The 144,179-nt window shown below is 32.0% G+C and overlaps 5 protein-coding genes across 8 annotated transcripts; 3 read left to right on the forward strand and 2 right to left on the reverse strand.

Moving 5' to 3' along the window:
• Positions 1-4,039: 4,039 nt before the first annotated feature.
• LOC143078895 (integrator complex subunit 13-like) lies at positions 4,040-93,896 on the reverse strand. 2 transcript variants are annotated; one of them, XM_076253944.1, is made up of 17 exons: positions 93,389-93,896; positions 85,595-85,660; positions 84,871-85,055; positions 83,534-83,614; positions 42,088-42,178; positions 39,036-39,164; positions 37,834-37,918; positions 32,371-32,463; positions 30,082-30,171; positions 29,094-29,272; positions 28,823-28,910; positions 26,454-26,530; positions 24,236-24,393; positions 15,693-15,911; positions 6,255-6,358; positions 5,521-5,662; positions 4,040-4,296 (listed from the first exon to the last, which is right to left on the reverse strand). In XM_076253944.1, exons 1-17 carry the CDS (start codon positions 93,608-93,610, stop codon positions 4,248-4,250), a joined length of 2,058 nt encoding a protein of 685 aa, XP_076110059.1. In that variant the 5' UTR covers positions 93,611-93,896; the 3' UTR covers positions 4,040-4,247. The 2 variants fall into 2 exon arrangements, with proteins under 2 accessions (XP_076110059.1, XP_076110049.1); XM_076253934.1 differs by having other exon boundaries at positions 6,252-6,358; positions 93,389-93,895.
• On the forward strand, positions 32,738-36,408 carry LOC143078918 (uncharacterized). The gene is made up of 2 exons (XM_076253985.1): positions 32,738-34,034; positions 35,693-36,408. Exon 1 carries the CDS (start codon positions 32,773-32,775, stop codon positions 34,018-34,020), a length of 1,248 nt encoding a protein of 415 aa, XP_076110100.1. The 5' UTR covers positions 32,738-32,772; the 3' UTR covers positions 34,021-34,034; positions 35,693-36,408.
• Positions 52,877-82,439, forward strand: LOC143078900 (FMRFamide-activated amiloride-sensitive sodium channel-like). 3 transcript variants are annotated; one of them, XM_076253963.1, is made up of 2 exons: positions 52,877-53,006; positions 78,140-82,439. In XM_076253963.1, the coding sequence occupies exon 2, from the start codon at positions 78,159-78,161 to the stop codon at positions 80,016-80,018; it is 1,860 nt and encodes a 619-aa protein (XP_076110078.1). In that variant the 5' UTR covers positions 52,877-53,006; positions 78,140-78,158; the 3' UTR covers positions 80,019-82,439. The 3 variants fall into 3 exon arrangements, with proteins under 3 accessions (XP_076110078.1, XP_076110086.1, XP_076110073.1); XM_076253971.1 differs by lacking the exon at positions 52,877-53,006 and adding an exon at positions 61,531-61,788; XM_076253958.1 differs by lacking the exon at positions 52,877-53,006 and adding an exon at positions 74,656-74,755.
• Positions 93,897-94,068: 172 nt separating the features above from the next.
• LOC143078928 (EF-hand calcium-binding domain-containing protein 10-like) lies at positions 94,069-102,341 on the forward strand. The gene is made up of 4 exons (XM_076253996.1): positions 94,069-94,230; positions 98,381-98,545; positions 100,188-100,278; positions 102,199-102,341. Exons 1-4 carry the CDS (start codon positions 94,104-94,106, stop codon positions 102,239-102,241), a joined length of 426 nt encoding a protein of 141 aa, XP_076110111.1. The 5' UTR covers positions 94,069-94,103; the 3' UTR covers positions 102,242-102,341.
• A 5,980-nt stretch (positions 102,342-108,321) lies between these two features.
• LOC143078932 (uncharacterized) lies at positions 108,322-119,268 on the reverse strand. The gene is made up of 6 exons (XM_076254010.1): positions 119,087-119,268; positions 116,593-116,662; positions 115,228-115,329; positions 114,692-114,776; positions 113,867-114,073; positions 108,322-111,821 (listed from the first exon to the last, which is right to left on the reverse strand). The coding sequence occupies exons 1-6, from the start codon at positions 119,251-119,253 to the stop codon at positions 110,926-110,928; spliced, it is 1,527 nt and encodes a 508-aa protein (XP_076110125.1). The 5' UTR covers positions 119,254-119,268; the 3' UTR covers positions 108,322-110,925.
• Positions 119,269-144,179: the final 24,911 nt, after the last annotated feature.

Here is a 144,179-nt window from a genome sequence, read left to right on the forward strand (position 1 = left end):
AAATGGATTCATAACTTTCTGTCAATATGCACATCTACATAGCACTATCAACAAAGTTTCATGAAATTCTGTTGTATGGTTTTTGAGGAGTTGCACTGACAAACTGATGCTGTAGTATATTAAGGTCAAAATTCTAAATTCAAAGGGGTATAGAACTCTGAAAAAAAAACAATAAATCATAAGTTCCTGTTGATATGCACATATATAAAGCATGTCTTTATTCTACAAAGTTTCATAAAATTCTGATGTGTGCTTTCAGAATGGCTGCCACAACAAAATGACAAACTTTTGAAGTGGTATAATTTTTCCTAAATTCCAAGTTCAAAGGAGCATAACTCAAAGAAAAATTTAAATCATGATTTCCTACATAGTATTATCTACAAAGTTTCATTAAATTATGTTGCATGGTTTCAGAGGAGTTGTGCTGACAAACTGTTGCAGTAATATATTATGACCAAATTCTAAATTCAAAGGGGCATAAATCCTGGAAAAACATTGAATCTAATTTCCTGTTGATATGTACATCTACATAGTATGTCCTAATTATCTATAAAGTTTCATGAAATTCTATAGTGTGGTTTTAGAGGTGATGTGATAAAAGAAACATGACTGATGAATTGATAAAATAGAAAATTAATATTTTACAAGATTTTTTTATATTGACCGTCAATAACGTGAGGGTACCCAAATCCCAACTATTTTGACTGTTTTTTAACCTACGTTTATTTATGCTTCAGACAAAAGTTTTCATTATGTGTTAATTTTGTAGATGTATCATTATTTACTATATGGTTTCACCAAATTAATTTTGAATCCATGTGAAATCATAGAAAAATTGGTCTGAACTGACCTCCAAACCATCAATAATTCTGTAGTGAGGAGTACCCAAATTGCATCCATGCTTGAATTCGAATCATGAAAAGTCGAATAACAGAGCTTTTGTTTAATTTCTTCAAATATTTTGAACAATTGGATATTATTCCATGCTAATTTTCTTTTTTTTAAGAAATCAATAGTTGTAACCTATTGTATTTGCTAATTTTAAAAAGGTGACGTTTTGATTATGTTTCCATACATTTTGCTTTTTCAGTAAATAGTTATCAAAAGTACCAGGATTATAATTTTATACGCCAGACGCGCGTTTCGTCTACATAAGACTCATCAGTGACGCTCAGATCAAAATAGTTAAAAAGCCAAACAAACACAAAGTTGAAGAGCATTGAAGACCCAAAATTCCAAAAGGTTGTGCCAAATACAGCTAAGGTAATCTACTCCTGGGGTAAGAAAATCCTTAGTTTTTCGAATAATTCACATTTTTGTAAACAGAAAATTTATAAAAATGACCATATAATTGATATTCATGTCAACACCGAAGTGCTGACTACTGGGCTGGTGATACCCTCGGGGACGAAACGTCCACCAGCAGTGGCATCGACCCAGTGGTGTAAATAGTTATCAAAAAACACTTCATCTGTTGATTAATACTGTGAATTATTTGTGTATATATTTTGCTAAAATTTATGGTCAGATGGTCTGTAAAAACAAAAAAGCTGAATTGCCTTGTTAATTTGTCCGTTATGGGAAAACACTTTTCTTCTTCATGTCAATGTGTATTTTAGTGTTTTTTCATCACAAATGTCAAAGGATGTTGATTTGTATGAAGTGGCATGGTGTTTTGAATTTTGAATTGAAAGTTAACTTGCTTAAGTTTAGTAGACACTAGAAAATCACCAGTATACTGTAATTGTTATATTTAATCCAGTTAATCTAAATACGTTTACCTATGTTGAAAGACGTGCATAGTATCAAATCATAAAAACACAAAATTGTTTAGTCTCTAGGAAATCTTGTAAGATTTCCGCTGCTATTTTTGCTAAATAGGTGCAATTTAGGTACTCGGTGCAATTTGGGTACCCTCACGTTATATACATAAATAAGAGGACATGCAAGGTCAAAATGGTAGGTTAACTCTAAATGACTTATTGCCGCCCACTGATGATTTATATCAATTTTAGTGTTTTTCCTTTAAACTGAAAAACTATAAAAGATGGAGAGAAACTTTTCTGAGCAGACATGATCAGCAGGACAAATATTTCATCAAAGGCAAAATTGTAAGTTAACTGCTATGATTGAAGAATCATCAGATGTTAATTCAGTATATGAAAAATTTGAGAAAAACTTCATAGAAGTTCTTGGCAAACATATACCTATGAACAAATAAGAAAACTCATGTTGACAAGTTTTCTTCTAGTCAAAGTAACAGTGTAATACACCTTATCGCTTTTCCCGGCTGACCCGGCCGCTTGAACTTTTGACGCATACAACAATCACTTTTCCATTGTGGCGTCAGATATTTTGTTTTATGACGTCAAATTTTTACAAGAACCTGTGTGATATCCAGTAATGGCGGACAAATAGCGATAAGGTGTATGGCACAAAGACATCACCAAATCATCCATATGCAATGCACATAAAGACATCCAGAGCTTACATCATGGTCTTCAACTGAAAAGGAACAACCCACAAATGGGCAGTCAGCTCGAGATAGCTCCAAAAACAAAAAGAGCAATCAAATCCATGGACACAGCAAAATTTCGAAATAAGAAACTAAATGGCTCAACTAGACACATCAATAACTGTTACACATAATTTTACTCCCAAGATAAAAAAAATAATCTAAGGGACTGATAATTTTTAACCGGATTTTTGTGTCAAAAATGTCGGTTATTGATTTGGGGATGTCCGGGGGCGGCCAGGCGGGTGGGCGGCAACCAAATATTGTCCCTGCATTTACTCATGAAGCGTTCAACCAAACCTTTTAAAATTTTAATATGTTGTTACTGACAACAAAATGGAGGTCAAGTTCAATAATGACGATTTTGACTTTTACCGTTCAGGAGTTACGGTTCTTGAAAGTTTAAAAAAATGTTGTGTCCGTGCATTTACTCATGAACCGTTCAACCAAACCTTTTAAAATTTTAATATGTTGTTACTGACAACATAACGGAGGTCAAGTTCAATAATGACGATTTTTACTTTTACCGTTCAGGAGTTACAGTTCTTGAAAGTTTAAAAAATGTCATGTCCGTGCATTTACTCATGAACCAGTCAACCAAACCTTTTAAAATTTTAATATGTTGTTACTGACAACAAAATGGAGATCAAGTTCAATAATGACGATTTTGACTTTTACCCGTTCAGGAGTTACGGTTCTTGAAAGTTTAAAAAATGTTGTGTCCGTGCATTTACTCATGAACCGTTCAACCAAACCTTTTAAAATTTCCTATTAGGAGTTTTGGTCCTTGTAATATTGATAAATGCCAGAACACAAATAAATGTTAAAGAATCCGGTTTACTGTCATTTTGACAGCTCTTGTCTATAATTAGGGAGACAATCAACCAGTAATGTTCTTATTCCTAAATGAAAAGTGAATTAGGAGAAACAAAAATATTAATTCAAAAGACTCCAAGTTAACCTTGCTAGGGGTAATTTCTAAGACCACCTTTACTCTGAATTAATATGAGACCACTGAATAGGTGAAACTTTAAATGATTAACATATAACATTGATGTAAACTTCATCCAAAGAAAGGATGATTTTTTTAAAATTTATGTCAAACTAGCCTGATTTTATCTACATACTTACCTACATCTCAATATCAGTTGATGTAATCCTGCAACCTTACTGTCCTTGAGATATGAATCAGCATTATGTATGAGTTTCATAAATTTTTAATGAGCCAAACTTAAGTTTGAGTGCAGAAATGAAAAAAAATGCAATTCACCAAGATATAAAGGGGCATAACTCTAATATGGTAAGTGACTCACATATGACACTTACATATAGAATTACGATAATACCATGTCTTACAGTTCCACAGATACCATAGTTGTGCATTTTGTTTGCGTTAAACACCCTTTGGAGCAACCTTGGCTTTTTCATTGCAGTCAATTTGTGGAGGAAGTCAAAAATTAAGACAAACCAATAACAAGAAAGTCAGTTCTTTCTATAAACTAAAAATTGATAATAACAACAACAAAAAATACACTTTGTATTCTCAAACTAAAATAATTCACAATATGTCTAATCCAATTTCAAAACAGATAAAACTGAATTCATGATACATTTACTTGTGTAGAAAGAATTGCACATTTTAGATTCAATGTTTTCTGTCCTTGAAATGACAAATAGTCACAAGATTGTCAGATTTGTTGTATGACAGTACTATCCTAGAAGTATTTTGATACTACATTCTGTTTTGCTGTTTATTTTCTGTGCCTGTTTCCATAGGGGTTCTGAAATACAAAATAAGAATGACTGCACTTTCTAATATTTCTTGTGTCATTCTGTATAAACTTGTTTCATGTGTCTGTATAATAGTTAGAAGTAAATTAATATGTACATTATTAGAATTAACAATTCTGTTGCTTACAGTTTCTCGCTATGGTACCCTCTATATTTTTGGCCAAAAACATAAAAATCAATAGATATTAATTACCTAGAGTCAAGTGACAAATAATCAGAACTTGACTAGCTGATTATATTTGGTGTTTTAAGTTTCTCTCTATCTTTTATAGTTTTCAAAATCTTGTCTTGTTGATCCTTTCTGCTGTGTACAATTTTATCTACATGGACAATAGTTTTTCCAAAACATCAGAGAATAAAATCATAATTGAAGGGAAGTATTGCCTGTAAGGATATATCCTCAGACTTCAGCCATTTTGACTTATTTACTGTGGATTCATTATTATTCGTTGGATACCAATTTTCGTGGATTTCGTGGGTATAGATGAACCACGAAATTAAACCAACGAATGACAAATTTTCTAAAGGCTTGTATAAAGACTTTGGCAAAACCACGAAATAAAATGTCCATGAACATGCAAGTTTTCCTTCATCCACGAAAATTGGTGCCCACGAAAATAAATGAATCCACAGTATACAGATTGTATAACTGATCTTTTTGAAATGATGACCACAATCTCAAAAGATTGGATACCAAAGTGTGTTATTGGTTTATGCAAAATGACAAAAATTTGCTTTCTTGAATGCAATGAAAGATTGTTAATATTTATTGGTGTCACCATCTATTTTCCCTTTTTAAGAAATTTGTTTATACTTCTATCCTTTGAAATAACATTAAATGTAATATTCTAATGAATATTTAATATAATAACAATTTAAAACAGCCCTTAAAATGTGCTCTATCGCATTTTTAAAGTGCCCTTTAATTCAACTAGCATCTTTCTGTTCTGAGATTAAAGCCATAACACTGATTTGAAATCAATATTGCTGAGTGAAACAACTTCTCAATCTGACTTTATGTTAGATTTACCTGAGCAAATTTGGTATCAATCCTTTTTTTTTTTTTAACAAATCTAGATAATTGCCTACTGGCAATTTATTTGTTTTTTCTTGTAAATTGCATTCAACCCAAAGATAATTTTTGAACTCCAATGGTATTTTCACATGAATTAAAAACAGTCCACCTCATTTTACATATACAAGTATTTTCCTACCCTTTATCTTCATTCATATGTTGATACAATTCAGCGACATTATCTTTACTTTCCAGACGTCCTGCAAATTCCACATGTCTTTTTGAGTGGATTGAAGCAATTCTGTTTGTCCATAAAGACAAGAGATTCTGTGGTCCTGAAGCTGGAAAACGTATAAAAAAATAAATAACAAACAAGCATAACATTTATGGCTTCAAAAATGAACATTAATTCTTGACACTAGAAGTAGCAGATGGTCATTTGTAAGAACATGTGATGTATGGATGCTTATAGGATTACTTTTCAAATTTCCTATTCACATCAACATTACCAATTTTAAACTGACAGACAACAGATTTATAGATGGCGATCATATGTTCCCCACAAAAATGTGTACCCTCAATGCAAATCAACAAATTCTTTTAACGATATAACAAGAAATTTTTTGAATCTCAAACAATTTTGATGGAAATCTTGGAAAATTGCTAAGAAATGTAGGATGAAAATTAACCCAACTAAATAGGGTTTGCCATGTGTGCATGTATATATTTTATAACAAATGATAGGGGATATATATTTTTATGAGATAATTTCAAATGCAATTTAATAAGGATTAGAAACAAATAGTTCAATGAACTAGTTAGAAGCACACAAATAACTTTTGTATGGTAGTTCTTACAATATTTAATAAATTATTGAATCCCACTTAACATCTTAAAGTGATACTTTTATAAGTTGTATAAATAACATACTACTCCCTGTGCTGACTGAAGGTTCCTCCGTCTTGGCTCTTTTTGATGGTGGGCCAGAATCACTTTTGTTGTAGTCTGATTTCTCCCTCTCTGTCATTTTCTGGAATCTAGAAAGAAAAAAAAATCAGATGAAATTCAGTGTTCTCCCCAGAAATTTTGGATAGTATCACATTTGGCGTAAAAACATAAATTGTATTTTTTTTTCAATGTAATTTATCGTGTCGTGGCAACGCTTTATTTCCTTTATGTTATATACATTATTGTTTATTACAAAATGTATTATAATGTTTGTATGCTATAGGCCCTTATTTGGTAAATGAAATATTCTATTCCACCCTATTCTTTGTTTTTATATTGTTGAATTCATAACTGAGAATACAATTAAACTATAACCATGATAACAGTATTTTCAGTTTATGTTTTCTATATTCATTTATAGTTCCAGAATTATTTTTTTCCTCTTAGTCTAAATAAAAATATATGTGTGGTTCCAGTTACCCTACCTATACCCAGCTAAATGAATGAATGGTTTATTATAGTGCAACCTGTATAGATACAATTGCATTAAATATGTAGGAAAAAACACGGGTTCTTAATAAAAAAATTTGAGTAGAAAAAATTCTTTATCATGTCTTGGAAACATATTGGTTCATGGTCCCAGATGTTTCTTTTTACAAAATGATATATTTTTAACAAAGTTATCTACAAGTAGTCTGTTAATGCTTAGTTATCTCTTTATGTATCATTGTTTTCTGTCTACTGTGCCATTTGTGCATATGTAGTTATTATTGTAAAATGCGTTTTTTTTTGTCATATCTGGTCCGGTTCTGATCAGTAGTTTACACTAAAATATTAAATGGCCGCCGAAAGCAATGAAAAATACGAAAATAAACAATGTTTGACAAGAGATTGGGAATGAATATGGCGTTTTTAATGCATTGAATGGATGAAACATATACACAAGCCAATTTTGATCACTTTCTAAAGAAAGTACAAAACTTATTTAGCCCAAAATCAAAATTTTCACTCTCCATTTACAAAAGGCACTGGCTACGGTTACATGGAAATGTAACAATAATAAAAATATTATTGTTACATTGGAGACTAATTGCCGGAATGCAAAGTTGGGTGAGGAACCGATTAATTACAAATGTAACAATAATTACTGAGGCTACGGTTACATTACGTTATTGTTACATGAAAAACAGCAATGTACGCTAGATTGATTAAACTTAAATCTTTTATAGTTGTATTGCTTCATTCTTATTCATATTTCGCCTTCGGTCTCAAGTAATGAATTAGCTTAACTTCTCTATGAGGGGTGAAGCTTACATATAATATCTCTGTTTAAAGAAACAAACTATACCCATAGCTGGCCAGTGACCTTGACCCTAGTATATAAGCACCTGTTCCATAATAACTTGTCATTATTTTTCTAGAGGGGTGAAGTGAACACTTCACTTGAATTCTTTTTAGTTATTTTATTTTTATCTTAAATTTGGGAGAGAGTTACTAAAGTTACATTAACTTGTCTACGATGTACGACAAGTTCTAATGTTATTTTGTTATTTAGAAATAATACTTCCTCAATTGTCTACGATGTATGACAAGTGTCGATGGAAATGAATTTAAAAATTTCTTGTCTACGATGTATGACAAGTGTTCATGGAAATTAATTAAATATTTTATTGTCTACGATGTATGACAATTTTATATATTCATTAAGTTTTTGCCTTAGTACACTACGATGTACGGCACATTTGTTACTTAATTCATACTCCTGTTTGTTAAACAGGTAGATATTTAAAAGTATTTCTATTCACCTGAAGGTCGTGAGTACTCTTCACAATTTACACGTGTTTTACCTGCACAGGTACACATTTTTGTATTACAATGGCTGAATTTGTTTATGCAAATGTATTGTTTTTGCAAGATGTTTAGAATGATGTTTTAGAAATTAAAGATGATAAATTTAATAGGAAAACAAGAGGTATTTTGAATAAATCCTCTTCTTAAACAGTTATAAAACCTAGTAGTTTTATAAAAGATCATAATGGCATGGCAATTGGAAATAATTGACAAAGCAACAGAACCTGTAAAAAGTAAGTTTTTAAATCTAGTGCTACTTGTATAGCTTCAAAATCTACTTGATTTGTGAATGTTTCTCACGAAAGTGCTGTTGAGTTTTAAGATAGGCATGTATATTGATACATTGACTCATTATTATTAATGTAGTAAAGAACCTGTATGAATCATGAGGTTTGAGACAGTTTTGCTGCCTTCAACTCAAGCAGAGTTTGTAGAGAAACCTGCTGCTATATTTGATTTTTGCCATTAGAGGCTTACTTTAATGAAGATTTAGTTCTATATTTTGATCTGAACTACTGAAATGATACTGTGTATGTACCTCCTTTTGGAGTTTGTGCCATGGCTGATGATAGTCCAGTCGGAGTTGAATTTGATTCATCTTTTGATCCTGCATTAAGGTTTTCAGAAGCCTTTAAGGCTTCTATTAGTGAGATTAATGGTCCATTATCTCATCCTGTTTGTTGAACAGTTTAATCATGATTTTGCTTTGAAAATCCCAAAATTGTAAATATTACTACCATGTCAGCAAATATAAAATCAGGAAAATATAAAGTTCATAGAGGTAATACTATCACACTGAGAACTGTGACAATCCTAGTGTGTCGAGGATAAATAAAAAATCGAAATGGCACTGCCTAGACAGGCCCACTCTGTGGTTTCAAAGATGCAGGAAACCCAGAGATACTTTATTAAGGGGTTGATCATCACCCCTATTGTTGAGTTGGCTATTTCTTGTTGTAAGAATGGGCCATTGGATCTTGATAGTACAAGGATTTTATTGTAAAATTCTATTTGTTTGTTTGACCATGGGTTTCTGGTTAGACCCATAGGAGATGCTCAGAAATATTTAGATGATAAAACTTATTTGTAATTCTGTTGTGATAGTTGCTTTATCACGTTTCTAGTTATGATTGCATGAAGCAAACTTAGTGTTTATACAAAGATTCTGAAGCAAATTCTAGATTCCTTGGAAGAGGTTCCAGGTCTAGCAATTAATTTACTCCCAGCTGTTAACTGCAGAGGCTCTGTTGGTCAACAGGGCGACTATACTAGTAGGCAATTCCCTTCATTGAGAGGGAGAGGGTTTCAAAAAGGGAACAGGGAATCTCGAAGAGGTCACATTTCTCAACCAGTTGCTATATATACAGTATAGATAACTTAAATATTATGATTTGGAAAATGTTACTAATGATCTATTGATATTAGATTTAATAAGAAATGGTTATAAAATTATTTTTAATGATGTACCACAAGGTTCATCATTTTTGAATTAAATACATTTCACCTTTCATAAGGATGAATTAATTTCAGAAGTCCAAAAATTGATAGCTAAGGGAGCTATTTAAGAGGTTGATCGATCAATGGAAAATCAGTTTATTTCCTATATTTTCTTAGTTCCTAAGAAAGATTGGTCTTCAAGGCCTGTATCTATTTGATAAATTCAAACATACTTAGCTTGTTGCTAATCAGCATTTGGAGCAGGACCATTTATCTTTTGTTTAGAATTAAATTTTTAGGATAAATATCTATATATATATATAGAGAGAGCTAACATCTATAGATCACACAGATGCATATTTAAGTTTCATTTATGATTATATCACATTTTCCTGATTCATGTGGAAAAGACATTGATATGATATTTATGTTTTTGTTTTGGATTGGCTTCTGTATCAAGAGTTTTTACTAAGGTTTTAAAACCTGTCTATGTATTTATGAAATAATGTCACTTGAAGTATATACATGCTATAGTTTATACATTGATGATTCTTTTATTATGGATCAGAGTTTAGATGATTGTATTGTGAATACAGAAGAAGTGGTGCAAATGCTTGATAAGCTGTGCTTCGGAAGAAATTTTGAGAAGTTGGTACTCATTTCTTGGAAGCACATTGTTTTCCTTTGTCTCATTATTGATACTGAGCTATTTAAGTTTTTTTCTGACAGATGAGAAATGGTAATATTATCTCCCTTGGGAAATTCTTCTTAAATAGAATTGTGTAACTGTATTATAGATGATTTACATCATATATTGGTTTTGTGACGAATGCTTTTAATGCAGTATCTGTGGGAATGTTACATTGCAGAAACATGGCGAGAAATAATGTTGAAACACTGTAGAGTTGTTACAGTATTTATTTTCATCAATACATGTAGGTGAATTTTTTTTAACATTTTAAAATCAGAAATTAAAAATTTGATTTATAGACCCATCCAAATAAGTTTTTGGATTGGACCAGATTCCTCATAAGAAGGATTTGGGATCCAAATTTGAAGAAAATGTTTCTGTTGGTAGATGGAGCTTCTTTAAGAGTATGCGCTCATTTCATATAGATTTCATAGTATTGTTGGCTATATTTTTCTTTTGGAGAAAAAAGTTTTAGTCACAGAGAGTTATACAATCAGAAAATACATTTTCAGTAGCTTTTATTATGCAATAGGAGGTAAAACCTCGTTGTCACTTAACATGCTTACTACAAATATTTCATTATTTGGGCTTGGTGTTCAAGAAAGAACATTTTTATCACAGCTCTTTATATTCCTGGTAAGAAAATTTTGATGCTTATCATATGGTTAAAAAATTTACAGATTCAAAAGGATGGCAATTGAAAGAAGATATATTTGTTTTGTTGTTATCACGTTTTCATTTTCAAATCTGTAGAGAATTACTTCGTTGTCTTTTGACCAACAAGCTCCTTTCAGAGATGTTTGTATTTTTCATGGTCAGAATTAAGACCTTATATTTTCCCATCTTTTTCATTGTTGGGGATAATTATAAAGAAAATTATTAGTGATAAAGTTCAGAAGGCTCTTTTGATTATCCTTTTTTGCCTGCTCAGAGTTGGTTTTCTTTGCTAAGACCAATTTTAATTTATTTGCCAGTTAAACTGCTAAGCATAAAAATTAGTAACAATGTTGCATACTGAAGATAATGTCTTTCTGTCAGGAAGAGACTTAATTCAACTGTATATTGTAAAAAATATAAGTGAAACAACACCTGAAGGGTTGATTGTGCAGTAGGGTAAAAACGTGTGTATTATACTCAGAAATCACTTTAATATAAACAGGAGATTTCAGAATCATTTGTAAAATATAATTTACACTTCATCTTGGAGACCATGCATCTATAATCAAGCATTATCAATATTTTTTGAGAAATTTCATTATTTGGTGTGTTCAAAGAGAACCAATTCCTTATCACCATCTAAAAAGGATGTTATTGATTATTGAATTTTTTGTAAAACACAAGCTTTTCATATTCAGCATGTTTAATGTGAATTTTCCTTGTTCTATGTTGAAACAGACTTTATCCTTTAAGAAATAGATGTTACTTAATTTGTTTGTTTACTACATGTATTTGTGGAAGGTTGCTTAAACCTGAATCTGCAATTGAAGAGTTAGATACTCTTTCACTTGGGAGATGAATTTAGTGCTATCTTTTTTAAGTTCTTAATATTCATTGGAGAATTTAACATTGAAGACTGTCTTTTATACTTGTGTCTTTATTTGCCTTGACTACAGCTGCCTTAAAGTACTATCTTTATCAGCTGTAGATTTACATTCTATGTTTCTTCATTCAGAGACATGGCACTTTATTTTTTCATATACATGAGTTTTTGAAAAATACTAGATCTGTTAGTTAGTTTACCTAACGAGGTGATCAAAGGTTTTGATAAACCAAAACTTTGTGTTGTTAAGACAATGATTTATCATGTTTTGTGTACAAAATAGGTGAGAGAATTCATCTAAGTCTTTTCGTAAAGTTTAGATAGTTAGAGAGAGTTCTAATTTTATCCGAGGTTTTAAGGTTAACTCATTTAGAGGAACCTCTTCATAGGTGCATTTAGCTTCAGAATGTTCTATTAAGGACATTATGGCAACAGTTTTGTCTGGACATATGATCAAACCTTTTACAAGTTCTATAACAGGAAAGTGAATAATATCAGTACTAAAACGCTTTTCTTCAGTTGTAGTTACTGTGATTGTGATTTTTATCCTTTATTAAATGTTGGCATTTATATAAAAATTGTTTTTAGTTTGTGTCTACACTTTAAACAAGCTAATTCATTACTTGAGACCGAAGGCGAAATATGAATAAGAATGTTCCTTCATCCAAGCATATCTTGGATGTGCAGGATGAAGGTCATTCTTAGAATATGAGCCTGAGGCTCGAAAGTAATTAATTCCCACCCTAGGGATTATCAGTCAGACCCACCCTTTTCCACTGGGTTTTATATTTGGTCGACACAAACTTGCTTTAAATTATGACAAGTTATTATGGAACAGGTGCTTATATACTAGGGTCAAGGTCACTGGCCAGCTATGGGTATAGTTTGTTTCTTTAAACAGAGATATTATATGTAAGCTTCACCCCTCATAGAGAAGTTAAGCTAATTCATTACTTTCGAGCCTCAGGCTCATATTCTAAGAATGACCTTCATCCTGCACATCCAAGATATGCTTGGATGAAGGAACATTCTTTCATATATGTTGAGTACTAAACAATTATACTTGTAATTTAATACTGATAAATAATAAACTATATTATTATTCAACAAATGGTGTACAACTTGAATAGTTTTACTACGTATTAATGGTTTTGATGGTCTTAAAAATACTACTCAGTCGGAAACCAGGTTGAAATAGAACAAAAGAATCGAAGCTCTTTGTTAGAGAAGGCGATAAATGTTTACTGTATTGTTTACTATAGTGACCAAATTTTTAAAAGTTAATAGAAACAAACAAAATTGCAGTTTTCTTCTCAATTACGAGGTGTTTTATTTTAAAAACACCATTTGCATAAGTTTTCAATTTATCTAGTACATAGTTAAGCAGAACAATTAGATATCAAGTCGACGACATGGGTATCTTTCAAGTTGGATGAAGAAAATGCATAACCTCCGATTTTTATGAAAAAATTACCACGGACGGAAAACATATCAATCTATGAGTTCAGTAATTTTCGTGTCTGCCCTTCCATTATGTGACTGAAGAAAAAATTCCAAAAAATGGGTAACAAAAAGAGAAAATCGAATGCACCTTTTTATGTTAGGGCGTGTTTGAGTTGAGTATTTTGTCTTGATATCGTACAAAGTAAGAATATTTCATACATCGTCTCGCTTCAGATTCTATCATTTTTATATATTAAAGCTACAAGTTGACTTTATAACACAAAAGAATCACAGTACTAAAAGATGAAATATATGGGTCAAGTGAAATACCTATTTAATGAGTCACAAAAACAGAGAAGGTGTGTTCGAATAGCTATTTTTTTACTGAAAGTACTTGACGACAGTCTTTCAAGTTGGATGATGAAAATGCATATCTTCGAAAAATTCTAATTTTTTGTGTGTGATTACTAGGGTTTATAGTCTTCATACACTAAAAAAAATCTAGTCTGCCCTTCCACGAAATATTTAATTAGAATTTTTTTAAATGTTTATGAATTTTCGAAAATTCCACCTGACAACCGATCAGACAATAGTTTTAGTTGAATCAATGCAGACAAGATTATTAACTGATGCTCATTAACTAGTTGATACATTTGTCTTTTAAAATACAACTAACATATAAGGATCGTAATGGTGCAATGTGGATAAATTTATCGATTTCCAAGAGCAATATTGGTAGCGCGTCATCCCTACAATGGCTTCCATTTCTACGATTGTGAAAATGAACTGGCGTAATGGGGAGATAATTTTGATGAAGTAGACTCCTGACTGTACTTAAGATTAGGAGTGTGACTGTCAAAGGCGAAAAATATAGTTCAATGGTTTCACTTTTTTAAAGTATTTAACTGCACACCTACTCTTATTACTTTCATTATACTTTGGACCAATTTTGTTTATGGTGAAAAAAATAAAACTTGGGATGCGTTTTAAACGAAACTGAAACAATATCAAGACATACATTTCATACAGCTTAATTTATAACTTGACGCAAATTGAAAAAAAAGCAAAGTTTGCTAACTGTAACTTAAATACTAAGAAATTCTGTATGTACACGTATCCGTGGAGGACGTAATTTCGTTCATCAAAAATGTGTCGGACTTTAAAAACAACTTACTGGATTTGTAGAAATTGTCATTGTAAATAAAAAAATACAGTAAATAAATTGTATTTTATAAATGTATGTAATAAATGTCCTCAACTTTTATAATTTAGTACATATTACTAGTCCCATCGTACATTGCTTTTTTTCATGTAACAATAACGCAATGTAACCGTAGCCTCAATAATTATTGTTACATTCGTAATTAAACAGGTCTTTACCCAACCATGCATTCCGGCATTTAGTCTCCAATGTAACAATAATATTTTTATTATTGTTACATTTCCATGTAACCGTAGCCAGTGCCTTTACAAAAAGTAATAGGAAGAGAAAGAAAGTAATACTAATATATCAAAAGTCGTAAAAAGATAAGACTCAACCTCATTTTAAAAGAGAAAAAATGTTTGTTTCTTTGAAATTTCATTTAGCAAACATATTTCGATTTTTTTATGATTTTCTGATTACGTTTTCTCCTTGTCGAAATTTGCCGATTGCAAACCTATGTGGTATTAATCATGTCAAAGTGACAGCTTGGGGTATTCGTATCCAAACAGTTATCACCCAAAGGGCAATTAACACCTTTTTAACCACTCTAAATTGCCTCTATTGTCCGACTTGAAGGGATTACAATTAAAAGTGATATATTTTTTTACGATCATGAGTGGTAATTAGATGAAAGTTCAAAATTTAGGAACGAGAAAAATAACATCCTGAAAATAATTATAGCGTCGCGGTAATAATTATAGCGTCACGGGAAGAAATATAGCGTCGCGGTACCGCGACGCTAAAACGGCCTGGGGAGAACACTGAAATTTAATTCATTATTCAAAACCAAAGTTAAAATTAAACAAAATTTGCCAACTCAATCTTTAAAATATCATGAATGTCTTACTAATGGCAGTAATGCTTGAGTTTTAAGAAATTTTGTTGACTTGAATTTCAAATTTTGTAATTTCATGCCATGTAATCATATTTTCTCTTCCAACTTGGCTGATATGCCAGTAATATTCTTGGCTGACATTTGAGCAATACTTTTATTGTAAATCACATAAAGTTTTTATTTTTATTTTCTATTTATATTTTTTAAAAAAAAATGAACCCAAAGGATTGCCCAAGGGTATAGAAATTTGCACTGTTTGACTTGTTGATGGATTGAACCCATGACCTCTCATGTTAAAAACACTTTTATTTCAAAGTGAGCAAGATACATTCCTGACTTTACACATGAACTATAAATTCCTGACTTTGCACATGTGCAATTTTAACATAATTCAAACTAGGAAATATGTAATATAATCTTACTTTTCCAGAGTTTTCCATGACTGTTCTACCTGTGAATCAACATCCATTTTTTCCTCCTTTGCAAAAACTTTATCCCCTTTCTTTGGAGATTTATCCTCTGGTGTTGGTTTTTTACAATCTAGGAGACATTCTAGAACTTTCTGGTGGTTAGGTGAAGTATCGGCATAACCTTTTATTAACATCTCTAATTCAGACCACATCTGTCTATATTGTTCATCCCTGTTAAAGAACACACATCAGCGTTTAGTTTAAATATATTTTATTTACAAAGGTAGCAAACAGGGAAAAAGTACTTACACTTTTGGTGTTAAGCTGAATTTTGTCTCTGAATGACCTTAGATCTGTCTCCTAATAACCTTCTTACTTCAAACAATATTCACTTTTAAATTATGATGTCAAATTTTATCGGAACTAGTGTGATTTTAAGTAATGGCGGACAAATTTGCATAAAGTGTAAATACTTCTATTGGATACATGTTCTAGCAACATTAATGATCCCTAACACATTACAGAACTAATAAACCAATAAAAGACGACTTGAAGAACATAGATAAACCAATACATGCAGAAAACGTATTACTGCTTAACATAGATACATGTAAATATAGAATGAAGGACTTTTTGTTTTTGATACTGACTTTATCACAGTAAAATATCACCTGATATTTTACTGTGATAAAGTCAGTATCAAAAACAAAAAAGTTCTTTATTCTGTTTATTGGTAATTTAAAATAAAACCAGGTGCTCCGCATGGCGCAGCTTTATACGACCGCAGAGGTCGAACCTTGAACAGTTGGGGCAAGTATGGACAAAACATTCAAGCGTGATACCGCTCTGAATTTGGATTGTGATCAAATTTTTGACATTACATGGGTTTTTTTTACACAAAAAAAATGTCAAGATTTTACAAATCAATTAAAGATTTCTTCTTCAAACTTTTTAAATCTAAAATTAAATAGTTGACACAGCATAGGTTTCTGACACAGAATGAATGTGGTCTAATGAACTTAAAAGTTTTTTTTTGCCTTTGAGCAATTCACTATGCTGTTGAATATTAATCCTCTCAAAAAAATGTTTGAAGAAATTTTCTTTTTATTTATGAAATCTGAAATGAGAAAAATTTAAACCCCCCCCCCCCCTTTTTTTCACATCCCCGTTTCCCTTTTTCCAAAACTGATATCAATTCAAATTTCTAATGGAGTTTGCAACAAAAACTACTCTTTTAAATACATCATAAAATATTAAAATGTAAAATAAAGTGCTTGTTATCACTGAATGGTTAAGATTGGTTGGTAGTAAAAGTGAATATACATTGTTTATTGTATAAAACAATAAAAAAAACTTCATCAGCAACATTTTATATTGGCAAATTTTCAATGAAGTTATTTACATAAAGTTATTGGCAAATAAAAATAGAAAATGACATCATAGTCATGTCTGGCAAATGTCCAACATACATTATCTAAAAACATTTTAGATAAGATAAGGAAAAAAAGCTTCATCAGCAACATTTTATATTGGCAAATTTCCAATGAAGTTATTTACATAAAGTTATTGGCTAATAAAAATAGAAAATGACATCATAGTCATGTCTGGCAAATTTCCAACATATATTATCAACTACTATTCTTTACAAAGAAAGATAACTCCAATTGAAAATTAATTGCTATTGCACAATATTGTGCAATTAGATATTTCTTGCTATTGTGCAATACTGTGCAAATTGAAAATCTCTTGCTATTGCACAATACTTGATATGGAATCCTGATTTGGACCAACTTGAAAACTGGGCCCATAATCAAAAATCAAAGTACATATTTAGATAAAGCATATCAAATAAGCCCAAGAATTCAATTTTTGTTAAAATCAAACTTAGTTTAATTTTGGACCCTTTGGACCTTAATGTAGACCAATTTGAAAACTGGACCAAAAATTAAGAATCTACATACACAGTTAGATTTGGCATATCAAAGAACCCATTTATTCAATTTTTGATGAAATCAAACAAAGTTTAATTTTGGACCCCCATTTGGACCAACTTGAAAACTAGGCCAATAATTAAAAATCTAAGTACATTTTTAAATTCAGTATATCAAAGAACCCCAAGGATTCAATTTTTGTTAAAATCAAACTAAGTTTAATTTTGGACCCTTTGGACCTTAATGTAGACCAATTTGAAAACGGGACCAAAAATTAAGAATCTACATACATAGTTAGATTCGGCATATCAAAGAACCCCAATTATTCAATTTTTGATGAAATCACACAAAGTTCAATTTTGGACCTTTTGGGCCCCTTATTCCTAAACTGTTAGGACCAAAACTCCCAAAATCAAACCCAACCTTCCTTTTATGGTCATAAACCTTGTGTTTAAATTTCATAGATTTCTATTTACTTATACTAAAGTTATGGCGCAAAAACCAAAAATAATGCTTATTTGGGCCCCTTTTTGGCCCCTAATTCATAAACTGTTGTGACCTCAACTCCAAAAATGAATCACAACCTTCCTTTTGTGGTCATAAACCTTGTGTTAAAATTTCATTGATTTCTATTCACTTAAACTAAAGTTATAGTGCGAAAACCAAGAAAATGCTTATTTGGGCCCTTTTTGGCCCCTAATTCCTAAAATGTTGGGACCAAAACTCCCAAAATCAATCCCAACCTTCCTTTTGTGGTCATAAACCTTGTATTAAAATTTCATTGATTTCTATTCACTTTTACTAAAGTTAGAGTGCGAAAACTAAAAGTATTCGGACGACGACGACGATGACGATGACGACGCAGACGACGACGCCAACGTGATAGCAATATACGACCAAAAAATTAAAATTTTTGCGGTCGTATAAAAATTGAACCCAATTTTTTTAATCACATCCCCCTTTCCCTTATTCCAAAACTAATCTCAATTAAAATTTCTAATGGAATTTGCAACAATAACTACTCATTTAAATACATCATAAAATATTAAGATGTAAAAAAACTGCTTGTTATCACTGAATGGTAAAGATTATTTTAATTTATCAGTTGGTAGTAAAAAGTGAATATACATTGTATATCGTATATAACAAAGATTTAAGTTGATTCTGGACAAAGAAAGATAACTCTAATTAAAAAAAAATTGCTATTTCACAATATTGTGCAATTAGATATTTCTTGCCATTGCGCAATACTGTGCAATTGAAAAGACTTGCTATTGCACAATACTTAATATAATAATTTTAGATCCTGATTTGGACCAACTTGAAAACTGGGCCCATAATAAAAAATCTAAGTACATTTTTGGATTCAGCATATCAAAGAACCCCAAGATTTCAATTTTTGTTAAAATCAGACTAAGTTTAATTTTGGACCCTTTGGACTTTAGTGTAGACCAATTTGAAAACAGGACCAAAAATGAAGAATCTACATACACAGTTAGATTTGGTATATCAAAGAACCCCATTTATTCAATTTTTGATGAAATCAAACAAAGTTTAATTTTGGACCCCGATTTGGACCAACTTGAAAACTGGGCCAATAATCAAGAATCTAAGTACATTTTTAGATTCAGCATATCAAAGAACCTAACTGATTCATTTTTTGTCAAAATCAAACTAAGTTTAATTTTGGACCCTTTGGACCTTAATGTAGACCAATTTGAAAACGGGACCAAAAGTTAAGAATCTACATACACAGTCATGACAGTTAGATTCGGCATATCAAAGAACCCCAATTATTCAATTTTGATAAAATCAAACAAAGTTTAATTTTGGACCCTTTGGGCCCCTTATTCTGTTGGGACCAAAACTCCCAAAATCAATACCAACCTTCCTTTTATGGTCATAAACCTTGTGTTTAAATTTCATAGATTTCTATTTACTTATACTAACGTTATGGTGCGAAAACCAAGAAAAATGCTTATTTGGGTCCCTTTTTGGCCCCTAATTCCTAAACTGTTGGGACCTAAACTCCCAAAATCAATACCAACCTTCCTTTTGTAGTCATTAACATTGTGTTTAAATTTCATTGATTTCTATTTACTTAAACTAAAGTTATTGTGCGAAAACCAAGAATAATGCTTATTTGGGCCCTTTTTTGGCCCCTAATTCCTAAACTGTTGAAACCAAAACTCCCAAAATCAATCCCAACCGTTCTTTTGAGGTCATAAACCTTGTGTCAAAATTTCATAGATTTCTATTAACTTAAACTAAAGTTATAGTGCGAAAACCAAGAAAATGCTTATTTGGGCCCTTTTTGGCCCCTAATTCCTAAAATGTTGGGACCAAAACTCCCAAAATCAATACCAACCTTCCTTTTGTGGTCATAAACCTTGTGTTAAAATTTCATAGATTTCTATTCACTTTTACTAAAGTTAGAGTGCGAAAACTAAAAGTATTCGGACGACGACGACGCAGACGACGACGCCAACGTGATAGCAATATACGACGAAAAATTTTTCAAATTTTGCGGTTGTATAAAAATCACTGCAATAATAGAGAATATAACAAACGAACTACTTTTTCGAATCCAATCACGACGAATCACACTTGACTTCACAGGCTGCATTACGTCATTTGAAATTTTGTCACAGTGCAGTAAACATGGCATTCTCTTGCACAAAGTATTGAAAAGGATTTATTGCATGCGTTACAATAATACTCTGCTTTGGACATGACTCTAACAATGCCTAATATAATGGTAGCATACCGGTAAGTCAAATTTCTTTATTTTTCACAAAGCATCAGTATGGTCAATGATACTATATGAATCAGCATATTAATCATCATTTTTATGTTCAACAACAAGTTATAGATATTATATTTTACTTAAGTAAGTGGATAAAATTACATTGATCTTTTCATTATTCGCTCAGTGTTCATCATGAAAACGATCACATTGATTTCAAATAATTTTAAGAAAGCACTGTAAGCAGACATTTTAGGAGGCAATGTAACACTGCAGGCACTTGTTTCTATCCAATGGAAGACCCACTATCAGAGTTTATTTATGGCAAGTGCCTGTGCAATGTAAGCTGACTGTAAATTATCTGAACAAGCTCATTTCTTGTCCAATTCATAATTATTTCAAACATTTTAATAGCCGTCACTCAACTTTTAACTTAAAATTCTTGCTTTTTTCAAAGTCATGACATGTTCATTTATTTTCAACACGGACTAGAAATATAAAACTTGGGAGTTTATCTTGCGATTACCTTTAATTTCAGACACGAATTTAAGGGAAGGGTCAGTCAACACTTATAAAGGCCACATGACATCCATTATCACTGAACTAGTATACATATTTTTTAAGGGGCCAGTTGAACTTAAGGACGCCTTTGGGTGCCGGAGTTTCTCACTACACTGTAGACCCATTGGTGGTCTTCGGCTGTTGTCTGCTCTATGATCGGGTTGTTGTCGCTTTGACACATTCCCCATTTCCTTTCTCAATTTTATTACAATTATGGTCAATGCAGACTTTTTGCCATGCCACATGTCTGTTCCACACAAAATGTTGTCTAGTTTGATGCCCCCGGTTACCCCTTTATAAAATTTATCCTAGATCTGCATTTGAATATGTTCACTTTTTTATTCTTTGTTCTATGAATATCTGTCTTATTGACAATGAAACCACATCTGTTAAAATTGTATATAATGCTCCTACAAAAATGTTGAAAATGTGTACATTAAAAAATTTTTCTAACTTCTCTCATGCAATAACAGTACCTTTTTGGTCTCTATTTATGTGTTGCGTCTAAATATGAATTGGAACTTTATAGTGACTGAACAGGTAAAACAAATACTTCTTAAGAAACAGAAAAAGAAAACTATACTTGGAACAGCACTAGGCTATGGGTATTGTATGAATAAAAAATAAAACATGTTCTGCAAATAGTAAAAAAATAACATAATAGTGTAGATAACGCTTTTTTTTTTAAAAAGTTTATCTGGTTTTTCATACATTTTCTTTTCACATTTTCACAACAATCGTTCAAAAAGTCTAACTTTGTGAAATTTTCAAACAATGACAAGTGAAGTGTTTCATTCGCCAAAAACTAGTCCATTTCTGCAAAAAAAATACACGCAATTTTGTGCATGAAAGGGGAAAGTAGATCCTTATGCGTTGCATTCACGCATGTCGTTTATTGTGTACTGACCCAATAATTTTTATATCACGGCCAGTCCACTGATACTGACATTATCAGCAAGAACACATCAAAGGAAAAATGTACAAATTACCGATAAACCAGTATACATGTAATTTTAAAAGTATTGTTTGCCTGTATTAGCAAGTTGGTCATGTGTGACTGTAAACATTTGAAAAACCAGAGCTCCAGATAAGAATTCACAAATTGGGTTTTTTACCCAACATTTTCTTATATAATTGGGTGATAAAGTTTTTTAATTACATTATCAATTCCGATTCACCCCTCATGTTAATATCAAATTGGGTTTTTTCATCAACACAATATTGAATATTTAGGCAATAATAATAATAATAATAATAATAATCTTTATTTCAAGAGGGTATGCTCAATTAGTACAAACACTATTCTCCCTTGAGGCCCTCACACTCCACTCACAATGTATCACACAATTTCTTCATAACAAGGATAAACATAAGAAAACATAATCAAAATTGATACATAGTCATTTAAATAATTCCTGGATTTTCAAGTAAAAACTTAAAGCAGTTTGTTTTAAAAGTATTTATGTTTGACATGTGTCTTAGTGCTTCTGGTAGTTTATTCCATAAAGTTGGGCCAGAATATGAAAAAGATCTTCTAAATGTGTTTGTTCTTGCCTTTGGTATATTAAGTAATTGGGTAGTATTTGATCTAAGTTGCATTCCATTTTTATTTGTAACATAGATTTTGTTAGACAAATAGGCAATATCAACCTCAGATTTTTTTCCATCTTAAATATGTCTCTTTCTTTGTATAGCTGTTTTATTTGGTTTAGGGGTAGGGTCAGGGTTATTTGCTAGCTGTTTTATTTGATTATTCACTGAGGAGCAATTGTAGGTTTAATTTGTGTTCCATTTCAAACCGTCTGCCAGTTTTGTATTTTCTCATATAAACTGTAAAAAAACAGATATGTGTATTCACAGGCACTCATCTTATACCTTTATATAATAAATTCTGAGACCAGTGCCTGTGTTTGTATTAATTAACTGTAAAATGACAAAAAAATAGTATATAAACTCTAATTATACTTAAATGTTTTTGTTTTATTCCAATTTTCATAAATCTGGGTTTAGTTTTTTTTATTAGAACTTTTGGTTTCTGATGCTTTGTCATGTCATAATTGATTTGGCCTTTCACTTTTTCCAACCGATTTTGTTTTTTGAGGAAACCCTGCTTTTATTAGCAAATTGAATGTTCTCGTTAAGGTACGCACACTGTTCGATGGACACTTCCTAAAAACACTGGCTGAGTTTTGTTATCATCATAACTTTCCCTCAGCTTTTCAAAAGAAGCAGAAAACATGCAATATTTTTACCGGACATTCAATTTCATTTTAATTCAATGTATGTTATGATAAATCCCGAGCAATGCGAAAAAATATGACTACATGACACACGCTAATTGGATAAACGCCGAGACGATTGAAATGTTTTTCAAAAACACGTGTACCTATTGAGCAACGGAAACAGGGACCCATTTCAGCTACTTGATGCAGGAATCTATTTTTAGAACGAAAGGAAATTTCCAATTATAAATATTATAGTTTACGCGACGACTGTAAACAGATAAGGGTAAATAACACAAATGGTTGCCAATAAAAGGGTTGAGAACTCATGGTTTTGGCATATAAGTGGGTTTTCCTTTGAATTAATTTGGTTATTGAACCCTGCAATGGCCAATTGCATTGGGTTTTTTATTATTTGTATTGCGTGATCAAGCAAATACGCAGCTTATCTGGAGCTCTGGAAAAACTACAGTAAACTAATTTTCTTGAGTGCTTTATTTACACAACCTTTTCCTAAGTAGAAAAATATATTGAGAAAATAATTCACTTCTTATATGTCATACTTGGATCTTTCTACAGGTATTTAATGAATACAGCCACAAATTTGTTAAATTATCACCACAGAAAAACTACATACAGCTAATATTGAAAAGAAAGTTAAATGAAAGATTGTTCAGGTTATAGTATATGAACTTTTTTCAAAAACTCCTTGAAATAATGTTTAAAATAATTCTAATAAGTCAACTAAGTGAATACTTTTGTAAGTGTGACACAAATTATGTAATCTCTATAGCAATTGATGACAAAATGACTAAGTAACACTATGGCTTTGATTTCTGTACTTTTAAAATACAGTTACTGATGACTCATACAACAATTCTTTTTTGAGAAATTTCTGGATCTGCTTTAAAAATCTCAATTCAAGCTGGGTTTTAAATTTTCATTTAACACATTTACATGCAAAATGCTTCATTTTTGTTAAAATTAGGCATTTAATTTTACTACAATGAAAGATTCCTGGTTTAGAATAATCTGAAGACACTAAAATGTCCTCTCTCTAATATTTTCACTGTATTTTATTACAGTGCCACACACCTCTTTGGTCCTTTTCCTCGGGAACCAGATAACTGGATGGGTAAAGCTTCATTTCTACTCTCCATACCCACGACATGGTATACAGCTTTCTTACATTCCATTACTTCTTCATCGTCCAGAGTATCCTTGATTATCAGTGAAGGTAATGGATCTATATGCTATAGGGAAAAAAATACATATATATATGTGTCTTGAGATTAAATTATTCCTTCTCTAATATTTGTGCTATTTTCACATTTCCTGACCGGTGTGAAAAAAAATATTTCTCCTCACTAGTGAAAAATCTGTTCTCAGGCAAATTTAATTGTTTTTCTCTGAATTTTCTTATTATGATGTCATGAAAAAAGCGACCATGCCTGATGACGTCACATCAAAAGTACACAACTTTCCAAAAATTTTTGAAAAGGAAGGATAAAAGTCATAAGAGAAACAGATTCCACCACTGTAACTTGTGTATTACGATATTTCTCCACTCTCAACAGTTAAATTTTAATTATTTAAAAAGCTCGGCAATCCTCGCGCTTTAAATATTAAAATTCAACTTCTCGAGTGGAGAAATATTGTAATACACTTGTTGCAGTTGTGGAATCTATATTTCTTTATCAGTTTTATATCTTTTGCTACGTTAACAGAGTAACTGAGTTATACAGTTTGTCGTTAAAAAACAACAAGGCAGACAAAAAAATCATTCTTTTACAGGTAAATCAATGATTTATATATATTTCTCAAATTTATACAGATCTTAAAAAATTGTTATTATACATAGCATGTGCTTGTATGTCTGTATATCTATATTTATGTTTGTATCAACTTCACTATTGAAATACAGGATAATTAACAGCAGTCTTCTGAGGTCATCTCAATGGATAATATCAAGTCTAAGATATGTACGAAATGCTGATACAGAAAAACAACCTGCGACCTCTGGGCTTTTTAGAGGTGACTTCCGACCTGAGGGCCTTCTAAAAACGACCTGCGACCTGTAAAATTTGGAAAAAATGGACCTCTGACCGACTTCTTTCCTCCGTGTTAGGAAAAACGACCTGCAACCTGTACATTTCCCTTAAAAACGACCTCTCGACGAATTTTAAAGCGACCTTGTAACTGGAGGGGGGTACCCTGTGGGAGCCTCACTTTAAAGAGTTTATACATTGTAAATTGTTTGGTTTGTTTGTACTTTTTGTAATTTTATAATACTCCAAATTGACAACAACACTTCAAATGGTCTGCAATTTTATTAGCTATGGTCTACATGTTTCGCCTGCAAGGCAAGCTTCATCAGGACAATTTTTATACAGAAAATACCATGGGAAGTTCGTCCAATTAGATACCAAGCCTAAAGAACAATTTCATGTATAATAGTAAAACAAACTCAAGTTACATTGTAAACAAACTTTATTTTTCTATATTTATCTATTTATAACTCTGTATTGCTACTTTCACTTTTCATTGTTTCTCTCACCATGACGACGTCAAATTCGCACCACTTTGAGTACTTCAGGGATTAATTTCTGTATAAAAATTGTCCTGATGAAGCCTGCCTTGCAGGCGAAACATGAAGACCATAGCTAATAAAATTGCAGACCATTTGAAGTGTTGTTGTCAATTTGGAGTATTCTTTTAATGTTGCATTCATTTGCATAATTTGACACCCCTGCATACCAAGGTATCCACTTCAGGGACTGATCGAAATGATTCACACAGGCGTTGGTTCACCTCAGGGAATTTAATTTTTGTTATTTTGATATATGTTTTAGTATGTTATAAATAAAACATTAGAATTTGGGTTAAATTGAAGACCATGAAGCTAATATCCCTTTAAACTATGGGATATACATTACTTGGAAGATGTTGACCTTTCCATGTTTCCTTGACCTTTATTATAAGTCCAAATACCTTTTTCATTTTCAGAACTTTTTGTAAAAGAAAACCTGAGATCACTTCGTCCAAAAGCAATTAGGATGCTTCAGATTAGCATTTGAAACATTTAACTCAAGTATATACTATATAGTCACAATTCGCCTTTTCAGGATCTAAAAAACTATGGGTAATCTCATTGTTCTAACATCAATATGAAAATAATATTATGTCATTGGTTAAATTTCCATTGTTAAGTACGTTTTTAACCAATCATAACATGTTGCAGTACGCTGTGAAAATATTACCCATAATGCATTAGATTCTGAAATGGCCAAATAGGTGATGTCTTTACACTTACAGATGCCATGTTGAATATGATTGTTTCATTGATAACCATTGGCCAATATCTACTCATTCTCTCCAACCTTTTCTTAGCTGTTGAAATATAACAAAAATAATACATGTATCATTGTTTCATTGATTTCAATTCAAAGCAGAAGGCAAATATGATTCATATTCAGCCCAAAACAAATTTCAAATTCAAAAGTTAACATACATGATCATAAAGGAGTAGGGGCAATACGGCACTTATTTGGCCCAAAAATAACTGCAAATTTAAAAGTTATCATATATATTCTTAAATTACTGAAAACTTCAAGGTACAAGGTATTCAGAAAAACAAAACAAAATTGTCATTGAACAAGTTACCATGGCAACCAATCATGACTTTATTTGCATTATTTCTAAAATATTGTGATTTTCCTCCTTTTTCATAAAATTTTAAGTTTATTTTAGATTGAAAAAGTATGTCTGCACCCAAGAAGCAACTTTAATTTTGATGAGCTTATGTCAATAGTTTCTTGTCTGCGCATGATGTTTCCTCGATGGGAATAAAGATAGAAAACTGCAGAAATTCTGTATTTTTCATTGTTCTGGTGAAAACAGTACATATTATGATGTGCTTGTGACGTCATGTGATAACCAGATGCTCCGCAGGGCACAGCTTTATACGACCACAGAGTTCAAACCCTGAATTGGGGCAAGTATGGACACAACATTCAAGCTTGATACAGCTCTGAATTTGGATTGCTGTTAAATAGTTGACACAACATAGGTTTCTGACAGAATGAATGTGGTCTAAGAACTTAAACTCTTAAACTTAAAATTTTTAAATTGGACATTTACCTATCATGGTCCAATATCCAAAATCTAAAAACATGGTTAGATTCAGCATATTAAAGAACCCCAAGACTTCAATTTGTAATGAAATCAAATAAAGTTCAATTTTGGACCCTTTAGACCTCAATGTGGACCAATTTGATAACCGGGTCCAAATATAAAAAATCTAAATACATGTTTAGATTCAGCATATCAAAGAACCCCAAGGATTCAATTTTTGTTGAAATCAAACAAAGTTTAATTTTGAACCCCAATTTGGACCAACTTGAAAACTGGGCCCATAAATAAAAATCTAAGTACATGTTCAGATTCAGCATATCAAAGAACCCCAAGAATTCAATTTTTGTTGAAATCAAACAAAGTTTAACTTTGGACCCCGATTTGGACCAACTTGAAAACTGGGCCCATAATCAAAAATCTAAGTATATGTTTAGATACAGCATATCAAAGAACCCTAAGAATTCAATTTTTGTTAAAATCAAGCTAAGTTTAATTTTGGAACCTTTGGACCTTAACGTAGACCAATTTGAAAACGGGACCAAAAATTAAGAATCTACATACACAGTAAGATTCGGCATATCAAAGAACCCCAATTATTCAATTTTTGATGAAATCAAACAAAGTTTAATTTTGGACCCTTTGGTCCCCTAATTCCTAAAACTAAACTCCCAAAATTAGTCCCAACCTTCCTTTTATGGTCATAGAAACCTTGTGTTTAAATTTCATAGATTTCTATTTACTTATACTAAAGTTATGGTGTGAAAACCAAGCAAAATGCTGATTTTGGCCCTTTTTTGGCCCCTAATTCCTAAACTGTTGGGACCAAAACTCCCAAAAGCAATCCCAACCTTCCTTTTATGTTCATAAACCTTGTGTTTAAATTTCAGAAGATTTCTATTTACTTATACTAAAGTTATTGTGCGAAAACCAAGAAAAATGCTTATTTCGGCCCTTTTTTTTGGCCCCTTATTCCTAAACTGTTGGGATTAAAACTCTCAAAATCAATCCCTACCTTCCTTTTGTGGTCATAAACCTTGTCTTTAAATTTCATAGATTTCTGTTTACTTAAACTTAAGTTTTAGGGCGAAAACCAATGTGTCTTGGAACGACGATGACGACAACGACAACCCCAACATCATACCGTTATGATCGTATAAAAATCTTTATGTTTTTCATTTATATTTCTTGACCCTATGCCCCTTCTCCTTTGTGCTTACATGGCTCAGATTTATAACAAGTGTTCAAAGATTAAATAATATCTCAAATATTGATATGCACCTATGTCAACATACCATGAATACACATTTGTAAAATATCTTCATTTACCTTTGTTTCTGCCATCATCTGTGTATATTTAAAATTTAAAATTCATAATTTATAGAATGGCTGTCCACAATGTTAATGCAAAGAAAACATGGACATGAGCTGAGACTACAGGTTTAAGGCGGTACCTTGACCTATAATGGTTTACTTTTATAAATTGTTACTTGGATGGAGAGTTGACTTATTGGCACTCATACCACATCTTTCTATATCTATTATCAATACCTTTTAATATTGGTACTTCTGTTTGATTAGCAGTCATTTCGTGTGTAGCTGGAGCTAGTCTGTTTTCTTTCATAAATTCTCCAAAATCCTACAATAAAAGTAAAATTCAAATACAGAATGAAACCATCTGGGCAGCATAAAGTTTAAGGGCTGTATAGCCAGTCAAGATTGTTGTTTGCTACTGACCCCCTATGGATCCATCGAAGATTAATAAAATCAATACAGAATGAGGTGGAACTCCGTAGGGACATTAAAACTGCTGATATCTTACGTTTATCCTGTAATCAGTTACTCTACCCCCACACCCTTCACTGATAGAGGGTGGGTCTTCTAGCAGAGATCTTGCTGTATTTATGGCATGAACAAATATTTCTCCTCCATGACTGGCCAGCAGATGGGAGATAACTTTAGTACCAGATTTTCTGGGTTGTTCAAGCATGACAGCTCTGCCTGAAATGACAATATAAGCACTTTTTGATTTTACAATTTCCTACTGTAGATTCATTAATATTTGTTGGATACTAACTTTTGTGGATTTCGTGTGAGTTTGGAACCTTGAATTTAAATGTTCAACGAAATACAAGTTTCTAAAAGAATATATGCAAACTTGCCAAATCCATGAATTCAAACATCCACGAATATGTGAGTTTTCCTCAATCCACGAAAATTGGTACCCACAAAAAATGAATGAATCCACAGTATTAGTTTATAATATATTATAAAATGACAGTTCTTCATAATTTAGATATAAGAAGATGTGGTATGAGTGTCAATGAGAATAGCTCTCCATCCATTTCATAATTTGTACTGCAAGTAAACCTCTATATAATAACCTATATGTTTGGTAGAAAATATAAATGAACATAACTTTTGTATATTATAATATGTCAATTCAATTTGCGCTGTAATAAATGATTTATTAATTCATTTATATTACAGCCTCAGCTACTTAATAATTTAAGGTGCATAAAAAAGGCTTGTTTTACAGACCAATTTATATCATTGTTTTTTGTTTGTTCGAATAACTATTTGAAGGACAATATACTTCACATAGCATGATAAATTAGTGAGTGCAAACTCACAGTCGAAGTATAAATTTGTGTCTAGCAATAAGTTCTCTAAAACATTTATTTGACTCTTTTTCTATAGAATACATTCAGGAATCTGCATTTCAGAATGCACACAATTTAAATTGCCCAACATACTTCAGCTAGTTTTAGTTTTCACAATACATAATAAATTATCAACAATTTTCTTACCACTGAGTAAAAAGTTAGTCAGACAAGACGAAGGTCTACTGTTGACATCTACAGGTGTGATTCTATATGCTCCTGTACAGTAGTTCAATTCTGTAAAATATCAATATCCTTAAAATATTTATGAAAATAATTCATTATTCATTTGAAAATGTAGATAGCTTGAGAGAGTGGTTCATAAATTCAACAAGCTTAAAATAACTAAAAAAGAAAGGGCTTTCAGGCCCATCCTTTAAAGGTTACAATAAAAATACTGTAAATTTTTGTATTATTTTGTTTTCATGGAAAACAGGTATGATCTTGGTTTGTATTGTTTTTATTTAAAATAAAGTTTTTTCTTATTATTACTTTCTATTACAGCAAACCTTTAATACTTTTCAAACTGATAATATAACAATATTGATGGATACAAAATGAAAAGAAATTTACATTATTTAGATGTATATTACAAGGGTCCGGAAACGGTCATATATGCCAGATATGACCGATTTGGAAACTCAAAAGTCCTAAATCATTTCTTGGGATTTAGGTCAAATTTTATTTTTCAACAGAAATAATTTCGGTCATTTCGTTGAGATTGAGTTTCAAATTGCCATTTTAAACATATTTTTGTTTTGTTATCGATTTTATGTAATTAAACTGCCACTCCAGTAAAGTGTTATAATCTGTTAGGGCCCTCCTAATAGCTATATTAATGCCTCGGGGAGCTATTGGCTAATGATCGCTAATCTCTTTAACTGTGTTTTTAATTCACACCTGGCTATTAATCACAAGCTCCGAACTAATATTATAAAGAAATTATTGCGAATCCTATCATAGTTTTCCACAGATTCACCTGCAAGTTACCTGTCCATTTAAACTTTTGTAAGTTCTATTGTCCCATCTAACAAATACAATAGCTATTAGTTTATTCAATGGGACCTTTAAATTTCTTGCAAGAGAAATCTATCACTCACTGATTAATTTACCTGAACAAAAAATTGAACTGTCAATGATGGAAATACATGTACAAATAAGTAATTATAAAACTGCATGTGATGTTGTATTTATTCAATCAATAACACATTTTCAATTTGTTTGATATAAACACTGATTTAAAAATTAGAAGTTGATTTCCGATTTTACCTATTAAAATTTGCTTTATTTTAGTCTGTTCACTAAATGATAATGTTTAAATAAAGGTCTTCATAAATGTATTCTTTATAACTGAACAACCACAAAAAACATGCAAATTCTTTGAACCATAGATATGCATGCAGTAGTTAAAAAAAATCAGAAATAAACTTTTCATAATTAAATCAGTGCTTATATTGAACAGATTGAAAATATTTTATTGAAATTGAATAAATACTGTATCACATGCAGTTTATGTGAGTTTATACATGTATTTCAATCAACAAAGAAGATTTTTTTTTGGTCAGGCAAATTAATCAATGAGTGATAGATTTCTCCTAGAAGAAATTTAAATGTCCAAGTGAATAAACTACACAGAGAACAATAGCTATTGTATTGATTGAATGGGACAGGTAAACTTGCAAAAGTTTAAATACCTTGGTCAAGAGCAGACGACTCTGTGGTAAACTTTCATTTGGTTCGCAATAAAATTCAATACCAACTGTCTTCATTATTTAATTACTTTTCAGCTAAGACAATTGTCAATTATGATTTAAAATTAAATTAAAACTTGATTTAATTTACGTAGAAAAAAGATTTTTTTCACTACTATTAACACACGTGCTTTGTTTACTATGATACGCATGCCTAAAATTCTCTTCCGCAGATTTGACACTAAATCGTAAATTTAAAATGATTTCTTGCTAAATAAAGCAAGTGCAACTATTTTCATTAATATTCTTACACTATTAAAGGTAAAATATTAAAAAAAACGATGTTTTCCTGTGAATTTGATAAACAAAACTAATCCCGGGAATAAGTCCGGAATTGTTCGTTTTAGTATTGTCGCATTACATCCGGTTTGAATTTCGACTTCAGAATCGAAAGAAACGTAAGCGACGACTGAGAAAATTACGATTTTGAGTCATTAAAATCATTTTATTCTTAAACTGTTGCCTTCCCTTAATTGCTCTTGATCGATTTTAGGAAAATGGTAGGATAAATCATGAAGTAAACGCGATGCAACAGTTAAACAAGTTCGTTGATGCTACGAGTAGGAGCATACTCATGCAGTAATGAGATTTTGACAATCTGTTTTTGAAAAGGGGCACCAACTTTTAAGTAATATGAAAATGACCGAAATTAGGTGAAAAAATTTCCGGATCCTTGGTATATTACCTATAATATTTGATTTTGGTGTACACCATTTGAGCGTAATAGTTTCTGTAGGTAATCCTTCTTTTGATGGGATGACCAATCCATCTGAAGCAGCTAAAATATATCAAGGTAAGTGTTAGTATGAAATTTTATTTCGTTGTAACACTTCCGGGACCAAATGAGATTGTGCTGCGCATGTGTGAACTTCAGTGTGCTGATAGCTCTTGGGCAGTTCGGACGTAGTTTGAATTGTCCTAACTTCAGATTAAATATTAAACCAACGTAGTTGGTATTCATTTTATAATTAATAAAATTTGATATAAGATAAATAAAAGTTAGTAATCACCGGATGTAATTCGGTAAAAATTTACGACTTTCACCAGGTTTCGGCACTTTGCCGTAAACCGGTTATAAAGAAAACACATGGCGGAGAAAATGATCGAAAAGGGGTCCGCCTCAAAAAGAAAGTCTTCACTTGAAGACATCAGTAATACGGACGAAGATGAGCTTCTGTCCGAGAAGATAAATTCCGTTTCCAGCGCGGCTGGTAAAAGGAAACATGAGTCGACAAAGTCGAAAGCTTCCGCGAGTGGCGGAGCAAACACTTCAAGTGTAAAGGGTAAGAAACCAGCGAAGGTTAATAGTAATGAAACTCAAAACCCTGGCCCTTCTACCTCTGCAAAAGTAGACAATCATGATGCAATCATGTCAATGTTAGTCTCAATCCAAGAAGGTCAGAAAAGACAATCTGACGATATAAGGTCTTTAAAAGACCGGGTACAAGACATTGAAGAATATGACGAGGGTAATAATTATGATGATAATTATGATGAAGGTGAAGAAAACCCCCATGATGATGGGGAAAATGTAGACAATGAAAGTGAACCACCTGCTAAGAAGCAGAACAAAGATGATAATAGGTTTTCATCTATGTCTAAGAGATGTAAGGTTCAAGAACTTTGTGATGTCAAAATTGATGAGGTCTTGGCAAATAATGTCAATGAGTTGTTCAGGAATGGTATGAATGAGGAACAATACTCTGAGTTAACTAAAGATGAAAATAATGCAAGACCTGAAAATTGTGAAGGTTTATCTATTGTAAGAATAAACCAACTCATGTGGAATGTAATTTCACCAGGAGCACAATCTGCTGATAAAAAATTACAATTTCTTGAAAGAACTATTGTAAAAGCAGCAACAATTCTAACAAAAACTGTCAACAAAATGGCTATTGACGAAAACAACAATGCCAATGGTAACTCTGGTAGTGGAGAATACATTGACAAATGTAATGATGTATTGGCTTTGTTGGGCCATGCAAACCGCCAATTGAATATGACTAGAAGGGATTTTTTAAAGCCCGAAATGATGGCAGAATATGTGCCTCTCTGCTCACACTCTGTTCCTTACACAAACAACCTTTTTGGAGATGATGTCTCTAAAGTTGCAAAGGACATTGAAGATTGTTCCAAAGTTGGAAACAAGTTGAAGTTTGGTAGTGGCAGAGGTAGAGGCGGAGGCTTCTTCAGAGGTGGTAGAGGAGGCCACAGAGGTACTTTTAGCAGAGGTGGCTACCGTGGAGGAAGAGGTGGCTTCCGAGGAGGAAGAGGTCGAGGTTCCGGCCCTATTCCAAAATACTCCCAGAGAGGAGGAAATCCACAGAAGTATTAGATACATCAAATGAAGTAAGTCATTGTTTTAAAGCTGGTGTATTGAAAAAGTTTTCCGATGAATGGGAAAAAATTACCTCTGACAAATTTATTTTAGATATAGTAAGCCATTGTCATATAGAGTTCATAGATAATGTTGAACCTAAGCAAGACATTTTTAATGTAAAATCTGTCTTTAACTCAAAAGAAAGTGATATTGTTTCAAATGAAATTCAAAAGTTACTGGCAATTGATGTTATCAAAGAAGTTCAGTCAATGAAAGACCAGTTTTTATCGCCTATATTTTTAAGGCCAAAAAAGAATGGGGAATATAGAATGATTTTGAATCTTAAGAAGTTGAATGAATACATTGAGTATCATCATTTTAAAATGGACACTTTTGAAAGTGCCATTAAACTTGTAACTAGCAAATCATTTATGGCTTCTATTGATTTGAGACATGCTTATTATAGTGTTCCAATTGCAGAGGAACATCAAAAGTTTTTACGGTTTTATTGGAACGGAAAACTTTTTCAATACACATGCTTACCTAATGGGATTTCCTCCGCACCTAGAATATTTACTAAATTATTAAAACCTGTTTACTCTAGTCTTAGAGTTTTAGGTCATGTGAATGTTGGTTACATAGACGATAGTCTTTTATTAGGAGAGACTATAGAAGAATGTAATAAAAATGTAAATGACACAATTGAATTAATGTCAAAATTAGGATTTGTCATACATGAAGACAAATCTGTTTTTCAACCATCAAAACAAATTATATTCTTGGGTAATATTATTGATTCAGAAAATATGATTATAACCCTTACGGCAGACAAAAAACAAAACCTAGTAAAAGAATGTAAATGGTTACTGCAGAGAAACTTAGCTAAGATTAGAGATGTAGCAAAAGTCATTGGACTTATAGTCTCCTCTTTTTCTGCCGTTGAATTCGGTAAATTGTTTTATCGTAACCTTGAAAAGGAAAAAATTATAGCTTTAAAAAACTCAAAAGGAGATTTTGAACAAAGCATGCTTATTTCTAATCAGATGAAAGGAGATTTAGAATGGTGGGTTGCTAATGTGTCTACTGAATTAAGACATATAAGCCATGGTAGTCCACAAATTGTGATTCAAACAGATGCCTCATTATTAGGATGGGGTGGCATATTAAGTGATAATGAAATTGGAGGTAGATGGACAGATGAAGAATCAAAAAATCACATAAATTATTTAGAAATATTAGCTATATATTATACATTAAAATCCTTTCTGCATCTGATCATAAATAAGCATGTGAAGGTTCTTACAGACAATACTACGGCAGTGGCCTACATATCAAATATGGGCGGCACAAAGTCCATAGATTGCAATACAATTTCAAGACATATTTGGTTGTTTTGTAAAGATAATGACATCTGGTTGACATGCACTCATATAGCAGGCAAAGAAAATCTAGCAGACAAAAAATCTAGAGAATTTGATGACAAATTAGAATGGAAATTGAAAAGGTCTGTTTTTGACCAATTATGTACTTTGTGGCAAAGGCCAGACATTGATTTGTTTGCATCTAGATTAAACTTCCAATTAGAAAATTACTGCTCTTGGAAGCCAGATCCATTATCTGCATTTATTGATGCATTTAGTATAAATTGGTCATATTTTCAGTTTGTCTATTTGTTTCCTCCTTTCAGTTTATTGAGCCGGTGCATTTTCAAAATCAGAGAGGACGGTGCAAGAGGAGTAGTAATAGCTCCATTTTGGCAGACACAAACTTGGTTTCCGAGACTAATGCAGTTGTTAACAGACAATCCAATCGTTCTTCCAAAGAACAAGAAGATTTTGAATCTTCCTCACGATCCACAATCTGTTCATCCTTTACACAAGAAAATGAAACTAATTGCATGTCTAGTGTCAGGAGTAGCTTCAGAGAACGAGGATTTTCTAAAGAAACAACCCACATACTCATGTCGTCTTGGAAATCAAGTACAAAGAAACAGTACCAAGTGTATATCAGGAAATGGTTCAAATATTGTAACAAAAAACAAATTAATTGCTTTCAAATTTCTGTAGGAACAGTGCTTGAATTTTTTACAACTTTATTTAAGGAAGGTAATTTAGGCTATAGTAGTTTAAATCTAGCTCGAGGAGCTCTTTCGTCTTTAGGACTTACTATTGACAGTATTCCAGTTGGACGTCATGCAATGGTGATAAGATACATGAAAGGAATTTTTAATCTTCGTCCACCCAGACCTAGATATGAATCTACATGGGACGTTAGTAAAGTACTACAATTTTTGCGTAGCCTATCACCAGTGAAATATTTAAAATTGAAAGATTTAACATTAAAACTTACGATGTTAATAGCTTTGACAAATGCAGCTCGAGCTCAATCAATTCATTTCATGAATGTTAACCATGTACATAAAGTGAAGGGAGAATTTATTTTTGTTTTGAATAAACTTGTTAAACAAAGCCGACCTGGTTATAAGGAGCCAACTGTAAATATAAAGGCTTACCCTCCAGATAGGAGACTTTGTGTATATACTGTGTATAAAGAATATGTATTTCGTACCAAATTGTTTAGAGGGAAACATGAACCGTTACTTTTAAGTTATGTGAAACCACATCAGCCGGTTTCAAGAGATACAATTTCTAGATGGATAAAAGTAGTAATGGCAAAAGCTAATATTGACACAACAATTTTCAAAGCTCACAGTGTTAGATCTGCATCAGTTTCTAAAGCAAAGATGAATGCAGTGCCTATTTCTCGTATCTTACAAAAAGCAGGATGGTCAGATGCAAAAACATTTGCAAAATTTTATAATAAAAAGATTGAAAAAGATGAAAATTCTTTCAGCTTTAATGTGTTGAAGAATTAATCATAAGGTAAGACATTATATATTTCTTATCTTGGTATTCAGTTTTATCATTATGGCTTTAAAGTCTCATTTGGTCCCGGAAGTGTTACAACGAAATAAAATTTAACAATTAAACGAGTCTTGCCTTGGTAAAAGGCGAAGTTTAATTGTAATTTTATGAGTTGTGTAAACACTGAAGGGATTAAATGCCACACCCTCCCTCCCTAGTTAAGGGAGACCTATATGTAGTTATTGTGGGTCATATGTATATATGTATTTCGTTGTTTGTCATATTGATAAAACTTTACTTTGAAGACTGAAGTTCACACATGCGCAGCACAATCTCATTTAATCCCTTCAGTGTTTACACAACTCATAAAATTACAATTAAACTTCGCCTTTTACCAAGGCAAGACTCGTTTAATTGTTAAATTATATATTACTTTTTACTCAACTAACCTTTTATTATAGATGAGGATATCCTTGATGACTTCGGACTAACTTGTGCTTATATTTTTGTACAATCTTTTAGGATGTTCCAACATAATAAATAGCAAGATAAAGAAATTAAAATTACTGGAATAAGATTTCTAATATAATTGAGAATGGAAATGGGGAATGTGCCAAAGAGACAACAACCCGACCATAGAGCAGACAACATAAACATTCTTTGCTGTGAACATAACATAAAGTTTAAAAGAAGATAGCGTAAAGTGTGTTGTTGTGTGTTTTGAGTATTCAGTTACTTTCCTATCATAAAATACACTCTCCATTAATTGTGATTTTGTTTGTGTTATAACATGTCAATTCACTGCTGTTTTGTGCTCCCAATTAAAATGTGGATGTATTATAAATGCAATGAGATGTTGGGAAACCTTAATAAAGGTACATAACATTTTAAAGAAGATATCATGTACAAAAATTAAATGTACTGCACAGATAACATAACTATTATAGGATGAACAAAGTTATACCTGATTTGAGTAGGTCATCATGAGCTTCTGATGGATGCAGCAATTCCACATCGTAGTTAGCTGATGAACTGGCATTTTGTTCTTCCTACAGAATACAGATGTATTTTTAATTCAAATATACATGTATACTACAAAATTGATATTATTAATTTTAACAGCTTAAATTGAACTAATTACAACAGTGCTTGTTTTTGTATGTATTTTTATAAACTATCATGTGATGATTTATTCAAATAGAATGTTGTTTAAAATAATATGCCATCTGTAATCACATCATGCCATTGCACTGAAAACCATTACTGAATTCTACTGAGTGTAGATTACAAGGAACCCAGCCATGTCATCAGTTGCAACATATAGACAATAACTGTTTTAAGTGTCTTGAAATATCAGCTGTATTTGTACGAGGCTAGGAAACAAGGTGTATGCGAGCTTTTAGCGAACTACTACACCTGTTTCAAGCCGAGTTAGTACAAATACAGCTGATGTTTAAAGACACTAAACAGTTATTGTCTTTATCCTGCAATTAATTCTGTATATTATTTGTGTTTTGAAAGACACAAAAACTAGCATATTTAGCATTTATTTTCGATTTGCAATCCCTTGAGGCCCGCGTAGTAATATCAAAATCACACATTACGCTGAAGACGGGTTCGCCAAAAAAGAATCTGGAATGGTCAACAATAATACATCGCTCAAGGTGAATAATTATCTATTTTAACATAACAACTAATTACAACAGTAAAAACAAATAACAAAACATTGTCAAATTTGAAACAGAAGTGTATGAGTTGTCCTACGCTTCAGACTTGACATTCCCTTAACATGCATGCTGAAATTGACATGGTTGATTTTGTAACACAATCATACACATTCATGTTTTGAAATCGACAATTGTCATCGTCATTGGAATGCAAATGGAATACACATTCTGAGGTCACACAAGTTCAAACAATACTCAGTCTGGCAGTGGGCGGAGCTTTAAAGCAATATTTGTATAGTATACAGATATAGCATAGCGATATCTGTAGGGCTGTATCTGTATAGTAGAACATCCAATTGCAGGATAAATTTAAATATCTTATGCATTGGGTGAATAGTTCAAAGTTATTGCACTGAAATGCCTCAAACAACCACTGACCTGTCTACCTGCAATACACTCCAAATTAAAAAGATGTTACCAGGTTAATAATACAACATACCTTCATAGGAATACCTGTTACTGTTGTAGAGGCAAGGTCATATTGCTTCTGGCAAAGATGTATCAACTTATTATATAGAGGTGTACCTGATGGAGTGGCATGTAATTCACAGGAAAAGGAGGTAGAAACCTGTAAAAAGCATCAAAATAAGTAGTGACAAAAAGAAGTGATATGTGTAATTCAAAATAATATCATGTTTATAAAACCTCTGTTTGTTCATGTGTCTGTCCCAATTAATCCAGAATCTCTTAGTGGTTGTCTTTCCTTATAGGATTATATCTATATATTTCATGCTTTTTGTCATTTATGGAATTGTGAGTTGATGACAACTCTTTGATAGTCTCCTTCACTTGTTCCAGATTCAGAATAATTTAGAAGTTGATGTAATGTCTAGATTTCTTTTGTTTTTTATGTTGTTGACATGGAACAATTCTCTGAGGGGGAGGACAGGGGGGTACCCTTCTCCCTTCTCCCACCCCTCTTCTCCTTTCTCCTACCCCCGTTCTCCTTTCTCCCATTAGAATAAAACATCTCCTTTTGAGATATTTTTTTTTGAAATATTAGATCATTTTTTTAAAGGAGAGATATTTTATTTTTTCTCCTTTCTCCAACTTTTTCTCCTTTCTCCCAGCCTTCCTCTCCTTTCTCCTACCCCCTTTCTCCTTTCTCCCACCCCCTTTCTCCTTTCTCCTACCCCCTTTCTCCCTGTCTCCCTTACCCCTGTCCTCCTCCTCATTCTCTCACTGATGGATACCCTCATCTTTTTTTAATTGATATTAAATACAACAATAATTTTGTAAAACAGAGAGACCTTCAGTGAACAGCATGTTTTCACAGGATATTTAGCCACCTGTCAAAAACGGTATTCTCAAAACAACCATATTTTAATGTTGTAGAGGTGCAGCTGAACTTCACTGGGTAATATTTTATACATTTTAACATAGCTGCATCTGAGTTTCTTGACTATCTTCTGTGATCTGGAAGTCCTAAAATTTCACCAGTATGTTTAAAAAAAATAAAGCATACATGTGTAACTTTATATTGTTTTATTTTATGGATCAGGTATAAACAAAAAATATCTAATTTTTCTTTGGCAAAATGCTTTAGTGGTCCAGCTTTTGATTATATGGAAAAGTGTTGTGTATAATTTCACAGAGCCTTGAAAAAAAAACCAATATGAAGCTTATTATAGAAGAAGAGATTGTTAATAACCAATGAAAGGAAAAAAACAAGATCAATCTCATTTTAAACTAGAGGCTCTAAAGAGTCTGTGTTGCTCACCTTGGTGTATGTGAATATTAAACAAAGGACTCAGATGGATTCATGACAAAATTGTGTTTTGGTGTTGGTAATGTGTTTGTAGTTCTTACTTTACTGAACAATCTTGCTGCTTACAATTTTCTCTATCTATAATGAAATTGGCCCAGAATGTGACAGTGGAAAATATTTTGTAAAATTTTACAAAAATTACAAAATTTATGAAAATTGTAAAAAATTGACTATATAGGGCAATAACTCCTTAAGGGGTCAATTGACCACTTTGGTCATGTTGACTTATTTGTAGCTCTTACTTTGCTGTACATTTTTGCTGTTTAATATTCAAGATTATAACCAAAAGCTGCAAAATTTTCTTAAAATTACCAATTTAGAAGCAGCAACCCAACAATAAGTTGCCCGATTGGTCTGAAACCTTATGAACAGATAGATCTTAACCTAATGAATAAAATTTATCACAGCAGATTTGATCTAAATGCCTTGGTTTCAGAGATATGAGCCAAAAACTGCATTTTACCCTATATAGATGTACTATTTTTTAGCCATGTCTGCCATCTTGGTTGGCCGGCAGGGTCATCGGACACAATTTTTAAACTAGATACCCTAATGATGATTGTGGATAAGTTTGGATAAATTAGTTTTAGTAGTTTCAGAGGAGAAGATTTTTTAAAAGATAACAAAAATTTACAAAAAATTGTTAAAAATAGACGATAAATAAATGCTTCCTTCCAATACTTGCTTTAACCAATAAATGCTATGATAGGGTAGGTTAACCCAATGGATGCTTTGAAGATACAAAACTAGAGGCTCTAAAGAGCCTGTGTTGCTCACCTTGGTCTATGTGAATATTAAACAAAGGACACAGATGGATTCATGACAAAATTGTGTTTTGGTGATGGTGATGTGTTTGTAGATCTTACTTTACTAAATATTCTTGCTGCTTACAATTATCTCTATCTATAATGAACTTTGCCTAGTAGTTTCAGTGGAAAATGTTAGTGAAAATATACAAATTATGAATATTGTTAAAAACTGACTATGAAGGGCAATAACTCCTCAGGGGATCAATTGACCATTTTGGTCATGTTGACGTATTTGTAGATCTTACTTTGCTGACCATTATTGCTGTTTACAGTTTATTTCTATCTGTAATAATATTCAAGATAATAAACAAAAACATCAAAATTTCCTTAAAATTACCAAATTAGGGGCAGCAACCCAACAGCTGGTTTTCTGATTCATCTGAAAATTGCAGGGCAGATGGATCTTGACCTGATAAACAATTTTTTCCAGAGTCAGATTTGCTCTAAATGCTTCGGTTTCAGATATAAGCCAAAATCTACATTTTACCCCTATGTTCGATTTTTAGCCATGGCGGCCATCTTGGTTGGTTGGCTGGGTCACAGAACACATTTTTTAAACTAGATACCCCAATTATGATTGTGGCCAAGTTTGGTCAAATTTGGGCCAGTAGTTTCAGAAAAGAAGATTTTTATAACAGTCAACCACGGACGATGATGGACGACGGACACCAAGTGATGGGAAAAGCTCAGCTAAAAAGAGGAAATTTGTCAGCAACTCATAACTAAACCTTTAAGTAAAACCATGAATTAATTATATTTTTGTTTGGGTTACTCAGTTTTCTTGGGCTGCTGTTTCATTGGTGCCCACCTCATTAGCATATTTCCTTTAATGCATGTTTTCAATCTTGTTTTTTTTTGTAAACAAAAAGTCTAATATGGAAAAAAAAGTTTTCAGTATACACTAGCAATGTTACCTGACGAAGGGGTTTATCTGCAATTTTACTGTCGTCTCCAAATGGAACGATGTGTATAATAACTAACTCACAATGTTGTATTGGAAGTAATCTGAAGAAAAAGATGAAAAACACAAATCAGATATAAAATCAACAACTGATGGTTATGAGTTGTCTACTCTATACATTACATTACCAAATACACACAAATCATCATATTCATATATATATAACAAAATGATCTTTTGATAATTTTTGGTGATTGAACTGTTAACAAATATAAGAAATTGATAATGTATTATTTGTATACACAACTTCACTATAAATTAGTTTTCAAGCTGACTGAGTATTTTTCTTTTAATACCAAGACTATCAAGTCTTTTCAAAATCTCTAATTCTACATTTGAAAATGCCTGTACCAAGTCAGGAATATGACAGTTCTTTATTTTAGCTGTCCATTCGTTTTTGATGCGTTTTGTCATTTGATTTTGCCATGTGATTATAGACTTTCCGAATTGATTTTCCTTTGAGTTCAGTATTTTTGTGATTTTATTTTTTTCTCTAAATTGTAAAAAAATATACTGTAAGATAGGTAGGTGGTCTTTGTTATAAATTTTGACATTTATACATGTTTTAAAATTTTCTACAAAATGCAATAAACACTGTAAACCTCCATCATAACTCTAAAATCCAAATTCATTATTTCAGTTATATAATATCATGTCCCATGTGTTTTAGCAACAAATTCAATGATGATAGAAAAAAAACAATTCTTTGAGTAGGTCTATCAGGAACAGACTGTTATAAGTTTTGAAAGTACATATTTTACTGGAAAATTCTAATTGAATCCTAAGAAGCTTTAGTACTTGTCTCAGTATTTTGATATTTTACTATGGATTAAACTGCAAAAACATGTGCAGTATAATTATTTTTAAATAAATTTCAGTGTTTTTTTCAATTAGTTTGCATGAATGTAAAAGCTGTAATTTTAGATGGCTTTCAGTAACTGCAATAGGGAGAGGTATCATTACAACCAATTGTCATTCTTCATTTTATCTATACCTTCTGATATTCAATTAAGGTGGTAACTAACACTACAGGGAGATAACTCTGTAAAATCAGCTAAACGTTTTAAGTAAGTTGTGTTGTTAAGGCAATATATAGCTTCCCAATGATCAAAATCAGTGTTTGTCAAACCAGTGTAATTTTTCTGATAAAATGGTTGGTTCAAATTTTTTGAAAGTTTTATATTTTTGTCAAATGGTCAAGGTAAAATACTTCGTCAAAATTTAATGAAAATAAAACGAGCCAAATTAATTTTAGTGAAGTTGTTGGGTACCACCTTAACAGAAATGAAATGGTAGAAGTATGATGATCAATAAAACCAGTTCCAAAACACACATACAAACACATATGCCAACATGCTTGTATCAAGCACGGGGTTTCTGTTTTTTATATCTAAAAGTATTTTGTTCATTAAGAAATTTGAATTTAGATACAAATCTCTGCTTTTTGCTGCTGAATTCTTTCAAAAATTTTCTATAACTGCGCGTTATATGTCTGTCAAATTTTTCTTTGAAATTTTACAAACTAAAAAAATTAAAGTAGTATACAGTTTATTAATGCTTTGTGAAAAGACATATGGTTTACAGGTAATCTTTTACTGTTTTAAAGGGAATTACTGTGTGCCTGAAACAACTGATTCTTTTTAAAATCAATCATCCTACATGTTTTCAATTATTTTTAATCTACTAATATATCATATACAAAAACTAGACAATGAAGTTATATACATGAATTTCAAAATATCTGATAAAACTAAAAAGAAGCAATGCAACAACTAAAATAAATCTTCAGAGATATAACTTATAATCTTGTTATATCATCATTCCTGTAATTTCTATTTGTTTCATTACAATTTTGATTAGAAGGTTGAGTTTTCACATTCCCTATTCAACAAACCATATTAGGATAATTTTTATCATTGAATGAGAAATATTTCTACTTTTTAGTGATTGATTGATACCTAAGCAGCTGCAATCAAGATATTAGTGTCAATACTAATTCAAATGGGATTCATTTTATCTTTTTTCTAAAATTGACTTGGAAAATAATTTGATTGTTGAAGGAAAGAAAACTAGAGGATAGTAAAAGAAGTCATCACTTTGCTTGGGTTAACAAGTATACTTTAATGGATTATTCGATTTGAACATAGCTTATATCAATGAAAGGCAGAAATGATGCACCACTATAATTCCAACCCTAACCTGCAATGGGTTTTAAAGCCAAAAAATGTTTGTACATATAAATGCACATCGATGGGTTAAATTTGAACTCTGTTTTTATTCATGACTTTTTATGTATTATTACAATGTTTCTTCCTCAATGACTTACCTGATACACCTTGTTTCACCGATGATATTGGATATGTTTCTTACATCGTAACTACAATCCCCTTCCCTTTTAACGAATGTGACCTACTGAATTAGACTTTTTATGTATTATTGCAATGTTTCTTCCTCAATGACTTATCAGATACACCTTGTTTCACCGATGATATCGGATATGTTCCTTACATCCTAACTACAATCCCCTTCCCTTTTAACGAATGTGACCTACTGAATTAGACTATTCACAGGATTTGTAATAACATAAGCAACACGACGGGTGCCACATGTGGAGCAGGAACTGCTTCCCCTTCAGGAGCACCTGAGATCACCCCCAGTTTTTGGTAGGGTTAGTCTTTAGTTTTCTATGTTGTGTCTTCTGTACTTTTATCTGTCTTTTTTATTTTTAGCCATGGCATTGTCACTTTATTTCTATCTATAATTTTTTTTCATTTTCAAAGGGCATAACTTTTAAAAAGTTAAAGTGACTCAACCAAAATTCAAACTTGATCTGTCTTTTGTGTATAAGTAGATATAACAGTTGGTTGAGGCAAACTAAAGTTAGAGAACTGAAACCAACTTTGGGACGTACGGACGGACGTATGGATGTATATACGGACAAATATAAACAATAATAAATAAATAAATAATAATCTTATTTTCACCAAAAAGTATACAGATCATTTGACCATCATAAGAAACAACTATGTTAAGTTTCATGAAATTTGGATAAGTCATTCTCAAGTTACGGTGCGACATGTTTACGCCGAACAGACAGACGGACGGACAGACAGACGGAAGGACAGACAGACGGACGGACGGACAAACGGACGGACGGACGGATGGACACCGGACATTTGTATACCATAATACGTCCCGTCAAAATTTTGACGGGCGTATAAAAACCAAAAAACAGAAATACCATATAGCAGGTTATAATCGCAGGTGTAAAATTTCATGATTTTCATTGAATAAGTTGTACGAAATAATTTGGCTGTTATTATTTTGGCGGATTCAAAATTTTTATTAATACCTTTGCATGTACACTGTTAATTTGGCAGAATTTATTTTGGTGATCTTTTTCTATCTGTGAAAAATAAGTGAAAATTAGTACGCCCGAAAATAACCCGCTTTATGGTATACATGTCAATCTCTTAATAATCAGGGCAGCATATTGCATTGAAGCAAAATGAAACCAATCAGAAATGTCAACTAACCAGCCACTGTTACTGTAAGAAGATTTTTGCATAACAGCAGAAAAATGCAAAACTTATGAACTTTTAAAAATTGGTCAAGATATAACTGATGGTTCTTCTTCAATACAATTATTACAACATATTTAAGCTTAACTCTTTCCAATTCTCTAAATAGTTATTGTTATTATAGAACTGATGCTTAACTTGTTTTGTGATGAGATTTGTTTTTTCTTACATTAGGTTATACATCCTTTCACTAATGTCCTTCTAAATGTCTCAAGGGGTACAATCAAAATCACGTGATGGATATACACACACCGGAAGTAACAGTCGAGCAGACCGCTTGAAAGGTAAGTAGTCGTATTTACTTGTTTATATCAATAAAATTTAATAAATAAGGTAGTGCACCGAATGTAGGATACTATCTAGTTTTGAAATACACAATTATTCTTGCTGGAAAGCGTGCAGTTAATACGAACACTTCGACACAGTTCCAAAATTTCACCGTCGAAGTGTTTGCAATAGCTGCACGCTTTCTAGCAAAAACAATTGTGTATTTTAAAACTACATACTATCCGACATTCGGTGTGCCAACTTATTAATCAAAATGTAATTGATATAAACAAGAAAATGCAACTACTAACCTTTCAAGCGGCGAGTTCGACTGTAACTTCCGGTGTGTGTATATCCATCACGTGATTTTGATTGTACCCCTTGTGTCTGTTTGTTGCACAATAAATAATATTAATGTTAAAGCATTTTTTATACTTTAGATTGGCCAAAATGACAAAGATTTTTTAATCGAATCTGAATGAAATTTCATAATAGTTTCTTACAAATGACAGCTACAATATTGCAATTGACTACATTTCAGAAAACAGGAAATTAAATTGATTAACATATTTTGAAATACAACAACATAATTGCATTATATCATCAACGTTTTTAGAACTTAATTACCTAAAATTTTAATGAATTATCTTTTTAATTGGTTCCTTATTTTGAAATGCAGTTTGTTGTCGTTAATCTTCATTAACTCATAGATATAGTTATTAATTATGGTTTTCCTGTGTTTTCTAAAACGTAAAAAGAAATCCAACAAAACACTTCTATGGTATTTTGTCTCTGCACTGGTGAAGAGTTATCTCATTTATTGGCAATCATACCAAATCTTCTAATTTTATAAAGGAGTTAAAAAGTTACTGTTAAAAATCCAAATTATAATTAACAAGAGTACATCTTAATCATGGAACTATCTTATTCACATCTGGAATTATAATGAGAGTACATAGTTCATGTAGATCTTCAGAAGTTTCCAATAAAAATAGAAAACTACCAAAGTACCAGTAAGTATCAATTTTCTCACTATCATTTAAAAAACTATATTTGTTCCTTCCTTCATTCATTCATTTATTCTTTCTTTCTTTCAAAACTTTTATCTTAACAAGATCTTCCTTCCTTCTATCATCATAAATAAATGAAATCAATACTAAAGAATTGAACGGTTAACTTTTAGTACGAGACATATATCTATTATGTACACTAGTCTGATAATAAAATGTTCAGTGGCAAATATTTCATTATTTTCTTACTGTGAATCTGAGCCATGTGGATTGATAACTAAATTCTAAAAAAATACTTTCTTACCTGATGATATACACATTAAGCAAAACTTATGTTGAATAGCTTTATTCTGTTTATCATGGACTATTTTTTAATTTTTTTTTTCCAATTTTGGTTTTATTTATGTATGATGGTTTTGCTAAATTTTGCTTGAACCTTTTGATCCTAGTTTGTTTCATTTAAGATGTTGTTTGGATGCTCTATTGTTTTTAGTCACATCTTAACAGATCCTCAAATTTAGATGTGATTTTATAGACAACAAAACAGTGTCTGTTACTAAATAAAACAAGAGTGCACACACTGAAATGTCTCGCCTTCTTTACTAATCATTGATATTATGTTGATAGTCCTAAGTATAAAGCTTTATTACAACTGTCACATAAACTTAACATTAACCAAGATAGCTAAACAAAGACCAATGAACCATGAAAATGAGGTCAAGGTCAGATGAACCATGCCAGGCAGACATGTACAGCTAACAAAAGTTCCATACAACAAATATAGTTGACCTATTACTTATAGTTTAAGAAAAATAGACCAAAACACAAAAACTTAACACTGTGCAATGAACTGTGCAATTGAGGTCATGGTCAAATAAACCTGCGGGACTGACATATAGATCATAATATATTTCCATACACCAAATATAGCTGACCTTTGGCATATAAAATTAGATAAAAAGACCAAAACTTAAAAACTTAACTTTGACCACTGAACCATGAAAATGAGGTCAAGGTCAGATGACATCTGCCCGCTAGACATGTACACCTTACAATCATTCCATACAACAAATATAGTAGACCTATTGCATAAAGTATGAGAAAAACAGACCAAAACACAAAAACTTAACTATAACCACTGAACCATGAAAATGAGGTCAAGGTCAGATGACACCTGCCAGTTGGACATGTACACCTTCCAGTCCTTCCATACACCAAATATACTAGCCCTATTGCTTATAGTATCTGAGATATGGACTTGACCACCAAAACTTAACCTTGTTCACTGATCCATGAAATGAGGTCGAGGTCAAGTGAAAACTGTCTGACGGGCATGAGGACCTTGCAAGGTACGCACATACCAAATATAGTTATCCTATTACTTATAATAAGAGAGAATTCAACATTACAAAAATTCTGAACTTTTTTTTCAAGTGGTCACTGAACCATGAAAATGAGGTCAAGGACATTGGACATGTGACTGACGGAAACTTCGTAACATGAGGCATCTATATACAAAGTATGAAGCATCCAGGTCTTTCACCTTCTAAAATATAAACCTTTTAAGAAGTTAGCTAACGCCGCCGCCGTAGCCGCCGCCGCCGCCGGATCACTATCCCTATGTCGAGCTTTCTGCAACAAAAGTTGCAGGCTCGACAAAAAACCAATTTCAGTAATGGATATATTTTGTAGTGTAAGATCCAGTTTTTAACAGAAGGGCAAGAAAATAATAAAAAGTTGCATCAGAATTATATATAATATAAATATATATATATATATAAGTTCAAAACTAGAGATCACAGATGTTCCTGAGCAGCAACTATCAGAGTTCATAATTTTTTTCCCAACAATCAAGTACCATAACTCTGTAATGGTTAAAGTGAAAACAATGAAAATCAAACTTCATCTGTCTTTAATAGTCCAAAACATTCCATTGAAATTTCAATCAATTTCAAAAAGCATTGCAGTGATGTATTTATTTGCAAACTGAAAGGTACTGAAAGAATCTGCATTGTGCCTTATAATAAAACAATAATTTTTCAGTTTCACAATTTTTAAAGATATTAACATAAAAGGTTCGAATATTTTAGTAATCATATTTATAAAATTGCTCCTGACTTGAAGACAACTGCTTTGCATTGTAATAATATGCAATGATTAACTGAAATATATTAAAGAAGGAAATTTCTAGCTTCAGGTATCGATATAACTTTCAAATGTTTTTGTATTCTCGTAAACCAACCAAAATTTATTGACATTTTACCTGGCTTGAGGACATTGACAGGATAAAAACAGAAAACCAGTCAATAAACAGTAACACCTTGAAAGAGCTCAAGGGAGACAGGATGTTTAAGTACATCTGTTACCCAGAAACATTTGATACTCTTGTGATTGTATATTCCAAGAATAACAACTGTCTAGGTTTGCCATTCTGAGCAAAATTGCATCATTACTTCCTTAATCATTCAAAATTTCAAAATAGACAATAAGGATGACCAATCAAGGAGAATTTCTTTAAAATTGTCAAATTATTTTAACTACAAAGAGAGGCCCAATATCACAGGGATAGTCAAGCTCATAAGTCCAAAAACAAATTGGTACTTGTTTCAAGACAAGATCATAAAGCTTGAAAAACTTGTACATCAAATTATACAGTCATTTAACTTGCCTAAATGGCCAATTCATTATATAATCACTGCTGGTCACCATCATCTAAGTCAATCTTAAGGATGTCTGCTGCTCAAAATCAAAATAACAAGAATCATTCAAACTATGCATTAATTGAAATTCATTGAGATCTCTTTATTTCTTTTTTATTTTCATTAAAAAAAAAAAATTCTAATGTTTTGCTTTTTGTCATTTGTTTTTTTAATCTATAAGTGATACATCTATAAATCTGGAAAATAAAAAAATAAAAATATTTTCTTTATCCAACAAAATACCATCCATCTTTCATAATAAACTGAGTTTTACTGTGCTTATATTGCTGTGTGTTTGATTTTTATATACATTGATTATAATTATTATTGGGAGGGTTTAGATCTTAAAAACATGTTTAACTCACAGCAGTTTCACGCCTGTCCCAAGTCAGTCCTGAGTGGCACAGGTCTTTTTTGGTCTTGTAAGATTTTTAATTTTAGTTTCTTTTTTTTTTTTATATATTTCGAAGTTTAGTATGACGTCCATTATCACTAAACTAATACACATTTTTGTTTAGGGGCCAGCTGCAGCATGGCTTCCGGTGTGTGATTTTCTTGCTGTACTGAAGATCTATTGGTGGCCTAAAAGTGTCCTGTTTTCCGCTCTTTGATTAGGTTTCATTTTCAATTTTATGCTTTATATAGATATATGAAAACTTTCTATGATTGTGTAAGGACCTATTTTGTTTTGAACTTGATGATAAATATACTATACAATAACAAATATTTTTACGTCAATTATTCTAAAGTATCCCATAACAGAATTAGATCATTAGCAAACAATACAGAATTTTAAATCCCTTTGGAACATCTTGGATGCTAACTATTATTCAATTCTTCATAAGAATCTATTTAAAAGAAAGAAGAAAGCGAAAAATTCAATATTTCATCTCATGATACTGAAACCATCATTGATCATTTCTATGAGGTCAAATATTAGTTTTCACATGTGACTTGTGAAATTAACACTTGTAGTATTCTGTCAATAATAGTTATAATGTCCCATGAACTAGTTTAATAAGGTCAAATTTTACTCAATTTAGTATAGTTGCATATATCCATTTGTTTTACACTTATTATTTGTCTTTTCTTCCATTTTAGTCATGGTAAATTTATATTTTGTCCCTTTGGATATAAATAAAAGAGGTTATTGACCATATAGATACATTACTTCAGTAGGTTTTTCTATATTAATTGGATTTTGAAAAGAACAGCAGATTCGACTGAGAAAAAAAGTATATTCACTGCAGAAAAACGTCTCATGTTTTGACGTGTATAAATATCAGGTAAAATCATTTGATGAACAATTTAAGTTTTAATGAATAATTGTTATTAAATACAATTTGTTTGAGTCGAATTATCAAATAAAACAATAATGGTCTTTTTTGGGGGTAAATATGTTGTTTAATAGACTATTCACTTTGGCCAATGCCCTTGTTGAAATAAATCCTGACATTATTTTTAATCAGGATATCTCAAGATTATCCTGGGAAATCCTGAAAATATCCTGTACAGAATTTAGCCCTTTTTTTAGTGAAAAAGTTGATGGGAGAATTTCAGGAAATGTCAGGACTTTCAAATCATGCAGCTTTAAACTTAAGGAGAATTCTTAGTATATCTCAACACTTTCATAAATAAATATAATATAAACCAGGATATATCAGGACTTTTCCTTCAACATTCATCCTACTTTCAGAAACTTTTCAATTTTTTTCTGAATGAAAAAAAAACGAAATAAAGTCCTTGATGATTCCTGGAATTGCATGGGACTTAAAAAATTATATAATCTGTATCACAAATTAAACTAAATAAGAAAGAACAGCTTTGGGACTAAAATTAACTGTTGTTTGTTAAAATAAATATAGTGTTTCAGCCAGGTTACGTGAAGGGTGATAGAATAGGGGGGATACTAAAATTATTTTGTCAAACATTTTTGAAATACACAAATTATTAATGACATAAAGTAAAGGTTATTGAATTTAATAAAAAAATATTAAACATATTTACACAGTTACTGTTGAACTTCCTGTTCTTGGAAGAGGGTGGTAAAGGGGGTGCTTGCACGAAAACGTGAAATAAGACATAATTTCATGTTGAACGTGAAATAGTTTCTGTCATGAAAGTTGCACGAAAAATAATGACTTTGATGTGAACCTTTTGTGACTGAGTCATTGTCTTTTTGTATATATATACTCTCTGCTTTAATTGATATTCCCGATTTAGTATACACATTTATGATATAAATGGTTTACGGCTATTAAAAAATTATTTCTTGACGATCCCTACTAAATGTTTGAATTTTATTTGCAAAATACCGAACACGCAAAATAAGCATTTAAAAATCACGATGCATGTAAAATTAAACAAGAAGAACACGCTGAATGAGGCACCTGTCTTGCACGACTGAAAGTCAGATAAAAAAGTAAAAACACATTGAAAGTGAAATAAAAAACGATGATCACGTTGCATGAAAATAACCCTTTACCACCCTCATGCAGGGGCGGATCCAGCCATTTCAAAAAGGGGGGTTCCTAAACCAGGACAAAGGGAGGTTCCAACTACATGTCCCCATTCAAATGCATTGATCGGCCAAAAAAAAAGGGGGGGGGGGGGCGGTTCAGTGATTATCAGTTTTTGGAAAGTCCATAAAAACAGAAAATTAAATTATCAAAAGGTGCTGCAGTAGTTATATGATATGTATCAATGAGACATAAACCTAACAATACAAAAGTCCAAAAAGACATCTACAGTTTATACAATCTGGTAAATTCTCAATGGGCCCAAAGCCTATTGAGAATTATGAATAAACTCTACAGAAACATTGAAGATGGGCCATCAAAAGTAGAAGAAAACATTTTAAAAAAAAGTTTAAAAAAAGAACTTCTGTATACACATAAGTATCACAATGCTACCGGAAATTTTAATTTAAATTAATGTTATATTATAAGAAAGAGACTACTATTTAAGTCAATAATATGATTCATCAAACAGTTAGGGACTTTTTGAAAATTTGATAAATGTTAAAAAAAAACAAAACATGTTTTCAATATACATGAATCACAAACCTACTTTTTAAAAATCAATATGAAATATGTAAAATACAAACAATTTTAAGAAAATAGCATGAATTTGTTACTCATCTTGCAATTTGATACTACTAGCAGATCATTCAATATAAGCTCTGAGAGTGACAGCTGGTGTGAAAACAGGATCCAACACCATTTATCACAGTTAACAACTATTACTATTGTTTTGCCATGACTATGTAATATTGGAAAGTTATTTCCAGTTTTATAAATTGCTTCAAGAAGAATAGTAAGTAATTTCTTTGTGGAAAAACTCATTTGGATGAAAAATGACCAATTGTTGTTTATATGTGTTTCAGATAACCGATTTTCTTTGCTGTAAACATGGTAAAAGTCCTTTTTCACAAGATTAAACAACAGAAAATCACAATTTATTTACACAACAAAGATATATCAAGTTGTGGGAGGACAGACATTGCAATAACATTTAGAAATACATAACTATAAAGTACAATTCTTTTGGGGGATTAATTGTTTAAAACAATTTTTTTTTTAAATTTGAATTTAAGAAATGTGTGGTATTAAGGTGTTGTAAAAGAGTAGTGGGTGATACCTAGGAATAGTCAAGCTTATAAGTAAAAAAAAATAACTGTGATGGCAAAAAATGGAAAAGAACCAAAAGATAGACCACTAGTCTAGAAAACATAACATAGAAAACTAGACCCCACCAAAACCAGGGGGTGATCTCAGTAATAAGACAGAGACCCCACCTAAACCAGGGGGTGATCTCAGTAATAAGACAGAGGCTCTAAGTAACTTAAGACAACAACAGATTTGTTTTGTTCATGTTCATGTGCATGTTTCCTTTTTCTTTTTTTGCATTTTAAAATTTCAATCATTTTTTTAATCATTAATAATTAAAGCCTATGATAGAAATGTTTAAAGCAGCTATCTTTTTTTTAATGGATCAAAACACATCTTTTGGGCTTATATATAGGTGCCTGATATTTTTCATGCATTTTGTTTAATAGCAAAATAAGCAAAAATAACTCCCACACCAAATTGTCAATGTGTTGATTCAAAGCCCATATTAGGAAGAGTAAATCTTTTAATGATAAATGGAGGAGTACTCCAACTAAAAGACAGACAAATAAAAGTTATATCATGATTAAAAGTCACCGTCCTGCTAGCTATGAAGAATTACTACATAAAAAACTCATTTTTTCATGAAAAATGTCAAGTTGTCTTTTTCCAATTAAATGATCTATATTTCATGTTTTTCTGTTCCAAGGAAATTATTTTCTGCTTTATGAAGGGAATAAACAGAATTTTATTTGACAAATGGATGGATATCTAAATATACTTATAAAAAGTCTTTTGTAATTTGTCTGATTCCAGATGGGGTTTAATAGCTTATATTATATAATATTGGATTATTTCTGGGAGACTTTTAGTCAGAGATATTGCAATAAAAGAACATCTTAACATTATGAACTAACGCTGCTTTATATATATCTACTACATTCAATCATATTCAATTTTGCTAGAGGTTAATGGGGGTGTCTGATGTTACAATATACAATCCAAATTTCCAATAACATTATTATATTAAAATATTCAATCAACTAAAATTCTGCTTTCTAGTGAGGTCAAGGATATTGAATCTTTTAGACTTAATTCTTTTGGTAAAGCAGAATGAAACACTTATCATAAGTTTGCATGGTTTTTCACAAACCAAAGCAATATCTTTTTCAGCAGATATAAGAAGATGTGGTATGAGTGCCAATGAGACAACTCTACATCCAAGTCACAATTTGTATAAGTAAACAATGATAGGTCAACACAAAGCCTTTAATTTCTTGTACTAATTACCAAATGCACCAAAATTCAATTTAAGTTGTACAGCAATTCCACACCTTTAAATTACTGTGATTATATTTGCCAAACTTTTTTCCAAGTGGAAGTTTAAATTTTTATACATTTTTTGGCGAGAGGTTTATTATATTAACTTTCTCAATAATACTTAAAACAAAAATGTGTCCCAAGTAAACAGATGCCGCATCCGCACTATCATTTTCTATGTTCAGTGGACTGTAAAAATGGTGTAAAAACTCCAATTTGGCATTAAAATTAGAAATATCATATCATAGGGAACATAATTCCTAATTTTCAAGTTGATTCAGGTCAACTTCATCAAAAACTACCTCGACCAAAAACTGTAACCTGAAGCGGGAAAGACAGACGCACAAACCAGAAAACATAATGTCCATAAATTGGGGCATTATAAATGGGGCATAAAAATGATTGTTGCTTAAGTACAGCTCTTTATAAGAACCAGGCAGTGTGCCATATACATGTGATACATGGGGGGTTTCAGATTTTATCTATATTTGGCCTAGTAGAAGCAATACGTGAAAAACGCTTAAAAAATAATTTTGAGTGGGAAAATATGAGTGGTTGCCATGGTAACAGACTCACAATTTTTTGGTTGTTAAGCGTTGTAAAATCTTTCAAAAATCAGCTAAATCACCACATTTCAGAGCCTGATTATGAATACAATCATGCATTTTTCATTAATTTTCATATATAACATTGATAGAACTTGGTTTAAGCTTCATTTTAGTGAAGATTGCATGTCAGCCAAATTTGTAATTTTTTTTTTAAATTTTGTGAAAAAATGCATATTTTCAACTTTTCTGAAATTGGGATTTTTGCTGAATTACCACATTTTCTCTGGTGTTTTTCAGAAAAGTGCAAATGTGTACAGAATAGTTAGCACTGTAGTTATGAAGTTTGGATACTACTTTACCAAATTTAATAGAAAAATGTGTGGGATTTTTTTTAGTTTTATCACCATAGCAACCGATTTTTTCCTTGGAAACGGAGTTTTCATTTGCAGAATATTGCAGTTTAAGAGCTTAAATGTCCTGAATTTTTCATAACCGATAAGAAAAATACATAAAAGCTAACGAAAACTTTAAATAGCAATCGTTAAGTGTTGTTGACTTCAATTGTTACCACGGAAAGACATATTATCCATAGCATCATCCACCAAAAACCTGCATAAATAGAAATTTATGTACAAAAAACATATAAATAAAGCGTTCAAATTGGAATATGACTTAAGTCTTTGCTTCACTCACAGTCTTGTCTGGAATTTTTTCTTCAGATTGTTCAATAAATGTAATATGTCATGAAACATTAGGGTTGGGGGGGGGGAGGGCTTTGGAGAATGGGGGGAGGGTATAAGTTGATTTGTTTAAATGTTGCATACATTAGTAGATACTTGAAAAGATAATTGCGTTTCGTTGTCCGAAGAATCATTGGTTTTCGCACTTTAACTTTAGTTTAAGTTAATAGAAATCTATGAAATTTATACACACGGTTATTTACCACAAAAAGAAGGTTGGGATTGATTTTAAGAGTTTTGGTCCCAATAGTTTAGGAATTAGGGGCCAAAAAAGGGCCCATTTAGACATTTTTCTTGATTTTCACACAATAACTTCAGTATAAGTAAATAGAAATATATGAAATTCAAACACAATGTTTAAGAACACTAAAGAAAGGTTGGGATTGATTTTTGGAGTTTTTGGTCCCAAAAGTTTAGGAATTAGGGGCCAAAAGGGGTCCAATTAAGCATTTTTTTGGTTTTCGCACCATAACTTTAGTATATGTAAATAGAAATCTATGAAATTTTAACACAAGGTTTATGACCATAAAGGAAGGTTAGGATTGATTTTGGGAGTTTTGGTCCCAACAGTTTAGTAATTAGGGACCAAAAGGGTCAAAATTAAACTTGAATAATTGGGGTTCTTAAATACTAGTATGCCGAATCTGAACTGTGAATGCATATTCTTAATTTTTGGTCCCGTTTTCAAATTGGTCTACATTAAGGTCTAAAGGGTCCAAAATTAAATTTACTTTGATTTTAACAAAAAATGAATTCTTGTGGTTCTTTGATATGATGAATCTAACCATGTATTTAGAATTGGGATATTGGACCATAATAGGTAAGTTTAAGTTCTTAGACCACATTCATTCTGTGTCAGAAAACTATTCGTGTCAACTATTCGCAATCCAAATTCAGAGTTGTATCAAGGTTTAATGTTGTGTCCATACTGTTCAGGATTCGGACTCTGCGGTCGTATAAAGGTGTGCTCTGTGGAGCAACTGGTTTAAGGTTGACAGGTGATGAACTTCATGGGATTGCAAAAGCCGGGCCAACCTGGCTTATGGAAAGGCAAGATATATATGGCCCTAACAAACGTAAGACAATTCTTAATTTCTTATGGCACACATCCGTCTGAGATGTTATTCCACCAGCTTGAATCACAAAATTGACCCGTAACATAATATTAACAAACCAATAATAGAATCATTTGGTCAATGCATTTCTAAACTGAAACTGAAGTGTGATGGACGGGTGGATAAAGAGGGAAAGGCAAATTGAACACATTTTAAGTTGATGGTGATTTAAACAAAAAATAATAGGCAATGGGTGATAGCTAATATCGGAAGTCCAGTATAATGGAAATTCTCTTAATATATACATGTAGCTATTAACATATCATTAATAACTGCTTTGTTGTACTACTATCCCGCAAATGAAATTCATGATCTACGAGATAGACAAATAGAAAAATCAAACTTGCTGAAGTCTGCAAAAATGTATTAGAACAGATGCTTTTTCCTACAAATTTGTCATAAATCCCTTTTTATAGACAGGAATATAGGAATGAACTTTATTGTTTGCTAATATTTTTCAGTGCTAGTTAATTGTTTTGTACCATTGGCATTGGTTTTTTTTTCACAATTTTCTCCTAAATATCTCTGTTTACATGTTATTTGAATTTTAAGGAACTGAATCTAACCTTTTGTAAAGAAAAAAGTAAAAAGTTTCCTTTTATTAAATTTTGCGACAAAGAATTTCTGTTTAAGGGAAGCAAATAAAATTTTATATTTCTATAACAACAAAAATAATCTGCTGAAACTCAATTATAATACAAAAGGAACAAACCCACACACACATTAACCAAGGAACTATCAAATACATGCACTTTCAAAAAAATAAAAAATTCTTATTTCTTTTTACTATAATTACAATATAAGCACATAAGAACCGAATGTGGTGGGCTGTTTTAATAGATCAAAAAAACTTTTCCATCCTTTATATTAAATGGAATAAACGATGCTTAGGGGGAAAATCGCCAGACAAAAATAAAATAAAATCATCAGTGAAAGAAAGGAAATTGTTTAACAAGCATTTTAATGTGAATTAATCTTAATGGGTGTTCCCGTGGCGACTATTGTAATCCATTGTATCAAAATCAAAACAAGCTTTTAAGGAAATTAAGTACATTTGGAAAAGTTTCTTTCAGCCTATTTCTAATTTTAATTCCTCTTCCCCTATATATAATTGACATTATTGTGTTGTTATTTTCAAAATTATAAAGAAATTGAATTAGTTCATTTAAATAAGTGATAAACAAAAGGCTACGATATCAGTGCAGTGCTTTACAGCTACAAGATGCAGAATTAGTAAAGAAATGTGCACTCAGGAAGGTTGTGTAAATTGTTTAGGTTACTAGGCTTTCATTGATCAATGGAACGTGGTTTATGTTTCTCATAACCTCATTTTAGAGACTGGGTTGGCGGTTATAATTTTATCAAATAAGATATATATTGTTGATGACATCAGAGATTATTTATAATCAATTTTCTTGCACATGGTCAGTTTGGTCAAGAATGTTCTATAAAATCTGTAACAAAAAAATGTTTGCACTTGTTAAATCAACTTATTTTCCCAATTTTCGTGAGTAGAATAATAACAACTATTGCGATTATGTATCACTAACTTGGTTGCTCCATATATTTATACACCAAGATTTTTTTTTAAACACGAAAATAAATTGTGGTTTAAAGTAAACTGGAAAGGGCTAAATGCGAAATGAAGTGTCCACGAAAATAAGTTAGTTTACAATATTGCTAAGAATGGTTGTTATTTATAGACCATATTTATATTTTTTCAATGTTCAAGATATCTTTCATATAATTTTCTGGAAAGATATCTTAAATAATTCATTTCACATTTTTATATAATGATATCTAATTAATTAGGTAAAATATCTTATAAATTATATAATAAGTTTTGAGGAGTATGTCAGATATGAAAAAAAATCTCTAAGTAAGATATCGCAAAAAATATATGACTTTTCATAATCTTAAAAAGTTTATGGATTTAGTGGGTCTTTATAATGGTGCGCTTTCTGGTTTGCTTATTGTTGTCATAGTCTTTCTGCAAATATTAGTATTTTTACTACAATGCAGAGTTAGTGATGATTTTAAGGAAACTGCCTATGCTGTCAAAATTTGTTGAAATTCTGCATCTGAATTTGAAAAATGATATTACAATGTTTAATTTATACTTCCAGATTTCAAACTAACAAATATCATAAAAAATGATAAATTCGTTGAATTTGTATGCTATACTTCCAATGCACAGGTGTTCCTTATCAGGTGATGTCTAGGATATTTATGAGACTTCAACACTTAATACATACTTTTGATTTCTAATATTTGATAAGCAGTATTCACAATGACAAAAATAAATGAATGTAATGCACATCAGGCATATCAATTGCAAATATTAGCCTCACTAATAATTAGTCAATATCCAGTTATTTTGTATATATAAATATCAACTCTCTACAAAATTCCAGAAGTAGCATAACCTATGGAAATTCTATCATGAATAAATTTATATATAAACTGCCCATGATTTGAACAAGAAATAAGTTTTGATATAATTTTCTAATAATATGTTCTATATACAACTCAACAAGAGTGCACACACTGAAATGTCTCGCCTTCTATACTAATCATTGATATTATGTTGATAGTCCTTAGTATAAAGCTAAGCTTTATAACAACTGTCACATAAACTTAACATTAACCAAGATAACTAAACATAGACCAATAAACCTTGAAAATTAGGTCAAGGTCAGATGAACCATGCCAGGCAGACATGTACAGCTAACAATGCTTCTATACAACATATATAGTTGACCTATTACTTATAGTTTAAGAAAAATAGACCAAAACACAAAAACTTAACACTGTGCAATGAACCGTGAAAATGAGGTCACATTCAAATAAAACCTGTGCGACTGACATAAAGATCATAAAATATTTCCATACACCAAATATAGTTGACCTATGGCATATAGTATTAGATAAAAAGACCAAAACTCTAAAACTTAACTTTGACCACTGAACCATGAAAATGAGGTCAAGGTCACATGACATCTGCCCGCAAGACATGTACACCTTACAATCGTTCCATACAACAAATATAGTAGACCTATTGCATATAGTATGAGAAAAACAGACCAAAACACAAAAATTTAACTATAACCACTGAACCATAAAAATGAGGTCAAGGTCAGATGACACCTGCCAGTTGGACATGTACACCTTACAGTCCTTCCATACACTGAATATACTAGCCCTATTGCTTATAGTATCTGAGATGGACTTGACCACCAAAACTTAACCTTGTTCATTGATCCATGAAATGAGGTCGAGGTCAAGTGAAAACTGTCTGACAGACATGAGGACATTACAAGGTACGCATATATCAAATATAGTTATCCTATTACTAATATAATATGAGAGAATTCAACATTACAAAAAATTTGAACTTTTTTTTTCAAGTGGTCACTGAACCATGAAAACGAGGTCAAGGACTTCGTAACATGAGGCACCTATATACAAAGTATGAAGCATCCAGGTCTTCCACATTCTAAAATATAAAGCTTTAAAGAAGTTAGCTAACACCGCTGCTGCGGCCGTAGCCACTGCCGCCGCCGTATCCGCTGCCGCCGCCGGATCACTATCCCTATGTCGAGCTTTCTGCAACAAAAGTTGCAGGCTCGACAATAAATCAGAACTGAATTGTAGAGTGCATATACAAGGTAATTTTTACAATTTTCAAAATTGACCTAGGGCCTTGATCTTTAAATTTGTCATATTTGATCTTGACCTTGTTATTATCAACAAAGGAGGCAGCATCAGCTTGTGACACTGCATTGGATTAGGGACACAAAACATGACAATTTATAAAAAGCCAAGGAACATAAGTGGTCACAAGATATGTATTTATATATATGTCATATAACATCAATTAGTTGATTTTACTCAATTACGGATGTGCTTTTGCAAATTAGAATTTTTATACAAATAATTTAGTAAGCAAATCATGAATAAGATTGAAAGAGAATTATTAACACACAGAGTCGACAACCTTTCAAAGGATATGCAATCCCTTTTGAAAGCTCACAACAGTCACAAACATGGGATTTTTTCCAGTACAAAAAATCAATCAAGATCCACTGTTTCCTCATAAATTAGAAGCAACAACTGCTAAACGATTCTTGTCATTTTTTGCTGCACTTTTATGACAAGAAACTGGCTAATGATATTTTTTCGTGATGCAATACCCATTAGCCTACAAAAACGTGTTTTCAGCATATGACAACTACACATACTATCGGCAATCACTTAGTAACAAGTAGCCATACCTAGATTCCTGCCATTTGTTTTAAGCATAACTATTCTTTGATCCAATAGCAGTAAGATGAAAGATGTTATAATAATAATGATAGGTCTATTTCCTAATTGACTAATGAAGACTGACACCATTTCACCAAAGAAACAATGATACTTGTAAAACAAACATGCAGACTATTCCATTCTTAATTACAAGGGGTATGCATGATATTAATTAATTCTTATATATAATTCCTTGCAAAATTCCAAATCATGAATAAATAAATAACATGACTTATCAATAACTTGATAAAGTTCATTTTTTTTAAGTTCCAAAATTGTTCATAGAAGTGTCAAGGGGCGATTTTGTAGTTAAGCACCCCAACATGTAGAATATTCCCCATATTTCATGGGAGTTTTGCTGTGAAAATAGATATGACAAATATAACTTTGGAATTTTTATATTGTGAATGAAATATCTGGAATAACTTTTTTCAAGACAACTTAACATGGAGGAAAGTTGGGTATGTAAAACTTCTTTTAACTCTTTGAAAAAGGCAAATTATATATAAACAATAAGGTTTAAAATTTCAAAAATTATATAATTTCAAAACAGCATTTTTTTTTTTTAAACAATCTGGTATGGTCACATGGTCACCGTGACCTATTTGTAATATAGAATAACATATCCTGTATATATTATATAAGTTAAGTAATTTGTGCCTTTATTAATTGAATAGTAAATTAACAATAATAAAAGACATAATTAGAGTGACTGAATAAAAAGAGCAATTTTAGTTTCAACACACTTTTTTTAAGACAGTTCATAAAATTAAAAATAAATTAATAAAGCTTACAAAATTGGTAAAATCTATACTGAATGATTTTTGTAAGCATCAATTGTTTTGATGCTGTGTGCAATGTCCTCTTAAGGATTTTTGAAATTTTTTTGTTGGTTTATATATATCCACCCATGGAAGTATTATATTGTACAATATAATACTTCCATGATCCACCAGACTCATTATTCTCAAATTTTAAAGTCTTTAGTTTGACTCAAATTTTGGTGAAACCAAAGACTTACCACAACAGTAAACATTCAACCACAATACCCCATTAGAAATTTTTAACATGAAATTTTTGCTTTCTACTATATACTATTCACTATTTAATCATGTATAATATGTAAACATATGTAGATGTCCTCAGTTTAAATGGGGAATTAAATCTGATGCCTACATTGTTGGAACGAGATTGCCATGCTCTCTGCATGTTTCAGAACCCAGTATGATATACAACTCTTTATTAATGGGTCTGTAGGTGGTCTAAATAGCAAGTAACAATTCTTAAACCTATCAAACCTGAGCTCACATTTTTCAGTCACAGTTGAAAACTGGACATTGCTAAGGCAAACAGTAATCAACCAATTATTTTTATTTCTTGAGACATTAAGAATAACTTGGTTAATATTATTATACTTTTTCTCCTACATATCTACACAAATGTGATGGCAAAAGTGATGAAAAGTATATGTTTTAGTATGTCTGTTGTGTAATGGGACACACACATGCTTACCACGAAAATGTACATGAATTTTTATGTGATTTCTGTGCCAAACTTCTAAATGGTACAAGACTATTGGTAGTAGTGAACTAATACATGCTAGAGTTAGTAGAGACAGCTAACCAGCATTTTGTAACTTCATAATGTTAAGAAAGGTCAGAAATCATCATCTCAAAACATAATAAATGATAAACTCATTGGGAAATTAGTGCCTGAACATTTTTATAACTGGTAATCATCCAGTCTTTTTTTACAACATATAACTATAATTTTTTCTTGAATCAGTATACTTTTTTATTGAAATTCAGGTTTTTTTTGCCTTCAAGTTGATTGACGGAAAACACAATCTTATAATCTAGTTTAATGTGACATTATACCATTTTCATCCAATAAAACATTACTTCAGCTCTAGTAACAACTTGATACAGTTGTGCAGTCACTTTAAAAGTTCTAAACTAAATTTTTCATTTATCCAAAGTCCCAGATTTTATTCCATTTGCCCCCATGTAGTGTGTATCAAATCTATTAAGTTTAGGTCAAAACGATCCAATTGTTTTATTTACTTGAAAGCTTAACTATTTTCACTGCATGGAATGGACTTTGAAAAGGCTGGGGAAACAATACTTGTCATTAACTAATTAAACCAACTACATTTTATTGTGAGAAGGATCAGATGTTAACTTTACACATTATGTTGTAATATCATAGACATTACTAGTAGACACAATTTTGGTCAGAATGAAAACAATTTGGATTTACACTTGTCATTGAAAACCGTTTGGCTTATCTTCAGCTGCTAATGTTTTTGACCTTTGTTTCAATTCTGGATGTGAAATTATCTAGACAGACATATTTTGAATCTTAATTGTCTTATTTCTTTTTAAAAAATGTGCTCCAGAAAAGCACACTTTTCACTTCAACTTTTACATTTAACATAGAAGGCCACCAATTTGTAAGAAGTTTTCAGTATATTACCCTTACATTCTCAACACTTCAAATGTTTTCAAACAAGTTAAGTCTGAATGCTTCAACTTCAAAAAACAAAGAAACCACCTGTGTGTCAATGACCCTTGAAAAGTTACTGGAAATCATATTAAAGGAACTATATATCGTTTCATCTTGCATTTTTAACTCACAGCATTCTTGCAACTATTGGTGAAATAATTGTCAATTTGTTTTGTCTAACAACACTTTCCCTTGAAGGTTATTTGATTACCTTTTCATCAAATAGTAATTAACAAAAAGGTGTACAAATATTTATGTAAAAAAACTTTACCAATCCAAGTCTTCTAGCTCATTGTATTCTCTTTCATCTTGTACATATGTTCATGCAATATGCTTATGTTGACTGATACAAAATTTTGTAACCAATTCATAGTTTAACATTTCAGTTTTTTTATAGAGTTTCTTTCATCTTTCATTTTTCTTTTTCTTACATAAAACATTTACATATTGGAAGCAGTAAAACATAAGTAATTATGTAATGTAAAACATACATTTTAAAGACTAATATCAAAGACAGATTCAAGTAGAACACAAAAGGATGAAACTTTATCCTACTTCTCTTCTCTCTATGTCTTTCATAACATTTTATCCTCTTAATTTATTCCCTTTCATTTCCAATTCCCCTAGTTTTTTGTGACCCTCCCAGTCTTTTATGGTAATCAAATTATTTTACCCATTTCCAAAACATTCTTCGTGTATTTCCTTTGTGCGAATATTTCAACCCTGCAAAAAGGTTTTTTAATTAACTTAAAGTAGCAGTTTGTTTGGGTGTAGAATATTTCAAAATTTCCAAATTAATGAATCTTTTACCATACGAACAAATTCAATTCAATTCGATTCAATGTTTTATTAAATCTCATCTCTCAACAAGTACAATCAATATTTATACATTTTAAAACAATACTAAAGTATTGAGATGGGAACCATCTCTGTGGGTCCCACTGTAAATAAAAATGTAACGTGTAGTAAAATATTTGTATCTTTACCATAGGACATATGGTTTTCAAATGAAACAAAAGTTTTTGACCTTGACGTTTGACATAAGAAGTTGTACATACATTTTGACACAACCTCTGGTGTTGGTTAATATACATGTCAAGAGTAAACTTTGAAGTCATACCAATTCGCATCATATAAATCGGACACAGTCTTTAACGTAGGACATGGGGTTGTCACCTGAAATCAAATTGTTTGACCTTGACCTTTGACTTAGGAAGTTGTACATACATTAGGACACACCCTCTGGTGTTGGTTAATATACATGTCAAGTATTAACTTTGAAATCATAATGGTTCTCAAGATAGAGAGTAGATATGATCTTTACCATAGGACATGTGGTCATAATCGCCTGAAACCAAAGTTTTTGACCTTGACCTTTGACCTAGGAAGTTGTACAAACATTATGTCACACCCTCTGGTGTTGGTTAATATTATACATGTCAAGTATAAACTTTGAAGTCTTAACAATTCTCATGATATAAATCGAACAAAATCTTTAACATCAGACATAGGGTTGTCACCTGAAATCAAAGTTTTTGACCTTGACCTTTGACCTAGGAAGTAGTAAATACAAAAATAGGACCCCAAATTAGGAAACATCCTCTTGTGTTGGTTAATTAACATGTCAAGTATAAACTTTGAAATCATAATGGTTCTCAAGATATAGAGCGGATACCATCTTTACCATAGGACATGTGGTTATCAACTGAAACTAAGTTTTTGACCTTGACCTTTGACCTAGGAAGTTTTAAAAACATTATATCACACCCTCTGGTGTTGGTTAATATACATGTCAAGTATAAACTTTGAATTCATAACAATTTGCATGATATAGATTGGACACAATCTTTAACATAGGATATGGGATTGTCACCTGAAATCAAAGTCTTTGACCTTGACCTTTGATCTGAGAAGTTGTGCATACATTAGGATACACCCTCTGGTGTTGGTTAATATATTTTCAAGTTTAAACTTTGAAATTCTAATTGTTCTTAAAATATAGAGAGGTCACGATCTTTACCATAGGACATGTGGTTTTCAACTGAAACCAAAGTTTTTGACCTTGACCTTTAACCGAGGAAGTTGTACAAACATTATGTCACCCCCTCTGGTGTTGGTTAATATACATGTAAAGTATAAAGTATGAAATTATAAAGGTTCTCTATATATACAGTGGACACAATTTGTTACGGACTGACAGATGGACAGACAGACTGATCACTAATTATTAGGGTGATCACCATTTGGTGGGGCTCTAATAAAATGTGAGCCATTCTATACAGAGGCTATTAAAATGCATAGATATAAAACATTAACATTATGAAATAAAATATTATTTACAATATATAAAATGAAGTTAAAACACCTAGTCAAATCACAGAAATAGTTAATGTCACTATGTTAATGTCTTACCACAGAAAGTATGTTTGAATGTTAATAAGTTGATGACTAGATAACTCAATTATGATCTTATCACAAAAATTAAGAGTAAAAACAGAAGTAAGTCATACACATTTCAGTAGAACTGATGACCTATTTCAATCCAAAGGTTTTTTTGATGAGTTGCTAGTTTGGTTGTAAAACAAAAACAAACACATCAACTTTCTTTCATTAAAAACACACAACCCAATCCATTAATCAATCAAATATTCACTATAAAGATACTGTAAAATATCAGCAGGTACCACATGTGCACCTAATGCACTATCTTACCATACAGGAGCATCTGAGTTAAACAATTTTGTTTACATATTAAAATAGAGATCTGACCTTTGGCAGATTCTTTTATAAGGTGCTTTGAAAAAAGAAAAAAAAGAAATAATATACTTATTTAATTTTACTTTCCATCACTGCACTAATTCATTTATGTCTCACTTTTGTCATGTGCTTTCAGATGAAGAAAGATTTTCAGAATACTTCCTGTTATTTTAAATTTATGTGCTTGTTCTGTAGGTTGCTAGAAAGCAAAGTGCTTCAGATAAAAGGTTATTTAATTAATAAATTCTCAAGAGGATTAATTAAAGCAACGTCAAAAAACTGCATTGACCCTAATCAAACGTATAGAAATAATAAACTGCATGGAACTAATTTTGTTGAATCAAAGCACTGCATGCATATCAAATAGACTATATGTAATGATGAGCCATAAATCTATATCCCTTCTGTAATATGAAACACTATTTTATAAACCAAATAACATCTGCATAACATTATATACCGGTAGTTAAAATATATGTAATATATATTGAATATATTTTGTACCATTCAAAATGTAACACTTGAAAGTCTATACATGTACTGAAAAAATGTGAAACTCTTACTTTGTAAAAGTTACTTTAAAAACCAGTCTATATGGTTTACAAAGACTAGGTCTCAGTGATATTCTATTTAAAAATTGAAATATTTTACACAACTGGGACCAAAAATAGAAAACCCCTTCCAAATTGGTCACAAAAAGGCTTCTGGCTTCCTGTAATTTCTGGGGCAAGATGATTAAAGAGTTATTTGTCCCTTTAATGTACTGGTACATGAATGAAATAGCATCAACAAAATACCAACTTCAAGATAAATTCAAAAGAGGAAGTTCATAAAACCTGACAAAATCAATGTTAAGACTATTATGTCAACCAAAAAAAAATATAGAAAATAAATGTCATATCCCTGACTTTTCTGAAGAAAATAGTGTGTTACACCTTATTTTATAGCTAGCTAAACGTCCCACTTGTATGACAGTTATTTATAGTTGACATTATTAGTTTACATGACAATAATTGGATCCAGCAGCCAAAAGAGATGAGTATAGTATTTGTCAATGAGACAGAATCCATACAGTAAAAAATACAATCAGACAGTGACTTTGAGGCATCAAAGTAAAATTATTGTGTAAAAAGATATAAACGTTCCGACTTGTACTTTTATAGGATTTTTTTTATAGGAAGTCATTGACAATCATGAATTGCTTGTGGTATAATATGCTTCTAAATGATCTATCTCAACTACAGTAAATGATCTCTTTAAAAAAAAGCCTTTCGATATAACTGTTGAACTGATGATAATAATGAGGACATTAATATAACAAAACAATAACACTGCACTACAATCAGGGTTATCCTCTAAGCAAAACAAAAAGATTGTCTATCATTCCTTATCCTCTAAGCGAAAGCTAAACATTGTCTATCATTCTGGCTTAATGGTCACTTAGTCTGGGTCAAATTTGTTTACTGGGTAAATATATAATAGATTTCTGGACAGTCTCCATGTTTATTATTTACTGATAAACCATGTCAAAATATATAATGTAACTAACAACAACACTAAACTACAAATTACTATAAACAATCATAACACAGATGTACATATGGTTGCCAAAGTTTTGGCAACTGTTTCATATGACATTTGCTTGTGCAAAGATTTGTGTACATGTACTGAAGACAGAATTATCAGGTCATAAATAAAGCACTGGAACAGAGTAAGAATTAAGGGTTTCATATCTATAGACTGGGAGGGTTATTCATATCCAGGTTTTAAAAAAAACATAGACTTTTGTAAAACGCTGCATTTCTGAATCATATAATGGGTCTGTAAAGAGACAATAATGGACTAACAATGTGTATAAGACAATAATTATAAACAGAACATACACTTAAAACTTGTGAGCAAACCAGGCTTAATTGGGGTATTTACTTTTTCAAGTGGGTTTAATAAGCTGTTAGTATTTTTCTTTGGATTGTTCCAACATTTATTGTGTCTGGCTTGTTGTGGCTGACTGTACACTTTGGGCTGTGCTCATTGTTGGGACATATCAGTGCTGTGACAAATAGTTGTTTAATGTTGAATTAAATGTTGTATGATATAAAAAGAATAGAGTGGTAAAATATCACAAATTAACAAATCAGTTATTTCCAATAATTTGACAATCAATGAAAAAAAACAAAAAACTCAGATGGATGGATTGACCAGAAATAAAAAGCTACTAGAACACACCTGCGAATCATGAGAGCGTATGTTAACTGTAAAAAAATTATAACTGGAGAATTTCAGGAGAAGTATCAAAGTCAAAGGTACTTGGGGACTGGGCACATTTTTTCTATAAGATATAACCTCACTTCCCTTCATATTGAAGACATGAACTGAGAAAAAAATCCTCGTACTTATACGCAATAAATAATTCCACTTTTCAACATGAGAGTACCTGTAGATCGATTTACTGGGGTTTTGCATATGGTATCATTGAATGAAACTGATTAAGAAACAATAAAATGCAATTATGTGTTAATAATCTTTCCAGGATTTTCATACCTAAGCTGTTTAAATTAAATAAATGCACTGAAATATCAATTCTTTCATATGTACTCAGTATGGAATAAATATACATTTGTCTATGTTAATTACATCCAACATATGCATACAATAAAAATGTCAGGGGAAACAAAGTTTGCGAACTCCAAAAAGGATTTGAAGAAAACAGTTACTAATGAAGTATAATTGCTATCGTAGGGGGGATTATTTGTAGCAGGCCTTCATTATCATGCCTAAATTAATCTTATTGGAAGCTAAATTGAAAAAAACGCCAATAAGATGTCTAACTTGTCTTAAAACAATTTATGATTGTTAAGTGTTCCGTGTGGTGATTTTTTGGTAACAAGGCTATTTAAGAGCATAAAAATGAAGTTCAAGTATAAGTTAGTTCAAATAAGTCAAATCTTTATTGTATCCCTGTTTCTGGACACTGTAAACCAACTTATTTTCACGGACACTTTATTTCGCTTTTATCCCTTTTAAGTCCACTTCATAGTGATTTAATATTGCGATTTTCAAATTTACTTGATGAAGATCCAAGTTTTACATATATATTCACGTTATTTTTCTACTCATGGAAGTTGCCAAATAAATCACTCACAAAATATAATTGGTTTACAGTTCCTACAATGTGTAATAAAAATATTAAGAAAAAACACTACAGACCGACGGACACACAGATGGATGGAGAATGACTATAGCCAGTTTTCCCTCTCCTTTTAAAAATACATTGTAATTCTGAAAAGAAGATGAGGGGTATAACCAATACTGATACAGCTACCTATGGCGCCAAAATATCCCAACACATCTAAAAGATCAACACACATTTTTCAACATTTGAACTGCAGTATATAACAAGGAAATTTAAACTGACATATCAAAGATCAGCCAAAAACATCAAATTCCCTGAAGAACAGAAGAACATTGAGACACAACTTATAACAAACACTGATGATTCCAGGGTTTGCATAACAATTTTAACATCTAAGGGCTTAGTATACACTAATAGAATTTGGTACTTTTTGGACTAGCCAGAAACAATGCTAGGAAAATGCCAATATGAATAATAATCTTGAATGACTTGTAATTCTAATGTGCTTGTTTCACCGTAACACAATCATATCCTCATTTTAAAATATTTTGTTAAAAAAGTTAAGTAATTCAAATAATATTTTGTTCAATTCAAATCAAAACAATTTCACTTTTATTGTTGAAATAGTATCTTTTTCCTTTGTATTGAAATCAAAACATGACGTCAATGAATACAATTGTTCACACTTCATCAGGTCTGTATTTTGGTGAAACTTTAACCACAGAATGAAAGCTGAAAACAGCTTTGCCATAAACACAATCAAAAACAGTCAGCAATCATTTAAATAATTATGAAAACTTTAAGAATTATTAAATATTTTTCCAAAATAACATCCCTTTCAATTATAAATTTTCCTTTCCTGAATGAGGATGTAAAGTTTACATTTCTTAGTTGGTAATATTACACAGCAATCCCTTCAGAAGTCTTGTATATATCTAGAGCATCAATGCCTATTCTTTTGCGAAATGTTATATTCTTTGAAAAAAACTTTTAACAAAATTATTTTCCTCATTTTTTTCTGCTCATAACCATAGCTGAAAATTTCAGAACCTAGGTACTTGGATTAATCTTTTTAAGGAATGACTGTAATATTTTTCTGTCTATGAAGAAATAACATTAAAAATTTGGTGCACACTGAATAACGCGCGTAGCGGGTTATTTAACAGTGTGTACCACATTTTTTAAGTTATTTCGAATAGACAGAAAAAATATTACAGTCATTTCTTATAATTTAATTCTAAGTTATATTTATAGCATAGTATTCCGAGTTAGACAAATAAACTTTCGAACGCGTAGCGTGAGAAGTTTATTTGGCTAACGAGGAAGGCGTTGCTATAAATGATTTGTGACATGAATGACACGCCCATGACAGTCCGTGCAGAAAAAAAAATCACGTTTGGAGAGAAAATTTAACAAACCGCATGATTCTGAAGGAAGCGATGATGGCAGACGCATTCTCTCTACCCATAGAGTCTCTACCAGATTTGCTTGAAATTGAACATGAACATAGCGATGATTTCACAATTTTGGTTCTCTCTCAGGTGTGTATTATTTTTTTTAAATTGAAATAGAATGATTTACGCTTATTGTCATGTAATTGTTGAGGCACGGACCCCCCTTTTTTGCCAAAATGTTAAAAAGAAATGTTTTAATTTTTCCATATGTACAATTTACTACAATATTAAACTTATACCAAGTCTTAAAAAATCACAACCAGTCGATAACAATACCTTTTCTACTATCTACACGATCCCCAAGCGAAAATATTTGTTTTTACCTTGGGCTTCAAAAAGGGGGGTCCATGTTCAAAATGCATGTGCTTTTAATCGGGAATCTAAATTTTTACTGTGATGTGATGTCATTTATATGCCCCATTATATTGGACCTTTATTTTTGGAAATATAATTATTTTATTCTCTTAAAAAGATTTTTTACTGTTTTGCAGGTTCTTCAAGAAGTCGAGGAAGACATGTCGTTAACCAACGCGTCGTCAACAATAGAGGAGAATATTAGACTGTCGCAAATTCATCCAAATATGGAACCATTTTATAACATGAGTGTTTCTCAAGCTGTGGATTATTACCACTTGGAAACATTTGACCTAGGAGATTTACTTTAAGCTCTGCATTTGAACAAATTTCATTTCAATATGTTATGTTCAATTTTGGGGTTTTTATGTTCAAAAGTACAAGGAAAATTTGTATTTTTTTTTCGGTTCTATCTTGAAATTGATGCGTAGACGTAACATTTTTTTGGTGGTCTCTCTGGCGGAGAAAACCTACACATATTTAAAGATTTGTATTTTATTATAAGAATTCAAATAAAATTGACATTTGTGTGTGTGCTTTTTTTGTAGGCGTAATCTTTTCATAAGGAGGCGGAGCTTACTCATGCAATATTGGTTAAAGTGTTGTTGGTTATTTCATGGCAGTTTTCCCATTGAGTTATATAGGCCCATGTGACCTTTCATGCAATATTATTTGGTTGCTTCAATTTAGAGCATACATTTTGGTACATGCTTGTCGTCTCTGTGTTATTCCATAAAAAGATCAAAGAAAAAAAGAAGATTCATGTTACAAATTCCATTTTAAACCGTAGAAAACCATGAAAAAACGTTGATGACGTCACAGTCACAAGACTAAATTATGTCTATGGGCTCATAACAAAATAACGTCAGCCAATCAGAAGACGCATTACATCCAAAATTAAATTATTTTTGGATAAAAATTGGTACTGTTTGTAAAATTCCCTATGTGGAAAGATTGCTAGCATCATAGTAATTCTCACAAAATTGAACTGTCTCTTTTCAGATTAATCAAGTATCTAATTAAGATTCAACATACATTTTGCTCTAAATAATATTTCAATTGAACCAATGACACAATTTTGAGAGCCAAAATGTCTGCAAAATCACAAGTATGAAATAAGTAAACCTATATTTTACAACCTATTTATTACATTTTTTTGCCCAGACAAATGTGTTTCGTCATGAAATCCTTTGGAAACCATTTAAAGTTGTGCTATAGTATAACAGATATCCAATTCAAGATGATTAAGTTAAAAAGTTCCTTTATCTTTCCTTGACATCCAATTTCATGTTTTTTTCTACTAGAAAATAAACAAATGAATGTTTTCCAAGGTCACATTAAACCTGAAAAATGAACAAAATGTAAACTACATGATGGCAATTCCTGGAGGAGGATATCATGGAAATTTAAATGAAAACATTTTAACGTTTTACACCTTGTCATAAAACAGATAAGGATTTATGTAACAATTTAAATTAAGAGAACAAATGTCAAATTCATTACTGCAACCTTCGGTTTAGCGCTGCATTAGGTTTTTAGTGCTATCTATGTCATTTGTTCATCTAAGTAATATAAATGGTATTTCATCAACATACTGCTTGCTGTCTCTTCGACTATCTCTGTCATATTTACTTCTGACTTTAAGATCTAAAGTGTCTCATTAAACATAGGATATTCACACTGTGTTCATCTCATTATATGTCATAAGTAACTTCAAGATATCAAAATGCTGCATTTTTTCATGTCTTCTTAACTGCATTTATAAGAAAAAAAGTATTTGTGAAGATTTATAGAATCTGTGAAGATTTATAGAATCTGTGAAGATTTATAGAATCTGTGAAGATTTATAGGAGAATTTGTGATTTTTCTTTAATTTTGAAAAATTGAGAAACTGATATTATAAGGATCTATATTGTTCTTAAATGTAAGTATAATTTAATTATAATGTAAATTCAAACATTAATATGTGCGCATTTATTATTGCAAATAACTGCTGAAATTGCTAGATATATGTCATATATAATTAATGTGATTACAAAAACTTGTGAAAAAAATCACTATTAAAGTTATGAAAGCAAGTTTTTATTATTGTGAATCTGAAAGTGTTGCTTTTTTTTTGCATTATTAAAAACATCATAATAATTTCTGAATTCAACGTATACTTTCCTCTATTTCCAACAATTTGTTCCAGACTTTTATTTTATTAATATAAATCACACTGACATTTCACTTTATATTACTGAATCAGGGTTTAACTTCAAAATCATGTTTGCAGTCTTATATGCTGATCAACATTTTGAAAATGACCAACTTTAAGATTACATATAAAATTCAGGCTTTTCATTAGGTTTTAAGAGCAAATATTAAGAAAATTTACTCAATTTCTCAGAATTTTAAAGAAATTGTCTATCAGTGTTAGAGCTTAATATAGTACACTGCAAAATTTACGATCTAGCATAAACATAATAAAGGTGCCTCACTCATGATTGACCAGGGCAGGTCATTTTGGCCAATCAGCCCAATACCCATCCCTCTGAAATTACGTAAGTTTGAGATATTTGAAACTTAAGTTTAGAACTATACAGTATAATTTAAAGCTGATTTTGGTTGACTAAACATAACTCAAATATTCTTTAATCATGATAAACGCTACAATTCTATGAAAATCATCTTCTAACCAGAAGCATGTATAATCTCTTGTTAGTTTCTGGTTCGTATTCCCAGTAGAATTTTCCAGATAAGTCAAAATACTCATAATGCTGATCCAAGGATGAAATATGTAATCATAAATTTGTTCCAGATCGGAACAGAATGTTGCCAAGTGCTGAGTTTTAACAAGTCATGTAAGGTCAGATACTTTTGGTCAGGTTAAACCTATCCCTTAGATATTAGATAACTATATAACAACAGAAATCAATTGTTTACACTAACTGAAACAGACATGTTTAATTACACTGACCATAGGGATCAACTGATAACTAATTAATTAAAATTAGAGCTAATTAACTGGTCAACAACCATCTCTCTAGGTAGTCAAGCCCAATACATATTAATTGGTCTTTAACCAATTATCATATTTAACTATTCTTGATACAGATGTTCATTTCTTATCAATCTATATTTCATTGATGTTCATTTCTGTGATATGACAAATGCAGGGATTTATTATTGTTACATTGAAATTAATTATGTCAGTGGATTAGGCATAACATTCATGTCAAACTGGTAGGTGTTTATTGCATTTTTTATTTATTCTAGAAAAATGATATTTAAGTTTTATATCTAAAACATCTAAAAAGTGTTTAGAAGTCTTCTGATTCTGCTGTTTCAAAACTTTCTCAGTATTCAAAATCATGTTACCATTGCAAGTGGTTTTATACTTCAGATGGAATGAATGTGTGCAGATGCACATTTAAGGTAAAAAGGTCGGCACAAAAAATCATTCAAAGAATTTTTGGGGAAAAGAGGAAATCATTTTTTTTCTTTAATTTTTCACATACATATATATAAATGTTTTTAAAATTAGGGGTCCAAACTGGGTTTGCTTCCCTTTGAAAATGGCCTGTATATATAAAATGTTTTCCAGAAATGTAAAAAAATGACATGCTGTCATGGAAACAGTTTCCCTTATCTCATAATATAAATCACTCCAAGGTTTTATTGGGTATATGAATATGGTTATCCCTTGTTCTTCTGATTGACAATAAATGCCTTGCCAAAGTGGAATGTCCATTTGGCTATGCAGGATGTACATATTTCATACCCATATATGGTCATGTAAATAGATTGATTGATTGATTGGTGTGTAAAGCCATTATTTCTCATTTAGAGGCAATCAGATTTTATAGGTGTGGAAGCTTGAGCGCCCAATAAAGAACTCCTGACCCTGGACAGGAAAACTGGCAATCCTAGTCAATTATTAGGTTGGAGTCAAATGCACAGGTCACATGTGGGATTTAACGCACAACCTCAGTATTGACAGGCTAGTGATACAGTGTAGTACTAGATGGACAACTAAGATCACTCAGGTCCCTTTGGACAGAATCAGGTGACCTTAAATCTGATGCCTTGTGTAAAGTTTTGGATTGGACCCTGCTTTGGATTTAGTCCCACTACCTCCTACACTGGAAGCCAGATCACTGTAGGCCATTTCTTACACTTGTACAAATAAATTCTTCATTAGCAGACTGTACATATACAAGGGCTGTTGTTAGGAAAAAATTACAAATTGTTTACTGTCAAGATACAGGTTAACCCTAAATATATCCCAGGTGTAAATTAAGAGAATGTGTTGTCATGGTGTTGTATTGAATTTTTTACAGGTTTTGGATAATTTTAAGTTATTAACTGAAGCTGTCATACTTTGATTTGCTTGAGGACAGGGTATGTTACTTGTAGCAAAGTCAACTTACAGTTCTAGCTTTTTCTGATATCTTTTTTCTTTTCAATATTTTGAACTAAGAATTAATTTGACTGCCTGTGATTATTGATATGCATAAACCATTAGTTGGCAAATTAATACTTTGAATTTTTTTAACTGGTTTGTGTTTATAACAGATAAACCAGGGAATAGTTTAAACATATTTATTTATAGTTAATTGGGAAACAAGTTTTGCAACTTATATTAATCCCTTTCCACTTTGCAGGTGCGAGTGCTGCCTTGTAGCGGCATTAGCCTACTCTTTTTTTGAAATCTACAAGGGTGTCTTTAACGTGCAAGAGATATGGCTCTCTCTTTACACGGGTCAGCCATTTATCGTCCCCTCCCGACGGACTATCATCGTTTCCTCAAGACCATACTCGCAAATGGTGTCAAGGAAGAGCCGAAAATTGAGTTCCTGAAATTTTCATCCCGAACGGAAATCGAACCAGGAACTTTTGTGTTAGTAGTCCGATGCACTAACCACTACACCACTAGGGAATGACATAAAATATTAAGATCCTCATAAGAACATTTTAGTTTGATTCTAGCTAGAAAATGATGTACAAAATATCTGCAGAACTCATGTGCAACAGAATATGCAATTGAAAAATTTGCAATGTATATGTCTTTTTTGTGTCAAAGTTTATCAAGAACATGCTTTTGGTGAAAAGTGTTTTAAACCAATACAAATAGAAGAGATACATATATAGTCCTTATAATATTTTTTTTTTAATAAAATTGAATATTGCTTGTTTACCAAATTGATCATAAAAAAGGTTTAAAAATAAAAATAATAAATGTTGTTCAATTTTATCACAATGGATATACAATCATATGTGACTGAGAATTGAAGTTCCCATACAATTTCCCAGAATTTATATCAATGATAGAATTTTACAGGAATTTATATATAATATAGAGGTAGGATTCATCATATCAAATAAACCAGAACAATTGGTATATATTGGTAATTGGTATAAAAATAAAGCCATGTTACTGTGTTAGATATCCAAATATTTGGATAATTAACAAAAACATACATGTCATGCTCTTGATACTATAGAATCCTACATTTACAACATGTCCACAGCAATTATGATTAATATGCTTTGTCCTCATTTTCTAAATATATATTGCATGTTTGTTTATTAATCCTATTAGCATAAATAGAATTCAGATCATCTTCTTTCCATTAGTCAGAGTATTTAATACCTGATATTAATGAAGAATGAATGGAGAGGGTAGATAGCAAATTATTATTCATAGCTAGGAATATATCTTATTAACATGATCATTATTCTGAAATCAACAACTTTTCACTGATAGAAATGTTACGAAAGAGCTAGATATGAACATTAGGTCATGATGATCTCCAACAAATTTGACATCAACACGTACACCTAAGAAAAATTGGGATACAAATTTGACATAAGCACAGAATCAATGTCTAAGCTTTGACCTTTCCAACATTCTCTTGCAATATTTGAAACACTACAAAATATTTAACATACTTTGACATTAGGACACATTTTTTGACAACCCAATCAGAGCTGATATAATTATGAAAACTCAAAAAAGATATAAAGAAATTTTCAATTCATAGGGCTTTAAAAATCACAAAATAAGACTCCCTAAAAGGACTGACTATTCAAACATAACATCTTCTTTTTTTTGCTGATTGTGACATCATTGAATGAGACTTAAGTTCCCGAATTTGTGCTTACATAAGCAATACCATGTGGTCTGCTTGCTATTCAGGAGTACTTGATACCCCCTCCACAACACCATGTGGTCTACTTGCCATTCAGGAGTTCTTGATACCCCCTCCACCCAAATCTCCCCAATTTGTAGGGGAGTTTGTGTTGCTCAGACTTTAGATTTTTATATAGCGTTTTGTAGACTCATGTCTGTCCTTATTTGTTTTGCTATCTGTTTAGTATTGTGTGGGTTTTTTTTTTTAATTTAAAAAGCATTAGCCAAGTTGACATCAAATATTTCTACAATAGAGTTGTCTTTCTTTTGCCAGAAAAATTTAAAAAAAAAATATTGAAAAGGAGAGATGGGATGTAGTTACGGAACAACAAATAAATAGCTATTTTTGGTATCCTTAAACAAGTTGAAAGTTTATACCACTATACAAAATATAATTATTTCAATGTTTTAATGTATGTCTTGTTCTATTCCAGGGGATTTCCTCGAGAACATATGAAATATATTGCCCTACGTAAGCTCAACTACATCCATGACCATCTTAGGATGGTGAAAGACAAAGGCTCCAGAAGAAACCAGACAGCACTAAATATCATCACAGAATTAGGAGCTGAAAGTACTGCACATGGACTTTCTAAGGTAGCCACTTCTATTAAAACAAAACGGAAAGTAATGTGGGCCCTGCTGGTCATTGTTGGATTTACAGCCGCTACTCTTCAACTGTCGCTTCTAGTCAAAAAATATTTACAGTTTTCTGTTGTTGAAGTGTCTGAAATGAAAACTGGAATGCCAGTGGAATTTCCAGCTGTGACTATCTGCAATATTCAGGCAATATCATTAACAAAAATCAAACATCAAATGGAGAGAAGACATTCAAAAGTTGTGGACTGGTTCAAATTTCAACAGTGTTCTCGTTTTGGCGAACAACAAATTAGAATGGAGTCAACCCAAGCATTTTTTGAAAATCTAAATAGTGAAGCTATGGCATCAGGTCATGATATCAATGATATTCTCTTGCATTGTCGCTTTAATCAACACAAATGCAATGCAAGCAAATTCACACATTTTTTTGATGGACAGAACTACTTTAACTGTTACACTTTCAACAGTAAACGACTTGCTGAAAAGATTTTAATTCAAGCCACTGGACCAGAGTATGGTTTATCTGTGGTAATTGCTCTTGATAATGATGACCCGCCATTGGGAGCATATGGACTGTATGATATAAACAATAACATTGCTCACAGTGCAGGATTACGTGTTCAGGTGCATGCTCCAAATACAATGCCTAGTCCTGTGGATCATGGTTTTGACATTCCACCTGGATTTTCCTCTTCCGTAGGATTAAAAGCTGTGATAAACACTCGATTACCATATCCATACGGAAACTGTACAAACGAACTTTTATATAAGGACAGTCACTATAGCAACACAATTTTTGCTTGTTTACAGTTATGTAAGCAGGAAAAAGTTATTGAAAAATGTAAGTGCAAGTCATCTGGGTTACCAGATCTACAAAATCGTAATTTATCTTATTGTGGATCAATGAAAAACTGGAGAGAAATTTTTGAGAAAATGGATTGTGAAGACATAGGAGGCCATGATGGCACTACCAAGCAAAGAAAAAATTACTTCTTGCTTCCAGATTTGAAATGTGAACAAGACATGCTCAGAAAACTGGCAAATGATCGAAGTTATGAAGCAGGCTGCGGCTGCTACCAACCATGTCAGGAAACAACTTATCAGAAAGCCCTATCACTATCATATTGGCCTTTAGAATTTTTTCAGCAAAATGCACTAGCAAAATTTTACAATAAAACTCAGCTAGAAAATACATTTTTGAAAGAAGCGTACAATTATCTTCGTGACCATGTCACACAATATGAGGAACTGTACAACGATCCAGAAGCACATGCTGAAAAATTATACCATACAAACATTAACTTGACAGAACGTCAAAGACTTATACGAGCATCAACTCTTATACATCAAAACTTAATACGTCTGAATATCTACTTGGAAGATTTAAATGTGGTAGAATTTAAACAAAGTGCAGCATATGAAATAGAGGATTTATTTGCCGATATAGGTGGAACATTAGGTTTATGGATGGGCATTTCAGTGTTGACAATCATGGAACTTATTGAATTGGTGATTCAATTAATAATACTGCTTTTCAATTCAGAGAAGAAAATTCCACAACCTAATGACCCTGTTCCAAATGGTCCCTTTCATGGAATGATGGACCAAAATGATCATTATGACCCCTATAACAAAAGGTCAGATTTTGAAAGTTTTGACAAAGCTGAGTATTACAAACCAATGTCTGATTTACCTGAGGATTCACCTGTATGACATCATCTCAGCTGACCAACAGCTTAAATTGAACTGAACTTAACTGGTCATCTAAGCTAACCAACAGCTTTGACTGACCTCTGATCTAATCAGTTTAATACAAGTTCAAACTGCTGAATTTCATATGAATCAGAAAAAAGTAAACCAGCTATTTCTTAGTTTCTGACAATGAATTCAGTACTGCATTGAATTCAGAAATAAAGAATTTGATTGGAAGTTAAGCATCAAGATTGTCAGAGTGTGAACATTAGAAATTAACATCTTAGATATGAAAGGGACTGACTTAGCATTTGTATGAGTGAATATAACCTTACAAAAACATCTTGCAATTGAAAGTAAAAAACAGGAAAGAATTAAGTAAATTTCATTATTTCATTTAACATTTGTAAATGAATTAACATCCAATTTTATTTATTATGTAAATCTTGTCCAGTTTTTCAGTTATTTTTGTTTTTTATCTTTGTTTTTTAGAGGGTTAAACCATACAATTGGGTGGTCATATGAGTTTATGGATGTTTTAAATTCAAAATTCTTCATTGATTATATTCTAGAAGGTGTAATACCACCATTGATTTTTCCCTATTAGTCTTTGTTAAATTTGCACTTTTAAAAAAAATGTGCAGAATTTATCTTTGTTTCAAAATAAATTTCAGTTTTATCCTGTCCAGTTCTATAGAAAAAAATTCACATAACATTTCATTGCATATAAGAAAATAATCATCATTGGAAGTTAACCAATCAAATTTCTCCCCTTATTTTATCTGTGTGCAAGGTTTAGTCACCATGTAACCTCAAGATTACAAAAGAAATCCCAAATAAAAAATAATGGTGTTTTTAAATACCCAAGACATATGTTTATGACACAGAAATGGTTTTACTGCAATAAAATGTAGGATTAAATACCTGCAACTGTCAAATTCAAGGGAATATTTTTTGGACCTACTTTCGTATACAACCGGATATTACGTACCATGATTTTGTGGTATTACACCTAGAAGTGTTCAAAGGGAAATAACTCAAATATCGATATCACAGATGTTAGAATATTTCTGATGGTTGCTCATATAGTATTCATTTGTTCTTATACTTATTTACATATTCAGTATTTTTTTTATATTATTTGTTTTAATACCTATAAAAATCAATTATACCCTTTTTTCTAAAGTTCAATGAAATAAGATTAAAAGTGAAATAAGATCTAATATTAAGCCTTATAGCAATAAAATTTCTTCAATAGACAAAATTACTGAAACCATAAAGTGGTTCATTCTGAAATGCTAAGTTTGCCAATTAATAGCAATATGAACTAGAAGATAATCATGGGAACCAATAGAGAGGTGTGCTGCATGTAAATAAACACAATTGTGTTGCAATTTTAGAAGTATCAGGGTAATTTCATTCTAGTGCATTACTGTTTACCCATAAATCACATACATTATACTAACAAACAACTTATATAGAACTATGTCAAGTTATTCAATGCAATCCACCTACTAGCCATGGTATATATGCATGTCAAGTTCATTACCAAACTCAAATGGGTTTGAAAATAAGAGAGCTGAAACTATTTATAAGAGATGGATGAAAAAACAACCTGATAACTTACTATATATTGTAGATCTATTACAGTTAAGCCCATGCAAGGTTAATCAAGCTGTATGGGATTACTGTGTGTTCTTTATAAAAGTATGGCTAATAAGTATTTGACCATAGGCTCAAAAGAATGTTGAAGTAATGGACAATACTGCAGAAAATGGCTGTTAACTGATTTTACTGTCATTCTCATCAGTCATTTTATGATTGTTTGTCATGTTTATAATGTATTTGTAGCATCATTTTTAGCTACATGATAAATACACATTTGATCATTTGATTTTTTTGTTTAAATTATCACTACATAAATCATAATTTGACATGACTAATGTTTAATTAATACATAGATGCCAAAATTGTGTATATAACAATTTTTTTATTTTGATTTATGTACAACCGTACAACAGAGTGCTATTCAAACATAAAATATATACTGGTAAGACAGTCAGGACATTAACTTTTTTCTATACATTGACCTTAAGAAAGTACAATATACATTCAGAAAAAAAAGCAACCTGACCCAATCTGAAAGCTTAAAGGTCTCAGAGGAATCATGTTAACAAAATGCTATGGTCTGACAAGAACTAATTTAGTTTCTCTTAAGGCAGTATAGGCTTGGGGCAAGTTTTTTTTTTCTAATTGTTAATTTGTAAGAATCCATTAACATGACTAACCACAAAACCTAGCAACGAACATAGTAAAGTATTATCAAGTATAGAAAACATTGTTATTGTGTCATCATAAATATCATATTTTACATGTAAATGACAAAACAATTGTAAAATTGTTTCTATGAAAATGTGCAATAAAATTGTGATATTCACCCATTATCGATGTGTTTTTCAGGTTTTATATTATTATTTATATTCAATTTGAAACTACCTTGAGCACAATAAACTTTCAATCTTACTTTTGAAAGTAGTGCATAATAAAAGTTATAACTTCAAAGAATATTAAAAAAAGACTATTCAAGAAGAGGTACAAGATAAACATCATTGAAACACCAACACAACACAAGTTTACCAAAAATTGGTACACATAATGCGACCTTTAACAAGGTAACCATGCATAGGTATGAAAACCTGATTGTAAGATGAGACTCTGGGAGTTGATATCTAACACGAAATAGGCTAGTAAAAGTCTGGAGAAAATGAAAACACCTGAACATACTGATAGTAGCAGTATATGTTGCTGCTGTTTTAGTTAATTGATGCCCAAAATGCAAATTATATGCCACTCCCACCATACCCCCTTTAAATGGTGATATTGAAATTAGAGCCATATTTTCTTCTTGTATCCAGAATTAATAAAACCATTTCAATAAAAAAGGAAAAATGTATTTTATTCATATTTAAATTTGACATACTTCTCTTGGAAAAAAAATTAAAAACCTAAAAAAATGATGAAACATGAAGTGAAGGTTTGGAGCAGATTTCCAGAGTGAGGTTCTTATTGTCTAGCATTTACAGAGCTGGCAACATATTGTAATCAAAGTGCTTGTAAGCACTGAAGGGTAAAGATTGTTTTAATTTATCAGTGGGAAGTCAAATTAAATATTGTATTGTATAAATCATTGGTTGTAGCTGATTCACCTACAATTTCGGACAAAGGAAGATAACTCCAATTTTAAAGATTACTTTAACAATGACACCATTGATATTTTTAGAAACAGATATTATATTCCTGCACCTTATACTTATACAAGTTATGTAAATTTCTTGACAAATATAACATAATTTTGTAACTTGAATATCTGAGCATACATTTCATTAATAAATTTCAGGAAATGTTCATGGATAGGATGTTTACAATATTCTGAGTTTGTGTATCTCTAAAGTAGTGATCAATTTTGGAAGATTTTTAATATCATGCAATCTTTACCCAAAAACAACACAACTAGTCTAAACATACAATAAACTTACGTATCTGAACCACTGGCTAACTTGTTGTGTTGATTCATGGCATCCTGTACATACTCCTCAAACATACGTATCTGAGCTTCACTAATAATAACAAAGAGTAGATAAATTATATACATTTTTGTTTGAAACAAACAAAATGAAAAAGAAAAAAAAAAATTCTATTAACTAAAAATCTGTATAAAATAAGCAATCTGATGTACCGGTATATGGGCTCACAATAATCCATTTGTTGACAACTTCAAGGGGGAATTATAATCAGTTGCTAAATTGCAATCCTGCAACTAAATTCATTCCTCTATATTGCAAACTGTAGATCAATTTATTTCTTCAATTCAATAAGGAATGTTTTTCAAAATCAGATATCCAGATAATCAATTAACAGCATACCAAATTTCAATCTTCAATCGTTATTGTAATTACATGTTATTGCAACCCTGGAAGAAAACTAACATAATTTATGGACAATTTGTACATTTTTCCTTTGATCTTACTGCCTAATATTTTAAAGATCATGGAGAGGACTTGATATTCGAAAATATTAGGCAATGACATCATGTACCAGTGCAGCAACGTTGCTTGTTCAAGTCCATCAGCATCAATTTATCAATGAAATGCACACAGCTTCATTCATCCAACCAAACAACTATCCCAACGTTATGTACACATAAAAGTAGTTTTACAAACTATTCCATTTTACTTCATATTCTCAACAACAAATATATACAATTAATATCAAATTGCCGATAAACAGAATAATGGCATTTTATTTTTTGATACTGACTTCATCAGCTGGAAAATCAGCCTGCCCTAGCGGACTCATTGATATTCTTGATGAAAAAGTCAGTTTTTTTCCAAAAACAAAAATGCCATTTTTCCGAAAAGATTCACATTTTTTTTAAGCTTGCCTTAGGCATTGCTGATCTATGATATAAATTTCATAACAATTCTTAAAAAAATGTAGGTGTGTGATTGCTTACAATACAATTTTCTATCTAAATAATACAAGAGGAATAACTCTTCACAGTTGTTGATCAGCACTGATTTTCTATTTTTTCTGAGATATTGCTGATATATTTAAACCTTTGATATAAATTCCATAATTATCTGGCAAGAATTGTACACTTGAGAAAATGGGCATTCTTAATGGACATAACTTCTGTAAAATAAAATTTTCAACTACCAAGAGATTCAAATTTCAGCAGAGGTTGTAGAAAAATAAAGTTTGATGCAAGTAAGTACATATCATGAAATAAACAGTATTCATATATGTTTGTCACATGTGAGAAAAAATCCCTTTTAAAATTCTGTCTTTCCTTCATCTCAAGTAAAAATCTTACCTTCTTGCAGAAGTCAAACAAATGATTCTCCCTCGGTTCTGTATATCATCTGGACTGTATTGCTGCTGCAACTCTGTCTGTTCACATAATGCTTCAATAGCATGAGAAAGACTGTGTAATAAATCATAGTCATCTTCCTTACTGCACACACTTGGTGGACCTACATGGCCCAATGCTAGCATAACCTGCAACAATTAGGAAAACATTAGCAGTTCACTCTACCTGCTTGCATAAAACATCTAAACTTTGGAAAAAGGGAAGCTGGGTAGATGTAAATGATACAACAGTCATAATATAGATATGTTGAGGAAACATGATGCTGAAAGAATAAAAAAATGTTCTAAATATCAAAGAATCTATATGATGGATCTTTATAACAATTCCATGTAATTTGCATTTTAATTATAAAAGTCTAAACTATCCATGTGTTATCTAATTTTCTTGTCACTGATCAATTATTTCTAAATTGATAAACATTGTAGCTGATTTTTTCTCAACATTAACATTTTAACTATTCCTAAAGTGAAACAGATTTATTCAGAAAAAATTAACAATAGATTTATATACCGAATATACGTTCCTTAATTTCAACTTCATATAAAGCTAACAATTCTTTGAAACAGCAATTGGAGCAATTTCTACAGAATTGAACACTAAATCGAAATGAATATCACCAAAAATTACCTAAGCAGACATGACAATGGAATATATATTTGACCCAAACCTGTTGTATATTCTGTTCTTTATTTGACCATGAGTTCAGAGACTGCTCTCCAACAACTACCTGGATCTGAAATATCAATCAAAATTTTTATTACATGTAAAATAAAAGACAAATAAATGGGGAATGTGTCCTCTAGAACAGTAAAAATGACACCACCAATAATTGACTTGATCTGTATTATGTGGTACATTGTAATAAGCATTTTGTATAAGTTTCATAACATTTGGTTGAGGTGAACGGAAATGAAAAATTCAGCAAGTTTTCCTTTTCAAAAGCTGCAAAACTCTAGAAGGGTTAAAATGACACCACCAAAATTCAATCTTGATCCGTATTTTCTGGTAATTAGCATCGTATATCAGTTTCATAATATTTGGTGAAGGCTAACTTAAGTAAGGAAACGGGATGAAACGAAAAATTCAGCAATTTTTTCCATTTGTAAAGGGCATAACTCTAAAATGGTTAAATTGATGCCACCAATATTCACACTTGATCTGTATTTTGTGGTAATAAGCATTGTGTATAAGTCTTATTAGATTTGGTTGAGGCAAATTAAAGTTAGAGAACGGAAAAGAAAAATTCAGCAATTTTTCTATTTGTAAAGGGGCATGACTCTAGAACGGTTTATGTGACGCCACCAATATTTAATCTTGATCTGTGTTTTGTAGTAATAAGCAATGTGTATAAGTTTGATAACATTGGGTAGAGGCAAACTAAAGTTAGAAAATGGAAACCAACTGTGAGACTAACGGAGAACCGGCAGACAAGGGTGAAACTTAATGCCCCCTTGAATACAACAGGGGCATAAAAATCTATATCAGAAATATTAGCAATTTAATTTGTAAATCTTGTATTATTAATAGTTTTTATTGTTTACTGACATGATTATGTGTCAAAAATCTTTATTTAAGCATATTGATTATAACTTCAATTATATAAAAAATATAGGACAACATATGCCGTTACAACTTATTAACAGCACCTTATGATAATAAAGCCTAACCAGTTTCGGTCCTTTAATGGACCTTCTTCAGATGTTGTATGGTTAAATTGTGTTTTTGGTCTCCTTATATAGTGATCTGTAGACTGCTGACTTCATATGTTAACCAGCGGTTGTGTTGAACGGTGGTTGTGTTAAACAGAGGTTCTTTTAACCTGCCGTTATTTCAACCAGTGGTTGTGTTAACCAGCAGTAGGTTTAACCTACGGTTAGTTCAACCAGCAGGATGATTAACCAGCGTGTGGATTGGTAAACCGGTGGATGATTTATCGGCAGAGGAGTTATACAGCAAATAAGTTTTCTGTATGATGAGTTATCTGGCAGTAAAGTTATCCATAACTTCAATTATACTAGTAATTTTTAAAGATCCTCAATTGGTGTTGAAATATCTTTCTTTATATAATAATTATCAAGGTAATAGCCAATAAACAGGTGTACCATGAGTGCATGATACGCCTGTTGCTTTTTCAGAAAATAAAGTTCATAACTTCTCAAAATCAAATCAGAAATTCATGAAAAAACTAAAGGGTAGTGATCTCATTAGATATAAACCAGTCACCAAAGTGTCATGATAACTGCTCAAAGCGTTGTCTGAAAACTTGAAAATCTCCCCTTTTTTATGACATGTATGAATAAAATCACAACACCCAAACCTAAAATCTTAAAATTTATAACCAGATGCGCAGCTTTATACGACCACAGAGGTTGAACCCTGAACGGTTGGGGCAAGTATGGACACAACATTCAAGCTGGATTCAGCTCTAAAATTGGATTGTGATTAAATAGTTGACAAAGCATAGGTTTCTGACACAGAATGAATGTGGTTTAATGAACTTAAAATACTTTTTTTTCCTTTGAGCAATTCACTATGCTGTTGAATATTAATCCTCTCAAAAAAATGTTTGAAGAAATTTTCTTTTTATTTATGAAATCTGAAATGAGAAAAATTTAACCCCCCCCCCCTTTTTTTTTCACATCCCCCTTTCCCTTTTTCCAAAACTGATCTCAATTCAAATTTCTAATGGAGTTTGCAACAATAACTACCCATTTAAATACATCATAAAAATCTAAGTACATGTTTAGATTCAGCATATCAAAAAAGTTCAAGATTTCAATTTTTGTTACAATCAAACTTAGTTTAATTTGGACCCTTTGGACTTTAATGTAGACCAATTTGAAAACGGGACTAAAAATTAAGAATCTACATACACAGTAAGATTTGGCATATCAAAGAACCCCAATTATTCAATTTTTGATGAAATCAAACAAAGTTTAATTTGGACCCGATTTGGACCAACTTGAAAACTGGGCCAATAATCAAAAATCTAAGTACATTTTTAGATTCAGCATATCAAAGAACCCCAAGGATTCAATTTTTGTCAAAATCAAACTAAGTTTAATTTTTGACCCTTTGGACCTTAATGTAGATCAATTTGAAAACGGGACCAAAAATTAAGAATCTACATACACAGTTAGATTCGGCATACCAAAGAACCCCAATTATTCAATTTTTGATGAAATCAAACTAAGTTCAATTTTGGACCCTTTGGGCCCCTAATTCCTAAACTGTTGGGACCAAAACTCCCAAAATCAAACCAAACTTCCTTTAGTGGTCATAAACCTTGTGTTTAAATTTCATAGATTTCTATTTACTTAAACTAAAGTTATGGTGCGAAAACCAAGAATAATGCTTACTTGGGCCCCTTTTTGGCCCCTAATTCCTAAACTGTTGTGACCTCAACTCCCAAAATCAATACCAACCTTCCTTTTGTGGTCATAAACCTTGTGTTTAAATTTCATTGATTTCTATTTACTTAAACTAAAGAAATTGTGCGAAAACCAAGAATAATGCTTATTTGGGCCCTTTTTTGGCCCCTAATTCCTAAACTGTTAGAACCAAATGTCCCAAAATCAATCCAAACCTTCCTTTTGTGGTCATAAACCTTGTGTCAAAATTTCATAGATTTCTATTTACTTAAACTTAAGTTATTGTGCGAAAACCAAGAAAATGCTTATTTGGGCCCTTTTTGGCCCGTAATTCCTAAAATGTTGGGATCAAAACTCCTAAAATCAATCCCAACCTTCCTTTTGTGGTCATAAACCTTGTGTTAAAATTTCATAGATTTCTATTCACTTTTACTAAAGTTAGAGTGCGAAAACTAAAAGTATTCGGACGACGACGACGATGACGACGACGACGCCAACGTGATAGCAATATACGACGAAAAATTTAAATTTTTGCGGTCGTATCAAAATCAAAAGGGAGCTTACATCAATAGCTATAAAAAAAAATTACCAAAATTTGATGAAAAGATTCATGCAAATAGGTTCAAGCAATATTGAGTTATTGTCGGACATGTTAATGACGGACAGACAGATCAAAAGATGGCCATAAAACATCCCGTAAACGTGCTTATAAAAATAATAGGAAAATACAAAAAATGTCATTATTTACGGGCTATTATATTGTATGTCTATAACATGTATAAGGTGTCAATTTATGGTTCCAGTCATTTTGCAAATTTTATACATCTTGTGCTATTGATCATTTTTACTTAATATACAGTTATCTATCTATTTTAGTTTTCAAGGTTAAAGACAAATATACTTAAATTGGCTAAAAAAAAAAAATTTAGGCCAAAAATTCCTTTATACTCATCAAAATCACAATACAAAGTTTCCATGCTTTTTTCAAGCATTATTCATTTTTTATAACTTGGATTTTTTTTACCAACACTGATAATATATTACTTTTCAATTTCATGTATTATCATACGATCCCCTATTAATATATTGCTATCCATAATAAGGAAATCAAGGTAATCCTATCAAAATGAAACATGTCAGATAACGTGTGTTGTTTAAACCTAGCTGTTACTGCTCAAGGTGATAATCTATTCAATAATTTACTAATTGTATATCTCGGATATCAAAAATGTATTGTTCATACTGAAACATGTCTAGTAACGTGTGTTGTTTAGTCCAAACGATTGTAAACCTCTAAGGTATTGAATTAACTAATTGGATATCTCATATCGTGCACATGTTATGCACGTTTTTGTGTTTCTGTGATCCACACCCACTTTTCTTCCCCAAAGTCTTGTGATTAAAAAGTCTAGTCCACTGTAAATACTCAATAATCATGATACATGTAATAGGGAACTTAAACACCATGTATTTAATCTTAATTAAGGTATATCGAAAGACAATAATAGTATATGATGTTGTATGGTTCAACTAAATATATATATATATGTTTTACATGTTTTAATTAATATTTTTTGCTTAATCAATTAATCTAAAGTTAATTAATACAATAGATAGGGGCAGATCCAGCCATTTTAAAAAAGGGGGGTTCCCAACCCAGAGTAAAGGGGGGGCTTCCAACTATATGCTCCCATTCAAATGCATTGATCGTCCAAAATCGTCCCCCCTGGATCTGCCACTGATAGACATGATAGAAGGGCTTTTCCCTAGTTATGAACAATAATCAATTTTATCATTGGAAGTTTAAATCAATGATCCATTTTGATATCAATGTTACTCTTTACTTTTATTTTTCAAATCATGTTTGTTTCCAATCATATATACATGTAATAATTAAAAATGAAAATTTTTTAAAGGGGCACAGTATGTTGCTATAAGGTATATAAAAAAATATAAAATTTGATTAATGAAAGTGAAATACAATGTAGTAAAATGATAATTTGCTTTAAATGGGTGGCATGGTTTGATTTTGTCAAAATAACCTAAGAAACATTGATGATGAATTATTCACTTGCAAGTGAATAATTCTACCTCATTGAATACATATTCATGTGAACTTCAATTTAACCCTTTAGCTAGAGATGGACAATGCATGAAATGTGTGTGTTGAGTTATTTAAAGGAAAATAATGTCAACATTGATATTGAAACAAAAAGGTAGTCATTTGCTTGACTAATTCGGTCCACAAAATATCATTCTTATCCAGGTTTCTGGTAAAAAGAATGATTAACATACATTTTTATTTTTAATCGATAATATATGAAATTAAACAGATTAAGAAAAATCCATTTGCACAAGTTCCCTTTCTACTTATATCTATATTTATGTTTATATTACTTATAATATGACCATTAGAGGTCTTTGGAGGTCAACTTCATAGTTATTTTGATGGTGTCTAGACTGAAATACACATGAAACAAGCTACAAATTCTTGAAGCCTATGCCCTATAATTTGTTTATTTTAGACTTTTCATAATTTGGATAAATGTTTTACATTTTTATAAATCAAATATGACATGTTTGATAAGAATTCATATTACAGGAGCTGTTGAGTTTTATTTCACTTTACACAATTGCCAATACATTCCCTGTATTTCATTTCTGTTCCGTTCCTCACTTAGGGACAATTGACATAATGCTTTTTCATTTTTCAAGCCTCCATATTGAAGATATTGATGTTTTGTGATTCATTGAATTTGTATACATGTATATGAATTTAGTACAGTAATTGGCATTGCTCAAAGACAAACAAAATTCTGCCCGGGAAAAGAAAGAGCGCCCGGAGAAAAGAAAAAGCGCCTGGGACAATAAAATAAATATAACATTAAGTTATGCACATTGGTTTTTTTTTTTAATTTTGAGAAGTATTTTGCAAATTCAGATAAAAGACATTTGTAATAAAGCAGAAAAACAAGTATGAATGTTTCTATTTAAACAATAACTAGAACACACCCGCGAAATCGCGGGCATATATATAGCTTGTGAACTATCGTGTTTCTGGCCTCAGACCACAATTATTCTTCTCCTTTGCTACAATGTTTCTTTTGGTAAAAGTCAAATCAAATTAAAAATTTGCACTGTTTCAAACATGAAATAAATGTAACTGCTTATATATAGACCATTATTAGTCTAATAAAATATGCTTCTAGGACAATCCATCAGTGCTTTTTCTTTTGGGAGCCTTTTTAACATGCCAATGGTAGAATATGAATCTTGTATAAATGACCAAGACCGACTAAGGCTAATTTGAGGGGTGGTTGGATGGGTCCTGATCCCGAAATCCCGAGATGCAGAATTTAAAGAAACTTCATATCCCGAAATGGAAAAGTATATTCCCGGATCACGTATAAGGATCAATCCAAAAATCAGGAGCTTAAAAACACCTGATCCCTACGCCCCCATAAAAGGTCCTGCCTTCCTCTAATCTCTACCTTACTTTCATTTTTGTCAAATCACTATTTTCCCTTTCAACAATAAATTTGTATGCCCCATTTATGGGCATTATGTTTTCTAGTCTGTGCATCTGTGCGTTCGTTCGTTTGGTCGTCCGTCTGTCCCGCTTCAGGTTAAAGTTTTTGGTCGAGGTAGTTTTAGATGAAGTTGAGCATGTTTTACTTATTTATGCAAGTGGTATGACCCCTTAAATAGTAAACATTTCAAAGAAAACAGTAGACAGAATCAGGGACTTTCTATACTAACATAGAAAGTCCCTGACAGAATACAGATAGTCTCTATATATTAAAGTAGTAAAATCATAGTTTACATGCGGGTGTGTTCTAGTTATTGTTTAAATAGAAACATTCATACTTGTTTTTCTGCTTTATTACAAATGTCTTTAATCTGAATTTGCAAAATACTTCTCAAAATTTTTAAAAAAACCAATGTGCATAACTTATTTCATCGACACAAAGTTGTCTCATGCCAATACAATTTCTATATATTTTCCCTGATTGCTTTTTTGCTTCCCCAAAGTGCATTTTAGTAGGACCCTTAAGTTGTCCTTTTCATGATGTATATCTAAACATTTTTAAACTTTGAACTACAAATAAGATTTAAATTTTGATAAACAATCTAGGTAAATTGTGAAAAAAGGTATTTTTAATTCTGGCAAAAATATGTTATAACTTATTTCAATGAACATGATGAATATTAAAATCATAGTCTTAAAAAAGCAAACCAAGGAAATGTATAAGTACTTATGTTATATTTAAACTAAGGCAGGATATTTTTCATAAAAATTCAAAGAAATTTCAAAATACAATGTTTTCTAGATTTTAAATTAGGCAATATTATTTTTTATATTTATTATAAACATGATAAATGGAAAAAGAAATAGATCAAAATATTCCTATGATAATCAGAGTTCGCGAAAAGTGGTGGTCCTACAGATTTTACCACCAAAATATCACAAAGGACTGACACAATTTTAGTATTTTTCAATAGAAATAATAGTGAGGACCAGCAAATTTTCTTATAGGACCACCAGGTAAAAATGAAATCGCAAACTCTGTGATAAGACATTGTAATAAGAATATCTAACCCATTTCTGTGTTAACTTTTTTTTTTTTTTTTAGTTTGGATTTGATCATGAAAGTATATTTCTTTAAGCTACTGCTCACAGAACATACAGATGGTTAATAACAAGCTTCATACATATATAAAAGATATCTTTGGTGCAATACACATAGGCGGATCCAGGGGGGGCCTGGTTGATTATATTTGGAATCATTGAAGCATGACTGGAGTGGGCCCCCCTTAAGTCAGTCAGCAGGCCCCCTTAGGAAAAGTTCTGGATCCGCCACTGATACATGTACATGTATGTTCAGGAAAATTATATTTGGAAACACTGCAGACTAGTCATACAGGGTAATTATATTACTTTTTAAAGTACATACGAAAAGGGTTTTTTGTATGATTGCACAACACAGCTTGAACCAATCATGTGCCTCATTTACAATGTTTTAAATTGTATTTGTTTTTTGTAACTAGCTGAGATATGAGCAGAAATACAAGCATATAGAAATCATTACCAGTCGTGTGCCTGGAAAAATATCATACACAATTCTCATATACTCCACCATTGTTTCAACATTGCATGTCCAGAGTGACTTTGTTATTGGAGCAGCTGGGATAACACCTGGTGCCTTAACTTTTGACAGTGCATCATATTCAATACTTTCTTTGCAAGATTTGGCAAAATGAGGAGATCTATCAAGCACAAACACAGTTTTGTGTTCTATCGGATACGTCATTTTTAGTTTAAGTTGCAGTTCCCGTGTAAAAATCTCTCCTGATAACACCTGGCCTAGGTCAGCATTCAAACACTATATCATAAATTATGTCTCAATCAGATAATTTGCACCAAAAATTATGAATTTGAATAATAATGGATTCAACGACTGGTCAAAACGGAAATTCCTTGTCTAATATAAATCTCTTTTGTCTATGACATAGAATGGCTTTTTTTGGAATTTAACCAGAAACAAATACATAATGAAATATATAGGAAGAAAAATTCATTGTTTTGCTTTACTGGGCGCAGCCATCTTGAAGTACAGCAGGTGCGCGTATTACGTCCCGTAAGAAAATTTTTTTGTATTCAATGAAAAATAAAATCATAGAACAAATATTTCAACGGAATTCTATATAGTGAGATTTCTATTCGTAACAGTTATTCAATTTCAAAAAAATATTTTTGATTTACTGCTGTCTGATTGTTTCCAAGACGACATAGCGTAAATCAAGATGTCTACCGAAGGGTCAGAAAATACATGGCAAGGCAGAGATGCCGATGCAAAAGAATACTTAAACGATCATAAGATTGTAGAATTGTTCAATAATTTGACATCACAATTGATTTTTCATAGACCAGGTACATAAAAAAATATCTGACTAATCTATGTTAATGTTATTTTATCAATATCAGTCCTAAAAGGAAAATAAAAAACATTTGTTTATGTTTTTAGAATGAATGTCAGAATGTCTATTTATTTTAAAACAATGGAAAGAAAAACATATTTTTATTTATTTTATACCATTCACTGACTAAAGCATGATTTAAAACTTTTAAATGGATGCTGGTTGTGAATATGTTGCATGCCAATGTGAAAAGGGGGGTCTTACTAATACTATTAATATGAGGCAGGCATAACCTGGGGTGAATGGGGACGAAGTCTGTATGTATTATTTTCTTAACTCAAACATGTTAATAAAGGAAACGGAAATACCGTAACGTTCCCGATTTCGGTTCTGTGGTTAGGGATTTAGCTGTGACATTGTTTAAATTATGAGTCATATTCAATGTAAACAAAAGAAACGCTTCCATCAGGTAACGTTTTTTTCAAATCAAACAATTATTAAAAATGAAATTGTATTGAGTTCCAATCTTATATTTTACTAGACTGATACATATAATTTTCTTTTCAAAGTCTCATGCAAACAGAGACAGATTTCTGCGCAAATGCGGGGAAAACCGGAACAGGAACTAGATCTGAAAAAAAAAGTTAACGATTTTGAGTTCATTAGTAGAATGAAAAATTCGGGAAATTTTCCCGATTTTTAAAATTTTTTTTTTATTGATTTTTCTACCGTAATTGGGGACTTCGTCCCCATACTAATAGCGACAGGAAGGGTAAGAATACTATTTAGCGACAAGAAATTTCTTCAAATCTTAAAACTACTTATTCCAAATAAATATAATAAAAATATTATTTAATGCGGCTATACACCCAAAAAAATAAGTAAATTTACGTTTTCATTATGTTTTCTTCACGTTTATTCCTTGGAATCCGTGTCTGTTCGTGCCCATTCAAGTTTGCACCTGATCACGTCTGCACCCTTTCACTTTCGCACCCTACACGTTTGCGCCCAATTTTTATTGGTTTTGTGTTTAATAAGTTATAACTTTATAACCAAGTTTTGGCAAGTGTATTCCTATTAGTATATTTCTTGTCATTGTCTCAAAATAAAGTGAGAAAACGTTTTTTTTTGTGTTGAATAAATTTTTGAAAATGTCTGTACCAAGTCAGGAATATTTGTGTTTTGTCATTTGATTTTGCCATGTGATTATGGACTTTCCAATTGGATTCTCCTCTGAGACTGAGTTCAATATTTTTGTGATTTTACTGCTTAATCATGTTTTGGAAAGTATATTGTTAAAATACTTTTAATCATTGTTTCTAAATAAAGTGAGATTCTGACAACGGGGATTTTATGGGTGGAATAAATCTTAAATTTTAATAATTTTTTGTTTAATTGATTCAGATCAAAGGGGTCAATCTGTTAAAACAATTATCTTTTGTGTTTTTCATTTAAGATTCTGATCATTCTCATACGAAGCTAAATACATGCAGTATTTACATCAAAGCAATTTAAAGCATGATTTTCTAACTTGATTTTAGAGTGGGTGCGAAGGGACCTTGGGTGCAGACGTGCGAGGTGCGAACATGTAGGGTTTGAAAGTGTATTGGGCGCGAACGGACCTGATACCTTCTCCTTGTTTGATTCCAATGATTTCAGTTCATTGTATTTCACAAATTTATCTGTATCGTCTTGGCACCTGTTTTGACGCCAACCAGAAATGACGCACCGATTTAGTTTACGGTTTTATATTTCTAAACAAAAGACATGACGTTCTTAACATTTACTGTTCATAACATGTGAAGGTCATCTGACTACAACTACATGTAAGATGCCTAAAACTCTGCCCAGAAATGTTATTATTGCTTGAAATATTAAAGACAATGCAATTTCCGCCATTTTATTAAGGTAAAAAACAGTCTACCCTTCCTTGAATGATTATCAGTCCTATATCCACTTTGGTTAACAGTCAGAGCTCAGACATAAAGAAGTCGATTTTTGTTTTCGACTTATAGAAGTCAAAACATGTATTTATCATAAAAATGTGTTTTCAATTTTAGACTTATCTAAGTCAGAAAATGACAGACTTGTTTAGGTCTATTTATGTTGATGAAAAAACTTAATTTCACTTGGTGGCCAAACTACACCACCTATGACAGCAAAAACCTGTCTGAGAGTTCACAAGGACTTGAGCTATCTATATTTAATTTTCTAATTGAACATCCTCACTAAACACAGATGTTTCACCTCATTAAGTGTGGTTCCAGGTGGTTACATTGTAAGGTTAATTAACATTATCTCCGATTTTTTAGACTCTCATTCATATTTTTCTTTAGAAGACAAAACATTGTCTTTCAATGTTGTCATTATTTGATTTAGATGCATGACCTCCTTATAAATATGCGTGGGTCTTGAAGTTTACCAATTTTTATCACTTATCGACTCGTAGAAGTCGTTATTTGCAACTTTTTGATTCTGGTCAATTATTTCTTGCTTAACAATATTTGACTTATTAAAGTCGTATTTTGTCTTGCATTAAAGGGAGACAAATCCTAAAACTTACAAATTTAGACCTCTATGAGTCAAAAGCAGATTCAGACTTATTTATGTCTGAGCTCTGACTGGTTAATAAAAGTATGTACACATGTAACAGCATGCTTCCCCATTTTGTGTTTTTCAAATCACGTGACTGTCATGTGACATGATTTTACATTTTAGCTGGAATCGCTGTTGAACAAATGATCGTCCCTTATATAATTTTCTATGGTTTATCTTTTTTTTTCATTCAATGTATGAAGTATAGTAACATTGATAAATGTAATATTGTCTATTGTCTATGTTGTTTTATGAATGCAACTACTTTTTATTTTCAAATATTTGGAATTTATATATCACTTTCATAAATTTTAAACAATTCTATATAAAATTTGAAAAAAATATAGGTTAAAATTAATTAAAAATTTTGTGTTGCAATCATCATGATCATTAAAGTGAATGAAAATGTCAAAAGCTGTTATTAAATTTGAATTTGTTGAACAGTGTTAACTTTAAAGAATCCAGAGTGAAACAATTTTTTTCGATTATCAGTTACATGTACGTGTAAGTGGGTTTTACTGGTTTGTTTACAGTGAGTCATTACTGGTACCCATCATTAGTAGACAGTTCGTTTGTAATATTAGCAAACATGATTTTTATTGCTGTTACCGTTTCAAATATCAACTGTTTAATGATTGTCAATTTGAAATATATTCACAAGTTTTCAATCTTTTATATATTCCATTCTGCTTTAATTCTTTTGAATGGTAGATTAAATGCGGAGACATACACAACATTAGCTATAGGTGCGTCATTACTGGTTCCTCAGGGATATTTTACTGGACATTGAGGGGGGGGGGTGCAACATTTGGAGGGAATGTTATTTTGTGCAAACAGACCTACATGTAGATTCAAAGGTAAACCACAACCATGAGCATGATTAAACTCAAATAACCACCACTAGCTTAGAGCCGACTAATCACTTCATTCATATTGTTTTATAAATTGACTATTTCAGGTAAAGGTGTCAATTGATCACAACACTTTTGAATATTTCTATTTCCTTCAGAAGAGTTTTTTACATGTTCATTTTGTACTTAAGTTAGAATTTCAGTATTTCTTGTCTTGATATTATAACAGTAACATGATTACACAAAATGTTATTGTCAAAACATATACACATTTGTTTAGGGGCCAGCTGAAGGACGCCTCAGGGCGCGGGAATTTCTCGCTGCATTGAAGACCTGTTGGTGACCTCCTGCTGTTGTCTGTTCTGTGGACGGGTTGTTGTCTCTTTGACACATTCCCCATTTCCATTCTCAATTTTACATGTACTTGTATATGTATCACTGTTCCTTTACAGTGATTACTTGGCTACAGAGGGGATAACTCTATTTTAGAACATAAATGTTTCATTTTAGATGGACAAATTCATGACTTCCCTGCTTCTCATATTTACAAATTTGTTTGTAATGTAACCTTGCAGTGCCACTGTTAGGTTTTGACAAAAATAACTGATAAAAAATGGAAAAGCTTTAGGTTTGAAGACAATCATAATATATGAGTGTATATCCATTTGAGTTATCCATTATGTTTGGTAATCTTTATCTTTTAATCTTTTTTCACAGATGAGCCCAAAAAACACATGATTGAAATTTTAGAAAAGTTACAGAAATCTCGAGCTACAAAACTAGATTTTCCATGTCTGTTTGATGATACAAATATACAGTCTATTTATGGAATGTTGGATCCTACAGGACGTGGCTTTATTACACTCCAGCAATACAAGGAAGGTATAAAAACAAAACTATTAGTAAACAACATGTTAAAGCTACAGAAATACTTTAGGCAGAACCCATCATATATATACTTTTTTTTATTAGTAATAGCTTTTTTTTTTACCCCATTGATATTTCTAAATATTTGCATACATATTATTATACTTTTTTTTTTAAATGTGAATAAAATAATGACAGTTCTACACAGATTCATTAACATAGATATTGATAAAATTTCTTATTTTTTTGATTTTTTTATAACAATAACCTTGTAGAATGAAATTCAAAACAGTGTAGCTGTGGCCATTGATTGACACATTATAATTCGTTCATTGACTAGGAAAATTTAGGTGAACGTTTGTATGTAACGACCACTGCTCACTATGTACTTTTTAAAGACACTTAAACTATGGGGTCACCAAAGGTTCTCAACACATAAATAAAGTAATTCGAAAAATTAATCAGAAATAGCACGATGCTTTAATTTATATATATTATATAAATCAAAACATAAAGGTAATACTTGATTAATTTTTCAAGTATTTATTAATTAAGGAAGCTGGCATGTCATGTTTTGGAATTTTGGTCAGATTTTCGGAATCCTCTGGTTTTATCCATTGGAATACATAAAAAAAAATTTGCCCGGTGACCCCCATTTTTCTTTTTATAATTCTTTTACATGTATAGTTTTAAGCTGTCTGTTAAAGTCTTTTAAACTTTTAATTACTTTTTAATAGTTTTTGAGGACTTTAACTTGTCAATGATAAAGCTATGAAAAGTCAAGAGAGAATATTTTCCCGCCAAAATTTCAATTGCTTATATATCGAAAACGAGCACGGCGACCTATATATTTTTTTTGCTCTATGGATTCCTTTATTAATCCCCTATCAATATAAACTAGTCTTTTGAAAAGTTAATTATTTGAAACTGAGAAGCGAACTACCTTAAAGGCGTTAAGAAACCTTTGGTGACCCCACAGTTTAAATGTCTATCGTAGGTACGTCATGAACAGTGGTCGTTACAGACAAACGTTCACGTAAATTGTCCCAGTCAATGGATGAATTTAATGTGTCAATCAATGGCCACAGCTACACTGTTTTGAATTTCATTCTATTTTTTTTTTAATTATTTTACATGTGGTAGTCTGAACGATGAGCTAGCTTTGAAATAACATTAAAAATATATACATGTATGGGTCACTAGACTATTTAGAAATAAAGATTACAGATCACAAATTTTAGTTACCTCGGCCAGCATAAACATTTATGAGTAGCAATTCTTGCGGGGTTAGCAACAAACAAAAAAATACATACAGGAACATATATAACCAAAGTGTTTCTTCGAACTTATACATGTGGAAACTGCAATAGAAGCTGTCTGTTAACTTATAGGCACATTTATTGGATTTTCATGAGATTATGATACCATGTACTTTATAGGAATAAGAAAAGAGAAAAGAAACTGTATCCTGTTTACAACTTTATGTTTATATAAAACAAAATGCATTGTACTTTTGATTCCTTTTGAAATAATTAATATTAAGCTATTGCAACACCCTTAACTATTTTATGCTACATTTAAGTTGTATAATGCAAAAATACTGATAGTTATATGATCATTTATGATTTTTGCTAATACTCTATAAATTTTATTCCAGCTTTAACAACATTAGGTATAAAAGACTTTCCAGAAGTTCCAGAGGGTACAGAAGATGAAAAAATTACATTTGATATTTTTTTAAGAGAAGCGTAAGTAATTTGAATTTTTACAACCACATGCATTTTTATAGGCTTTAGTTTGCAGATGTATCTTTTCGGTAAATGATTGGAAAATCAATATGTTTCTCTTAGAGAAAAGTATACCAATGGGATATTCAAACTCATACATGTCTTATTAGGAAAACAACCTGAATATGCCTTGGCGAAAAACAATTAAAGACAACAGTATACAAAACAAACCATTGAAAACTATATAGCTTTTTTTGGCTGTAAAATAACATGGACCTCACAAAACAAAAAACTAGGTGATCTCAGGTGCTCTGGAATGGTAAGCAGATCATGCTCAACAAAGCAGTTGTTATGTTCATGTAAATACAAACTGGTGAAAAGTTTTATTTGGTATGTCACATTCGAGCAAAAAGGGCAGCTTACCAAATTATCTACAGGCATAGACTTCTGTTCATTATGTGTTCAAATTTTCTATGTACAGTCGACTCTCGTTATGTCGAAGTCAGCCGGACCAGAGAAATATTTCGAGATACACGTAGTTCGACTCAAACGAACACCGGAAGTTCGACAATCTAAGGGACACAACTCTTGCTTAGCTTGGTAAAGCTAAAATAAATCCGGGTGAATATTGCAAGGGGATCGATATTCTAGTATCAGATCGATGTATTTGTATATCACAGTCTTTTATTATTATATTACAATGACATTATTTTTACTTATTCAATTGTTTCAATTAAAAAAAAAAACCTATGGCTTTTCCAAGAGAGTAATTTCCAATCGATAGTTTCGTTATTCAGGTCGGTTATAGCTGACAAAATTGTTTATTCTCGGTTACAAGAGATTTAAGAAAATTTTGATTACTATTCATTTTGTTTTATCTCACTCTTTCTTTTCAAAAGAAAATATAACAAGATTAATGACGCCGTTTGAGTAGTTTTTAGGTGATCATCAACGGAAGCCATAATCCTCACTTTATACACACCCAAGCTCATTAGTATAAATCACAAATTAATTGTTTTGTAAACATTTTAAACACTTTTTCATGAACATTAACAATGTATCACTAATTATTTATCAAAATTCTATAAAAGATAATCTTAGGTAAACACTCATGGAAATAGCATGTCATAAATCAGTACAGTGGTCAGTGACCGGAAATTTAATTACACGTGTATTGTCAGATTAGCTATTCAATCCATTTAAATCCCGGAGGTCATGTTTTGATTTAGTTCGAGATAAAAAATGAATATTGAATGCTTTTGTTAACCTTGGGACCGTAAATTTAGTTCGACTCAACCGAAATTTCGACTCAACCGAAATTTCGACTCATCCAATTTCGACTCATCAGGAGTGGAATTACATACTTTTGTATGGAATAAAGTTCGGGACCACGTGAAAACTTCGACTCATCCGAAATTTCGAGTCAACCGAGTTCGAGACAACGAGAGTTAACTGTATATAAAAAAAGAAGATGTGGTATGATTGCCAATGAGACAACTGTCCACAAGAGACCAAAATGACACAGACAATAACAACTATAGGTTACTGTACGACCTTCAACAATGAGCTAAGCCCAAAGCTAATACCGCAAAGTCAGCTATAAAAGGCCCTGATATGACAATGTAAAACAATTCAAACGAGAAAACTTACGGCCTTATTTATATAAAAAAATAAAAGAAAAACAAATATGTAACACAAATAAACGACAGCCACTGAATAACAGGCTCCTTACTTGGGATAGGCACATACATAAATAATGTGGCAGGGTTAAACATGTTAGCGGGGTCCCAACCATTCAGGCTGTATTTCTAAAAAAAGACCCAGAAAGTAGAGAGTAGATAAGCCATACAACTCATTACAAACAGTTTTTGTCTTAATCTGTTAATGAATTATTCACTGAAATATACTTATCATTTTACAAATCCCTCTTTCTATTTTCAGACGACTTGGACTAACTAAAGTATCATCAACATTCCAATCATAGACATTATCAGTTTTAAGAATTTCATAATTTATTACTGTCTATTTTCATTGTTATCATTTTGTAAATATATGAATTTTTAATAATAAAAATGTTAATATTTTCTAGAAGTTTTGAAAATTGAATTGGTGAACAGAGTTTTACAAGAGAGAGAGAGAGAGAAAACGAAATTTTTTAAGTCTTTTATGTACAATGTACTAACATGAGCATGAGAGATAATGATAGAAACTGAAGGTTGAGCAAGCTTAAGCCAGCCTCTGGTTGTGGGATTTTTTATCGCTGTGATGAAGACCCTTTGGTAGCCTTGGGTAGTTGTCTGCCCTTTAATGAGGTTACATTGGATCTTTGACACATTCCCTGTTTCCATTCTCAGTTTTATGTAATCAACCCAACAACAACAACAAAACTTCAAGTCTGGTATTGCAAGAAGACATTATGAATTAATGCTCATTCAAATGTACTTGTGTCTTGCCTGCTGGAAATACATGCATTTCCAGATGAGTAGAACATATGACAACCCCTTTGTAAGTGCATTCTTTCAAAGGAAAAATTAAAAAAAAAAAATCAAATTCATCTTTTTGTTTGATGCCAACTCTGGACTCATGGACTCATTTGCATACTTGTCGCAAGTGTAGGTCTCATTTGTTATATCCTGACTGGGTCAAAAGGAAGAACTATGAAATTGGAATGCAGCAATGAATATATTTACAATAAATTCAACCTCAGAATTTTGGTCTTGACACCTGACATTTTCTGATTGAAAATTGACAAGCACCTGTATGGCTTTAGTTGTAATGAAAAGTTTCCTTTTACTAGTATATGGACTATTTAAAAAAAACTATTAAGTTCAAATGTCAGGAATATTCCACCATGATTTGTTTTCACTTGTATATATTTGTTATGTACTTGTTCAGAATATCCCTTGGTTTTCATAATAATACCAAAAACTGATAAAAATGCAAATAATCTACATTTCAGGGGTAATAGCTATAATACTATTGTCTAATTATATTTCATGAGAAGACACATAAAACTTATTGATTTTGTGAATACCTTAGTCAATATTTGGGGGAAAACACCCAGTTGATAATTTCCCATGCATAATTATGAAAACCATGTCTGCTTTTTTTTTCTCTGAAATTTTCAGTGTTGATAGAACTGCATCTTATTTGAAGAAACATTGGTAAATGAACTATGAAAATGGGACTTGGTATACATATCAATCTGATAAGTAAAGCTCTTTCCAACTGACTTTGATTCCAATTTGTGTTGTTCTCAAATCCTAAGATAGAAAGACAGTTGGGTGTATTCTAACATTACAGACCAAGCTTGAAGATACTGCCCCATGACAAACATTTTACATTGTTTTACAAACCAAGCCTGTCAACACAGGTCCATTTCATACATGTCAAACCAAGCCTGTAGACATTGGTCCCATGACAAACCAAGCCTGTCAACACAGGTTCCATGCCAAACATGTCAAACCAAGTCTGTAGACATTGGTCCCATGACAAACAAGGCCTGTCTATGCTCATCCCATGTCAAACATGACAAACCAAGCCTGTAGATACTGATCACATTCCAGAAATGATAAACCAGGCCTGTGCTTATCCAATGGCAGACATGACAAACCAAGACTAGATGCTGGTCCCTTTCAGACTTGATAAAAAATCCTGTACTGTAGACACTGGTCGAATGATAAACTAAGTCTGTATAATCCAATGGCAGACATGAAAAACCAAGCCTGTAGATGCTGGTTCCTTTTCAGACCTGACAACCCAAGCCGGTAGACGCTGGTTTCATTCCAGACATTACAAACCGAACATGTAAATGCTGGTCCCATTTCAGACATGAAAAATCTAGCCTTTCACTAGTCCCATGCCAGTATTCTGCATATGCTGATCCAATGCCAAACATGACAAACTAAGCCTCTAGTAGATGGTCCAATACCAAACATAACAAACCAATACTATTGATACTGGTCCAATTTCAGACATGACAAACCAAGTCTGTATAGCTAGACGCTGGTACCAAACATGTAGATGTTGATCAAATGACAAACCAAACCAAGCCTTTAGATGCTGATTCAATGCCAAACATGACAAAGCAAGCCTGTGGATATGCTTGTCCTATTCCAGACACTCATACCACATATACTTATATCTATGGTAAACCTAGTCTGTATTTGCTTAGGCAGCAACCATTTGATTTTCTGGGGGGGGGGGGCTATGGTTTTTTTTCTGTACAAACTTTTTTTTTCCCCTGTGGCGAAAAACAATATATTTTTTTCGCGACAAGTCGAAAACCAATTTTTTTCTTTCAATTTTAGCATTACATATAGTGGCAGCTGAGGGTGAAACAAACAATTTTTTTTTCTCAGAATCAAAAACAAATTATTTTTTTCTCCAAAAACTGGAAACAAACTTTTTTTTCCAAAAAAAACCATAGCCCCCCCCCCCCCCCCCCCAGAAAATCAAATGGTTGCTGCCTTATCCAATGCCAAACATGACAAACCAAATCTGTAGATGTTTGTCCCATGCCAGACAGAGATGACAAACCAAGCCTGTAGACACTAGTCCCATGTCAGTAAGTTGTATATACTGATCCAATGACAAACCAAGCCTGTAGATCGATGCAGCTTTCATGACAAAACTAAGCCTCCAGTAGATGTAGATGATGGTCTCATTGCTTACATGGCAAACCAAGCATGTAGATTTTGGTCCCATTTCAGACATTATAAACCAAGTCTGTAGATGATGGTCCCATTTCAGACATGACAAACCAAGCCTGTAGACGCTGGTCCCATTCCAGACATTGCAAACCAAGCATGTAGATGCTGGTCTCATTTCAGACACGACAAACCAAGCCTGTAGATGATGGTCCCATTGCTTACATGGCAAACCAAGCATGTAGATTTTGGTCCCATTTCAGACATTATAAACCAAGCCTGTAGTTGATGGTCCCATTTCAGACATGACAAACCAAGCATATAGACGCTGGTCCCATTCCAGACATTGCAAACCAAGCATGTAGATGTTAATCCCATGACAAACCAAACCAAGCCTTTTGATGCTGATCTAATGCCAAACATGACAAACCAAGCCTGTATATATGTTTGTCCCATTCCATACACTCATACCACATCTTCTTATATCTATGATAAACCTGGTCTGTATTTGCTTATCCAATGCCAAACATGACAAGCCAAGCCTGTAGATGCTGGTTCCATGCCAGAAATACATGACAAACCAAGCCTGTAGATGGATCATACTGGTCTCATGCCAGACAGACATGAAACCAAGCCTGTAGACGTCAGTCCCATGTCAGTAATTTGTATATGCTGATCCAATGCCAAACATAACAAACCAAGCCTGTAGGTGCAGGTTCCATGACAAACAAAGCCTCTAGTAGATGGTCCAATACTAAACATAACAAAATCAATCCTGTTGATGCTGGTCCCATTCCTGACACGATAAACCAAGTTGAAGTAAAAAAAAAATTTGCTTGAGTGCTTGGAGCACAAAAATCATGCTAGAAACATGAAATTCAACATTTTGTTTGTTTGATTTGGGAGTATAATATGAGTACAAAAAAACTGACTCGAAAGTTTAATTACTTCAAAGCACACGACAAACCAAATCTGTTGATGATTATCCCATACCATACATAATTAACTAGTCATGTAAATGCTTGTCCCAAGTCAAACATGACACAACGAGCCTGTAGATATTGGTCAATTTTTTAACATGACAAACCAAGCCTGTAGACGCTAGTCCCACGCCAGTTACCTGTAAGCAAGTGCACGTGGTTGACATTTGTTTCTATCTGTCAATTTTTGTTGTATGTTCATCATTGTAGCATAATTCAGGCTTTTGGTGTTCTTTTTTAATTAAATTGTTTAACATTTTGTCATCACAGCCATTTACAGCTTACAATTCGGTATTGGTTTGTTTATTGTTGAAGGAAGTATTGCGACCTGTGATTGTTCACATAATTGTCATTGTTGCAGACAGATCGACATAGGGATAGTGATCGGCGGCAGCGGTGTTAGCTCACTTTTTAAAAGCTTTATATTTTAGGTGAAAACCTGGATGCTTCATAATTTGTAAATAGATGCCTTATATCTGTCTGTCTGTCACATGTCGATTGTCCTTGACCTCATTTTCATGGTTCAGTGACTACTTGAAAAAGAGTTAAGATTTTTTGTAATGTTAATTTCTCTCTTATTATGAGTAATAGGATAACTATATTTGGTATGTGTGTATCTTGCAAGGTCCTCATGCTGTCACACAGTTTTCACTTGACCTAGACCTTATTTCAAGAACCAGTGAACAAGGTTAAGTTTTGGTGTTCAAGTCGATATCTCAGATACTATAACCAATAGGTCTAGTATATTGGTGTATGGAAGTATTGTAAGGTGTAGATGTCAACTGACAGGTGTCATCTGACCTTGACCTCAATTTCATGGTTCAGTGGTTATAGATACGTTTTTGTGTTTTGGTCTGTTTTTCTTATACTATATGCAATAGGTCTACTATATTTGGTGTATGGAATGATTATAAGTTGTACATGTCCAATTGGCAGGTGTCATCAGACCTTGACTTCATTTTCATGGTTCAGTGGTCAAAGAAGTTTTTGAGTTTGGTCTTTTTTTTTAATACTATATTTGGTGTATGAAAATATTTATTGATGTACATGTCAGTCTCTTTTAGGTTTTATTTGACCTTGACCTCTTGTTAATGGTTCATTGCTCAGTTTTAAGTTTATGTATTTAGGTCTGTTTTTTGTGCCCCACCTACGATAGTAGAGGGCATTATGTCTGTTCGTTCGTCCGTCTGTCCCGCTTCAGGTTAAAAGTTTTTGGTCAAGATAGTTTTTGATGAAGTTGAAGTCCAATCAACTTGACACTTATTAAACATGTTCCCCATGATATGATCTTTCTAATTTTAATGCCAAATTATAGTTTTGATCCCTGTTTCATGGTCCACTGAACACGGAAAATGGTTCAGGTTAAAGTTTTTGGTCAAGGTAGTTTTTGATGACGTTTAAGTCTAATCAACTTGAAACTTAGTACACATGTTCCCTATGATATGCTCTTTTTAATTTGAATGCCAAATTAAAGTTTTGACTCCAATTTCATGGTCCACTGCACATGGAAATTGATATTGCGAGTGGGGCATCCGTGTACTAAGGACACATTCTTGTTTTAAACTATAAGCAATTGGTCAATTTTATTTGTTTTAAGGAAGGATTGTAGGCTGCACATGTCTACCTTGTGAGGTTTATATGACCATGACCTCATTTCCTTGGATCATGTTAAGTCTATGTAATATTTGTAAGAAAGCTTTCTATTTAGGACTATCAACATAATATCAATGGTTTGTAAAGAAAGCGCGACATTTCAGTGTGTGCACTCTTGAGGTGAGGGACAAATAAACAATGCCAGACACACCTTTACAACTTACAACCATAACATACACCAAATATAGTGCACTTATTGCTTATGGTATCCAAGAAAAAGACCTTACTAAACAAATTGAGGCAGTTTTTTGTACTCATACTCCAAAATCAACCAATCAAAATGTTGGATTTCTTGTTTTGAACATGATTTTTGTGCTCCAAGCACTGATCAAAGTTTTATGACTTCAATCCCTGTTGTCTTGTGGTAGTAAGCTTAAGTGTAATATTTCTCACATCAGATCTGAATGCTGCCAATCAAGATTTTAAAGTGGTATTTGATACATCCTCAATAATATTCAAAAACTAATTGCCTTAGATTCCAAGTGTGTCCAAGGGGATGACATGTGCCTATATAAAATTAAAAGCACATTTCCTCATCTGCTAAACATGTCTATCTAACTCAAGGCAAAGGGTTAATCATGTTAATATTGATAATTCATAATCAAAACCCATAACTCCTCTACCTTTTTACAACTAATAGATTAATTTCCAACTTTCCAAATCAGGAATAGAGCAAAAATTCTTTTGACTGGCTAGTCTTAAATTGCTTCTGAATTTATTTCCAAGCCATTACAATTTATAATAACAAGCAGCAACATATGGCATTATAACTAAATTAAGTATGCAGTGTATTCACTATATTTTATTACAATGTTCTTTCAAAACAAACAATTTAATAAATGTAACAAACTATACAAAACAATAACAATAATCACCCTTCAAACAACAAAATGTAACAATAATACATGTTAAGCTAGTAGGTCACAGCATCTCATTTTAAATTTTTATTTCACTAAACGTAGTACACATGTAATATGTTTGTGAACTAACTCAACTTTATGCATATCCTGTTTCAGAATTCATCTAACGTGTGTTTCTTAATAAAGATTTCTCAACACTTTGATACTTTTATGTTTGTTAAATTAAGCTAAACTGAAATACATGTCTTAGTAGATAGCAATATATATGTCCCTTGCTCATAAAAAAGTCATTACCCCAACCATCCATAATTTGAATTTGAATTTTACTTTAAATTCTTACAAATTTCCAAAGAAAATGCTACCACTTACACTTTGTTATTTGATTGCTGTATAACTGCCCATGTGATAAATCTAGAACAGCCCATATAAATATATAGCATTATTCACTGACTTATAGAAAAGACAAAGCAACATTTCATTATTATGCAGACAAATTAAGAAAACAATAAATTTAGTCCTTATATCTATCATTGGCGGATCCAGGGGGGGGGGGGGGGGGGTCCGGGGGTTGGACCCCCCCTTTTTGGGCCGATCAAGGCATTTGAATGGGGACATATAGTTGGAACCCCCCTTTTTAAAATGGCTGGATCCACCCCTGTCTATAATGAGTTTATTTACCCTATATTGAAGTGTAATCCTACAATTATTTGATCATAGGTCCTATCATAATCTCTTATTAATATTACATAATATGCACTATACACAATAAAATAGAAACTTAAACATTATAATTATTTGCCATTTTAGAATTTAAAACTCTGAAATCTTAAATAATATCACATATTTGGTGGAATAGTTTAAGATTTTGTTAGCCAACATTATGGTGTATGCCTTTGACAGTATGTCCTAGAATACTTTAGATTATGAAATGAAAATTTTAGAGTAATTCCTAATCTCACTGCTTTTAACAACTTTGAATATAATACAACTTCTTGATTTGCATAATTGATGAAATATTACATTGCCTCTACAGCAAGATATTACAGCAAGGTACTGTTTTGTCTAGTTTTCACTCTTTCATATAAAAATATATCTTTAAGTTAGTGATTTAGAATTCATAGATACCCCCACTTGCAAAATAAATCTTTAAATGTAAATTCTCAAAACATCTTTCTTATCAAACATGGCCTGTATCTTATGTTTTACGACACTGGGTTGAAATCTAGAGAGATTTTGTCAATTAGTACTTTATCACTTTGGTGCAAAGAAAAAAGTTTTTTAAAGGTAAAGGTTACTAAGGGGCAATACTCTTGATAACTCTTTCCAATCCAGAAACAAAAGAAAACCTTATTTTCAAATCAAACAAGGGCATAACTTTTCAACAGTAAATGTCAGGCAGTATTGGTCAAGCAGTATTATCATTATCATCTGGAAGTTTGTGAAACTCCTTTAAATTGACTATGACGCATAACTCTTGAAAGATAAATGTCAGAACCATTACAAATGATTTGGAACTGTAATTTATCCCTTATGACATTATTTAAATTTTTAAGCGATTTATTAAAGGGGCATTTTACTTATCAGGAAACCAAACTTGGAGTTAAGCGGACAACCTGACAGGTGCATCACGATATACAGCCCATTGCACATGTTGCAAGGTACATTTTTTAGGAGTTTAAAAAAGAAGAAGGATTTTTAAAAAAATTTAAATTATTTTGATATTCATTATTGCTTGTAAACAAAATATGTTCAACAACAGATTAGTGCCACAATATCTACATTAAAACAAGATAAGTAAACATGGTAAATAGAAAAATAATCTATTCAATGCACCAATACTGCAAAAAGTCATAAAACAAACAACATTTTATAACTTCTTATCTGTTCATAATAAATACATATGTACACTGATGATATATCTCTCTCTACTCGAAAAATAAAGAGTGCAAATGCTGAAATGTCTAAATGTCATTACTGATTATGATTAAATTTTATTCAGAGGCTTTAAAAATTAACATTTCATTTTTTTTCTTCAAAATAAACTGTCAAAATCTTAGCTATAGATCTTTACAAAAAAAATAACAAAGACTAAATTTGATAACAACAAAATTTTTTTTAAACTTTTAAACTGAACACAATTCCACATAACAATCATGACAATAGAAACAAAACAAAAACAATAAAAATTCTTCAAATAAAATTTACTGTATGTTTGAAATTAAAACAAATAACAACCATATAATTGCTTTCATTTTCTTTTTTTTATCAAAAATTAAACAAAAATAAAGATAAAAACTTTAGGTTGAGCATGGAAACATTAACACTATTCCATCACTTCAGATTTATTAAGTATCAACAATTCTACATCATAAAAATGAAATCCTGTTTCACAAAAAAATATTTTCTTAACAACAAACATGACAAAGTCATATCGTAAAAAAACATTAAAATTATTTTTTTGTCAGAATTGTTTTGTATGCATAAATATCTTTAAATTTTCTATTTCAAAACATTTTCTTTGAATTTTCAATGCATTTTTACTTCCTTCTGTCCTTCTGAGGCATGTAGGAGCTGTTGTTCTACCTGTGTATGTATGGAAACAGTCGGGCCACAAAAGTTCACAGGGATACTAATGGGATGATATGCTGAGGATGCTTTAGTATTTGTTTCATCTTTAAACACATTTTTGAAATGTGTAGGATGAATTGTCACTGGAACATAATGTGTTCCAAGAGGATGAAGTACAAAGGCGGGTAAAGGCACCTGTTTTGAATCAAAACGTCCATCACTGCCAAAGTCATTCTGATATCGTGGAACTTTGTTTTTCTCACAATAACTGTTCGTAGAACTATTTTCAGATCCTAAATATCGACTATATTCAGTGCCAAAACTTGAAGTTCTACAGCCGATTGATTTTTGCTTTCCTTGATCATTTTCATCTTCCATTGAATCCGAAGATCTATCACTTTTGTGATGATAAGGATGTCTTTCTTGAGAAAACCGTTTTGTGATATTGTGCTTAAATTTATAAGCATGTGACTTGTGATAATCAACCTTGTGTCCATTACTACCTTCTGATGAATTCTGGTCACTGGAGCATGAACTGCCTCTTGACTCATTACATTCATCTTTCTCTGCTGTGTCTCTCTGGACAGACTGCAGTGTGATGCATGATAAGCTACCATCTGACAATGACTGATTACTAGAACTACAGTATCCTGATGTTTGACTGGATGTTTGTTCTGTTGGCTTCAATAAGGTACAAAGATGTTCATCTTGCTTTATCATGGCCATGTTGTTTTCAGAAATTCCCATGCCTTGCAGCACTTGACCATTGCTCTGTGAGTTAAAATTTGAAATAGCAGCTTCTGACGTCAAGGAATCGTCAGGCTTTACATCTTGGACATCAGATGTAGATTTTACTACAATAGAAAAACAACTAACATGAAATTATTGTACTATGGTAAATGCAAGTTGAGAGAAAAAACTTTACTTACATGTACATTACATTCCGAGAGTCGACTAGAGCTAACAGTTTGTGTACATAGGAGATATACACATCTCTTGTTATTCATAATTAGCAACACTTTTAAAATAAGTATCAAAAATTATCAAATAATTAGAAGCTAGTTCATTAATTTTTTACACCAAACAAAAAACCTAATTAAAAAGTTATTACAAATGTGCTTACTAAGTAATAAAATATACTACATAATTTTTATATAAATATAAAAACATGTACATAATCGTATTTGTTGGGAAGCAAAATTGGATTCACAACATTCATTCAAAACTCACCAAAATCTCCTAGAAAAATCAAGAATTAGACAATGAACACAGATTGATTAAGACAATATTCAATTATGACATTTCAAAACCTTGTTGATGATCATTGATGATAAGGTTGTACAAAGTTGTTTCATTTTCTTCAGACATAAAGTATACAGGTCATAACCTGAAAATCATCTTTTCAAAACAATTCAGGTAACATCCAATGACAAAACCATTTAAGTTACAAGATAAAACATTCATCATGCATAGCTGTAGTGCAAAAACTAGTACTGGACCAGTACTTATCGACTGTTCAACCAATCTTAAACATAACCGAAGATTATTTTGAAAATTGCATCACCTGTTTTTAAATGGCTCACCCTATTTATGAATATCTGTAAAGATATTCAGATAAACTACAGAACAACTGGTCATGAAATTTTCTTAATGACTTTCAGCTATGCCTAAGACTGTGAAGAAGAAGTCACAACTAATATGGAATATAGAGTATTAGTTTCTACACTCAGTAACATGTACACTGTATAACAGACTATTGTCACGACGGTATCACATAAAGAAAATAAGTAATTAAATGAAGTCTAGTTCTAATCTGAACTCAAACACATCACAACTACATAGACTTAGAAGTCTATTAGTTCAAGTAAAAGTCAAAGATATGTTTAAATTACTTACAATCAATCCAAACATTATAGACAATAGCCTGTTAATACAGTTATTCCACACGTCACACAAATATAACAAGAGAAACATTAAAATCATCATTGTGTTTCATGTGCATCTGTGAAACAGTGTTACTGTTGCCTGTTAAGGCTCATTACAGAGCACAGATCTATGATTTTAAAAGAAATAGATGCATTACCTTGAAAAAACAAAATGCACCCTGAAAACAACTAGTACTGTATTAGTAGAGAATTACAAAATGTAAAACAAGATATTTGTTAATAAAAAAAATATTTTTTCAAATCTTTAATGTCATGAATGTCAACTTCTATCTGCTGAAAATAAAGATATTAAATAAATCCAAGACAAGCACATCCTTTAATGCAAAAAACTGGAAAGAAAACTTTTGATTGGTTCAGTATTCAATGGACAAGATATTTTAAACTAACTGTTGAAACATTTGTCAGACATAAATGGTGCATCGATATGGGTAAAGAGGATAGAGTCACTGTTTACAAATGTCAAAAACCCTTTCTTCTTCCCATAACAATTGTTTTATCAAGATTAACCAACGTTTTGTTCTTTACAGGTATTTCCCCTGTTACATATTTATATCGGAGCACTCCCTTTGGATAAATTGGTTTCATGCTGAAACAAATATTCTCACAGATATTTAAAGTGTGGTGGGGTGCTTATAGGTTTAAAATCATTATAAACAGGTTTAGACTGTGATTTTAAAAACAAATGTTGATATCTTTTTATATCATTTACAAAAAAATGTTGCAGGAAATGGACATAATTACATTTCCGGATGCGGGAAGCGTGAATATAAAAAAAATCTGTTTTGAAAAAAATATGTGTAGGCAGGTCCGTCAAACAAGGAATTAAATTGGTGTGGCCTAAGAAAAAGACAAAAGAAATCTAGAGATGGCAAAGCTTACACTGACCCTTTGTTCAAGATGAGTTAAATATAAACAACATGTCATGTCGCTATACAAATAAGAACAATTCCTACCTGTTGATATCCGGAGAAATTTCTTACTGCTCTGGTCTAAAAAGTTTGTCATTCTCTGATAGAAAGCATCTTTAGGGTCCAGCCCTTCTGTGTCGATTAATTGATGTAGTATCTCCTCCTGACATTCCTTATATCCCATGTAAAACTTTTCCTGACAACATGGATTGGAACCCCCACCATCCGGTGGTAACTCTTTCGCCATCATTTCTACAATTATATCAATACAATAACTGAATACATTTTTGTATGAGTGATGATGTTTAAAGGATAATTATCATCATGATCATATGAAACAAGTTGCTTCTAGCCTCTCGGATGTTTGCGAAAAATGATACAAAAAGGACAAATGTAACAAGTTAAAATCAAACCTGCTACAATAAAACATGGTTATAATGAAATTTCTGGGCCCAGTTGTTTAGTGGTGAAACCTCACTATGAACTTTATTCTTTAAATTGATAAAACTAATTTGGCTATACAATTGTGACGTTTGTTTGATCTTGGTTTGACAGTACTAACATCATATGTCAATGTAACTAAGTATGGCAGTAATTAGAACTCACATACTGATATCTGATACTTATATATCTGTATGCAGAATTTCATGAAATCACAATTATCAATCTCCCTTTTTTGTCCATCACAATAATCTCTGAATTTACAGTACTTAGTTAAATCATTTTATAGAATTAAATGTAACTAGAATATTCAAATCCTATTTCATGGAAGTATAATTAATGAGAGGAAGTATTTCATTTTTTGGTGAAAATATTTCAGCTCCTTTTACCTATATATTTCAATACCTTAACTGTTATAATGTTTCATACCTCTGAAATTATGCAAGTTCAACAGGTTTCGTATAAGCTTTGATGCCATTTCTATTATCTCTGTCTTCTCGATACGACCTTGACCCTGAAATATAGAGGTAATTATGATATTTTTTGGCAATTTACTATTGACATGATGGATAAATTTATATATCTAAAATTAAAAATGTCAATTTTTTTAGGATTACAGAAAATTCAATAAGACATTTGTATATATGAAGTGAAGGCTCAAATATGAGGTTCTCCTAGGCCCTTCACCTATCAAACCTATATTCACACTCAAGATAAAATATTCAACCTCAATTCTCAAAAATTAAATCAGAATCAAAAAGGTTGTGAGCACTGAAAGTCAAAGATTACTTTATCTAACTAGGCAAATTATAAATTTGAGTTATCTACCTTTGTTTAATATTGACGTTTCAAATTTAATCTATTTTTATCACAGATTTATACACCATGCAATACCCTTCTCCCTCTTTAATTATAAGTATTCAGTAAACAAAGTTGAAATATCCATTTTGTTTTAAGTATTTTACCTGTTTCAAGTAGCTTGGTGGGATAAGTCGACTGAGTTCTGCTAAGCAATTATTCATTCGATCTCTTCGCCTCTTCTCTATGATTCTGTGCGACATTGGATCCTATAAAAACAAATTACAAGTTATAAAACCATAAACAAAATGGTTCTGCATTTTTGTTCCATTTAAGGTTATATACATGTTTACTATCAACAACTGAACTTTTTTTAAAAAGAAACAAACTTGGTTTTGCAGTGAGAGCTTTTGCTTTGTGTCGGGTATAAATGTGATTTTCTGATAAAAACTAACTCGAATAATTCAAGCCCTTTCTGTGTCATATTTTCTCCCACACGAGGGCTTGAACTCCTTATGATTATTGGCCGCGTCGCCTGCTCTCTGTGAGAGAGAGCCAATCGGCAGCGATCAGGATAATGAGTCTGTGCAACTGTCTTGTAATTGTCTTACCAAACGTGTGTGTTCAATTCACACAAATACGATAATAATTAAAAACTGAAATAAAAGAGTTCAAACCATGTTGGGTTGTTGTAACTTGTCAAGGTGTAATACCACCATTGATTTTCCCCTATTAGTCTTTGTTAAATTTGCACTTTTCAAAAAAATGTGCAGAATTTATCTTTTTGTTTCAAATAAAGAAATACTTGGCATGAGTCAAGTTTTATCCTGTCCAGTTCTATAGAAAAAAATTCACACAACATTTCATTGCATACATTGTATAAGAATATAACCATTATTGGAAGTTAACCAATCAAATTGTTCCCCTTATTTTATCTCTGTATAAGGTTTAGTCACCATGTAACCTCAAGATTACAAAATTTTCTATAGAAATCCCAAATAAAAAATAATGGTGTTTTGAAATACCAAAGACATATGTTTATGACACAGAAATGGTTTTACTGCAATAAAATGTAGAATTAATTACCTACAACTGTCAAATTCAAGGGAATATTTTTTTCGACCTACTTTCGTATACAGTGTACAACCGGATGTGACGTACATGTTTGTACCATGATTTGGTGGCATTACACCTCAAGTGCATGCAGGAATTTTTGTGTCATGAATTGTTTTCCATCCTAAACAAAATCAATTTAGTGTCAGTGTCATCTAAAAGTTGACACACCGGTCAACTTGTTCAGCATTCTCATGCTCAGGGGTTTCATTATCTTTCATGTTGACCGGTACATTCCTATTTGTAGGTGGTACTTTACAATGTATTCAATGAACATCTTATATAAAAATTCCTGAATCCAGGCGGTACTTATCAGTAGCATAGGAGGGTAAAAGTACCGGGTACCGCCTCTTAATGAATGGCCTGCATGCTTATAATAACTCAAGTTTATGACAGACAAGATAGTATTCAAAACTTACCCTTGGTAGTTTAGCCTTTTTTATAGACTGCATCTCCAATTCTTCTGGTGATATTGCAAAATTCAAAGGCCTGTAAAAAAAAAAAAAGTCACGCTTTAGCCTTTATATAGTAAAATTGAGAATGTGTAAAAGAGACAACAACCTGACAAGAGTGCAGGGCCTACTTCGATTCGTCCAACTCGGGTTAACTCTAGTTGAAAGGTCAGTGCAAATGCGCATGTGCGCAACCGTTCCGAATCGAAGTCAAAACTCTTCCATCGAGTTGACTATTATAATGGAGGTGAAAAAAAAGTTTTTTTGCTGAGCATTAAAAAAAAAAATACATAGTGATTCACAAAGAAAAGTCCTGATCCTGTTTGCTTTTGAAAAATATTTTGTTAGCGTGTTAAAAAAAAATTGAAAACTTGAAAATCGTTCAAAGAAAAACAATTAATTTCTATTTTATTTCTAACCACCGACAGCTGATAATAAAACTCATCATAGATACGAGGGATAAAATTTAATATTTACGCCAGACACACGTTTTGTCTACAATAGGCTCATCAGTGACGCTCGAATCAAAAATGTTATAAAAGATCAAATAAAGTTGAAGAGATTTGCCAAATATACACATGAACAATATTGGCTGATTCCGAAATACATGCAATAATAAATTCCCCTTGTCAGCCTTATTCTTCGGCTGTATTTTGTCAAATGCCAGTTTATTTGTATCACTTTTATTTGTTGCAACTACTTGACGCCATCTTGAAACTCAACTAAACCTGCCCCAACCAAGGGTTGATGTCGAGTTAACTCGGGTAGGTTCAAAAGGTCAAACTCGGGGGGTTCGGTTGTCAGTCGAGTAAACTCGATAGACTCTACTAACCCGAGTTGGACGAATCGAAGTAGGCCCAGAAAACAGCCCATAGTCACCAAAGGGTCTTCAACACACCAAGAAAATCCTACTCATGGAGGTAAAATATTTGCCAGAAGTTATCTTGAATTAACAAGTTGTTAATTTCTGTGTTATTTTGGTCTCTTGTTGAGAGTTGTCTCATTGACAATCATACCACATCTTCTTTTTTTATATTCATTGAGAAAGTTACATTGTATTAGGGCATGGGGACTACATACATGAGGATTGTATATAATCTACATGTACATACAGTTTATACAGATATTTTTGGTGCAAATGTTGAAAATATATATATATATGGGAAACAAGAAGAAGATTAGAATAGTGGTAAAAATATTGCTTATAATATATATTTAATTTTGAATTAAAACTTTATTATGGTTAACATGGTAAAGAAAGTCAAAATCAAATTGTTTGTAGTTAAACAAATAAGATGGTAAAAAAAACTTTCTAAGTTTTTAATTTTGAATTTTCCAATGGACACGTAAGATTCTTAGAGCTTGGTTAGCCTTGCTGGTGTAGTATCAGTTCTAGGAATAGTATATTATTGCAAAGCAATATAATATTTCCCACAGAAAGTAACTATAAGTTAGCGTGCAATAAATTCGATTATTGCACTAGTACAATAAATCTTCTAAATTCATGATGTCATCAACGACAAAATCTTAGTTTAAACCAATTTTTACTTTCAAATATTATATTGCTATACAATTAAAGAGTTATTGCATGAATATTTGGGATAATTGTCCCTCGTAGAACATATATATATTGCACTCGCAAGCTCGTGGAATATAAAATTCTACTCAGGACAATATTCCCCAATATTCATGCAATAACCCTATATTATTGTACATATATGAATGCAGCTTGTGACAATGATGATGGTTTTCAAAGAAATCAATCTAAAAAAATTATTATATTTTTTGGAAGTGTACTTTGCTCACCAAAAGCTGGAGACTATTTTCTTAGTTTTATGAATAGTCCCCTGCCATACTGTGATGATACACTTGTCAATATTTTTGCAAAAAAATCATGTTTTGCACTGTATATTTATCCTGGGAACAGTATATATAATATATACGTTCCTGTGTATCCCAAACAGGTTAGTATAATACTTCTGAATGACTGATCCCAAACCTAGAACTTCAAAAAAATAAGTTGGTTATAATTAAAATCGAGGTTTGGGGTGTTGTCAACTTCCACAGTTCTAATCCTGAATATCACAATTATGCTTGCATTCAAATCTAAAATTTTGAGTAGCATCATTCTAGTTTGCACCCTTCATTATTGCATACTAGGGTACCATACAACTGTCAAATATTGTTTCCACTTCTTCAAAATATCCCTTCGAGCACCTCTCACTTCCCAGGTGTACAGACACGTGCCAGTTTTCAGTCTCGAAAAATCACATTTTTATCGATATTTGGTTGAAAACATATAAATCTTATAGTTTTAAAACGTATGCATTTATACTTTACTTCAATTTTCTTCAGAGTCTTTTAAGTAATTAGAAATTCATCAAACAAATAAAACATGCGTGTTAACACGTTTTGTTACATGGCCTCGTAAAAATCAAAACAAATCTAAATAACATCTTACCTTTCTGCAATCTCTAGTTTTATTCTCTTTGCTGCATGTTCGTCCATGAAAGAATCAGACATTGAATTTTCACATGTATTCATTTTGTTTACATTAGACACAATAACGTCAAACAGCTGCAGTTCCAACTTTTGTAAATAAAGACCACAGCACATCTCACGTGTCATAAAATGTATGCATGTGACGTTGGGCTATTTCTGATTGAAGTCACGTTGGCATTTATTAAGCTCCTCCTTCGAACAAATCTGCCCAGCGGTCGAGATTATAAAGAAATATAATTTTAAAAAGCTCAGATTGTAATTTAGTTTGATTTTTAGTAAACTAGTTGAAATGGTTGGGATAATGTCCACAAATAAAAACATTTATGTCGGAACACATGCACCAAAATTAATCATTGATTTTTTTCCAACATAGCTCAGATGTATCAACATGTGTGTGAATTATAAAAATGTGACGTTCGTGCAATGTGTAGACATAGATCATTTACTAAACTAATATTGTGAGTCTAGCTGTACTTGTGTTTTTTTTAATTTTCAATCAATCTGGGACTAATCAATCAAGTGATCATCAAGTACATGTATGTTGTTAAAATCTATAGTGTTGCCTCAATTTGGGTACCTATTTTTTTTTTAAATAAAATACTTTTTCTTAGCTTTATTTTCCGTGCAAACATGAAATTGATATATACTTTAAGCCAATTTAATTACCCCCCCCCCCCTTTATTTATATTCATCACTATACAAAAATAAAACAACCGAAGTCATTATAGCCATGTTTCAAGTGAATAAGATCGCATAGCATATCAAATTTCATGCGTGGATGTACAATATTCTGGATGCCGGGTAACCTGGGGGTCAGGGCTCAGCGACGCCGGATTTCGCGATTTTAAAAGAGCTTTTATTTCTGGATTTACCTCCATAAGGAATGTTTTATCATTTGTAATGGGCACATTAATACTTTACTGTGGGTATTTCGGAATTACTGGTTCAATTTTCGTATAAAAATTGAGAAAGAATATCATGTGGGGCAATAAATAATCCGATGATACACTGACAAATGAGCGAAATCCCCCCCCCCTTTTTAAAAAAAATACTCGACCAGGTAGTCGGAAACAGGGGCGAATCCAGCCGTTCTCAAAAGGGGGTTCCTATCCCAGGACAAAAAAAGTGGGGGTCCAACTACATGTTCCCATTCAAATGCATTGATCGTCCAAAAAAAGGGGGGTTCAACCATATAGTGACATTCTCAGTGTTGTTCTTGTTATAAAAAAAAAGTGGAAGAGTACATGCACATCGATTATAGATGATTTATTTTAGTCTCTTGTTTGACGCTAAGACATCATAATCAAATTCACATAGTGCAAAACAACAAAACCTTGACATGTGTGATATGAAAATACATTCACAAGTGAACATGGTAAAAATATCGCCAACATTTTTAATGGACGAAGTATCAAATATTATGCACCCAATTTCAACTTGAACATCAGAATCCGCTAGTGCTTTATTATAAAACTCAACCAAATTTCATTGAAAGTCCGAAATGAATCAAAAGCATAAAGTGTGTCATGGAATAGAAGTTCTGGTTTTCAAAATAGAGAATGAAGAACCAAGACTACAGAAAAATTAGGATTAGCGAAAAGTAGGCTAACAAAATTTAAAGAATAAAAAATGATAGACATTGAAACATGTGAAAGATAAAGAAAGACAACAAACAGGGCGATGGCATTGTGTACATATGAAGGAATATAGAAACGAAAGAACCCAACATAGACCCTTATAGGACTGAGTTCCAACGAGGCCCAACAATATTTGTTCTAGACGGAATAAATTGTATATAAATCAGGAACTCATGTAAAAGAGGGGCAAAAGATGACAGTGGAACATTCAAACTCATCAATCGAAAATAAATTACCAACGACATGACTAATATAAAAAAGAAAAAGAAAAACAATTGTAGACAAAACACAACATTGAAAAATAAAGACTGAGCAACACAAACCACACCCAAAACTAGGGGTGATCTCAGGTGCTCTGGTAGTGAAAGCAGATCCTGCTCTACATGTGGCAACGCTGTATTTCTCATTATTTACATAAGCGTGTCACTGTTTTTGATATCCTGTGGTGTTTGTCTTTGATGGAATTTTTGTTCTGCGGTTTGCATGTTGTGTCGACTATTATAATTTTTGTTCTTGCGTGTGCATGTGCTGGCTGTATTTTTGTCCCGTATACTGTTGTAATATTAGACATTTTTTAAAAAACATTTACAAAAAGCGGGAGGGTTGGTTAGTCAGTAAACCAGGTTCATGCTACCATTTTTACTTCAAATATCCTGTACCAAGTCATGAGTATGGCAGTTGTTATCAAATAGTTCGTTTCTATGTATGTTGGCGATTGTTTTTGTTGCACTTTAGTGTTCCTTTGTTTTCCTCTTATAGTTGATGTGCCGTTTACTCGGTTTTAGTTTGTTACCCGGGTTTGTTTTCTCTCAATCTATTTATGACTTTTGAACACCGGTATAATACTGTTGACTCTATTCATGTAAGTACAAACCCGGTAATAAGGTCACATTCGTATTTATATAAATGGAACGGGATTATAGTTACCAAATGGAACATATCTGATATATCTGTAAAACGGATATTCCATAACGGTCAACTAACTCGTAATGGCGATGATTTCAACTTCACCATTTGGAACTCTTGGTTTAATAGCTTCCTCGTGAGCAGCAACCCTCTATCAAGGAAATCATGGTAGGAAATACAAGCCCTGGAATATCGTATCAATGAGGAGATATATAATCTGTATACAGGCGCTGCTGGAATATTGCTACATAGAAATAGAAAATTCACAATAGGGAAGCAAAAATCATCTCTTTTGACGTAATGATTTGTTTTCCAACGACCCTAATTATCAATTTTTAGATGTAAGTCGTTATGAGGCAGATCAGTGGCGGATCCAGAGGGGGGGGGGTTCCGGGGATTGGAACCCCCCTTTTTTTTGGCCAATCAATGCATTTGAATGGGAGCATATAGTTGGAACCCCCCTTTACTCTGTGTTGGGAACCCCCCTTTTTAAAATGGCTGGATCCGCCACTGCAGATTTAACAGTATCTGATGCATCCTTTTTCTCGAGTTCGATGGGATAGATGCGTTCAACAGTCACATTTTGTATTAAAATTTTTAGTGAGAGAACTTGATCTATATAGCGGAGGGTAAAGTTAAAGGATACTCCTTATTTCTTTTCTTTCTGTTTAAGAAGTTCCGGTATGAAGTCAGCCTCATTAGAATAAAGGAACAAGTCGAAAAGAAGAGGACACAGTTGGTAAAACCCTTTAATATCATTTATTAGTATAAAAGTTTCTAGACAAACATCATGCAGTTCGATTAACTACACATTCGTTGCCAAGGATATACACTTACCGGAAATAAGATTAACATAACCAATCATATATACAACAATGAACCCCCCCTCCCCACCCCCCCCCCCCCCAAAAAAAAAAACCAACAAAAAACTAAAAACTCAATTAAACTGAACATTGTGAAAACAAAACTCGGGATGAACACGGTGGCCTTGCATGGGAGAGCAAGCTTTTTCTGCTCCACTGATGACACACGACTTGTTGTTCAAGGCAAGTGAAAAATCGGGGATCACTCGCATTCGTTGATGTGACGACCGAAGTAAAAAGGTTACTACAGTTTGACCATATCTGACCATATATATCTGTGGTAATTGTTCAGAGTTTATATGACAATAAATATTTGAATTGAATTGAATTGGTAATCTGCGACACATAAGTTCCTATACTGCCAGCGACCACTGCGGGTCCATGTAAAACTTGCAAATAGGTGAATAAGATTTTCACATTAAAAACTGTTTGTTAACAGTTTCCATGAAGCAGTTACCCTCTGTATTCCAAGAAACCCATAATAGAATATGAAAACGACGAAATATGTACTATGTTCGTCGGCCTTAATTGATTGTTGCTACACAGGAAATGAAAAGCTTAGAATGAAACATTTTAATTTTCTGTTGTGTTCATGCATAGTTTCCTCTGTATGCACTGATTTTGTTTTAGTTTTGTCAAATATAGTGCTGTTGCTTTTTTAAACACACTTTATAATGAAAACCCTGTTACAATGTTGACATGAATGCGTATGGTATGATATTTTTACTATTTGCAGATCATTTTGATTCCCATTTACAATACAGGGGTCTATGAAGAGATATATATCATGTAAGGCTAACATATTATCCAAGGTAAGTTTTGTGGACATTATCTTAAATTCTGGAATGTCTAACTTGACCCATAAAGAAATAAATGTGTCAAAAACTTGGCGCCATTTAAAACATCACCAATGAATACCAGGCTTACAAATTTGTAACGCAAGATGCGCGTTTTGCAACGTAGGACGCGCGTTGTGCGTCCACATTAGACTAATCAGCGACCCTCGATTTATAGCAGTTGGAAGGACAACTCAAAACCGAGGTTGAACAGCTATTAAACCGAAAATTCCGACGTGTCAAAAAGGTTGAGGGTTGAAAGCAGTCCATGATGTTACAAGTTTTTTCGAAACATGTTCTATTATCAATGGCGTTAATCTCGATTGCGAGTCTATTTGTTTTAGTCAATGTACACGCCATTTGGAAATTACAACTTAGCACCAGAGTGATCTTGTCAGTTTATCGGTGTGGCCAAAATTATATTGGCTTGAATATTTGAATAAAAAAAAATGGCGAATTAAATCCAGAAAGAGGAGAAAAAGTTATATACGAATGGTGTGGCAGTACGGGTTTCCGAGACCCGATGTTGCTATAGGATATTTTGATGGTTATAACGCTGATAGTAAAAAATGAATCAATTATTGCATATTTCCATTATTTCAAACTGCATAACGCTATTATCTTTATCCACATTATTTCCTACTAGAACACACCCGCGAAATCGCGGGCATATACAGCTTGTGAACTGTTGTAGGGTAATTTTTTGTAAAAGATATTATATATGGAGAATTCCATAAAAGGTATCAAAAGCTCTCTCCCTTTTCCCAAAGTCCAATATTTGTTTCCTTTCTGTTTAATTCAATTATTTTCGTGTTTCTGGCCTCAGAACACAATTATTCTTCTCTTTTGCTACAATGCTTTTTGGGTAAAAGTCAAATCAAATTAAAAATTTGCACCGTTTCAAACATGAAATAAATGTAACTGCTTATATATAGACAATTTTTAGTCTAATAAAATATGTTTCTAGCACAATCCATCAGTGCTTTTCTTTTGAGAGCCTTATTAAAATGCCAATGGTAGGATATGAATCATGACTGAGGCTAATTTGAGGGGTGGTCGAAGGGGTCCTGATCCCGAAATCCCGAACTTAAAACCCGAGAAGCAGAATTTAAAGAAATTCATATCCCGAAATCCCGAAATCGAAAAATATATTTCCGGATGCCGTAGGGATCAATCCCAAAATCCCGAGCTTAAAAACACCCGATCCCGACGCCCCGAAAAAGGTCCTGCCTCCTTCTAATCTCAACCTTACTTTCATTTTTGCCAAATGACTATTTTCCCTTTCAACAATAAATTTTTATGCCCCATTTATGGACATTATATTTTCTAGTCTGTGCATCCGTGCGTGCGTTCGTTCGTTCGTCCGTCTGTCAATATGTCCCGCTTCAGGTTAAAGTTTTTGGTCGAGGTAGTTTTAGATGAAGTTGAGCATGCTTTAGTTATTTTAATATATATGCAAGTGGTATGGCCCCTTAAATAGTAAACATTTCAAAGAAAACAGTAGACAGAATCAGGGACTTTCTAAACTAACATAGAAAGTCACTCACAGAATACAGAGAGTCTCTATATATTAAAGTAGTATAATCGTAGTTTAAATGTAGATAAACGCAAAAAATAATTGTCCTCTCTAAGGAGGTATAATAGTTGTGGTTCTTGCGATCTAAACACCATGCTATAGAGAACGCTCTGAATGGCTTATTTATTTTTGTTATCTATCATACGATTGGTTGTACTTGTGTCACATGTTTTACTTATTTTAATATATATATGCAACTGGTATGACCCCTTAAATAGTAAACATTTCAAAGAAAACAGTAGATAGAATACAGAGAGTCTGTATATATTAAAGTAGTATAGTTAATATGTAGATAAACGCGAAAAATAATTATATATGAGGAAGTATAATAGTTGTGATTCTTGCGATCTAAACACCTTGATTTGGAGAATGCTCTGATTGGCTTATTTATTTTTAATTTGTGTTATCTATCATACGATTGGTTGTATTTGTGCATGTTTCAAACCGGAAGTGTTATCTATGACTAAAAGTCAGTCTCATGACGGAATCATATCCGGACTCCTTTTTGTCGTTTTTCTCTCAAAATAACTCAATCTGAATAATCATAGAATGGATGACAAATGCGACTATTAATGTTACATAGCACACAGAGGCATGATAATTGATTTATTGTGGAAGGAAGAGAAGCGACACACAAAATGAGGTCTTCTCGTTTAATAGTATAGGTGTACGATGTTTTTTTTGGAAAAAGGGGGGGGGTGATTATCGAGCTTCATATATTGTCCAGAGCATTGCCATTGGGGACTAAAAATTCCGAAAAGTTTTGCAGTTTACAGTCAATTTTGTTCATTCCTGTATACATGATTTAACTAGCTGTTAGTAACTGCAAGATTTAGGTTATTGTTTTGTTTTTAATTGTTTAACATCTCAGAGTGGTATAATACTGTTGCCTTTATTTATTCACCCCTTATTTTATTGATTTTGAATTTACATTGTATCATGGATCACATTTAATCGTTCAGTGTATGTTCACTTGTGTTAATATACTTTTTGATTGTGTTAAAAGACATTTCGATTGGTATTTTATAGTGTATCTTTCTATGTTGTGATGATGCAAATTACACTATTGTTTCAGATAAGGGTGAAGTTTGGTACCTATTTAAACGTTTAAACCGGCTGCATTTGTTTGTACCTGTCATAAGTCAGGAATCTGATGTTCAGTAGTTGTCGTTTCTTTTATTGGTCCATAAGTGTTTCTCCGTTCTCGTTTTTTATATAGTTTAGACCGTTGGTTTTTCCATTTAAATGGTTTTACACTAGTCAGTTTTGGGGCCTTTTATAGCTTGCTGTTCTGTGTGAGCCACGGCTCCGTGTTGAAGACCGTACTTTAAACTATTTGGTTTACTTTTACAATGTGACTTGAATGGAAAGTTGTCTCATTGGCACTCATACCATAGCGACTTATATCTATGGGGTAAAAATCCTTACTACATGTATTTCCAAAAATGTTAAAGTTTTGTAAACAGTTTATGATTATGAACAAATATGTAAACACAGAAGTGCTGACTACTGGGCTGATAATATCCTTGGGGAGGAAACCTCCACTAGTCCACTGCTAGTGGAGATTTCCTCCCCAAGGATATCGACACAGGGATCCCATCGACCCAGGGATTGTAAATAAACATATCATAGATCCTGGGATTAAAATTTTGTACAATCGTTTAGTCTACGAAATACTGATCAGTGACGCTCGAATCCAAAAAGTTATTGACGTTAATTTAGTATATACTTCGTACCTTTTTTGAAAAGGTTAAACTTGTATATTAAGGTGGTACCTAACACTACAGGGAGATAACTCTGTAAAATCAGATAAACGTTTTAATAATGTTGTGTTGTTAAAGGGATATTAAGCTTCTCAATGATCAAAATGAGTGTTTGTCAAACTGCTATATAACCAGTGTAATTTTTCTGATAAAACGGTTGGTTCAATTTTTTTTTGTATATTTTTGTCAAAGGGTCAAAGTAAATACTTTGTCAAAATTTTAAGAAAATTAAACGAGCCAAATAAATTTTAGTTAAAGTGTTGGGTACCACCTTAACTTTTATTCTTCATTGTTATTGCAACCAAATGTTGGAAGTGTAAATACTAACAGAGAATAGGTGTCGAAAGTTTGAGAAAACATGAAAGAAAATGACCCTTTATACATTTTGTACGTCCAAAGCGGTGTTCTGAATATTAATATTTATAGATCAAATATATCATGGCCGTGTTTTTTTTTTTTTCTTTTAGACGAGGGACATAAACAAAATGTCTAACATATAGGAACCATATCATTCATGGTGGCACGGTAATATTTTCTGGCCCATAGAAATAATGATAGCCTTTTCAGAATTTTCACCACTTTCTAAATAAAGGCAACAGTAGTATACTGTTGCTCAAAAGTCATAAATCGATTGAGAGAAAACAATTCCGAGTCACAAACTAAAACCGTGGGAAACACACCAACTATATAAATGAGTTTGAATACTAGTATGTATCATGACCGTTTACTCTTTTTGCTATCTTTAAAAACATAAGACCACTAGTGCTTTTAGTTTATCATGCAGAGACTATAAAATTAAAAAAAAATCTCAAAAATTCCTTTTCACCTGTTTGTAAAATTATAATATTTCACATTTTTCTACAACTGGATGTGATTCATCCCTCAGTTTTGGTCAAGTATCTTCAGTTGATACTGTATTTTCCGTTCAATCACACTGTTCAGACACCCCCTTCAGAAACATTGACGTAAGTACACAAAAGAGCAACATAAATTCCGGAATGCAAATACTACCGTGCCACCTCATCTTTTTATCTGTTTCGCCTGGTCGTCAAATACATATACGGTACAATTTCTGCCAATCACGATCAGCTCAGGGACTGAGTATTTCGTATTTCACAAAAGATGTCAGCATTTTTGTTTATATTCTGTCTCCTGAATAATCAAATGGGTTTGGAAATAGGAAAACCTTTTAGAACACAATTGATTAAAACGCGTATGGTAACATTATTCATTCGAATATTGAACGAGAAGAAACATCTTTTCATATCTCTAAGATTCGAAATTACCAAAAAACATATTTTTTCAGTAGTCAGTACTGACATGATTTAGCAAAATTTTCTTGAATTGTCCGCATATAAATTTTGAAATTATTACGAAACTAAGTTTTCGAAGCTCTTCAACGGTTTCGGTACTTATACATTCTCGGATTTCAAATGTTTGGCTTTGAGCGTTCAGTCCTGATGAAGGTAAATCCAGAAAAGCGCTTTGGACGCATGAAATTATTAAACGTGTTGTTTACATTTTTTTACATCACTAGGTCGATACCTCTGCTGGTGGACTATTAGTCCTCGAGGGTATCATCAGCTCAGTAGTCAGTACTTCGGTACTGACATGATTTAACAAACGTTTCTGAAATTGTTCGCATATAAATTTTGAAATTATTAAGAAACTTCGGTTTCAACTCCCTCAGACAAAGTTGACTTTAGATGAATTTGGCTATTAATTTAGGTATTTTTGTCATATAGCTCTTCAACGGTTTCGGTACTCATACAGTACGGATTTCAAATGTTTGGCTTTGAGCGTTTCTGATGAAGATAAATCCAATAAAGCGCTTGGGACGCATGCAATTATTAAACGTGTTGTTTCCCTATTTTTACTATATATATATATATATTCCTGATTATATTCCTTTAAGTACCTTAATAACATGTTTTCAAATCTGGTAAAAATATTTTCTCCTGATATTGACAATTGATGTGTTATTGGCATCATATCAATAGTATGCCGCTGTTTGAAAGTAATAAATCGATTATGAGAAAAGAAATCCGGTTTGAAAACTAAAACTGAGATAAACACATCAACCATCAGAGAAAAACAACGAAACAACAAAAACACTGAAGACAAAAACGACAATGCAACACACACAGAGACGAACTATAAGATAACATCTGTCATTTTCCGGACTTGGTAAAGTACATTTTAAGAAAAAATGGGGGGTTGAAGCTGGTTTTGCGGCTATCCATACCTCGCGCTTTAATGGCAATGTTAAATATAAAATGACACATATTATACAGATTGTTATATTTAAATCTTCATAAGAAGACTGATTTAAAATTTAATATCAATTACAGTTAAGAGCAGTTTTTTTTTATTACATGCACAATTGACCCTGATTTATCGAAAACAGCACCATACGAATTATTTATCCGGTAAAACTAAAATTACAGATGCTCAGCATTCGAATGATATATAACATAGCCGGATGTTAGATGGGTGCAATAAAGTCGTTAAATGTCCGTCCGTCTTTAAAAAATGTCAATCGCCTATATGTAATTTAAACTTTTCTTCAAACTTTCCACACCTATTATCTGTTAGTTTTTATTAGTTTACACTTTCAACGTTGTTTTGAAATAATAAAATTTGTATTCGATATCAAGTTTGTTTTCGTCTTTTATTCAAAAGATTTATCAGAAAAACGGTTGAAAAAAGATAAGTTTGTACGCCAGGGTTGGTTTTTTTTCGCAAAAGCCTTACGCTAACAGTTTAAAAGGCTGTGTAATATTAAAATTCTGGATGTCAAATTGCTAAAGTAATATATGTAATATTTCAAAATTAAACACCACCCTGGTAACATTATGACATTCCACTCGAACGATTTCAAGAGAAAAAAGGTAGCAATACTAGTATAAAGATCAATATTTTAGATTATCCAGTCTAATGGTATACTAAGTGCGAGCCACCAAGTATCATAAGGAATAAACAGGGCACTATTGGGCTTCAATTTAAAGATGCAAAACACACCTTGAAACTAAATTTACGTATGTCGACGACCAGAAATGTAGACAAACACAAACATATATTTTTTCCACATTCGTGAAAAAATTGTAGTGCCAACAGAGGTATTCAAGATACAAGAGGGGCATTCATGTCTCGATTAACAGACAATGCCATAGTTAAAAAAGAAAAAGACAAACTGACAAACAAAAGCAATCAAACACTACACAACATAGAAAACGTAAGACTGATCAACACGAACCCCCGCAAAACTTGGGATGATCTTAGATGCTGGGATAATCATATCCTGCGCCACATGTGACACCCGTCGTGTTGCTCATGTAATAAGGTAATAAGTCTTATTCGGTATGTCACATTCGGGGAAAAGGGTACGTAGAATCTATACTTCAAGACAATCATATATTATTTGTGAAGTTGATACGAAGTGTATGCAGTGTTCAGCTAACATTTTTGACCACACAACATTGCGACCATCTTTTTGCAAATTGAAGAGATTCATCATTATCACTGTTTGGCCATCTGACATAATTCTGTTTAGAATTTTGAAGTTTGTCTTGTTACGTTTTTGTTGATGAGTAATATCATGTAATTTTATGGACTACGTGTAAATAGTTATCAAAGGTACAAGGATAATAATTTAGTACGCCAGACGCACGTTTCGCCTACATAAGTATTGTACAGGCGTCACACATCAGCGTATAGCTCCGACGTACGCCGGGCGTGTTAAAATATCATGTACGCTGCCAATACGCTAGTAATTTTAGATGCATTTAACCTGTTAATCATATCTGTAACGTGTGCACAACGAGCTTTAAGCATGTATTGGGCGTACGAGAAGCGTACCTAAGCGTTTATCGGGCGTGCTAGAAACGTATGTTGGCGTATGCCTGGCGTTTGTCTAACGTAGATGGATTGAACGTTACGAAGGAAAAAAACACAAGCTTGAGCTAGGTGAAATTTTTATGCTGCATAAAAATTTCCTCGAGTTGTAGCGTTCACCAAACGTATACTTTTGCATTTCGACGTCCTTCAAACTTATGCAACGCGCGTTTAACGATTGCTTAGCGTTCTTCTGGCGTGCAACTCAAGTATGCAGAATTTGTCAATTCTCTGTACGTCTGGTGCACGCCGGTCTATAAGTTAGTGTGTGACGCCGGCATTAGAAGTACATGTCTGTCTAGCATTACTCATCTGACCTTGACCTCATTTTCATGGTACATTATTTAAAGTTATTTTTTTGTGTTTTGGTCATTTTCTCAGATACTTTAAGCATCCAATGTTTGTAAGGTGTACATGTCTGTCTGGCGATAAACATTTGACCTTGACCTCATTTTCATGGTTCATTGGTCAAAGATAAATTTCTCATATTTGTTTTTTCCAGATACTATAGGAATAGAACTATATTTGGTGTAGGGAATAAGTGTAAGGTGACGTGAAAGTCTGTTTAGCAGGTGTCAGTTGACCTTGACCTAATTTTCATGGTTCATTTGTAAAGGTCTTTTTATGAGGTTAATTTTGTTGATGCTTTTAGCGATAGGTTCACTAGATTTGTTGTATGGAATGATTGTATGACCTACTGGAATTATCTCACCTTGATCTCATGTACATTGGTCATTTAAATGTAATATTTTCAGTTAACTGTTATGCTTGTGGTATAAACTTCAATTTTATTCTTCAATATAAATTATATTATGAACACTAGAAAAGGCGAAACATTCTGTGTGTCCACTCTTGATATAAAGAATTCAAAGGAAAAAAACTATCAAAATCGAACTTAAAATAAAAAAGTTTTTTTTGGTTTTTTTTTTTACCCCAAATGGGCCCATTTTATCTTTAAAACCAAAAGAGCTTTGTGAAATCCGTTGAATACTACCGACTAATCCTGTCAAGAGGTACTCAATAATAAAAATTCCATCGAAATTGGATACAAAATAAGAATTCTACATTGTAACCTATCTCGTCTCGATCGACCCCGTTGCATGTCGACTTGTCAAGAAAATAAAGCTTGCTTGTTGTGATAATTAAATCGACAATTCAACAAGACAAGGGCAGTTACGGGCATTCATCTCGACCTCAAGACGAGTTGCCGATATATCTTTTGTAGACTTGTCGCGATAAGTATGTCGACATGTTATGGTAACTATCTAGACAAGTCGATTTAATGCTTCTTTAATGTCAATTTGTTGAGATAATAAAGTCGACATATCGAGATAATATGTCGACTTATCGTGATAATATATCAATTTATCGAAATAATTATCTGGGCAACTGGTCATTTCGATGGCAGCTGTATGCCACCATAGTTCAGCCATTTTCTTATATAGGAAATGGTGGATTAAGCTTGGTTGAAAGTATTGCTTATTTTTTTTTTTGCTAGAAAAAAAAACATATTTCGATCACTTGGAAACTTGGAAAATCTCTATTGTATTTGTCGATCTTTTTCACAAGCGGTCATCTTGATAGACAGTTGAACGTGATATATATCGAAGAGGTCGCCATTTGAAATAGCGGTGCTAAATAATGCAATTATTCAATAGACTGAATGAATCAGTGTGGAATTGTAAGGCGAAATGTACGTCGGTGAATTTGCTTTTGTATAATGAGTTCTTTTGCTTTTACACAACCTAGCAAGTATACTAAAAAAAACTTACAGAGGCAAATGTTTCATACATAACAGCTTAAAACTTGAAAACATTATATGTAATATCACAATAGGAGTAAATTGTAATATTACTTGAGCGCTAATAATGATCATTCGAGGAGTGATCAACTTGCATTTTTTTTACTCGAGATTTTATCGTCAATGACACCAATTACTTCAGGATTTGTTTATACCTTGCTTATACATTGTTTCCTGTTATAATTGTAAGGATGGTTAAGGGGTCATTTGAACAATTAGTAACAGTTATACCCTAAAATGGACAAGCAAATAAAGTTGATATGAAAATAATTATGATTGCCAATGAGACAACTCTCCATCATAGAACAAAATAGCCTGGAAGTTAGGGTAACATCAGGCTTTTAACAATGAGCAAAACCCATAATGCGTAGTAAGTAATAACAGACATCTAAATTGCAAAAGTAAAACATTGCAAACGAGAAACCTAACGGCCTAATATGTATAAAACAATAAACAAAAAACAAATATGACGTACATCAACACACGACACTTATTGAATTACAGTCAGTGTATTTATTCAGCACGCACAGCAAGAATTTGACAAGCCTAAACATGTTCGCAGGCGCCAAACCCTTCCAAAAACATTAGACAGTGGTAAAACAAAACGACATAAATAATAGGCGGTGTTACAATTTGGTGAAAGCGGTGGGATTTAATACTAGAGTCGTGTTGAAAGTTGAAATTGATAGTTTGATTATAGAATAATAACATACTGACAGAATCTTTTAAAGTACAGAGTCATATCATAAGAACCAACAAAACACAAAAAGTGACATATATAAAACACACCAGCAAAAATAAAAGATAATACAAACACATTGACGGGATGTACAGGCAAAGAGCCACGTTTAATGGATATCACAGTAAACAATCTCTATTAATAATAGAACAAAAACAAATGAAAAAAACAATATAACAAATATAACACGTTGTTAAGATTATAAACAACGTCAGTTCGCAAAATCTATACATCAAGACCACCATGTATTATTTGTGAAGTTGATACGGAATATTTATCAACAAGGTCTTGGTACCTTCCGATCATTTTTTTTTAAAAAGAACGAGACGTTCTTTGACATACCCCTGGTTCATCAACTTTCTGCTCAGACACTGTTGACGTTTTACAAAGTCTGAGTAGGAGCTGCAAGCTCTTGAATATCGAATAAGTTGGGAAATGTATATCCCAGACTTTCCGATTTGAATTTTCCCCGAAGTTCGTTTCTTTTTTATTTTACTTTTTGATTGTTTTAAATGACGAGATAAAGTTCCTTCACCTATTTACGATAAATTTGTTTCCTTTTTTACATATACATATCGATATACCCAAAGAAACATCATGCTTTTAGCGCAATTTTATCATTTTTGAAAGGAGGATTTGTAAAGAATTACAATTTTCTGTAAATATTGCGCAATTCAATATGCATTTGATTGGAATAATGGTAATCTATTCTTTTATGTTCATATAATTTTTAGAGAAAACAACCCCTACAACAATCAGCAAAGGATAATTTGCTTTATCATTGAGAACTTAAAAATGATCATTCTTCACATGGACCTTGATTTAACAAAAATACACCATTAAAATTATTGACGACTGGGCAAAACAAAAATTTAAAGCAATAATCTTTGAATTATATATAATAAAGCCTAATGATACATAATATAGCCGTATATGTACAATTAAGTCGTTAACTAAGCCTCTTTTATTAGAAATGTCACTCGTCAAATATACTAATGTAACTTTATTCAAACATTTCTTGAAAAATCGCATGACATTCACAGCAATGTCATCATTATTATCAAAACAAAGAAAGAAAAAAAAAAAACAACAACATGTTTTTAGCAAATCATGACGCCCAGAAAGAGCAGTATAATCATATTTTGAAAAGAAAGGTTCTTTAAAAAAAAGGTTTACATGTTTAAAAAAAAGCTCTAATTCTAAATCCGGTTAAAATACATCTTTGATGGTATGCTAAATTGAATAAGTAAAGCTGAAAATTTAAGTTAGTTTGAATGATTGATGGGTTAAAACATCATTCCCTGTTATCATTTAACAACTCGTTCTGTCGTTTGCTACAATCTAATGTATATAATTTCTTTTTTTACTATTAATGTTATTTTATTTTGTTTTTTTCTGGATAAGACAAACATAACTAGTCCCATTAGATAATATGTTTCAAAAAGAGTATGACTTGAATGACACTAATCTTTGTAATATGAATTCTATTCCACTGTTGATCACGTTTGTGAAATATCTAACATTAAAAGATTTCATTTACCAAAAAAGGCAAAAGTTGTTACGAGTTTATCTACTAGTTATTACTAGATGGACGACTTCACACTATAATCTATGATAAACTGGATGATTTCAACTTTCGAATTATCGATTTCCAATTTCTCACCAGTAAATACCCTCTGCCCTATCGTATGGTGTTTACATATCTCAGTTGATATGTTTGTTATGCTCTTGCATGATCACACTTTTTGGACTTCATATGCAGGAGTGGGCTCCTTACACAGAATCTGCTCCAACAGAGTTTTGAGGAAGGAAAGATTAAAAATTGACACCATCAAGAATTGGTTCACCAATACGATGTGTCTTTTTCTAAACTAACTTACGACATTTTTACCACGTTTTAGATTGTGATTAACCATTTATGTCGTTTGTTCTGCTAAGTACCGAACATCGCCTATTCCCGAATATGACTGATTTGTGAATTCGCATTGCTATTATACGTGTCTCGGTATTTTTATAACCAACATTTAAGTATTTAGTTAAGGAAGTATGGTTGGATATTGCGTTATGCATTGTTTTTGGTTCGAATTCTACTTTTGTTTTCTATATATGTATACTTAAGTTAAGACAATTAATCAGTTTGTTCATTTATATGATTTCAAGTTAAAAGCAACTATGTGAACAGGATTTATTTTTCTTTACACAGATATTTTATTTGTTCAAAATGACAAACACATTTGGATTTAGAAAACAAACTGACATGGCTAGAAAAGAATTCAAATAATTACACCAAATGTTACTAACAAACTTCTATAGTAATACTCTCGTAAAGGTTAGAAAATACATAAAATAACTACACCACAAACCAAATCCCCATTTTATAGGCTTATTTAAGATATTTACCTCTAGCGTCACTTTTTGTAGCGTTGATACATTCATGTGACACACAGTTCACATTTCTATTGTGGTGTACCGGTTTACTGTCGTAAATAAACGGAAAGTGTCCATTGTTATTCTGTGGTTTACATATTGTTTTATACTATTATATCTTATATGTATTTCTCTGTTCTAATTGTTCTTTTGTCGATTTGTACTGTTTCCCTGTCACGTAATGATATCATTTTAGCGGCAATTTTGTCATTGCTATAATGGCGGGAGGTTTTGCTAGTCATAAAACTAGGTTCAACCTACCAATGTTTCTTAAAATGTTCTGTATCAAGTCAAAAATATGGTAGATGTCATCAAATAGTCCGTTTCCATGTCGGTTTTGTTTTTGTAGCAGTTCAGTATTTCTTTTGTTTCGTTGTTTTCCTGTTATAGTTGATGTGTTTCCCTCGTTTTGGTTTGTTACCCGGACTTATTAATGCTGAATCGATTTATGACTATTGAAAAGTGTTATTCTATTGTTGCATTTATGAGTCTCACAACCTCGAACTAGTGACTTTTACAGCAATAAACTGTTGCTTTGTTGTACTTTCAAACTAGGGTTTGAGGATTCATTAATATTATTAAAATTTGAAAAAGAAAAATATTCGTCATGTATAATTTTCATAAACCTTTTTTTCAAAATTAAAAGTGTAAGTCTCTCGACCTCGGACAATTGACTTTTGAATAAAAGGAAACTGTTGCTTTCATTTTACAGTTAGACTAAATATTGAGTATTCACTAATATTATTAAATTTTCAAAATGTTGCTTTATTCAATTGACATATACTATTTATTGCAATGTTAAAAATGTTTGTTTCGTCACCTCCCACAATTGAATTTTAAACAAAGGAAACTGTTGCTTTTATTTTACTCTTAAAATACGGATTGAATATTTATCAATATTATTAAATTAAAAACAAAGTCGTCATGTATTACTGTCCTATCCTTTTTATCTCAATATTAAAAGTGTTAGTCTCGCACCCTATAACTATTTACCTATAAATAAAGGTACCTGTTGCTTTAGTTTTACAGTTAGACTAAGCATTGCAACTTTATATCAATAGTGTGTTAATCAAAAAAAGGCGTTGATAATTGTTATTTCCTTTTTATTTCGATATTAAAAGTGTAAGTCTCTAGATCTCGAACTATTAACTTTTAAAGAAAGAAAACTGTTACTTAATTTAACAGTTAGACTAAGGATTGAGTATTTACCAATTTTATTTTAATTTCAAAATATATTACATACAGAATTATTTTATACTTTTTAATTGAATGTTAAAAGCGTAAGTTACGTCACCTCGCACAATTTACTTTTTAACAAAGGAAACTTGCTTTTATTTTTCTCTTAAAACACGGATTGAATATTTTTCAATATTATTAAGGGGCTTATAATTTTTTATCTGGGAAAGGGGGGGGGCTTGTCCAAATGCAGTGGGGATGAAGTTTTTTTTCTGTAAGTTGAAAAGAGGGGTTCAAATTTTTGGTAATTTTAAAGTGGAGGGATCAATATCTGTTGCACATGGAAATAAATAGTAAGCATACTTCAAGAGACCAAATTTCAAGACGTACATTACAACATTAAAATGGAAATATATTTTTACCACCATTCATATACAATTAAGTAAAACATCACATGACTTTTGTGATGAAGGAAGCTGCCATTTGGTGTAATTTTGACCCATATAAAATGCATTGGTACTTCATAACTCGAATGATCCAGTCGTTATATTTCACTCACTAATATCATTACATTAACAGGCACTCTTGCCAAGTTTTGTTATAATCAGCTAAATAGAATGAGAGAAATAAAGTATAAATTAAAATGAAATCTATTACACCGACAAATTTAAATCACGCCACATCATGAAAGAATATAGTGTAGAGCAATACATTCTACAATAAATGATCAAATAATTATCTAATCTGCATACAAACAGTAGTATATTGATACAAAAGATGACAAACACCACTAACTTTCCTTTTTGTTTTCATTGTAAGATCTCTTTGGATCCATTAAACCTCGCATTCCCTCAAAATTTGTAATTTGTATGCTATTAAATCAAAATTTTGGGGTGACTATCACACATTTATGAATCAAATGTGACAATAAATGAGTTATTGAATTGTTCAAGCGGAAAGAATGAACTATCCAAATAAAAGTTTACCAACTTAATGGAGGTTTTTAAAGGGCCTAACATAAAACTAAGTTTACGCAGTGTTCAAGAGAGGGACAAAGTTTTCTTTAATACCCCATTAACGGAAAGAAAAAGCTTCCCAAGTCACTGGCTTGCTCTACCTACTAAGATTCATTGAATAACCTTATATGGAGGCAATTTTCCCTCCAAATATGTTTTTGGATTCAATCCACGGAGAATATTTCATGATAAGTGTTTTGCATGTTCATGTTTAATGGAGTGGGATCACATTTTTTGAATGTTTTTATGGGGAATCAAATAAAAATAGTCAAATATTATGGGAGGATCAAGACAAATTTTATATGTTTGAATTAAAAATTACCAGCCCCCTCCCAGGTTCAAAATGATAAGTCCCTAAATAAAAAAAAAATCGTCATGTATAACTGTCATATCCTTTTTATCTCAATATCAAAAATGTTAGTCTCGCGCCCTCGAACAATTGACCTATCAATAAAGGTAACTGTTGATTTAGTTTTACAGTTAGATTAGGCATTGCAAGTTTATATCAATATTGTATTAATTTAAAAAAAAAAGGCGTCACTTATAATTGTTATTTCCTTTTTATTTCGATATTAAAAGTGTAAGTCTCTAGACCTCAGACTATTAACTTTAAAATAACAAAACTGTTACTTAATTTTACAGTTAGACTAAGGATTTAGTATTTACCAATATTATTATAATTCAAAATATTATATATATATTATTTTATCTTTTTTTATTTCAATGTTAAAATGTTAGTCTCGTCTACTTGGACAATTGAAGTTAAAAAAAAACCGCAAAACTTTTACTTTTATGTTTCTCTTTAAATACGGATTGATTATTCAACAATATTATCAAAATTTAAAATAAAATTCGTCATATGTATATGTTCTCTTCTTCCTATTACCAGTATCAAATTATGGAATAGAAAGGCATATTTTGAGGTCAGATATAGCATAATTTGATACAGTTATCTAGAATAAGTAGCTATGCAAAGAAATAGAAATGGAATAATAATTAAATGGAATAAATATGCATGTTGATTTTGATAGCGAAATCAACATTTGATTGGTAGAAACTATCACACGTGACGTCGAACAAAACTTCATATTTCCCTCTGAACGTCAGGATTGCTTTATGCGACGTTACCTGCGGTTAATGTTTAAATAAAACATTTTAATATGGTTTGTTTTAACATTTAATTCAAGTCTAAAAGAAATTAGAAAAGAATTAATAAAATTTTCTGAATGGCATATGCCTCTTGTACACCGGATCTTAGAGACACGGGACTTTCATGTGGTATATACAATGATTGTCAAGATGGCAAGTTTTGAAATATAGAAGGGAGTCAAACTCATCATAGATACCAGGATTAAACAATTTTACGTAAGACACGCGATTTGTATACAAGATTCACTCGTGATGCTCTAAAAACACAAGTTTAAAAGGCTTAATGCGGGGTTCACACATTGCCGATTATTGCTCCCGTTTGAGATCAGACGGCGATACGACACGAAAAGTGAAAAAAGTCGGATTAGTATCCTCAAATATCTGGAATGTCCTATTATTGTCTGAACACGGTCGTTTTAGTTCGTAACAAGGGAAGGGTCCGAATGGTTCGGCAAGACACCCCGACAGTTAGGTACGTCCCGTAATATTCGGGGAAACACAGCCGATTTTGTCTAGTTGGATTACAATCGTGCCTATGTCGTGACAGATTCTGCTTTATCGGATCGAATTCCTAACAATGTTCTGTGTATTCGGGACAGTATCCTGTGGAACGGGAATAATCTGGAGAAATTTTTCATTGCTGTTTTTCTGCCGATTGAGTCCAGATTGCATCCAGATCTTGTCGATTGCGAACCGCTTTTGCCGAGACCGTTTCGAAACAGTCCCGTTATTAATTCTAAATTCGTCAATGATACCCACGTCACAGTCCCGACAATTATAGAATACAATACGACTGAGACCAGACAAAGCCATTTGCAATGCGATAGAGTGGACCGTGATAGGATTACGTTCCGACAGTACCTGATCATCCCGAGTATGCCGACAGTTTTCGAACGGATAACTTCCGTCAGCGTCGGTTCACTGTCTTGTCACTATCTGATCTCTGTCGGATTATATTCGTTAGACTCGGGACGCAGTCGTGACAGACTCAGTCGAATTTTACCTGGCGAAAGATACAAATCGGATTAGAAGCGGATTTAGAACGGGATTATCGGGATAAATTCGCTTGGAAACGGTTGAATATCGACGCTTCCTGAACAATATCTGATTGTTGTCGTGATTAATTTTTTTTTTACAAATTTTAATTAAAGTTTGAATTTCCATCCACGATTCATAGGATCTTGATCAGACTTTTAATAAATTATAATTGGGAACTGTCTTTTCAAGAACTGCAGTAAAAATCGTGAATATGCGACCCCAGCTTAATAAAGTTATGTAGTCGGAGAGCACTTGGGACCAAAATTCTGAAAGGTTTTGCAAAGTATAGCTTGGATTATCCATAAACCATTATACTCTAAGTTCCTTCATTGCGTTCAGATTATACATTAAATATTTAAGATATATCGGCGTGTCATATGTTTTCTACGTCATACATTTTATCATCAACCATATTACATGGGTTTCGATATCATTCATACACGTATACATCCTGTTTCACAACAATACTCAACATGATAAATGTCAAACATGTTCAAAGTCGCTTTAAAAATGTTCACCAAGCTTAACTGTTTAGCTATTTTCGTAATGTCAAAAATATTCGTCACCAGAACAGCTGTTGAGAAAAAAATCAGAATGGAATCTTTCTCTTTGACCGAATCTTTGGCTCACATGAATGTGGTTTATAAAATAATTGTCTGGAAACCATTTTTTAGTATTCAATATACAATTTAAATCAATTTTATACAGTCTTAATAGTTAAATATGAAAACAGTCATAACGTTGATATCTTAACCCAAATCTTTAAAAAGTAAAATTACAAAAATACTGAACTCAGAGGAAAATCCAATTGGAAAGTCTTCCTGACTTGGTACAGGCATTTTCAAATGTAGAAAATGGTGGATTAAACCTGGTTTTAAAGCGCTCAACCTCTCACTTTGATGACAGTCTATTCAAATTCCATTATATTTACAATGATGCGTGAACTAAACAGACATGATAAATAAAATAGTCAAAATATGGGTACAGCAGTCATCATCGTGTAACAATTTTAAAAGGAACAATTTAACAAAACACAAAAAAACATCTATCTACAAACAAATTCATTGATTCGCGTTTCTGACGTCAGAAAATTTTAAACGTCACATAATTTGTCGTTCAATGTATATACAAACACTTTAAAAATTTCACATGGGCAATGTTAGCATACAGGGATAAAAAAAAATCAAAGTATGTAAGAATTAATTTCAGAAATAGACGGAGATTTAAAATAGTCCAAAAGTTATATATAATTTATAAGAATCCACAAATAGTTCATTCCACTACGCGATTAATTAATTTTGATGTTTGTGGTTCAACGTATTTTCTAATTCATAATAGAAATATATCATAATGACATATAATCGAACAATATCATATCGACGGGATCTTTTAAAGTACAGAGTCACGTTATAAGAATCACAGAAACACAAAAAGTCACATATACAAAACACGCAAGCGAAAGTTGGACATCTTGATCTGGTATATTATTTTAAAACTAATTATAAATGTAGATTAACTTTCATTACGGTTTTCTGTGGATGTTTTCATCGTTTTCGATATCCGAAAAGAAATTCAATCATATGCATGCTGGAATGTACCAGAATACTTACATTACCGCAATAAGTATATAACAGTTCTAACCATTCTACATATGACATTAACTAAAATCCAAATTTAAAGGGAATTAGTTTGATCCAGACGTGAATATGAATTATTCTAGATAATTAATTTTTTCTAAACGATAACATTTTGAGTCAGGAAAAGATTTTGCAACGAACGTTTGACAAAGACAGGGTATCATTATTCATAGTGAATACCACCGACAATCTCATGGCAGAATAGCCAGTCACACTTGCAGATTATTTATAAGAACAAAGGTCAACACCATTTATTCACTAAGTTCTGTTCCGTTTTTTGTGTGAATTCCAAGATCTATATTGATCCATTTCAAATAACTGCTTTTGTGTATAACACAATATTGTTTGATGCTTAGTCATCTGGAACAACACCATACTTTTAGCAATGAATGGATGAGGCATCCAAACCATCGGATATTTTGAAAAGGCTAAATACCCGTGACATCATTGTTCACAGAAGGTAATGGATACTTTTACTTTCAAAAAAATTGCTGAAGTTATGTCATTCAATTATCGCCTTCTAGTTTTGGAATTACCCATAATCTCACGAACGTTTAGGATAAATGAGATGCAAGTACTAAATCAAATATGTCTTTTAACATCTTGATCATCTTTTCAATATTAATATAGAAAGTCAACAGTAGTATACCGCTGTTCAAAATTCATAAATCGATGGAGAAAAAAACAAATCCGGGTTACAAACTAAAACTGAGGGAAACGTATCAAATATAAGAGAACTACGACACAACAGAGACACAAAACCGAAATTTTACACACACAGAAACGAACTATAATGTAACAATGGCCATTTTCCCGACTTGTTACAGGGCATTTTATGAAAAATAGTGGGTTGAACCTGATTTTGTGGCATGCCAAACCTCTCACTTTAATGGCAGTGTTAATTATAACATTAAAATGACAACATTACACGACACAATGAATGGGAGAAAATATAGAACAGAGAAACAAACGAATAATAGCAATCAAAAGGTAACGGGATAAAACATAGTTTTCATACGCCGGACGCGCGCTTCGACCACACAAACCTATGCTCAGATGAAAAAAGCTTGAAAGTCATAACAACTACAAAGTTGAAGATCGCCGATACGAGGACAAAAGTTCCAAAACAATGTGAGGCCAGGGTTATCCGCCTAGGACAAAACATCATTATTATCAAGAATAATACATAGTTTTGCAAACAGTAAATTTTATAAAATGACTATATAATAGATATACATGATGAAACTGAAGTGGTGACTAGCTATAGAATAAAAACGAATACATTACAAAATCACAGCCGTGTTAGCCATAGTCATTGCACTCCCAAAGTGACGTCACATTTAAATTTCTAAAACGTGTTCCGAAAAATTAAGAAAGAATTTGGATGAAATTCAAGATTATATTTGTATGACTTATCTAACTTATATTAATAACAGTGAAAATAATAACACTAATTTATATTTAGTTGTAGTACTGTAGTAATTAGATAATCAATTGTGTTATCATGCTTTGTCGGTGTTTCTTCTTATCAAACTGCAAACCAAATATATCGTGTAAATTTCGTTGATCCAAAATTAAATCTACCAAATGAACTGAATGAGTAGTTATGCCCAACACAACACACGAATACAACAGAAAATAAACGATAGTTTACAACTACAAACGTTAAAACATTTGACAAAATCCGATGACAACAACACACACAACATCAAAACCCAACACATTAATTTGGGATTGAAAAGTACCGTGCCACGTCTTAAAGTAATACGAATTCATACTCAGCAAAACAGTCACATTCGGGAATTAGTCACGTATGGTAATAAAAAGATCAGACAACGTAATGACAAACCACAATCTAACACGTGGTAAAAATGTCCCTAGTAAGTGGTGTCCGTAAAATTTACGGAGTATCATTTTTAATCTGTCCTCCTCATAACTTTGATGGACCAGTTTCTGCGTTAGGAGCACACTCCTGTATATTAAGTCCGTATAATATGAACATGCACGAGAATAACGTATCAATTGAGATATGTAAACACCATACGAAGGGACATAGGGTATGTTACTGCTGAGAAATGGGAAATTGATAATTGGGAAGTTCAAATCGTCCCGTTCATCGGAAGGTACCAAGACCTTGTTGATAAATATTCCGTATCAACTTCACAAATAATACACGATGGTCTTGATGTATAGATTCTGCGTACTGATGTTGTTTATCATCTTAACAGCGTGTTTTTAGTTCTTTCATTTGTCTTTGTTCGATTATTAATATTACTTTTACTGTTGAATGGTTTTATGTGATATCCGTTTGACGTGGCTCGGTACTTGTGCATCTCGTCAATGTGTTCGTATTGTTTTTCAATTTTTGGTGTTGTGCTTTTATGCGACTTTTTGTATTTCTTTGGTTCTTACAACGTGACTCTGTACTTTAAAAGATCCCGTCAGTATGATATTGTTCTAGTTTATGTCATTATGATATATTTCTTTTGTGAATTACAAAATACATTGAACCATGGAGGTCAAAATCATTCAATCGCGTAGTAGAATTTACTATTTGTGGATTTATATAAATTCTTTATATATCTTTTGAACTA

Source organism: Mytilus galloprovincialis, chromosome 1 (assembly GCF_965363235.1).
Source record: "Mytilus galloprovincialis chromosome 1, xbMytGall1.hap1.1, whole genome shotgun sequence".
Taxonomy (NCBI): domain Eukaryota; kingdom Metazoa; phylum Mollusca; class Bivalvia; order Mytilida; family Mytilidae; genus Mytilus; species Mytilus galloprovincialis.

Bases quoted from the DNA above. Each gene is read 5' to 3' on its own strand.
- LOC143078918 (XM_076253985.1), top strand. From the start codon at position 32,773: ATGGCGGAGAAAATGATCGAAAAGGGGTCCGCCTCAAAAAGAAAGTCT.
- LOC143078900 (XM_076253958.1), top strand. From the start codon at position 74,676: ATGACAAATGCAGGGATTTATTATTGTTACATTGAAATTAATTATGTC. The intron at 74,756-78,139 runs GTAGGTGTTTAT...GTTCTATTCCAG, and splicing joins ATAACATTCATGTCAAACTG to GGGATTTCCTCGAGAACATA.
- LOC143078895 (XM_076253934.1), bottom strand. From the start codon at position 93,610: ATGACGTATCCGATAGAACACAAAACTGTGTTTGTGCTTGATAGATCT. The intron at 85,056-85,594 runs GTTTGGGTCAAA...TAATTGTTGCAG, and splicing joins AAGAACAGAATATACAACAG to GTTATGCTAGCATTGGGCCA. The intron at 4,297-5,520 runs GTAGGAAAATAC...TTTGTATTTCAG, and splicing joins CATATGAATGAAGATAAAGG to AACCCCTATGGAAACAGGCA.
- LOC143078928 (XM_076253996.1), top strand. From the start codon at position 94,104: ATGTCTACCGAAGGGTCAGAAAATACATGGCAAGGCAGAGATGCCGAT. The intron at 94,231-98,380 runs GTACATAAAAAA...CTTTTTTCACAG, and splicing joins ATTGATTTTTCATAGACCAG to ATGAGCCCAAAAAACACATG. The intron at 98,546-100,187 runs GTATAAAAACAA...ATTTTATTCCAG, and splicing joins ACTCCAGCAATACAAGGAAG to CTTTAACAACATTAGGTATA.
- LOC143078932 (XM_076254010.1), bottom strand. From the start codon at position 119,253: ATGACACGTGAGATGTGCTGTGGTCTTTATTTACAAAAGTTGGAACTG. The intron at 116,663-119,086 runs GTAAGATGTTAT...TTTTTTTTACAG, and splicing joins AAACTAGAGATTGCAGAAAG to GCCTTTGAATTTTGCAATAT. The intron at 114,777-115,227 runs GTAAAATACTTA...TCTATATTTCAG, and splicing joins CACCAAGCTACTTGAAACAG to GGTCAAGGTCGTATCGAGAA.